The 136,981-nt window shown below is 37.5% G+C and overlaps 4 protein-coding genes across 13 annotated transcripts in view; 2 read left to right on the top strand and 2 right to left on the bottom strand.

Annotated features, from left to right (window-relative positions):
- MBD2 (methyl-CpG binding domain protein 2) overlaps positions 1-326 on the bottom strand; it is a 65,541-nt gene extending 65,215 nt beyond the window's left edge. The window contains exon 1 of the mRNA XM_044921321.1: positions 3-326. Coding sequence (XP_044777256.1) covers positions 3-250 — 248 coding nt within the window. The 5' untranslated portion in view covers positions 251-326. The remainder of the gene's footprint in view (positions 1-2) is intronic.
- A 37,208-nt stretch (positions 327-37,534) lies between these two features.
- On the top strand, positions 37,535-62,829 carry POLI (DNA polymerase iota). Of its 8 annotated transcripts, none has more exons than XM_044920936.1 (10): positions 37,535-37,646; positions 39,050-39,174; positions 41,577-41,741; positions 44,612-44,764; positions 46,623-46,859; positions 49,005-49,183; positions 50,727-50,818; positions 53,049-53,179; positions 59,490-59,695; positions 61,493-62,829. In XM_044920936.1, the coding sequence occupies exons 1-10, from the start codon at positions 37,537-37,539 to the stop codon at positions 62,309-62,311; spliced, it is 2,217 nt and encodes a 738-aa protein (XP_044776871.1). In that variant the 5' UTR covers positions 37,535-37,536; the 3' UTR covers positions 62,312-62,829. The 8 variants fall into 8 exon arrangements, with proteins under 8 accessions (XP_044776871.1, XP_044776872.1, XP_044776870.1 ...); XM_044920937.1 differs by having other exon boundaries at positions 37,535-37,682; positions 44,681-44,764; XM_044920935.1 differs by having other exon boundaries at positions 37,535-37,682.
- Positions 62,830-81,523: 18,694 nt separating this feature from the next.
- On the bottom strand, positions 81,524-99,779 carry STARD6 (StAR related lipid transfer domain containing 6). The gene is made up of 7 exons (XM_021686370.1): positions 99,740-99,779; positions 97,994-98,087; positions 97,760-97,809; positions 91,645-91,771; positions 88,613-88,731; positions 85,752-85,838; positions 81,524-82,075 (listed from the first exon to the last, which is right to left on the bottom strand). Exons 2-7 carry the CDS (start codon positions 98,081-98,083, stop codon positions 81,904-81,906), a joined length of 645 nt encoding a protein of 214 aa, XP_021542045.1. The 5' UTR covers positions 98,084-98,087; positions 99,740-99,779; the 3' UTR covers positions 81,524-81,903.
- Positions 99,780-103,956: 4,177 nt separating this feature from the next.
- On the top strand, positions 103,957-125,733 carry C14H18orf54 (chromosome 14 C18orf54 homolog). 3 transcript variants are annotated; one of them, XM_021686373.1, is made up of 7 exons: positions 103,957-104,239; positions 105,511-105,756; positions 106,835-106,985; positions 110,208-110,310; positions 116,380-116,511; positions 118,629-118,699; positions 125,647-125,733. In XM_021686373.1, the coding sequence occupies exons 1-7, from the start codon at positions 103,957-103,959 to the stop codon at positions 125,717-125,719; spliced, it is 1,059 nt and encodes a 352-aa protein (XP_021542048.1). In that variant the 3' UTR covers positions 125,720-125,733. The 3 variants fall into 3 exon arrangements, with proteins under 3 accessions (XP_021542048.1, XP_021542047.1, XP_021542046.1); XM_021686372.1 differs by having other exon boundaries at positions 105,511-105,813; XM_021686371.1 differs by having other exon boundaries at positions 105,511-106,296.
- Positions 125,734-136,981: the final 11,248 nt, after the last annotated feature.

Below are 136,981 nucleotides of genomic sequence, written 5' to 3'. Positions count from 1 at the left end.
GGCCACGGCCCCGGCCCCGGCCACGGCCACAGACGCCGCCGCCCCGGCCCGCCTGCTTCCACCGCCCCCGGCCACGGCCGCCGCCCCGAGCGCCTTCCCTGCGCACGCCGCTCACCGGGGACGGGGCGAGCGCGCTGCCCTGGCCCCCCTGCTCTATGGCGGAGTCGCCGCCAGCGCCGCTGCCGCCCGCCGCGCTCTCCCCCTCCTCCTGCTCCGGGCAGCAGCGGCCTCCCCCCGGGTGCGCGCGCATCCAGCCCCCTCCCCAGCCGGCGCTGCGCTTCTTCCGTAACCGAGCCCTTGGAATCCCGGAGACCCGCCCCGCCCGCAGCGCGGCGCGCGGGGGACGCGCGCAAGCATCATAGAGCGGACGCGCACAGAGCGGCCCTCCCGCTCGGGGCGTGGCCCCGGCCACCGCCTCTTAGGTCCTCCAAGCGCTCTGGGCGGCCATATTGTCTCCACCTCCTCGAGGACACGCCCCCGACCCCACCCGCTCCGCCCCCGGCCGCGCCCTTCCGGCCCCCACCCCCACGGTTTGTGCAGAGCCCGGAAGGCGGGTCGGGTACGGAGTCACTTGCGGAGGAATGTCAGAAGGACTGCGGTTAGTTTATTTCCTGTAGGGTTAACTTCCCTCTCTATATGATTTTATCCACGTTTGCTTCCCAATTAATGAACAACAAAATATCTCATTTTATATTCACTAACTCAACAATTCATTTAAGGAGGTAATAGCTACCCAATACCCCCTTTCTCGCCTCTCTCTACCAAAACTTGCCAGGGAGCTCAGATTGAAGAAGTGGGTCAAAGTGTCCCATTAGGTGAATAGAATATCACTGTGCTCGAAAGTCTGGCTTCTGGGTTTAGGTCCCTGGATTGATTATCCTCCAGAAACTTTGTAAAGCTATAAGAAGAAAAATGGCAACCTGGAACATTCCCTCCACTTCTACGGGATTTACCCCTAAATTTTTAAAATGACCAGAACCCCTGAATCCACCTAGAATTTACCATATTTCTGAAGACTTTTTCTTAATTTAGACTTCCTTGTGTAATGGCCTTTGACAATTATCAGTGGCCTTTGGCTTGGTAAATACTCCCTTGAAAGACTAACCTAACCCACTGTGACAACCTTTTCGGAATCTGTGTGGAATTCATTTGGATCTGCCAACTCATTCAGGATTGAGTTTAAAGAATAGTGCCAAGCTGATTAAGAAAACTGATTTAAATTCCGGAGAAGCACATTTTCTATGTGATGCTTAATACTTACAGAAATGTACTATCGAAATTCAAGATGATAGCTGAAGAACTGTTTGGAAGACTGAAAAATGTAATGCACATTTTATCAGAATGACAATAAATTTCAGTCTTTGTACACATAGGACTTAAAAGTTGAGGGCCGAGTTCAATGTATAGAAAAAAATGACTAATGGAAAATCAAAATTTATTTTGATAAAGTAATTCATACACACAAATTTGACTCTGAGCTTAACCTTAGATCTCTTTTTGATGTCTTTGATTTGAGATACATTAAGTTATAGGTTCCTTCCAAGAAAACAATGTAGAAATGTGTCCAGCAAAAGAGTTGGAAATTCAAGTCAAACCAGTAGAGTGGTCAGTTCTGGAGTTGTGTTTTTAGAAGTCATCTTGGGAAAGTGATAATTGAAGGAAACTCTGCAAGCAAATAAGATCTCCAAGGAAGAACATATATGGCTAATAATAATAATAGTAATTTATTTATTTATTTTTAAAGATTTTATTTATTTGACAGAGAGAGACACAGTGAGAGCAGGAACACAAGCAGGGGGAGTGGGAGAGGGAGAAGCAGGCTTTCCGCTGAGCAGGGAGCCTGATGCGGGGCTCGATCCCAGGACCCTGAGAGCATGACATGAGCCGAAGGCAGACGCTTAACAACTGAGCCACCCAGGTGCCCCAAAAATAACAGTAATTTAAAAATAATAAAAACAAAAAGTGGACCAAGAATTAAATCTTAAGGAACACCTACAATTTGGCTTAGGTGAAGGAGTTAAAGTCAGAGAAAAATGAGATCAAAGTTTGGATGACAAACACTCTGTAAGAGAAAGGGTTTTGATTTTCACACCTAATTAAACCTAAAGGATAAACAAAGCAAAAATCTCAGTAAAAACGATTGTTGAGAAAATACATGGGAAAAGATATACTTTTGGAAGTTTTTATTTTTCCATGCTTTGTCATGGAAAGGCTATATAGATCAAGTGGTATAATGGATATAAAAACCATGTTTAAAGGAATAAATTACTATGAATTCAAGGTAATTACTTTGACTTCTACTACCAGATTCCATTTACTAAATCATAGTTTAATGTTCCCTCCATTAAGAAAAAATCCCACTTTGGGGCGCCTGGGTGGCTCAGTCGTTAAGCGTCTGCCTTCGGCTCAGGTCATGATCCCAGGGTCCTGGGATCGAGCCCCGCATCGGGCTCCCTGCTCCGCGGGAAGCCTGCTTCTCCCTCTCCCGCTCCCCCTGCTTGTGTTCCCTCTCTCACTGTGTCTCTCTCTGTCAAATAAATAAATAAAATCTTTAAAAAAAAAAAAATCCCACTTAGGTATTTCAAAAGCTTTTCTGGGTCACAGTTGAATTTTTCTGCTGTGATACCATGAAGCAAAGTATAATTTTTATTTTTTTATTTTTTTATTCTCCCACTAAAGGAAGAAAGAAATCTAATTAAACATTAAATTCTTACAGGGTCTGGATTGAGACCCTAAAGGTATTGAGAAAATGTGCTAAATACTTAAAAGATAGATCACTTTGTTTCCCTTAAAATATTGGACAAATAATACACCACTTATGGGAAAATGCATTTTATATCACTCCTTGATGAATGGCAATGTTGTTTTTCTCAAGCAGTAGAATTGTGACCAAATTTTTCAGTTTTATCTCTCTTACAGTGGAAAAGGTCTTGCTAGCCTTACTTTATGGCAAAAGTGAAAAACAACGAGGGAGAATTAAGTATGAGATCTGGTCCATTAAACAAACAATAGAGATTTAACCACCTCTGATCTCTGCTTCCCAGGTGTAAAAGCAGGTGCTGAAACACCAGCTGTCACCCCTGGAAAACTATCCATTCTTTAAAGTGTTTTCTCCTTTATTGTTTACCTGGTAAAACTGAGGTTAAGCCCTTAAAGAAAAGGCAGTTCCCAAGAAAGACACTGTGCCTGTTAGTTTATGTTTTAATTAAGAAAAATAGAACAAATTCAGTGAATAAACTAAAATGACCTGTTGGGAGGTGATGCCTGTTTTGAGATCTATATATTTTATTGACAAATATACGACCTACATTTGAATTTATGAGTGTAATGAGATACTGAGTAAAAGACTGATTTAAACATCAGAAAATACTTACTTTTTCCCATGAGCATATTTGGATCAAGTGACGACAGGAGCATCACTTTCCTCTTTTACAGAGCTCAAGAAGCATGGTCAGAATTTATCAAGATATTAAATACAAGCGAGGGCATAGCCAAAAAACATTTTCCAACTCCAATTAGCAGGTTTTATGATTCACTGAGTTGGCCCAACTACTGTTCACCTAATTCCCAAGCAAAATGACATGCTGCTGGCCTGGCCTGTCAGGAAGCCGATTGACACTTTCAAGTACATGCAGGATAAATAAAGATTTTTTTAATTGCTTTCCACTTGGAATGACTACAGAGGAATCTTACACTGCAGAGTTCAAACTGAAAAAGAGAAGAGTTAATTACTTGAAAGGCAAGAGAAAACAAGGAGAGGTAAATTTTGAACCAAGGAAATTTATTTCAGAAAATGGTTTCTGGTACTTTAAAACTGTTCTGCTCCTTGTTACATTAGCTATAGGTAAGTGGCTGGTATTAAGTGTTCAGGATTAAGGGATGGAGAGATGCTTATTTGATTTAACTTCCTAAAAATAGAAAACACCATGCTACCAGTAAAAAGAAAATACTCTTTAGGTTTCAGAGCCCCGGGGTACCACTTAACACGCTAAATGGTGGTTTTTAACCTTAATTCTGGCTGCAAAACACCAGAATGCTGGGACACATGATCCATGAGAAATGAGGGCTGAATGTGGGTGGTGTTTACCAGAGGGGGAGGGACAGCAACCAAATAAATAGAGAAATGCATCTTGCCAGCAGATTTCATGATGTAAGTGGCTTTCACCTATGTCTCTGGAAGTAGCAGAGCTAGGACTAAAGCCCAAGTCTCTTGACCCCAAGTTCAGAGTCTTGTGTGCTTAGCTGCTTTCAAACTGCCATATTATCTCTGGCTTCTTCACCCTGGAATTTGCTCCTTTGTTTCCACCTCCACCCCCACCTCAGTGCCTTTCTTTTAGACATCATTTCATCCAAGGAGCCTTTCTTAACTCCCCAATACCTCACTCCTGCACTCCCTGGGCTGTGTGCTACCATTAGGTATTTCCCCCTTCCATTTATCGTAATTAGTTGTTTCATTGTCTTTCCCCCTACCAACCTAGAAAGCTGTTCTTCATCTTCACCATGGCATCCCCCTGCAGAGTAATAACAGCTGTTCTAGTCAGGAAATGTGATTAGGTTTCCATGTCCCAAGAGATATTTAACAATAAATTTGACTTAATTAAAGGTGGGCTTAAATTCACTTTACAAACATGTTTGATTATAAGATAGTTATAACATTTTCTTTACAGTAGTCTCTTCTGCATGAATTGAAAGTAATTTTATTCATCAGTTCCTCAAAAAGGTTGTGGAATATGTACCATAAAAGACTTAATCACAAAATGAGACTGTACTTCTAAACAACCATTTGTGAATTTGTGTATTTATCTACATTTATGTTTCTGCTCTTTGACTACAAATAAGATGATTCCTAATATTCTCTAAAATAATGTACACACACATATATTTCAATGTCTTTTGTTTATTGTGGAATCCTTTACAAAGTTTTCCTCAGAGTATTTTCTTTTTGGTTTTGCTAATTTCTAATTTACCCCTAGTCTGTGGTTTTAGCATAGCTTTAAAAAAAAAAAAAACTAATAGGGGCACCTGGGTGGCTCAGTCGGTTGAGCGTCTGACTCTTGGTTTCAGCTCAGGTCATGATCTTTTGGTCATGAGATCCAGCTCTGCATTAGGCTCTGCACTTGCAGGGAGTCTGCTTGAAGATTCTCTCCCTCTGCCCCTCCCCCAAGCCGCTCACTCACTCTCTCTCTCTCAAGTAAATAAATAAATCTTTAAAAAAAAAAAACTAATAGAGCCCATGACTTGGCCTAATGATCCCATTCTGAATTACTTTCAGACTTTATATCCCAACTCTTCGTCTACCTCAAGACTAAGTTCATCACAGTTATACAGTTAATCTTGAGTCCTCATATTGCTTATTTCTAGGCATCTATTATTCATGTCACATATTCTCTGCATAGCTTGGAAGTCTGTCTGCTGGGGTGGAAAATGGGAAGAGCAGTGATCAGGCAACTTTCTCTGTCACAAACTGGGAGAGACACATTGCTTAGTCTAATCCAACACCCATTACCAACTTCACTATATAGAGCCTAGGAAATCTAAATACTCACCCTGCCAGGCTAGTTTAAGTGAGAACAGGGGAGAGCTGGGAGTGATTCTGAAAAAAGTTTTTACTTCTCTAAAACAAAACAAAATAAAACAGGGTTAGCTCTATCCTCTTCCCTTTGTTCCTGCCTTGAATATTGACATGATTTCTTGAACCGTGATAGCCATCCTACAACTATGAAGCAAGGAACACAAAGATAAAAGGCAAGCACCGTAAGAATAGGAGAGCTAGAGGATGGAGAACTTGAATGAACTTCCTGAGCAGCTGAACAAAGTCTTGCAACTATTTATCTCCAGGCTGCTGTATTATATGAGAAACTAGGCCATTTTTGGATTAAGCCACTGTTGGGTTCTTAGACAACTGCAGCAGAAAGCATTCTTTACTGAGATACAATTCCTTCCCTCAATGTGTATGTCTTACTGAAAACCAGGCAGCTCCCAAGCTTAAAACCCCTGGGTAAGAGATTGCAAAGAGTGAAGGAGAGAGTCAGAAGGCGAAAGAGCAAAAGAGCAAAGGAGAATAGTTGGTCAACCATGCCCCAGCAGTAGCAGATCACAATCTCCCTTTCTTACTCTGATGGAAGGAAAAGCATTCCAAGGGACCACCTCTACCTCAGCTCTAATTCTTCTTGTCTTCTCATTCGACATGCCCTCCCTTGGCAATGTCATCTACTCACCACAGGAATTGACTCCTACCCTGTGATGCTAGCAGCATTGGCAAGATCATCCTACTATAAATACCTTATAGTAGTTCTTCAGATGAAAGAGAGAATCACACTTGTTGGCTACTTTTGAGGTCTTGAGGGATCCAAAGCTTAGCACCCCATCTATAATTCTTGAGTAGAAAATTTAATCAAGAAATAAGAAAAGGAATTAAAAAGGTGATGTCCAAAAACAAAACTCCTTTCTCACTGAGAAAATCTAGGTCAGAGGACACATCATAGTGTGAGAGCTGAATGGGCTTTTTACTGAACCCAAAATTTAATAGACTAACCTGTGAGCTTACGACCAGACTATATAGTCTCTCCCTCCACTCACCAGGGGTACTGTCTTTACTGTTCATCTTTATAACATGGCCAAGAATAATCAAGAACAAATGAGCTGGGCAGGCAGCAAAATGCCAAAGAGGAAGAGAGAGAGAACAAGGGGCTGAGGTGCAAAGATTCTATTCCTTCCCCCAAATTCCCCACTCATTCTATTTCTTTCTTTTTTTTTTTTTAAGATTGTATTTATTTGCGAGAGAGAGAATGAGAGACAGAGAGCATGAGAGGGAGGAGGACCAGAGGGAGAAGCAGACTCCCTGCTGAGCAGGGAGCCTGATGTGGGACTCGATCCGGGACTCCCGGATCATGACTTGAGCCAAAGGCAGTCGCTTAACCAACTGAGCCACCCAGGCGCCCCACTCATTCTATTTCTTCAGAGAATTGAAGCAAGAGACCAGAGTGTTTAGGAAAAACAAAACAAAACAAAAACATCTCTCTGTTTAAAAACTAAAGAGGCATTTCCTTCTAACATAGTATCATTTGTAAGTGCTGAAAATTGTCCCTTTCAATGTTAACGTTTCAAAATCATATGGTTTGGTTTTTTTTTTTCTGAGAAGTTTGGAAAATATTCAAATGAGTTAGCCCTAAATTTAGAAAAAAAACTAGATTACAAAATCTGAATGGTCTAATAAGATAGAAGGATAAGATTGTCAAATAAATAAATAAAATCTTTTAAAAAGGGGGGGTGGCACGCCTGGGTGGCTCAGTCATTAAGCGTCTGCCTTCCGCTCAGGTCATGATCCCAGATCCTGGAATTGAGCCCTGCATCGGGCTCCCTGCTCCCCGGGAAGCCTACTTCTCCCTCACCCACTCCCCCTGCTTGTGTTCCCTCTCTCGCTGTGTCTCTCTCTGTCAAATAAATAAATAAAATCTTTAAAAAGAAAAAAAGATAGAAGGACAAGATACTGCCATAATATTTCTATAAAGGGAAGCAAGTTCTGGTATTTCCCTGGGGTATGTATTGCAGGGGTAGGGGAAATGCAAGGAAAGAAATGTGATTTTATTCAGGTCTAGTTTTTGCCTAATCTTGCTTTATCATGGAACAGATAAGGGAATAACCTCTGACCATACTTTGAAATGTAAGCCTCTTGTGACCAGCATGAGAATGTGAATTTTCTTTGCCAGAGAAATACCATTTTTTTTTAAGATTTTATTTATTTATTTGAGAGAGAGAATGAGATAGAGCATGAGAGGGGGGAGGGTCAGAGGGAGAAGCAGACTCCCCGCTGAGCAGGGAGCCCGATGTGGGACTCGATCCCAGGACTCCAGGATCATGACCTGAGCCGAAGGCAGTCGCCTAACCAACTGAGCCACCCAGGGGCCCCAGAGAAATACCATTTTAGAGTATATGCTATTTAATCATTCAAAGATACACATGAATGGGGGTGGGGAATAAGGGGTGTTGCAGGTAGAACTTTTTGCATGTCCTTTGCTGAGATAATTGGATTGTAGAATATAGAGAGATAATCAGAATACCAAATGTTAATATTCCTTTTACTCTATTTGTACTTTGGTGTTAGTTTTGTCTTCCCAACCAGAGGAAGACCATGCCATATGTCATTTCCACCTCCATAGAAGCAGTACAATGCCCAGACTACTGACTTTTCTTTCTTGCATTAAGGTTATAATACCATCACTGGATTCTTCAGCATAACAGCCTATCCTTAACTCACTTCCAAATGTTTTCTCTCACTATCATTTCGACCAGACCACCCCATTCTTAGGTTCTTATGGTTCTTTCTCGCTGCATCTTAATCAGGTAAGATCCTTCAACTGATTACATTTCAACTGTTTTACCAGGTTGGTCTAAGCCCAACCTGTTTTCTGTCTATCCTATTTCTTCTCAAAAGATATTATTTAACTCTTCAGCACTTATCCCCAAGTTTTCTTCCAAGTATGTAAATGCCCTGCTTTCTGTGTATTACACTACTTCTTTATTCTATCAGGACAGTCTTAAAATCTTTCCTGTCCATGAGCACAGAGCTTCCAAATAGCTTTCTCATGTTTTACTCTTTAATACGGGCAGCCTAGAATCTCTAGACACTTGAAGAAAGCCCTTAACATAGAAAAACAGAGGAAAAAAAAGTGGAAAAAAGTAACTTTGAAAGAAACAGAGCAATGAAATTAATTGAATAAACTTTTTTAAAAATCGAATTAATATACTTTAGAGATTAAGATACTCAGATGTTTCAGGATAAACAAGATGATATTAAAGAGAAAAAATCAGGGCGCCTGGGTGGCTCAGTTGGTTAAGCGACTGCCTTCAGCTCAGGTCATGATCCTGGAGTCCCGGGATCGAGTCCCACATCAGGCTCCCTGCTCAGCAGGGAGTCTGCTTCTCCCTCTGACCCTCCTCCCTCTCATGCTCTCTGTCTCTCATTCTCTCTCTCGCAAATAAATAAAAAAATAAATAAATAAATAAATAAAAATAAAGAGAAAAAATCAGAGAACAAGAATGAGCCCTTAGAAATGTGACCATGATTGCAGAATGTTTTAAAAACTCAATAGAAGTACTGAAAATTTAAGAAACTCTTCCAGAAAAATATTGACAAAAATCAAACTAGGAGGTCCAGGGGTACCTGGGTGGTTCAGTCGTTAAGCATCTACCTTTGGCTCGGGTCATGATCCCAGGGTCCTGGGATCGAGACCCCCATCGGGCTCCCTGCTCAGTGGGAAGCCTGCTTCTCCCTCTCCCACTCCCCCTGCTGTGTTCCCTCTCTCGCTGTGTCTCTCTCTGTCAAATAAATAAAAATCTTAAAAAAAAACAAAACAAAACTAGGAGGTCCAACATCTGACCAATAAGAATTTCAGAAATAAAGATAGAAAAACCGAAGAGGTGTAAATAATCAAAATATATATATTTAAGAACTTTCCTAGGTCATGAGTCTCCAGACTGATAGGCCCCAGCATAATAAAGAAAAACACAAACTCCCCTCTAGATAGAGCATCATGAGATTTCAGAACACCATCAGTAAAAGAGAGGTCTTAAAAATTCCCAGAGAGAAGAAAATCCACATACAAAGCATTGACAATAAGAATACCACTGAACTTCTCAACAACACTGAAAGCTACAAGGAGAAAAAAATGCCTTTAATTTTTTTAAAATTATTTTCAAATTGTGGAAAGGGCCGAGATGTTCATCAATAGATGAATGGATAAAGATGTGGTATGTATATACAATGGAATATGACTCAGCCATCAGAAAGGATTGATACTTACCATTTACATCGATGTGGATAGAACTGGAGGGCATTTTGCCTAATGAAATAAGTCAATCAGAGAAAGACAATTATCCTATGGTTTCACTCATATGTGGAATACAAGAAATAGCAAGGAGGATCATAGGGGAAGGGAGGGAATGAATCGGAAGTCATCAGAGAGAGAGACAAACCATGAGAGACTCAGCTGTAAGAAACAAATTGAGGGTTGCTGGAGGGGAGGTGGGTGGGGGGATGGGTAATTGGCTGATGGGCATTAAGGAGGGCATGTGATGTAATGAGCACTGGGTGTTATATGCAACTGATGAATTACTGAACTCTACATCTGAAACTAATGGTGTACTATATGTTGGCTGATTGAATTTAAATTTAAAAAAGTATTTTCAAACTAGAATTCTATACCCAGTCAAAAACCATTTTTCAGAACTGCAAGATAGGTATCAAAACATGAATTTCCTAAGGGGTCTTTCCCAGGAAACCACTGAAGGATGTGCTCTACCAGAACAAGGAAGGAAAACAAGACTGAGAAAAATGATCCAGGGAAAGATTTCAGTGACACAGGAGAAAGGTCAAAGAATGTCCAGGGTGATGGGAAAGGAGCTCCTAAGAACTGTGCAAGTGTCCAGAGAGCAATATTCCAGGGAGAGGACAGAGGTTATAGGAGGCACACCTCTGCGGGGGGGGGGGGGGGGTGTGGTGCAGAAAGAGGATTGGTTATCTACACTGATGCCTATGCAGAAAATTATATTAAAAACCCCTTGGAAACTGGGGTGGGGGGGTGGAAATCAGTGAAAATTACACAGAACACAGAGAAGTTTTGAAAGAGATCATCATTAATTTCCGGGAAAAAAAGAAAAGAAATAGAATCATGTTCATAATATTGTGATACTATGTAATATGTAGTAACTTTTTTGTTGATTTAACCACCAATTGGGGAGGTGAACCTACATTAGAGGAAGCAGCTAATTAAGCAGAAAATTGTTGCCTCTGAGGAGTGGGACTGAGGAACAGAGAGAGATGAGGGTAGTACTGCATATTTTCTTTCTATACTTCTTAGTATTTAATTTTTTTAATGATGTGCTTGTATGATTTTGGTAAGAATATAGCCATTTTTTCAGAAGACATGAACAGACATTTTTCCAAAGAAGACATCCAAATGGCCAACAGACACATGAAAAAGTGCTCAATATCGCTCGGCATCAGGGAAATCCAAATCAAAACCTCAATGAGATACCACCTCACACCAGTCAGAATGGCTAAAATTAACAAGTCAGGAAAAGACAGATGTTGGCGGGGATGCAGAGAAAGGGGAACCCTCCTACACTGTTGGTGGGAATGCAAGCTGGTGCAGCCACTCTGGAAAACTGTATGGAGGTTCCTCAAAAAGTTGAAAATAGAGCTACCCTATGATCCAGCAATTGCACTACTGGATATTTACCCCAAAGATACAAAAGTAGGGATCCAAAGGGGTACGTGCACCCCGATGTTTATAGCAGCAATGTCCACAATAGCCAAACTGTGGAAAGAGCCAAGATGTCCATCAACAGATGAATGGACAAAGAAGATGTGGTATATATATACAATGGAATATTATGCAGCCATCAAAAGGAATGAGATCTTACCATTTGCAACGACGTGGATGGAACTGGAGGGTATTATGTTGAGTGAAATAAGTCAAACAGAGAAAGACATGTATCATATGACCTCACTGATATGAGGAATTCTTAATCTCAGGAAACAAACAGGGTTACTGGAGTGGGGGGTGGGGTGGGAGGGATGGGGTGACTGGGTGATAGACACTGGGGAGGGTATGTGCTCTGGTAAGCGCTGTGAATTGTGCAAGACTGTTGAATCTCAGATCTGTACCTCTGAAACAAATAATGCAATATATGTTAAGAAAAAAAAAAAGAAGAAGAAGGTAGCGGGAGGGGAAGAATGAAGCGGGGGAAATCGGAGGGGTAGACGAACCATGAGAGACAATGGACTCAAAAACAAACAGGGTTCTAGAGGGGAGGGGGGTGGGAGGATGGGTTAGCCTGGTGGTGGGTATTGAGGAGGGCACATTCTGCATGGAGCACTGGGTGTTATGCACAAACAATGAATCATGGAACACTTCATCTAAAACTAATGATGTAATGTATGGGGATTAACATAAGAATAAAAAAAATGTAATGATCAGGTGAAAATTAATAAAAGTAAATCTCACCAAAAAAAAAAAAAAAAAGAATATAGCCATTTTTTAAAATTATAATGTGGCTACTTTTTGGTACCTCACTCACAATCTCATTGATATTAAGGATAATTACCATTTTTTCCTGGATAATTTACCATTTTCCCCTCCAGTTTATAGATGAAAAAACTAAGCCATTGAAAGGATAAATTATCCATTAGAGTTTACCTAACTGCTAAATAATAAAGCAGCTTTAAAACCTGGGCTCTTTCAGTTACACATTGTGGTGAACTACAGCTTCACCTCTGTGAACATTTAATTTTAAGTTTTGCACATGTTGATTAATGATTCCTGGTGAGGGCTTTATGTATGTGTGGGTCAGTGTTGCTCATGATACTGTCACTCCTTAAGTTGACATGTTCAGCATGTAGCTTACTTACCTTCCTCAGGTTCCTAGTATATAATTTTGAATAACTCTTCATATTGTTTCTTTGTTAGCTGATCTGAGTTTCAGAGATTACTCTCAGCTCTAACTCTGAGCTTAAAGACATTTTTAGCACAGAATGATAGCCCTGAACTGTTCAGTGTTGGTTCGCCAGTATGACTGCTTGGTGTAGGGAAGAAAATTGTTAGTTGAAGGTGAGCTGTGCCTCGAAAATCAGAGTTTCTGTAGGCTCCCTGTCTAAAAGGATCAAATATTATAGTGGCAGCCTCAGGAGAAAGAGTAAAGCTTGCTCTCTTGATCTCATTTGTTTCCTTACTCATCTCTATCTCTTAATCAGGGAATAATTATTCCAACATAGGGGTATCATGACAGTAAAAATGTATGAAAGTATTAAATCTTAAAAAAAGTTTATTGGGAAATATTTTCCTTTAAAAGACGTGTAAACATGAAAATGTTTACGAACTTTTCTACACATGTAACTTGTCTCTAATAATTATATACGACGAAGTTATTTCTTGGAATCTAGTTAAGAATAAAAATAATTATATATTGATTTTTTTAGCATCTAAACTTACGTCAGAAAGAAATGGTTTTCCAACTGTATATTTTTTGTGGTTTACACTAAAATAACATTTGAATATCTACGATAGATTTGCTATTAGCTGCCACAACTTGCAGAATCCTATAAATAACTGGTCCTGAATAATAAATAGCACTGGATGATGAATAAGGAAAAAATCCCAAACTACATTACATTTTATAGAGAAGTGGAGAACTAATGCATGAAAATATGATAAGAGAAATTTGTAGGGTTTTTAAAGATTGATTTATTTATTTTAGAGAGAGAGAATGCAGGGGAGAGGGGCAAAGGGAAAGGGAAAGAGAATCTTAAGCAGACTCCATGCTGAGCACGGAGCTCCACGTGGGGCTCAATCTCACGACCCTGATATCATGACCCGAGCCAAAATCAAGAGTCGGGTGCTTAACCAACTGAGCCACCTAGGTCCCCCAAGAGAAATTTGTTTTTATTCTAGCAAAATCTCCTACAAATTTTTCAAAGCTTATGATTATGCAAATCGTGATCTATTAAAAAGGAAACAAAATTAAGCAATTAGCAAAACCACAGAACAGAAAAATGATAAATTTTATACTTTTTAAAATAAACAGAAAAAAATTGTATGGTTGCCATATAGATTAGAGATAGTTTTATTTAATATTGCATCCATTTTGGAGAAAAAACAGATTTTTAAAGCCAGAACTCCATGAGAAGCACTTCAGGGATTCCCCAAATGCATACTTTCTTAAAAGTCCAAGTATATAGTTTTCTGTGTACCTTTTATTTTAAAACAATCTCAAACTTCCAGAAAAATTTTAAGAACATTTGTTTCCTATTTGAAAGTAAACTGCTAACATAATGTTCTATAACCCCAAATACTTTAATGTGTAATTCTAACAAATAAGGACATTCTCCTTTATAACAACCACAATGAAACCATCAAATCAAGAAATTAACATTGATAGACAACCATGATCCTCAGACGTCATTCAAGTTCTACCAGTTGTTCCAACAATGTCCTCTACAGCAGAAAGATCTAGTCCAGAATCATACAGCACATTTGGTTTTCATGTCTTTTTAGTTTCCTTCAACTGTGTAACAATTCTCCAGTCTTTTATCGACTTTCATGATCTTGAAGCTTTTGAAGATTTCAGGCAGGTTATTTTGTAGAATGTCCTTCAGTTTGGGTTTGTCTGATGTTTCTTCATGATTAAATTTAGGTAATGTGCATCTTTGGTAGGAACATCACAGAAGTGACACTGTGTTCTTCTCATTACAGCCTATCAGCTGATACAGGACTTCTTTTTGTCCCATTACTGATGATGTTTACTTTGATCACTTGACTAAGGTGGCATCTGGAAAGCTGTTTCACTGTAAAGGTACATTTTTTTAACCTTTGTAATTTATACATATTTAAGTATGTAAACTAAAATTTTTAAATGATAATAAAACACACTTGAATATGTTATAAATCAACTTTGAATTCATTGGAGGCCATTTCAAGTTTGTGGCTTAACTCATTTTTACATAGAGTTTAGGATGTTGCATACTATTCCCTCAGGTTCCTACCATATAATTTTGATTGCCTCTTCATATTTTTTTTTTCTTTAGTTGACATGAGTTTTCTGAGCTGACATGAGATTACTCTCAACTATACCTCTGAGCTTAAAGAATTTTTAACGCTGAATGATAGCCCTGAAATGTTCATAGTATTTAACTGCCTGGGAATAAAGCATCTGCATTTGTTTTCTATTGAGGGATAACAAATTAACACAAATTTTGCATCTTAAAACAACACATATGTATTATCACACAGTTTCCGTGGATCAGGAGTCTGGGCACAATTGAGCTGGGTCCTCTGTTCTAGGGAGCATTGAAGGCCTTGACTGGGGCCAGGGTCTCAATTTGAGGCTTAGGTTCTTTTCCAAGTCCCACTTGGTTGGCAGCAGCATTCATTCCTTGTAGCTATAGAACTCAGGGCTGCCTATTTCTTCAAGACCGACAGAAGAGTCTCTGACTTCTGCTTCTGATCTCTAGACCCTCTTTTAAAGGGTTCAGTTGGTTAAGTCAGGACTATCAGTTATAATCTCCCTTTTGATTAACTCAGAATAAACTAATCACGGACATTCATTTCACCTGCAAAACCCCTTCACCTTTGCCATCTGGATTAGATACTTGAACTTCTTGTGTTACTTCACTGGCTATTGACTTTGTCACTCAGTTCTGACTCAGCTTTTTCTTTTTTTCAGTTTTAATTTAGAGTTTCACATGTCTGAACACATAAAAGTGTGCAAGTAAGAACACTGTTGCAACATGTGTCCACCATTGTGAAATATCAGGCAAGACTTGAATGTGTCTGCTTTATGTGTGCTCACCACAGAATAAAAGTTGTACAATAATAAGTAAATGCACAGTACATTGGGTTGTGATACTTTCATAGTAAATAATTTTAACACTTTTTGTAAATTTTTAGTGCTTCTTGCCTACTTTTTTTGGTAAGGAATGAAATTGGTTGTTAGATATTATTGGTGATGTCACTTAGAGGCAAACATTTATTAACATCCTCTCCAGTTTCTGGATCAGTTCAACTGAAGAGCATACTCAGTTTACAATGGGCACTGATAAAAAAAATATATATATCCTATTTGAAATTGCTTATCTATATGATCCTGGAATTTCTGAAAACTGTAATCCAAACAAGATGAAGAAATAGATGTTGAGGTTGATATATGAACAACAATCACCCACAAACCTATATGGCAAATCTATGGTTACTATTCTCTAGTTACATTGCACTTATTGATAAGAATTAAAAAATATAACCTTATAAGATAAACAGAGTCATAAGTTTCTACTTTAATCTACAGCAGAGACAATGATTGAGGTGGGTGTTTTGGGTGAAATTTTACTTGATTAAAGAGTCTATTGCTTTAAAAAAAGTTTGAAAGTCACAAAAAAGTTTGAACAAAATAGTAATGGGAAAGCTGGATCTACAGCTAGTGAATGAATCCAGGAAATTCAGAGCTTTATCAAGTAATAATGTAATTCAGTTATTTCTTTAATAGGACTTATGGAGCTGCTATATAATTTCACCATTTTTTTTAAACAATGATTCACAGAGCAACTGATTTTTTTTTTAAAGATTTATTTATTTATTTATTTATTTATTTGACAGAGAGAGACACAGCGAGAGAGGGAACACAAGAAGGGGGAGTGGGAGAAGGAGAAGCAAGCTACGCACTGAGTTGGGCTCAATCCCAGGATTCGGAATCATGACCCAAGCCGAAGGCAGACGCTTAACGACTGAGCCACTCAGGTGCCCCAATTTGACATTTTTTAAAAAGATTTTATTTATTTATTTGACAGAGAGACACAGCGAGAGAGGGAACACAAGCAAGGGGAGTGGGAGAGGGAGAAGCAGACTTCCCGCCGAGCAGGGAGCCCGATGGGAGCCCGATGGGAGCCCGATGCGGGGCTCGATCCCAGGACCCTGGGATCATGACCTGAGCCGAAGGCAGATGCTTAACGACTGAGCCACCGAGGCGCCCCCAATTTGACATTTTTATATCCACCCAGTGTAAGAGGACTACTGACGTCACCCGCTCCAGCGAAGGGCTTGTTGTATCCGAGCAAGACCCCATTCATGCTCTCCTATAGAGATTTACAATAGCCTGGCTTGTGTCCCTGGGTAAGCCTTATAAACGAGTAAGTAAGTCTCCTACCACCAACATCTGACTATATGCATTTTATCAGACAAGGCCAGTTCTTTTAATGATCACCTATAGTTTTACTTAACTGTAGGCTGCATAAAGTCTATGACACAATTTTTCAGACCCAGTAGAGTCCTTGGTATATGCCTCCTAAGTGACTAAGATTTCCTCTCCTGGAATGGGGCCAGGAAATGACCTAAATCTAAATGTCCTGAAGTGCTAGGTTTCTTTTTCCCCCCCCTAATCTTACTGAAGTGTAATTGAAGTGTACCAAACTACGCATGTTTATAGAGAGTACAATTCGATCCATTGTAAGATATGCAGATACCACAACCGAGATAATGAACATTTCCATCAGCCTTAAAAGTCTTCCTTTGCCCCTTGGTAATCCCTTTCTATCTTCACGCCCTTCCACAGAAAACCACTGATCTGCTTTCTGTCAATATAGATTAATTAACATTTTCCAGAATTTTATATATACATTATCATCCAATTGCTCTTTTTTTACCTGCCTTCTTTTACTCAGCTATTCATTTTAAGATTCATCCATGTTGTGATGAACATCAGTTGTCCATTCCTTTTTACTGCTGAGTAGTGTTCCACTGTATGGATGTACTGGTTTTGTTTATCTATTCATTACAGATGGACATTTGGGTTGTTTCCAATTTCAACTATTTTAAACGAATCTGGTGAGAACTTCCACATACAAGTCTTTGTGTGGGCATCCATTTTCACTTCTCTAAGGCAAATAGCTGAATGACATATGGCAATGCTATGTTTAACTTTTTAAAAAACTGCCACACTGCTTTCCAAAGTCATCATATCATTTTGCATTCCCATGAACAATGTATGAGTGTTTCAGTTGCTCCACATCCTCATCCACACTTGGGATAGTTAGTTTTTAGAACTTGAGTTTTCTCCATTTATATCTTTCGTACCCTGTGGCAGATATTATTTTTGGAGATATGAGCACTAGAATTGGTACAGAAGCTATTGAAAGCCTCCTTACAATCATTGTAAATTGGGAGAAGGGTTTTTGTGTCTTGATTTATGATTATCCTTCCAGAGATGTCAACTTAATGGAAAACTTTTCTCTAACTATCTCAATAAATAAATGTGATATTGCAATTAGAAATCTAAGGGAAATCTTATATTTACCCTTAGACTTAGCATTACCTATTTAAAACAAGAGAGCTTGATTGAAAAAATGGTTAAGCTCTCTTGGCTCACTACCATCCTCAGGGTAGATGTTTTGGACTCTATAGACAGTGACTGATAGCACACTCTAAAGAGCTTGAACAGCTGTCTCCAAGCCAAGTTGTATGTATAACTGGACTTTGAAATCAATATTCCCTGATAAAATGCAGGTAAAATAATGGAGTCACACCCAAAATAATCGTGGTTATCTATTTTTCCAACTATTATAGATTGGGTGGGGGGTGTTAAACATTTGCTCTTAATATTTTAGTAATGAAAAGGACCTCTGCTGTACTCCCCCAGAGGCAATGTATTTACTTTTTCTCTTTATCTCTTTTTCATTCTTCATCCTCTCTTTGCTCTTCCCCCAGGCCAGAACAGGTATTTATTTAGTGAGGAGGAGGGCCCGACAATCATAAGGCCAGGTGGGGTTAACATGCTGTGGCTCGGCCTTCAGAAGCCCTCCTGGATCACCTCCCTGGAGGCATTGCTGGCTTGCTTTGCCTCCAGGTTCTAATCAGTCAACTGGCAGGTGAGTTGGGCCTCCTGCATGCCCGGACAGGCCTCTGCTGTCTCAAAACTAGCTTCTTACCCTGTTACTGGGTGGGAAAGTCAGGTTGGCTGTTCACATGGGGCTATTTATCTTCAATTCATGGTGGGGAGGGTGAGGCGGGAGGTAGAGGGAAAAAAAATTTTTCCTTCAACCTAGTTTTGTGGGGCGCCTGGGTGGCTCAGTCAGCGAAGCGTCTGCCTTCGGCTCAGGTCATGATCCTGGGGTTCTGGGATCGAGTGCTGCATCGGGCTCCCTTCCCAGCAGGGGAGCTTGCATCTCCCTCTCCTCCCAGCTGTGCTCTCAGATAAATAAATAAAATCTTTAAAACAACAACAACAACAACAAAACAACCTAGTTTTGCCACTAATCAAGTTGAAAATGAAAACATCTTCTTTCTCCTTGGGTCTATCTCTGAGTTAGTAGATTTGGGGGATTTGAGCTATGGGCTGTGAGATTTAAAAAAAAAAAAAGCTTGAATTGACTTATATAAATGTGTGACTCGATTCTGTTCCCTTCCTGGAACCATTGCCCAATTCAAAGGACACATACATGATGCAGTTCATGGTGAGCTCAGTTTTTTGCCCCACCCTCTCTGTATATACTCTTCTCCTGGCTAATACTAGAGTATTGAGATACTTTGTAAAAAGGCTGTGTGTTACACAAGCATTTGTGGAGACTTACAAAAAACAAGGGAAAGCATAAGTAAAAGGATTTTCAAGGTGGAAAGGGCTGATTCGAAAGCATTAAATAAAGTTACAGTCTGATAACATGATGTTAATGTGAGAATCTACCTTAGCAATTTTTCCTAAACAGTGGATAAAGGTGAGGCAGGGCAAAGGTGACCCTACTGGAGAAGGTATTTAATGCCAGCAAGTCTGGTTTGTTGCTAAAGCAGATGCATTCTACTTTATTGAGTTAAACACATACGTAATATTTTTATGGCATGCATTTCCTCCTCATGCTGTGTGTTCTTTGTGATCAGGATTGTAGCAATACTTTATTAAACGGCCTGATCAAAAATCATGGGCTTTCAAATTCTATTATGTCTTGAAATTTGCCTCAGATATAGAAAAACAGATCAATAGCAACCTAAAACTGACTTTATCCTTCTCATGTTTAAACTTCTGTGACTAGTGAGCCAGCTAGAGGCACAGACTCCAATGAGCCCATCTGAGAACTCAAAAATTTTCATTTTTATTATGAATTTATTATCTATAAAAATATGTATAAAATCCTGGATCTGGCCATTAAAACTTCAGTGAAGACAGTGGAATAACGCTGGTGCGTATTACAGAAGCCCAACTCTGACAAAAATTTGGGAGGCCTTCTCAGTTCTAATATCCTAGGACAATTGTCCTGAACGTTGTCCACTGCAGTCTTTTCTCTAATTTGACACCTAGTAAGACTTCCTTATTCACTTGAATAAAAAGTTTGAATTAAATAGGGTATAGAGAGAAGACTTTTACAATCAGAAGAGTCCAAAGATCTGAGATATATGAACTTCAAGGCTTGCCAGCTATATCTTTCTTAAATTCTATGAGTGAAATTCTGTTCGAAGGGACAAAGAGTGGATTCAACCCAATGTCCAAGAAAGTATTCTTCCAAAAAATTTGTAAACAAATTAATCTCTTGCCTATTTCATCTAAAAATTATGTCAGTATCTTCTTCAATAATTCCAAGTCTAAATTTTTACATCAATTTGAATTAAACTTTAGGCAGGACCGTTCTACTATCAACCTGTTATCCCATGTTAGCGTCTTTGTAATGAAATCATTTGAAAATGATGATTATTGACAGCTTATGTTATCCACTTATTGACCCTGAAGCAAGGGCTAATCTGTTTAACTTAAATCCTTATTATTTTTTTTAAAAGATTTAATTTATTTATTTGGCAGAGAGAGAGAGACACACACAGCGAGAGAGGGAACACAAGCAGGGGGAGTGGGAGAGGAAGAAGCAGGCTTCCCGCCGAGCAGGGAACCCAATGCGGGGCTCGATCCCAGGACCCTGGGATCAAGTCCTGCATCGGGCTCCCTGCTCAGTGGGGACCCTCCTTCTCCCTCTGCCTCTCTCTGTCTCTTATGAATAAATAAATAAAATCTTTAAAAAAAATGTAAAAAATTGTCTTGCTCTTTGTAAACTTGTATATTTATACTCTGCAGAATTGATGCTTTAAAAGTATTTGGCTGGGGTGCCTGGGTGGCTTAGTTGGTTAAGCAACTGCCTTCAGCTCAGGTCATGATCCCAGAGTCCTGGGATGGAGCCCAAGCCCCGCGTCGGGCTCCCTGCTTCTCCCTCTTCTGCTCCCCCTGCTTCTGCTCTCTCTCTGTCAAATAAGTAAAATCTTTAAAAAAAAATAAAAATAAAAGTACTTGGCTCTTGGGATTGTGCTTTTCACACCACCAAAACGTAGAGCTGAACAACCTGAGAGGTACACTCTGTCTAGGAAGAGTTTGCTGAGATTAAAAAAGCACCGGTTTAGGAACCAGGAAACCTGCCTCTGCTAAAAGCTCAATGACCACAAGCAAGTTATTTAATCTTTCTGGTTTTTACTTTCCTTCTCTGTAAAATGACCCAGTTGGACTGGATAATTTCTACAATCTCTCCCAACTCTGAATGTTTGAGCAAATACAGTTTTAAAACATTTTGGCATTCATTTGCAACAACATGGATGGAACTAGAAGGTATTATGCTAAGCAAAATAAGTCCATCAGAGAAAGGCAATTATCATATGATCTCACTTATATGTGGAATTTAAGAAACAAAACAGGATCATAGGGGAAGGGAGGGAAAAATAAAACAAGATGACATCAGAGAGGGAGACAAACCATAAGAGTCTCTTAATCATAGGAAACAAACTGAGGGTTGCTGGAGGGAAGGAGGCTAGGGGGATGGGGTAACTGGGTGATGGACATTAAGGAAGGCTCATGATGTAATGAGCACTGGGTATTATATAAGACTGTTGAATCACTGAACTCTACCTCTGAAAATAATAATACATTATATGTTAATTAATTGAAGTTTTAAAAATTTTTAAAAATAAATAAGAGAAGAAGCAAAGATGAAAGGAGGAAAAAAGTTAGAAATAAAACCAGTTAAGTGTTGCTCCTTATATCTAAAATAAAAAAGAATAAAAAAATAAAATATTCTGGCATTTCTTATAAAACCCTTTCACATATACTTTATCATTTGTCCTCAAAAGAATCCCTAAAGTAGACAAAGAAGGTCTTTAGAGGATCGATAGAAGAGTGGGTATCATTTTATTTATTTATTTTTTAAGTTTTATTTATTTGTCAGAGAGAGAGCACAAACAGAGGAGGGGCAGAGGGAGAAGCAGGCTCCCTGCTAAACAAGGAGCCCAATGCAAGGCTGGATCCCAGGACCCTGGCATCACGACCTGAGCCGAAGGCAGATGCTTAACTCACTGAGCCACCCAGGTGTCCCAGGAATGGGTATCATTTTAGATGAGGTAACTAAGGTTGTGGGAAGTTTGGTGATCAGCTGAGATTACCTATGTGATAAATAGCAGGACTAGAACAGGAGCTCAGGTCTTCCAGTTCCCACAAATTTCTGTGTAGGCCACAAAAAGACATAAGAGAAAGCATAACTATTTGGAATCCCTAATTATATGCATGAATTACTTCTACTGATACTGTTTTTAGTTACTATGACCATGCTAAGTTAAAAGTAAATGTAAATAACAGAAATAAAGGTAATAAAATCACCAGTGCTCTATTATGATATGAATATGGGGGTAATTACAAGAGATTGAGAGATAACAGCTGTGCTCTGGGTGGGTAAGTTGGAGGCAGCAGTGTGAAGCAAAGTTATGATTCAGTTATGGCCACTCCTTACCAGAAACGTAGAGATAAGCCATAGGAGGCAGGAGGGGAAAAAATCATGAGCAAAGACAAGGAATTGGGAAATGCTCAAGTCAGCTAGGTAAAATGGGAAAACTCGTAGAATAAAGGTATTTGAACAGCAAAAGCATATGAAAAACATAAAATATGTACCATGTTGGAAAGAATTAAGATTAGGAAAGGATAAGGGGCGCCTGGGTGGCTCAGTTGGTTAAGCGTCTGCGTTCGGCTCAGGTCATGATCTCAGGGTCCTGGGATCAAGCCCCGCATCAGGCTCCCTGCTCAGCGGGAAGTCTGCTTCTCCCTCTCCCACTCCCCCTGCTTGTGTTCCCTCTCTCACTGTCTCTCTCTCTCTGTCAAATAAATAAATAAAATCTTTAAAAAAAAAAAAAGATTAGGAAAGGATATAAACTCAATGGTTAGACTGCAATAAAAAAAGATTTGTGAATACAAAATTATATGCCAAAATGAGTTATAGGATTTAGGAAATAGACACTGGAATATTAAGGGGTAAAGGAGGTGATATATGGTTCCCCCCCTTCTTCAATACAAAATGTTTCTCCCAAAACTACCAAACCAGCTGATCTTTAAAAATGATTTCAGTTATGAATTAATGGACTTCCACTCTTTGGGGGAAGCTGTATTGTATCAGAGGGTTACAAAGAGGACCTATGCACCAAATCCAGCCTACAGATGGCTTTTGTAGGACCCAGAACTAAGAATGGTTTTTACATTTTAAAATGGCTTAAAAAAAAAGAATATATTATGACTCATAAAAATTATGAAATTCTGGGGCACCTGGGTGGCTCAGTTGGTTAAGCATCTGCCTTCGGCTCAGGTCGTGATCCCCCAAGTTGAGCTCCCTACTTAGTGGGGAGTCCTTCTCTCTCTCTTTCTCCCCCCTACTCATGCTCTCTCTCGCTTCCTTGCTCTGTGTTCTCTCTCAAATAAATAAAATCTTTTTAAAAATTATGAAATTCAAATTTCAGTGTCCATAGATAAAGTTTGGAATATAGCCAGGCCCATTTGTTTATATATTGTCTATGGCTACTTTCACTTACAAAGGCAGAGCTGAATCGTTGTGATAGACACCAGAGACCTTATACCTAAAAAACTTAGATATTTACTAGCTGGCCCTTATAGGAAGAGTTTGCCAACTCCTGTGTTATATAAAAACCAGTATAGATTATAAATTTCAGGAAACTCAGTGACTTCTGTGTATTCAGTTCAAAAGGAAAGTGGCCTTTTAGGACAGCTAGATTAACTGGGGCAAACCCTTTAATTCAATCGGGAGGTGACAATAAACTGCATTTACTCATCCCTGCATTATAGGTGTCATTTTTAGGTTGGTTGTAATTGGACAGTTAATCTTTGCCCCTTCCCACAAATCTTTGCCTTTTCCCATAGAAGCACCCAAAGGAAATTCTACTGTCAGCTCTATAACTCCCCCAAGGGCTATTTGTATTGTACAAAGGGCTCTACCAGAACCCTTTTCCAGGGTGGGAATTTCAGGCACTTTGGTAGTCCTGTGGAGATGTGAGAGGGTGTGATATCCTTAGGTAGTGCCCTTCAGATCTCACCATTTCCATAAAAAGATGGCCTTAAGTCCACCTCTCCCTTGATATTCCAGACAACCAATTTCTGCACAAACCAGAATAGATACGTTCTGCTTTCTGTTGCTATCTGACACAATTATTCCTGACTGGGGGGCGGGGGGGGGGGCGGAAATTCTACCCAGTTCCGTAAGGATATGGGAGGTCAGCAGGGCTTACAGACAGAAAGTATTAGCAATGTTCCTGGTACTTGGCCCCATTCTTGAAGGTGATGTGCTAAGCTCCTGTGTGGCTCAAGGTTTCTGTGAACAACAAAGAATTAACAAATAAGAAAGTATTTTGTTAATGATAATGAAATGATACAAGTGAAAGCATTCCTGAACTGTGGCAGGCAATATGACTATAATAGTTACTATAGTTATAATGGACATAGTTGTTATTCAGCTAAAAACAAGCCAAGGTTAAATTGAAAAAAAAAAAAATCATCCTATCAGTAGTCTTGTTGTTTAACACTATAAGCACATTATAGACAGTTTAGCTGCCTTAATCCTGATAGATACAACATCCCTTGCTGTTAGCTCTTCCCAGTGACTCATGAGGTGTATTAATTTGCTATGGCTGTCGCAACAAAGTATCACAAACTGGGTAGCTTAAACAAAAGAAATTTATTGTCTCACAGTTCTTGAGGCTAAAAGCCCCAAATCAAAGTGTTAGCAGGGTTTGTTTCTTCTGAGGTAATAATGTGTTCCAGGCCTTTCTCCTTGGCTTGATGGATGGCCATCTCCTCCCCATGTCACTTCACAGTCTTCCTTCTGTGAGTGTCTGTGTCTAAATTCCCTCTTCTTTTAAGGACACTGGCCATATTGGATTAGGTTTCACCGTAGCGACCTCATTTTAACATGATTACCTCTGTAAAAACCCCATCTCTAAGTTAAATCACATTCTGAAGTACTGAGGGTTAGGAATTCAACATATGAATTTGGGGACAATATAAGTCAACCTATACCATGAAGTCACCATATTTGGTGAATTTAGGTACAAAATCCTTTTTGTTGAAGACCTAATTCTTTGGTGACCCATTGATCTTAGTGAAAGATGTTCTCCCTTACTTTCTCAACTTCGAGGCATGTCTCATTTTTACTGCTGAATCTATCCAACCAAAATGGAAAAGAGCAGATAAGCTTGCCCTCCACAACACTGCAAAGGATGGGTAGTGAGTTCAAAGACCTACATGTGGAATTCAGGCATACTCAACTTGGTGTTCAGCCTTTCAATATACAGATCTTTCCCCAAGAACTTAGGAACCATAGGTAAGAATGAATCTACCACCCTCTGCAGAGCGTAGAAAATATGAGAGGTGTGGTTGTGGTTGAAGTCAGTCTGCTGGCTTAGCTACAGAGTGTAGTGTAAGCAAAAGCCTCCGAGGATGGCCGTTCACCTGTGTCAAAGGGAAAATCAAAAAGACTATTTTTATAAGGAACATAGGAGTGATAGGACACTAACAAAGACCAGACTTCAATAAGTTCTGTTGGGGAGCAAACTCATTAAGAAACACAAGGCATTGAAGAAGACTTTCTTTTTGTGGCTAGAATATCTATAAATCCAAAAATTAGCCTATTTATTTTTAAACACTAAACTAAGTTTATTTGCAGTTTTAATAGAAGCATTCCAGCTAAAATTGTTCATTGTTGCAGCCAGCCTTCTCCATTGTTCGCTGAGAGCACCCCCGACATTTAAAATATAGTCTTCATTTTCATTTGTCATGTACTAACATGTGCGGCTGCACATCTTAATGTAGGCAATTACTGAAAATGTCTTTGATGCAGTAAGACAGGTTCTACCTAATTCTCCTCTTCTGACGCTGCAGGGTTCAATGACAAATCTGGAAGTAAAAAAAAAAAAAAAAAAAAAAGGAAGCCCCAAAACCCTTTTATGAAACCTTCCCCAAATTTGTATTCAAGCAGCGAGCAGTTTAATCATTAACTCTAGGCCTCTCCTGCTACCAGCGGTTGCTAAACGGTAGCAAAAGCTGTGCAGGAAACTCTCAGTGAGGCAATTAGAGAGGCTCTGAAATAATCCTTCGAAGAGACTGTAAAATGACTGTTGTCAGCTTCATGTCTGGGGCAGTGTGAAGGAGCAAAGGCAGAAATCCTCAGAGTTATTCCCAGCCCATACATTTATTTATTTATGGCCGCCTTCCCACTGTGCAAGAGAGGGAAGTGTACCTGCTGGGCTGAAACCAGCAATAAGAAATGGTGGTGACAGTCACTGAGCTCCAGCTGAACTGAATTATTGGTACAACGACTATAATGAGAAGGAAAGAATCTAGCATTTCCTGAACATTCACTCAGTGACTAGGTGAGCGCTTCACCAACGTTAACATGCATATGAATCATCCAAGACATCCTCTTAACAAGCATGTTCAGGTTCAGCGGGGCTGGGGCCGGGCCTGACATTCTGCATTTGTAACAAGTTCTCAGTGACTGCTAGCTGCTGATGCCCACACCAAAGAGTCTGGAGCCTGAGCAAGAGCCTGGATCCTTCATATTTAATACTTAGTATAAATTTAAGAGATAGATATTATTATTACCTTTTAAAATGGACATTGAAGGAGAGGTTGAAAAAATTCATAAATGAGGAAAACTGAAATTTGACAAATAGCAAAGCGCTTCTGTTTCCAGTATTCTGATAACACCCCCTAGGAGCACCAGATGCTTCATTTTATTTTTTAAAATTTGTGTCTCAAATATGCCTCGTCATCTGTGACATTTGTCTAAAATTCAGAACCTTAGGCCCCACTGCAATCTATTAAATTAGAATTTCTAGAAGACATGCCTAGGAAAAGGCATTTTAAGTTGGCATCTAGATTATTCTTGTGCGCAGGAAAGTTGAGGAAACAATGATCATGCAGGTCACACTGTATTCTGAAAACTCAGGTAAGAAGGGCTGGTGTTCTTTGTTTATTACATCCCTTGGAGAGAACGTTGTCTGATCAGGCAATGAGGATCTCAGAACCCCTTTACTGCATTTCAACTTCACTGAGAAGGGCTGCTGATGCACAGGGAATGAAACTTGTTGGTTTTTGTGATGCAAGGGATAGGTTTAAACCTGTGTCTTAGAACAGGGTGCGAAAGTATAGTGTCTAATTATGTCACTTTAATTGTAAGGTGAAAGCAGCAACAGGTACAATGTTTTCCTTCCCTCTTTATCAAGTAAATGATCTTTGTCTACCAATCCAATTATAGAGCATCTGTATTCTAGAATAAAAGCTCAACTGGATAATATTTCCCATGTCCAAAGTCCGTAATTAAATTTTTTAGTTGGAACTCTCAGTGAGATCAGAGTAAGATTGGTTATTTATTTATCTTTGCTTTGAAATGGTAACTTTGTGCCAAGGAGATTACCCATAAATTTTTCACTATAGTTCTGAATGGTAAATAAGGGCCAAAGAAGTGGACTTTTTTTCTTTTTTAAGATTTTATTTATTTGAGAGATACATAGCGAGAGAGGCAAAATAAGCAGGGGGAATGGGAGAGGGAGAAGCAGGCTTCTCGAGGAGCAGGGAGTCCGATGCGGGGCTCGATCCCAGGACTCTGGGATCATGACCTGAGTTGAAGGCAGACGCATAACGACTGAGCCACCCAGGCGACCCAGAAGTGGACTTTCAAAGTAAACATTGAGTTACTTCTTTTAGATCACTGACCTCTTTTCTGGCTTTTAAAAAACACATTTATTGTACTGCAATACTATACATTATTAAGAAGTACTCTAGGATCTTGATATAGTTAAGTTAATGTACTTATGAAATACGTAATTTATTAGCTTAATACATTCCATTACTAATAGAACCTAATAACTTAATAACTAGAAGACGTTGGATTTTCTCATATATTTCTAAATATTGAAGAAAATGTAATTATATAAGACCATTTTCAAGTATCACATTTCCTCTTAAAATTAGCAAAATATTTCGAATATGTCAAAGGACTTGTAATACTGAAATCTCACTATGACACAACTTCACTAAGGGTAGAATTTGTTGCAGGCTAGGTCAACCCATACAAATAGTGAGACATTTAGAGATAGCCCAATCTGAGGTCAAAGCCTAGAGCGGGCCAGTTACTTTTCTGAGGCTCCATTCCCCCTCCTCTGTAAAGTAGAGATGTTTCCTTCTTGAGTTATATACTAGACTAGAGAGAGACAAATGGGTAAGCACGTGCGAGGTGATTACTGAATAGTAATTATAAAATGGTATTATTGCTGAACTGCTGAAAGGACTTACTTTTAATGATTATCATTTACAAGATGATCTCAAAGAGTGAACTCCCCGAGCACTCAATTAGCAAAATTTGTGGATATTTACTTTCTCCACTGGACCACAAGGAAGTCAAATGATATCTACATTATACTTATTCAAAATCAACTACATGCACTTGACAAGAAAGAAAAAAAAATAGAAAGAGGAAAAAAGTTTCCCCAATTATAAATTATCTAGGCAATTTAGCCCAATAGCCCACTCAATGAGCCAATACTCTCTTGCATAAACACAAGATGAGAAATGTGGATCTTTCTCTCAGTTGGTCTTGCCTCCAAAGTGCCTCTCAAAGTATGGACATTTCATGGTACAGAGTATAATTCTGGCATCTTGAAATGTATATTTCTGTACAAAACATTCCTAAAGCACAGGTCAGTAACTGTGCTTTATCTGCTGCTCAGCTAAAGAAACAATGCTCTGTTTCAAAGCTGGAGGGAAAACCAGCTCTATTGGAACTATTGAGAAATAGTATGTTACTCTGAAGTAAGAACTTCCTGAGGAATTTTCCAACACCATAACAAAAAAAAAAACCAAAAACCCTTTTTATTTTGAAATAATTTTAGACTTACAAAAGTTGGAAAAAAACTTGCAAAAATAATTCACAAAATTGTTGTCTCCCCTTTACTCAGTTTCTCTAATGTTAACGTACATAACCATAATCAAATTATCAAAAGCAGGAGACAAACATTGGTACAAAACTGACTGCATAACTGATTCAAATTTGCCTGTTTTTTCCCACATGTCCTTTTTCTGTCCCAGGATCTGATCCAGGATCCTAGCTCTCATTTATTTGTTACATTTTCTCAGTCTCCTCCAATCTGTGATCTTTCCTCATCTTTCTTAATCTTTCTTGATCTTGATCTCTTGCCTCCGTGAAGGGAAAGAAAAGCAAAGTCAAGTCAACATTTTTATAAGTGTCTCAAGTAAGAATTGATTTCTTAGGTAATGCTGTATAAATCCAAAACCAGGATATTTTCTACAGTGGATTATTTATTAATTTGTCATTATACAAGTGAATGTAGCAGATGCCATTATCTGAATGAATATAACTCCCCAGTGACAACAAAAGTAACAAAGTGCTTTTGCTCCTGGATAGTTACTACCTTGTAGTAAGAACCATTTCAGACACTGGTAGAAGAATCTGTTGGTAGGACTCCATGTCCATCACCTCAGATGGATTACATATTCAACAATTCTGACTTCAGGTTCTCATTACCACTGATTTCTTAATAATCTCTCTGGCTTTTATTCAAAAGAAAAATAAGCTAAAACTTATAGACAAGTAAGAATCATCTCATGTGGAAACTCTTTTTATGGAGTGATGATTTTAACAGCAGTAATTATCTGTCGGGTGCCAATATGTTCAAAAATATCCTTCAATTATAAAAATTAAATGGGCATTAACTGCATAGATAGCATCTTTTAAGGAATTTTACAGTATGGTAATAGAATTGGAAAACAATAGTTGAGACCTAGGAGGTTTAAAAATTTTGTAAACATGATTCAGAAGACAGTAGTTATCAATTTATATACATGTTAACTAATAAAAAGGCAAAATGTTCATTGCACTTTTGAATATCAGCAGCAACTATATAAGTTTTTCCCCCAGCTTTATTGAGGTATAATTACAAATAAAAATCATATATATTAGGGTATGCAAAATGGTGCTTTAATATACATACACATTTTGAAATGATTACCACAATCAAGTTAATTAACACAACCATCACCTCACAGAGTCAGTTCCCTTTTTGTGTGGGTGTGTGCTGAGCTAGAGGACTCTCTTTTTCATTCTTGTGTTCTTTTATTTGTAAAGATTTGAAAAAAATATTAAGGTTTATTTACATTCTAGTTTGTGATTATCTATTTTTTAAAATAAGCTTTTTATTTTGGAATAAATTTACACTTACAGAAAAGTTGCGAAGGTAATAAAAAGAAGTCTCTCTCAGCCCTCACCAATTTCATCAGGTGTTCACATCTCACATTACCATGGTACTTTGGTCAAAACTAAGAAACCAGGGGTGCCAGGGTGGCTCAGTCGGTTGGGCATCTGCCTTCGGCTCAGGTCATGATCTCAGGGTCCTGGGATTGAGCCCCACGTTGGGCTCCTTGCTCGGCAGGGAGCCTGCTTCTCCCTCTCCCTCGCTCCCCTCCCCCCAACTTGTGCGCGCTCTCTCTCTCTCTCAAATAAATAAATAAAATATTAAAAAAAAAACACCTAAGAAACCAACATTGACGTATTTCCACAAACTTGAGATTTTATTTGGGTTTCACCAGTTTTCCCATAAATGTCCTCTTTTTGTTCTGGAATTCGATCCACATTGCATTTAGATGTCAGGTCTTAGTCTCTTTTAACTTCTACCAGTTTCTTTTATTACCTTGCTTTTCATGACCTTGCTGCTTTTGATGAATACTAATCAATTGTTTTGTAAAGTCCCTCAATTGTCTTGAGGTTTTCTTATGATTACATTGAGATTTTGGGCAAGAATTCCACAGATGTGATGTTGTGCCCTTCAGAATGCATCTTAGCAGTGGTGTATGATACCTATATGATCATTTGGTTGAGTCAGTGACTCCAGGCTTCTCCACTGTAAATTTACTATTCCTCCCTTTCCATCCTCTATTCTTTGGAAGGAAGTCACCATCTAGTCCACTTGTAAGAGGAAGAGATTAAGCTCCACCTCCTGGAGGGGGCTTATCTACATATAGTATTTAGAATTCTTCTATAAGGAATATTTGTCTATACAGGACTTTTAAAAATCTAACATTATTAAAGTTAGCCAACTGATGTTGAAATAGTGCCATTCATTTATTGCACATATGTTTTTGGTAGATATCCGTAAAGTACAAGGCACACTAGGTCCCTGACCTAATACAATTGACATTCTAGTAGGAGGCAGAGATTAAAAACAAGTAAACAGCAAATAAACAGTTACATATTTGGGTGCTATAAACAATACTCAGTATGTTGTGAGAGAACATGATTCTGGGGGAGGCCATCTGAGAGAGTGTGGTTTGGAAAAGTCAGTTGGAGGTGTTGACATTTGAACTGAGAACTGGAAAAAGAGGACAAGCCAGTTAATGTGAAAAAACTTTCAAATGATAGAGTCGTCTGGAGGCTGGAAGTTGTCCTGTGGTTAATTTCATACATCAATTTGGGCCACAAGGTGCCCATATACTGGTTAAACACTATTCTGGGTATGTCTATGAGAATGTTTCTGGATGAGATTAACATTCACATTGGTAGAATGAGTGAAGTAGAGTGCTTTTCCCAATGTGGATAGCTTCATCCAGTCTGTTGAAGGCTTGAATAGTGACAAAAACTAACTAAGGAAGAATCTGCTTTCTCTACCTGTCGTAGAGTTGAGACATTGGTCTTCTGCCTTCAGAGTTGGACTCAAACTAGAATTTACACCATTGGCTCTCCTGGTTGTCAGGCCTTTGGATTCAGACTGGAACTATCTCACCAGCTCTCCTAGGTCTCCAGCTTGCTGACTGCAGACTACTATATACCCCCAGAATAGAAAGGGGGCTGGTGTGACCCAAGTGCAAGGAAAAAATGATAAACTGTTATGAGAAGTAAGGAAGTTCAAGCATGCCCCAGTGGTGCTGTGAGAACCATGGCAAGAAAGGGGTTTGATTTTTACTCTAAAGGTTGTGGGAAGCCTTTGAAAGGTTCTTAGCAGGAAAATGAAATTACAGATCATTAAAAGATCATTCTTAGGGCCCACAGATGGTAAAAGGCAGACGTTAGGAGGCCACTGCTGTAAACTAAGCCAGAGATGACTGTATGTGGCCTGGACATGGAATGCATTGGTGCAAATTAGAGGAGTGGAGAGATTTGAGAGCATGTCCAGAAACAGAACTGACAGGCCTCATGTATCACGGTGTGCTTTCACATGGTGTATTCTTAATTTAAAAAGATAGAGATAACCTTACTAGACTCTTAGGTTAGATTTGTCCTAGGGAAGGGTGGGTTCAAACTCCTGAAGAAGGGCAAAGATATATGTACAAGGATGTTTATGGTAGCAGAAAATCAGAGATAAGTGCCTATCAATATGGAATTTTAAAATCATGCAGCCACTAAAAAGAATGCAGTACATTCTTGTACATGGAAAATAAATGATGTTCAAGAGATACTAACTGAAAAAACATAGTGTAGAAAGTCTGTATGGTATGAGCCCACTCATCTAAATTAGAAATGACTATCACTATGTCTACCCTGTACTGAGCATTATAAGAAAAGGTCTGATGTAGTATATCTATACATTGTTAACAGTGATTAACTCTGCTAACAGTGGTTATATCAAGGTGCAGTGGGGATTATGGAGGATTTTCATGTTATACCCTATATTTTTTGTTTTACTAGAAAATCTTAAACAATTGATGAGAAGAAAAATAATTAAAAAAAAAATCAGGGGCACAAGCAGTACTTTTAGGATTAATAGGTACTTTAATGAAGTCTTTGAAACAACTTTAAGAAATAACTCCTATACATATAAATATAATTTTCCTTTGAGAGTTTATATTAAACTCAAATCAGGTACATGGAGATTACTGATTAAACTGAAATTATTATTATTATTTTTAAAGATTTTATTTATTTGACAGAGAGAGACACAGTGAGAGAGGGAACACAAGCAGGGGGAGTGGGAAAGGGAGAAGCAGGCCTCCTGCGGATCAGGGAGCCCGATGGGAGTCTTGATCCCAGGACCCTAGGATCACAACCTGAGCTGAAGGCAGACACCTAACGACTGAGCCACCCAGGTGCCCCTAAACTGAAATTATTAACATCTCAAGATGATGCTGAGACCATATTTATTCATTTCCTTCATATTAACATCAAAAGCAAGCAAATGTATAAAGGTTTTTCTATGTCATTTGTTCTGACAATGCATCTCACAATGGTTTTTGTGGTTTGGTAAAGAAATAGATGCAGAAATATATTTGTGAAATAAAAAAAACCCCTAAGTTGTGCTTTATGAAAAGACTATTAAGGCATGGTTATCTCTGAGCACCCAAATTATGGATTATTATGGATTATTTCCATTTTCTTCTTACCTCCTTTCCGTATTTTATAATAATCCTGAATACCTTATAATAATCCTGAATTACCTTTGCAATCAGAAAAAGGGTTTCTTTTTTTAAAAAAAAATTGTTACATGAAAGTTATGTGTCTATAAATGTAGCATAGTAAACCTGATCTATTTCAATCTGCTTGCACTTTCTATATGACATCCAGTAGTTCTCTTTCCCTCAGTGGCTGAAGTTTGCAGACTTTATTTACAAGCTGGGATCCAGTGACTTGTATTGTGATCACATTGGTCCCCATCTCTCTCCAAAATGACAAAGCAAGGTCCATTGAGCACAACGTGACAAGCAATGTTTTAAATGTCATTACTAAAACAACTATGCAGGCTTTTCATCAGACTTCTACAGAACCACAAAGAAAGGTCAAAGCAGAGAGAAGCTGACTGTTAGAAAAACTCCAGCCTCTTACACCTCTCATAGCCACAGTCACATGGTATGAAGCAAATATTTTTAGGTTACACGGAGAAAATTTGAAACTGCAACTTTGGTGTGCAATGGGATATGCAAAGAGAGACAGAGAGAGAAGAGGGTTTCTTCATGATGATTAAAGTTTTCATGCAAAGGGTTTGAGATCCTTGGATGAAAGTTGTTAAGTAAATACTGCATGACATGCACATTGTACAACAGCGTGTCATAATTATAGTTTGCTTTCAACCATCTGAAGCCTTTCTGTGTTTTCTGGTTTTAGCTTCTAAGCCTTATGAATTATTTCTGACTCATCAGCCTTTCACCCTAGGGGCAACTCACAAGCTCCATAAAAATATGGATATTTTTCTTAAATCTCTTTTCTGGCAAATGCATTTGTTTTTAGCCTCAGAATGTAAATTCCCACAATGAAAAGTGACTAAATAATACTTCTCTCCCTCTCTTATATCTTCCTTTCTCTAAAAATGTCCATTTATAATTAAAAGCACATATCTGAAGATCAGTTCTGCATTACAGTTGGGGACCTGAAGCTGAGGAGACAGTTGGGAGCAGGATGGTATAAAAGCTACTACTAGGTCAGAGTGCCCAACCTCTGGTCAGCCCAACTGACACTTTGGGCTGGATAATTCTTTATTGTGAAAGGCTGCCCTGTGCATTGTAGGATGTTCAACAATATCCCTGGCCTCTACACAATAGATGCCAGTAGGGCAGAGCTCCAACTCCCCAGACGTGGTCACCCAAAAGTATCTCCAAGATATTACCAAATATCTCCCAGCAGACAAAATCAGTCCCAATTGAGAACCACTGCACTGGGCCAAAAACCCTACAAAACCAAACCCTTTGTGCTTTTTCCAATTCAAAGTGCTCCTTTGACCTCAGAGTCAACCTCTACCTTCCTAGCTACCTACCAACATAAAATACAGACACTCACAAACACCTTCATACTTTTCATGTCAAAGCCCTTGAACATTGTCTAGAGTTTTTCCTCTGAGCCATATGTGACTAATTTGGCTAGGAGAAGAGAAGCACTGGTAACTTTCCCACCCTTCACTGACATGGGTGTTCATGTCACTTTTAATGTTCATGGTGTCTTGACTACTGAAGCTGTAAATGTCCGCAGTTTGTTTGTTTTTTAATCTGCTAGTCACACTGCAACCCCATGCTCCCTCATGAATATTGTTTCAACCATAATTTTATTTAATTAAGTATGTTTATTTTGCCTTGTAATTCTCTCATTTGGTCCTTAAATATGCAATTATGATCTAGGCTCAATATATTTATTTCCTGAAATTATCCTAGATTAGAACGGGTTAATTAAAACTGAAGAAGGGATTTATAGAATTAAAAAAAGCACTTCCTAATTCATTCCATAACAAAGCAACACATAGTACTCATATAAACTGTATTTTTATGCCTCTTAGTATATTCAAGGGATGTTTATTCTCCCTACTGCAAGTTATCTGATGCTTGAAGCACCAAGGAAAATGGACAAAGGGAGTGATTTCCTCTATGGAAGAAACATTATTAATAAATCCTTCTCTATGGAAAACTCTTAACAAGTGGATTTACCATTACTAGATTCATAATCGTGAGTAAGCACCTTAGTCTCTGCTGGCCTGCTTCATTTTTAGTAAAATGAGAATGATGATACCTACCCTCTAGGGCATGTTGAATGAGATCATCTATTTTAAGCTTTTAAAGATTTATTTATTTATTTATGCATTTATGTATTTATTTATTTATTTGACAGAGAGACACAGCGAGAGAGGGAACACAAGCAGGGGGAGTGGGAGAGGAAGAAGCAGGCTACCTGCCGAGCAGGGAGCCCGATGCGGGGCTCGATCCCAGGACCCTGGGACCATGACCCAAGCCAAAGGCAGACGCTTAAGGACTGAGCCACCCAGGCGCCCCTGTTTTAAGCTTTTAGCCCTGTGCCTGACATACAGGTGTTTTATTAATGTCATTTCTGTGCTACTTCCTTCCTTTGTTCCTAGCACCAGCTAAATAATTTGTGAGATTCAGTGCAAAATAAAAAATGAGTGCTCCCTTGCTCAAAAATTAAGAATTTCAAGATGACCACAGCAAAACATTAAACCAAGTGAGGGGCCCTTCTAAGAGAGGGGCTCTCTCTGTTACTGCATCAGCTGTACACTCATAAAGCCAGCCTTGCTTGCTCCCCTAGGGTTTTCAAGTTCCGTTTGTCTATTCTTTTAAATTAAAAGCCCCTCTTCAATTTGACAATTGACAGGGAAATAAATGTAACCAACCAAATAGGGCTTGACTGTGGGTGTGGTTTTTCAACGCTTGCTCACTTTTACTCAAGCTGTTGAATGTTAGTGAGCCTCAAGCTGTTATAAAGGAGCTATTTTAATCTGCCATGGCATTTCAGGGGTTTGTATCATTCTCAACATGGAGGAATTAAAAAAAAATACCTTAGTTGTCTATAAGAAATTGGACCCTTGATGATAGCCCAAGAGGCACTTAGTGTCCAAAGAGCCACTTAATTGAAAAGCTCTTTATCCAGAGTTATCAAATAGCATTCACAAAGAAAGCAGCATAGCTCTAAATATTTTAGATCCTGGCCTGGAGACTTTTAGAGACCTGGTCCAGATGCCTAAGAGTAAAATACCCAAAGAGGAAGACTTGGTCTCCAAACTGTGCCCCAGTTCTGCAGGTTATTCCTTCTTTAAGGATGCATCAGCATGTCCTATAAAGGGTTTGTCAAGGTTTTCACATCCTACTTGTAAGAACAGATTCCTGTAAAAAGGCAAAATATGTGTGTGACTGTGTACAAACATAGATACACAGAGAAATGTCCAAATTTCCTCTATTGGAACAAACACACACACAGGCACACAAGCATCTTTTTTTTTTTTTTAAGATTTTATTTATTTATTTGCGAGAGAGAATGAGAGACAGCACGAGAGGGAGGAGGGTCAGAGGGAGAAGCAGACTCCCCGCTAAGCAGGGAGCCCGATGCGGGACTCGATCCCGGGACTCCAGGATCATGACCTGAGCCAAAGGCAGTCGCCCAACCGACTGAGCCACCCAGGCGGCACACAAGCATCTTAACAGAAGGCAAAGAGAATTAACATTTACTGAGCACCTTCTATGTACCAGGTGTTTTACATAAATGGGAATACTAAAGTATATGTTAGTTCTCATTCTTTCATTCAATCTCAAGACACTGAAAACAAGTGCCCCCCCCCCCCATGTCGAAACTGAAGCTCAGAGCAGTTACGCAACCTGCCCAAAGTCATACAGTCAGCAAGTTGGAGGGTCTGGACTGGAAATTTCATCTGATTCCAAAACGCATATATCACATCCCTCTTGAATTCAGGGGTCTAATCTGTCACAGTGTCTGAATCAAACAACAAACGAAATGCAACAAATTTTAACATACTTGCTAATCATATTAGTTTACATGGCCCCCTTATTCTTACCATAATTCCCACTCTTTCTCCCACCCTCCATCACCATAAATCGTTCAGTGTCTAAGGGTTACCAATTTCGCTAACAGTTATCGGGAGAACAGGCTGGCCTCTTTGTAAAGATAAAAAGTTAAAATTTGTGGTATGGGACTAACTCCAAAGATCTAAAAAAAAAAAAAAAAGAAAAGAAATTAAAAAAAGCTGTTAGGGGGTCCAGTCCCTCACTTCCAGCCTTGACAGGGCGAGAAGGAACCCCAGCACGTGGGACGACAGCATGCCTAGCACGCGCGCCCCTCCGGGCAACTGCCTGGTCGGCCCGGACTGCGCAGGCGTGAAGGCCGAAGCGGCGGGGGGGCGGTCGGCTCGCGGTTTCCCTGGAGACCGGGCGGAAGCGGCCGGAAGCTGCGCTGCGGTTGGCCGCGGCGGAATGGAGCAGCTGGGGGTGGAGCCCGCCGAGGAAGCTGGCGGCGACGAGGAAGAGGACGCGGTTCAGGCCATGGAGCGGGTGGAGGCGGGGGAGACCGGCGGTTCGCCCGGTGCGCCCGGGCCTGAGGAGCCCGGCGGCCTCACTTGGTGTAAATGAGAAGGGCGCGGCGGGCGGAGGCCAGGGGCGGCGGCGGCCATCGGGGTGCGACCGTCCCCGCCTCGCTCTGTTCTTTCGTTTTCCCGGCTTGGTAGAGAGAGCTGGCCTCCGCTACCGGGTGTTTTATGGCCAAGATCCCGAAAGGGTTGGCTTCGCTTGAATAGGACGAGGGTGGGCGTGTCAGTTACGATAGTCGAGGGTGCATTTGTGATCCCCCAAACTGTCTGGTGAAGGCGGAATAGGCGCCCGGGCGGTGTAAGGTTGCAGAAGTAGAGAACCTTGTCGCCCACTTGGCAGAGTTTGGGACTCAGGCTGGGCTCACAACCGAAGACGAGGCACATCTGCAGTGGCCGCCTCTCCGTGACCCTGTTCCAGCCTCTGGGCTCTACCTTAATACAGCCCAAACCCAGGGCCTGGGGCCAAGGCTCCAATTCCCGGCCTCCCCTTCCCCCTTTAAGTTGTAAATTTTGGAATAATTTTAGACTTACAAAGGTTGCAGAAGCGTTTTCCCTAATGTTAATGTCTTCTATGACTATAGTACGTATGTCGAAACTGAGAAGTGAACACTGGCATAATGCTATTAACTAAAGTAAAAATGTTATTCAGATTTTACCAGTATTTCCCATTAAAATTTGTGTTCCAGTATCCAGACCAGAATACCACATTGCACTTATCCTTCCTTGTTTTTTGACTGGTTATGAGCTGGAATCTCCTCTTATCCGCCTTCCCTTCCCACCCCTGACGAGCTACTTTTTAAAATTCAAGAAATATTTACTCATTCTTCTAATTTAGTGAGTATTTATTGGTAGTCTGTTGTATACCAGGCACTCTTCTAGGTATTTGGGATTCAGTACAGAACTAGATAATCCTTCTCTCATATGGGCACTAAATATAGTACACTGGAACCCACAGGTCTGGCTTCTGCCCTTTTGTATTTACGATTATTATTATTTTTTTTAATTTAAGAACGTGCCACTTAGAATAATTTTTAGTTAGTTGAAATCAGTGTTTAAACTTTCCTACCCCTTATGATTTAATCTAAATGTTGTTAGAAACTTCCAAGTGATAGGATTACCTTTTGCATCTTCTATTATTGATCAGGATTTTTTGCCTCAAAGTTATTACTAGCCTGAGAAAAATAGAGTGCACAAAGAAATACTAAGTAAACAGGACTGAAGACCCTACTGTAGATGGAGTTTCTCTCATGTCTATAATTTTTAGATGCCTTGACACATGAATCCAGGAAAAAAAATCTGCATTCTTCTTTCTCAGTTACCATGTTTTAAGGAACTGCCAATTGCTCAGAGATGATAAGCAGACTGAATGTATTTTTCTGTTTCTTTGCATATTTTGCATTGGTTCATGGTCAAGTGGTTCCAGAAGGAAGTTCTTCATCCAGAGTCATAGTACATGTGGATCTGGATTGCTTTTATGCACAAGTAGAAATGATTTCAAATCCGGAACTGAAGGGCAAACCTTTAGGTAATTTTGGACATTAATAATAATTTTCATTTTGTATAAGAGTATTAGCTATTCCTTTATGTTGATTATATTCTGATTTATTAACCATATTTAAGATTTTGGAAGCAGTTCTCAAGGTACTTTATAGACAGTAAACTTTGCTTCACTACCAGGTGTAAAACTTATAAGCCTTATTTAATAAATGGTGAATTTTATACAACTAGTATAGCCAGCTGAACACATGAACGGAAAGACCATAATAAACTTTTAACCTTGTTCTCAATGGTTGAAATTTTATAATCCTCTTATCTCAAAAAAGTCATTACATTCTAATGGACGTTTTCATCTATCCTCTCCACTTCTGAAATTAACTCTTGGATTGTGTAACATATGACAAAAAGGTTGGATTTTGAATAGACCCCTAAATACTTAAGGCATATTGAGTTTAAGTTTTCCATAAATAATAAGTATCTTTTTAAATAAAAGGCAAAGAGAAATTTTATGTTGAAGATTTACTTATTATGTTGGCTTATTTTAACATTTTTATTATATGTATATCTTAAATTGGAAAAGTCATTTAAATTTCCAAAAATTTATTTTATGCATGTAGTAAGAATTTATCTTTTAGTATAAGCATAAAGAGCAACTCCGGTTCACCTGCTGCTAACCTCTTGTGCCTCATTTGGTTTTGATAAATCCCAGTTCAACCCAGCCTAGTTGATTTACTGAAGAAGAACAAAGGGATGACTAGTTTTTGGTATGCCAATATCAGTCTAGGATCTTTAAATTTCCCATGGGTGTCAAGGAGTTAGGATTAGAGGATGTAAGTTTTCTCCTAAAGGCATTTGTAATTAGTAGCAGTATAACAGAAGATGCTATGTAGATAATCCTCAATAAAAAAGTATTGTATAATTAAGACAGGAATGAATGATTATCTGGAAGTGAGAAATGTGATGTTGAAAGTTTCTGGGAGAAAGCAGAAGTAGTCTTTCAGTTATGCTTAACAAATGTGTGACTGTTTGAGTTGGGCTGGTGACATATAATGGTGAGTCCATATAATTTAATTCTGTATTAAAAGACTGCTTTTTTAGTTGAGGAAGTTACCAATCCTATTTTCTATATAGTTCACTGATTAATCTTAAATTATGACTTTTGACCTAGAGATTCTATTTTGGGGCATAATCTGATATATCACAAATCTTTATGTGAAATAACATTACTTTGCCCTGTTTATAATATCAACATTTTAGAAACCTATGTCTTACATTGGTGGAATGGACATAACCCTTTTTTTTCTTCTATATGTTTGTATTTTACATTTAGATGACCATTACTTTTACAGTGATAAGTGGTCAACTTGTGTAAAGAGAAAATTAATTTCAGCGATCTTAAGCCACCACTAGTAAGCTAGAGTTTTTATAGTCTGTAGATGATCATAATTTAATCATTTTTGATAAGGAGGGGGCTCACTAATGATGGCTAATATTTTCTACAAATTGCTGTGAAGAACAGTTCAATAATTACAACATTTATCGGGGGGGAGATCTTTAATAATAACTATAGGTTAGCACTTGTAACAGAACATTGCTTTATATTCATTGGAAAGTTTTTCTAGCAGAAACCGGTAATTAATTGTACTCAGTTATTTTCATCTGTTTTATTTTTCTGGTGAAACATGGCCTAGACTTTATATACAGAGAGAGTTAATTCAATACAAATTAACCTGGTTTGTATTGTCTGGAAAAAAATCCTAGAAGGATTTTATTTGTATTTTTTCACTGAAGATTCCAGAGAATATACTGATTTATGATGATTTTTGTTAAATTTCATGGAACTTTGATGAATGGAGGCTGTTCTTTTTTTTGTTTTAAAGATTTTATTTATGGGGCGCCTGGGTGGCTTAGTTGGTTAAGGGACTGCCTTCGGCTCAGGTCATGATCCTGGAGTCCCAGGATCAAGTCCCGCATCGGGCTCCCTGCTCAGCAGGGAGTCTGCTTCTTCCTCTGACCTTCCTGACCCTCCCCCCTCTCATGTGCTCTCTCTCTCAGTCTCTGCCTCTCAAATAAATAAATAAAATCTAAAAAAAAAAAAAAAAAAGATTTTATTTATTTATTTGACAGAGACACCGTGAGAGAGGGAACATAAGCAGGGGGCGTGGGAGAGGGAGAAGCAGGCTTCCCGCAGAGCGGGGAACCCGATGCGGGCGGGGCTTAATCATGACCTGAACCAAAGGCAGATGCTTAACGACTGAGCCACCCAGGTGCCCCTGGAGGCTATGCTTTTCAAATGAATAGAGCTTTTTATTCTTAATCAAAATAGATTGCATTACAATTTACAATTATAATATGGAATTAGTAAATTTTATTTTAAAATGTTTCTTTAATCTTGCTCACTTTTCTCATAAAATATTTCCTATTTTATAGGAGTTCAGCAGAAATATTTGGTGGTTACCTGTAACTATGAAGCTAGGAAACTTGGAGTTAAGAAACTTATGAATGTCAGAGATGCAAAAGAAAAATGTCCACAGCTGGTATTAGTTAATGGAGAAGATTTGACTCGTTACAGAGAGATGTCATATAAGGTTACAGGTACAGATCATGGACAATATACTTTCAGCATTAATTTGTATATAGGATGCTCATTCACTACATGAAACTTTTAATTAGTAAAATGCCATAAATCACTTTCTTTTTGCTAATAACTTTTATTTTGGATCTTGCCTGCTTTTAAAAATATTTTATATAAGAGGATGGCTTTATATGAGTAATGCTGACAAAAAAACGTATAGTTGGAAGAAATTTGAAGTCTCTTGTGACTGGTGTTTATATGTGAGAAAAATGTTAAATGTGAGAAAAAATGTAAAACAAAATTTGGAAACAAGAAAATGGAAAGATATACAAAAGATAAATGCAAGAAAGTAAAATATTTTTTTATTTTATTTTAAATTTAAATAACAAGTTTAAATGAATTATGAGGAAATATCTGTACTCTGATGCACTAGTAGTTGGGAGAGGCTTCTGTAATGTTTGATTAACAATTAAAAACTAGATTTGTTAAGAACTATCAGCAGAAATAATGGGTATATTAAATTTTTCTTGGATTATGTGTATATATATATATACATATATATACACACACACACAGACTAAATATTATAGTATAGATAAACTCTTCCCTATTAAGGTTTGGGTTTGAATCTTAGAGTTTTAGTAAATTACAGGAAAAATGAAAACACATTTGTACTGGTATATTGCAAATATATATAATTTAAAAATGTATAAGAATCAAAGAATCAACTGTTTATCTTTTCTGCTTTGTTTTTGCTTGTTCTTTTATAAAAAATTGTAGCAGTTTTCAGATGAAAGTGTTAAATATGATACCCAAAGCCCTTACAAGTTTACAAGAAAAAGATACTTAAGAAAAATGGATGAAAGATATGAATAGGCAGTTGACAAAAAGAACAAACCCAATGTCCACAATTATGTGGAAAAAGAATACTCAAATTCATTAGTAGCTAAGGAAATTTGAATTAGTGAGATATTATTTTATGTCCATCGTACTTGCAAAAAATGATGTGAGAGAAAGTAGAAACAAAATATATATTTACAAAAAGTGATATAGAAACATTTTTTGAAATTAGAGATACATACTATATTTTTTAACCCTGTGATACTACTGCTGGGAATTTATTCAATAGGAATAAAATAATGAGAACATATGTACAAAAATATTTCTTGTGGCATGGCTCATAATTGATAAAAATACGGAATAAAAACAAATGCTCATCAGGATGAGAATGGCTAAATAAGACTTCTCTATGATGGAATATTATATAGCCATTAAAAAGAATGCATTGGTGCTATACTGTTTGACTCAGAGAGAGATGCCTCGTTGAGTAAAAGGCAAGATGCAAAAACATGTCATATTGTTCCATATGTGTAAAACAATGGTCCAAACCCCTCCCTTTACACATATATATATGCCTGTGTATAAATAGGAAGGGAAACATGAAAGGATGTATACTAGGTTTTTAACATTAATTAACTTCTGGAGAGAGCATGGTGAAATGAGAGAAGGGAGAAGAAGGGATAGCCAAGCAAAGATAAGACTCTACTCTGAAAATATCACTTGTGCATCTATGCAAAATTGTATGTTTCTGAATATGAAGAAGTTAATCTTTACACAGAAGAGGTTATACATACAGTTGTGCCTCTTGGTGAGCTCTCATATCCTTCATATTAGCTCTGCCTCATCTTTTTCATGCCTGCATAGTACTACATTGTATTTTGTTCCATACTCATTTAGCCAGTCCTTTAGTGATATGAAGACAGTGTCCCACTTTATTCCTATTATCCCTACATAATTATTAAAGCACTTCTTTTCATTCAAAAAATGTCTTATGTTGGATGATAAATTATATGGTTTCCTGATAGTGACGGATTAATTTGGCTGTTACTTTTTGCTCTTCCAAATATATGCTTCAGTAGACATTTTCATATAGAAATTTTGGCATACTTTTATGAAGATATCCATGACATAAGTTCTTAGAGCTTAATTTCTACATCAAAGTGACTTTTCTTTTTGACTCAGTAATAATTGGAAGTTTGTGGGATTTTTTGTTTTTTGTTTTTTAAGATTTTATTTATTTATTTGACAGATATAGTGAGAGCAGGAACACAAGCAGGGGGAGTGGGAGAGGAAGAAGCAGGCTTCCTGCCGAGCAGGGAGCCCGATGCGGGGCTCGATCCCAGGACCCTGAGATCATGACCTGACCCGAAGGCAGCCGCTTAACGACTAAGCCACCCAGGTGCCCCAGTAATTGGAAGTTCTTTTTTTATTTTTGAGAGAGAGAGAGAGCACATGCACACAGTTGTGGGGGGAATGGAGAGGCAGACTAGACTCCCTGTTGAATGTGGAGCCTGACGCTGGATCCCAGGACCCTGAGATCATGACCTGAGCCAGAGTCAGATGCTTAATCCACTGAGCCACCCAGATGCCCCGGAAGTTTTACATTTTATTTGTTTTGTCTTTTTAAGACTTGTGGAAAATACAGGTAGAGTGTATTATTACTTGTCTCTGCTTTTCTAGGCTGATTGTAATTTACTCTTTGGAACCACTGTTTCAAAATCATAAAGAACTGTAAGCATTGATATATAATGTACCACAGGTATAGAAATTATAGGTATAGGAGAGTGAGCTAAATATATTGCTATAAGCATCTGTCCAGGGAATGTCATTTTGGACTTATTTTGTTGGAAAATATTGCCTTTACTCAAAATGTGGTATAGGGAAAAAAAAAATAATCCGGTTAATGGGGGACTTTATTAAAGATATTGTGGAACTGTGAATATATGTAAAACCTTTAACATATGTGACGTATTTTTCAGCATAAAATAGTTAAATCCACTTTAGTTATGACTTTAGTTAACATCTGTGCACCAATATTATTTCAATTTAGAGTTGTTGGAAGAATTTAGTCCAGTTGTTGAGAGACTTGGATTTGATGAAAATTTTGTGGATCTAACAGAAATGGTTGAGAAGAGACTACAGCAGCTTCAAAGTGATGAACTTTCAGCACTGACTGTGTCGGGTCATGTATATAATAATCAGTGTAAGTGTATTCTTACTCTATTTAGTAACTCAAAGTACCAACATTTTTTAATGTTCACTGAATTCAGTGAGTTCAACGAGTTGACTATCTTTCTGAAAATTTTATGGCTTTTGTTGGAGGTATAGCCATATTTCAGTGACTTGTCTCAAATGACTAAAATTAGGTATTGGTATTCCATATTAAGTAGGCAGAAAGTGAGATTTTGATGACATGTGTAGCTCAGTGCTCCATGCACTTTTCATTTCTCTGACACAGTTTGTGTGTTACCATTTTTAAGAGCCATACTTCCTTAGGTCATCCTTTAGTTATAAGAGTTGCCTTAATAATACACTTTTTAGAATAATTTTTGCTTCTCCTAAAGCTGTCTTTAAGCAAAATTTTGAGGTAAACTAAATTTGTCTTTTATTGCATCTTTTGCTTGTTCCTTTCTGTTCCCCCAGGCATCAAACACTCATGTTGCTCTCTGAGTTCCTGAGTTACCCTCTGTGGAAGCTTGCCCAGGCCTACCTGCCATCTTTTGCAAACTCATATTCAGTCAGTTTGATAATCTTTGCCAACTATTAGCAAGAAAACAGAATGGTCCATCTCCTTCACATATTAAAGTATAAATGACTGATGGAATTTCCAGAGATATTTGCTTTTGAAAATAAGCTTCAATAAGCCCCAGTGAATATCTCTTAGACTTTAAAACCTCTTGTAACTCTGCTGGTGACTTCCATATCATACCACATGGAAGACGTGCTAGTCTGCTTTTGTGTAAGATTTGCCCTGACCTTCTTGGCCTAGGTCTCAGCACATGTGTCCTCTTATCCCCCTTTTCTGAGAACTGGTGATCAATCTCCAGTCTAGTTTTCTGCCATCCTGATACTAAAGAAGAAAAGGGGTAGAGCTACAGTTCTCTTCTAGAAGAGGACACGAAGCTTTTCCTGTGTCCTTTGGACCTGCTCTTTTGTCACTTATAGGGACTGAATAGAAGAAGGTTCTAAGTATGTTTCTTTATAATTTTTAAAGCAAATTCAGTATTTGTTAGAACATAATACAGAGATCTAGGTTTTATATCCTAAAAAGAAAATGTCTGATTCTTCATGAATCCTTCCTCACAAGATTCTGTTAAAAAAGTTTTTCAAACCTACAAAAAAGTTGAGTAGTACAGTGAGAACACTTATGCCCTTCCTTGTAGATACACCCATTGTTATTTTCCTACATTTATTTTATCTTGCTCCCTCTTGATTGATTGGTTGGTTGATTGATGAGCCATTTAAAAGTAAATTGCAGACTCATGACACTTCATCTGTAAATACTCCTGAGGATAAGGACAGTCTCATATAATTCTAGTAGCATTTTCACCCCTAAGAAAATTTGTTTCTGTATAATTTCCCTACACTTTTCATAGAAGATCTCTTAAACTATGTACAGACTCAGAATTATTTTCAGTAGCACATATAGCTAGTGTGTGTAAAGTTTAGATTCAGATCTTTAAAGCTATAATGTTAGCTCTGTTATTAGCGTAATACTTCTACTTTTATGCTTGCTTACAGTTAAACACAAGTAAAAGTTTTACTAGTGTCAGGAATTTTTTTATGAGACATCAGTTTTCATAATCTGTTAATCATTAAGCACTCCCAGGATGCATTCACTATCACAGGCACTTGGAATTCACTTTTGGAAGTTATTTACTTTACACGATTCCTATGAAGAATGAAAGAGATGAGTTAAATGGGTGACAGTATGGTGGTGTTTGTGTGTGTGTGTGGGGGGGGTTGGATATAGGTTAAGCCCTGTGCCCTTTTTAAACTCATTTGTAAAAAAGAAAATTAAAATTTTTGTGGTGACTTAATGATATTGGCTGTTTTTATAGATATAAACCTGCATGACATCGTGCACATCAGACTACTTGTTGGATCTCAGATTGCAGCAGAAATGCGGGAAGCCATGTATAATCAACTGGGTCTCACTGGCTGTGCTGGAGTGGCTTCTAATAAATTACTGGCAAAATTAGTTTCTGGTGTTTTTAAACCAAATCAGCAAACAGTGTTATTACCTGAAAGTTCTCAAGTTCTCATTCAGAGCTTGAGCCATGTAAAGGAAATGCCTGGTAAGACGTTTATAGTTGACAAATATACATTAGTTTTATTGTATTTTTTTTTTAAAAGATTTTATTTATTTATTTGACAGAGAGAGACACAGTGAGAGCAGGATCACAAGCAGGGGGAGAGGGAGAGGGAGAAACAGGCTTCCCGCGGAGCAGGGAGCCCGATGTGGGGCTCGATCCCAGGACCCTGGGATCATGACCTGAGCCAAAGGCAGACGCTTAACGACTGAGCCACCCAGGCGCCCCTTATTGTATTTTTAATTTAAAAAATTATAGATACATGTTATTAATTCTTAGAGTCTGTATACTTGGCTCTTGGAGAAAACCCAAAACCCTAATGTTCTCTAGAGGGAATCTGGATTAGGAAATCTATGAATGTACTTTTCTAGTTTCACCTACTTTTTGTATAGTTTGAATATGATCATGAAAGCTATAACCTGGAATCACGGTCCTTTATTTCCAATCCCTGCTTCATATTCTTAACACCATACACTGCACCTCGAGAGGGGCATTGGCCTTTTACTTACTCTACTTTGGGATTATATAGAAAATATTAGGGCTACAAGGGACCTTCCAAAGCAGTTAGGCCAAGTTCTTATTTTAAAGATGAGGAAACTACTTTTCTTGAGGGGATTAGTGACCTATTCAGGTCATGGGGCAAATTTCTATCTTTGAAGATCAAATACAGTTTTATAGACCATTAATAAGGGATATGTTAAACTTCATTTCTATGGCATTGCTGGGAAATAAGATGTTAGAATTCTGTGGAAGTGAAGTTCTAAGGCAACTGAACCTTTAGATGTCATAACTTCGTATTTTTAACCCATATTTGTGTGATTACAAAATGTTTTTGCCTTCGTTAATGTAGTATAAGTGTAACCTGAAGTTTTCTGGATGACTCTCAGTCTGTGTTCTGAAGACAGTTATTATGTTGGGTTGTAATATAACATTATTACTTGGCTTTACTTTTTGAGTTTGTTTGTTTGTTTATTTATTTACAGGTTTTCTCTTTTCTTATTGCCAAATTGGCAGCTCTCTTTTATTTCAGCTGTGAAAATAACTGACATAATACTTTAATAATTTCTCTCCACGGAGTGCCTGGGTGGCTCAGTCAGTTAAGCCTCCGACTCTTGATTTCAGCTCAGGTCATGAATTCAGGGTCATGAGATCGAGCCCAGCATGGGGCTCCCTGCTCAGCATGGAGTCTGCTTGAGATTTTCTCTCCCTCTCCTCCTGCCTCTCCCGCTTGTGCTCTTTTTCTTTCTCAAATCAATCAATCTTTTTTTTTTTTTAAGATTTTATTTATTTATTTGACAGAGGGTGAGACAGTGAGTACAAGCAGGGGGAGTGGCAGGCGGAGGGAGAAGCAGGCTTCCCGCCGAGTGAGGAGCCCGATGTAGGGCTCGATCCCAGGATCCCGGGATCATGACCTGAGCCGAAGGCAGACGCTTAACCGAATGAGCCATCCAGGTGCCCCAATAAATAAATCTTAAAAAAAAAATTTCTCCTTCACATCCATTGCCTTTGATTTACTTCTTTTACTGTACAGGAAGATCAAAATCCTGTAAAATTAAATTTTTTTTAAATGAGAGAAATAAAGGGGCAGTAAATTACCTGATCATCTCAGGTAAGGTGATAAAGTATGACTGAGTTTTAGCGCAAGAACTTTTGAAAGTTTTGTTAATGAGTAGGTTTTTTTGTTTGCTTTCTGGTTCTTCTTTTGGGATAGTAAATATTGCCAGATATGACTTGTGGATAAATGTGTGATATTATGTGTAGGAATCAGGTTAGCTGATTAGCACATGCTAATTAATTTTGTTGCTGTAGTGACAGTCTTTCTTTGCATGAATAATAACCCTTATTCTTGAATACTTCCAAAGTATTATGTAACAGGTGGTAAACATTTCATTTTATCAAGACAGCATTTATTGGTTGTCTCCATATTCATTATGTTGTACTAGGGTTGTGAGGTTTTCAAAGTGGTTCATTTAAGAGGCCCTGAGCAGAAGGACAGCCTATTTTCAATAAAATTTAATCCTAGCAAAATATTCATCAAGGAATTTAAGGATGTGTTTGGTATATCTCTATAATATTTTAATTAGCTTTAAGGAGAAAAACTATTGTAATACTGTATTTCTTTTTGTCTAGGTATTGGCTATAAAACTGCCAAACGTCTTGAAGCGCTGGGTATCAGTAGTGTGCTTGATCTTCAAACCTTTTCACCCAAAATATTAGAAAAGGAGTTAGGAATTTCAGTTGCTCAGCGTATCCAGAAGCTCAGTTTTGGAGAAGATAACTCACCTGTGACGCCCTCAGGACCACCTCAGGTACATGATAATGATATTTATTTTATTTTATTTTTTAATTTTTTATTTATTTGTAAGAGAGAGAATGAGAGACAGAGAGCATGAGAGGGAGGAGGGTCAGAGGGAGAAGCAGACTCCCTGCTGAGCGGGGAGCCTGATGTGGGACTCGATCCCGGGACTCCAGGATCATGACCCGAGCCGAAGGCAGTCGCTTAACCAACTGAGCCACCCAGGCGCCCTCATTGATACTTATTTTAATTGAGTACTGTTTGTCACATTATTTGAGATAAAGATTTCTGGTTTTAGTATTATGTTCTTACTATTCTAATTTGCTTACTAGGTTAGTATATGATCTCTTTCCTATGAGAAGGCTAATTTATTAAGTTAGTAAATTTTTTTTTTTTTAAGATTTTATTTTATTTATTTGACAGAGAGATAGAGCACAAGTAGGCAGAGCAGCAGGCAGAGGGAGAGGGAGAAGCAGGCTCTCCACTGAGCAGGGAGCCTGACGTGGGGCTCAATCTCAGGACTCTGGGATCATGACCTGAGCCGAAGGCAGACGCTTAACCATCCGAGCCACCCAGGTGCCCCAGGTTAGTAAATTTTTTTTAAGTAGGCTCTATGCTGGAGCTTGAACTCATGATCCTGAGATCAAGACCTGAGCTGAAATCAAGAGTTGGATGCTGGGGCGCCTGGGTAGCTCAGTCGTTAAGCGTCTGCCTTCAGCTCAGGTCATGATCTCAGGGTCCTGGGATCGAGCCCCGCATTAGGCTCCCCGCTCCGTGGGGAGCGTGCTTCCCACTCTCCCTGCTGGTGTTCCCTCTCTCGCTGTGTCTCTCTCTGTCAAATAAATAAATCTTTAAAAAAAAAAAAGAGTTGGATGCGTAACTGCCTGAGCCACCCAGCCGCCCCTAGATTAGTAAATATTTTTAAATTGAATCTAAGAAATAGTATTTCTGTCTCAAGTTAGCTACCTTGATTAAATATCACTTAATTTTAACAGTCTATGTTGCATACATTTGGCAAAATACTTTAATTTTTAAGAAATATTGTTTGCCAATTAATCTAGTGATTTAGGAAATGGAGACAGGTATAATCACCTAGTTAACACTGATTTTTTTTTCCTGTGTGACAGGCACTTTACTAAGTGCTTTATATACCTTAGTCCATTTAATCTTCACAACAAAGCTTCGAGGTAGGTAGCACTATTATTTGTTCATACCTTTTTCCCTTTCTCCTGTTCTTTTCTTAAAGATAAGATACTATAGAAAGGTTAAATAATGTGTCCAAGGTTAAACTCAATTTCAAGTGCCAGGATAAGAGCCTCACTGTAATCGTAGAATAAAGCTTGGAGTTGGTACTAGAACTTTATAATTTTCTTGACTTTCTAGTGGAGTACAATAACTTGCAGATAAAAAAGAGTTAATATAAAAGTGAACTAAACGGCTCAAATAAAGCACGAGAGGAAAGTTAGTAAAGAATGTTTGAACATTTGGCATGTACACTCATAACTGGATATGCTTATTTGGGTTTACAGTAATACCTATTTGTGCTTCTTTGGTAGTCCTTTAGTGAAGAAGATTCATTTAAAAAATGTTCATCAGAAGTCGAAGCTAAAAGTAAGATTGAAGAACTACTTGCCAGTCTTTTGAACAGGTGATTTTCCATTTTGCCATATCATTCTATACTGTATAAGATATATGGAAAGTATAGTTGATGTTCTGTCTTGGAACTTATAGACTAACTGGAGACTGAACAGTGTAAAGAGAGATCATTTATCATTGAATTTCTCTACATTATAAACTATTGCAATTATAGTAACAGGTGCTCTTAACTAAATTTAATTCATTTGTTCCCATTAGTCTTAATTTTGGTAACATTGTGGTTATACTGTGGCTCTTAAGCTGCTCATAGTTACCTAAGAGGGTTTTATGGATATCTAGAATCTCTACACCTATAAATTTGTGATGATTGAGGGTAGGAAATTATGAAGACACCAGTGATGGAGAAAGTAGAACCCTCATTATCTCCTTTGCCTCAGACTATATCAAAGAAAATGGACTCAGACAAAGGAGTAGCTCAGTGGGGCTGTGTGTGAGCAGTCAGAGTGTGGTGTGTGCAGGGCACTGGTCTGTAAGTACATGAACATGTCAGCTGGGATTATGAGTATATGAATAGCATAGCATAAACTGAGCAAGATGTTTAGTTTTCTGATGCTCCTTTACTATCCTATATCTATTTCTCAATGTTCCATAGAAAAGTATTATCTCTTTTCCTCCCATTTCTTTGATTACTCAAATAAGGTGTCAGAGGTCTAACAGTTTTGAGTAGCTGTACTTCTGTACTTCTGTAAATGAGCGTAAGATGGCTAACTCTGACTAGAGAAAAAGATTTTTAGATGACTAAGTCTCAGTAAACTGATGAGGTAAAATTTCCTACAGCTTTGCTCTCACATGCTGTGTGGTTCTCATGTCTTGAGCAGAGCCGTGCAACTCATCGTTTGCTGCGTGCAACTGGGGCTCGCTGAATGACCCAGCTCCAGTGATATAACTCAGGCTGGGCCTGTGAGTGTTTTTCTGAAACTGGGTCATCTGTTCTGCTTCAGCTAAATGTGAGACTACTATGAAATGCCTGGCCATTAGAAAGAATTCTGCATGCAGAGAAACCACAATTTCATAGACTCTTATATTTGAAGCATCAACCCAGAAATGAGGCTAGGTGCTCTAAACCTGTAAATGACCAACTATGAACCATTTATCCTTATCTCTGCTTTCCATTCCCTTTCTACACCATGGCCCCTTATTTCAGTGACTGAGGTATAATGCCATTGAAGTGACTGGCAAAAAAAAATGATTGTGTTTGTGTGAATATGTTTTCCCTCTAGTTTAAGCTTGCTTAGAATACAACCTTTTACTAGTATGTCTTAATTAGTTATAGGAACCAAGTAATACTCTTTAAATTGTATGATGACTTAATAGAAAAAGGTTAACTGGAAGATATTTAAACTAATAACATGTTTACAGGAACCATGTAAGATATCTTATTATCTTAGTAAGGCAGCAATCAAGACGTTTTGTGATAAAGCAATAAAGAAAAAAATCACTTATAAAAACCCAAATTTTCCAGTTCAAAATCTTCAATATGAGTGAGGTTAACAATGTACAATATTTTTATTTTGTGTTTGTGATTTTTTAATGCATTGCCATACATATAAAAAGCAAAATATTGCTTTAATGACATTTATTCTAGTAATTAGATTTTTCTGCTTTTTAAGTGAATTTTCTATCTTGTTAAAACTTTTGTTTTCAACACTGAAACCAAGACCATTTGAATGTAACACTTTTTAAGATGCCTGTACATGTACTACTTAAATATAGTATATAATTGATCGTTCAAGCTATTACTTTATTTGCCATATAATGGTGATATTACTGTTCTTTAGGTCTATTCAGGGAGTGCTTGTTGACAAAAGTTATCTCATTAAAATTTTTTTTTTCTTTTTGTAATCTTATTTTTTCCTGTGTAAAAAGAATCTGTCATTTTTCATGTATTTGCCTCTGCCAGTGAATAAGTCCCTTAGTTTCTTTAATTTCCTGCCAATTTTGTATGTTGCTTTTAGTTATGTTTGGACTTGGATTATAAAATGACTTGTTATAATTATATCTTATTTCTGTTCTTTTCCTGATTGCACTCAATTCTGAATGGTACCTGAGACCTTACATTTAAGATTTTAGAGCTTTGGTGCATAGATGTGGTGAAATTTGTTTGGGCTATTCAGAGACTTTTATTGCTTACTGCCTAGTTATCAACCATATTTATAATTGTTACAGTTGTAAATCTGATACCTCTATAGATAAAAACATCTCTCCTTTCTCTTTCCTTTTAGAGTATGCCAAGATGGAAGGAAGCCACATACAATCAGATTAATAATCCGTCGGTATTCATCTGAGAATCACTGTAGCCGTGAGAGTCGTCAGTGCCCTATTCCATCTCATGTGATTCAGAAGTTAGGGACAGGTATGGGCTAATTTTCTAATAATTTAATTGGCAGTTTGAACTCTTTTTTTTTTTTTAATTTTTAAGATTTTATTTATTTATTTGAGAGAGAGAAAGAGAGCATGAGAGGGGAGAGGGTCAGAGGGAGAAGCGGACTCCCTGCTGAGCTGGGAGCCCGATGGGGGGACTCTATCCTGGGACTCCCGGATCATGACCTGAGCCAGAGGCAGTCACCTCATCAGTTTACTGATTTTACCTCATCAGTTTACTGAGACTTAGTCATCTAAAAGTCTTTTTCTCTATCATGACCTGAGCCAGAGGCAGTCACCTAACCAACTGAGCCACCCAGGTGCCTGGCAGGTTGAACTCTTAAAAAAACAAACTTTGAATTAGAAATATGATCCAAAGATGGAGGATCTTCACAGGGAGTTAGTGAGCTATTAAATACCTTCATTCTATCAGGAATTTTTACAGGAAAACTTTGTTGTTGTTTAATAGAGAATGTATTTTATGGCACAAGATAACTTCTTTATGGGCATTTAGATTGTTTCCATTTTTTTGGCTATTATGAAAAATGGTGCTATGAATATTTGTATGCAAGTCATTGGGCAGATATATGTTTTTGTTTATCTTGGGTAGATCACAAAGAGTGGAATTGCTGGGTTATATGGTAAGTTGAACTTTAAGAAACTACCAAACGTTTTCCCAAAGTGAGTATAACATTTACATTCTTACCAAGAGTGTATGAGGGTTCCGGGCTTTCATATTCTCTCTCACACTTAGTATTGTCAGTTTACTTTATTATAGTCATTCTTGTGGCCTTGCAGTGGTATTTCATTATGTTTTGTGGTTTTTTTTTTTTCTCTTTTATGGATACTGCTTTTGGTGTCTTATTTAAAAAATCTTTGCCTAACCCAAAGGTCACAGATATTTCCTCCTGTGTTTTCTTTTAGAAATTTATAGTTTTAAGCTTTACACTTGATCTAATTTGAGTAAATTTTTGTGTATGGTGTAAGATAAGAGGCTTAGTTCATTCTTCTGTATGTGGATATCCAGTTGTTCCAACAGAATTTGTTAAACAGATCATTCTTTCTTGAATTGTCATGGCACCTTTGTCAAAAACTAATTGACTCTAAAGTTTACTTCTTGATTTTCTTATTTCATTGATTTATGTGGTTATCCTTATATCAGTTCCACCCTATCTGATACTTTGTTATAAGTTTTGAAATTAAATAGTGTAAGCGCTCCAGCTTTGTTCTATTTTGAATTTCTTTTGGCTATTCATGGTCCTGGGCTTTTGTTTGTAGGAAGATTTTAAAATAGGAATTTGATTTTTTATTTATTTTAAGTTTATTCTAATTTTCTATTTATTTTGAATCAGTTTTGGTAACTTTTATCTTCTAGGAATGTATCCATTTCATTCAAGTTGTCTAGTTTGTTGGCATGAAGTTGTCAATATTCCCTTATTATCCTTCTAATTTTTGTAGGATCTATAGTGATGTCTCCTCTTTCATTCCTGATTTTGGTAATGCATGTATTCTCCTTTCTTCTTTATCATTCTAGCAAAGGTTTATCTGAGTGAGGCCTCACTCAAAGGTTTTATTGATCTTTTTCTAAGACCCAACTTTTGGTATCATTGATTTTTCTGTTGTTTTTCTACTTTCTATTTCATTTATTTCTGCTCTGTCTTTAATTTATTTCTGCTTGCTTTACTTTAATTTGTCCTTTTCCCTCTGGTTTGTTAAGATGGAAGCTTATATTATTTGTTTTATACTTATTTTCTAGTAATTCAAGTTTAAAGTGATACATTTCCTTTTATTGGTGCTTTAGCTGCATTCCATAACATTTGTTGTATTTCCTTTTCATTAAGGTCAAAATCATTTCTAATATCCCTTGTGATTTCTTCTTTGACCCCTAAGCTCATTTAGAAATTTGTTGTTTAGGGTGCCTGGGTGGCTCAGATGATTAAGCGTCTGCCTTCGGCTCAGGTCATGATCCCAGGGTCCTGGGATCGAGTCCCGCATCGGGCTCCCTGCTAGGCGGGGAGCCTGCTTCTCCCTCTGCCTCTGCCTCTCTCTCTCTCTCTGACTCTCATGAATAAATAAATAAAACATTTAAAAAAAAAAAAAAGAAATTTGTTGTTTAATTTCCAAATATTTGATGATTTCCCAAATTTCATTCTGCTGTTGATTTCTGCTTTAATTTCATGTTGATCAGAGAACATATTTTGAGTAATTTCAGTCTGTCTAGATTTACTGAGTGTAATTTTATTGTCTAGCATATGGCCTGTCCTGGAAAATGCACCAGTTATGTTTGAAGAGTTGAGCAACACTATTAAACCATTCTACCTAACTAAAATTTATGGAAGACTCCGATATAGCATTTTTGAATGGCAGCTTGTCTGGATATAGAATTCTTGACTGTAGGGGCGCCTGGGTGGCTCAGTCGTTAAGCGTCTGCCTTCGGCTCAGGTCATGATCCCAGGGTCCTGGGATCGAGCCCCGCATCGGGCTCCCTGCTCCGCAGGAAGCCTGCTTCTCCCTCTCCCACTCCCCCTGCTTGTGTTCCCTCTCTCACTGTGTCTCTCTCTGTCAAATAAATAAATAAAATCTTAAAAAAAAAAAAAAAGAATTCTTGACTGTTTTTCTTTTCCTACTTTGAATATACCATTCTGTTGTCTTCTGGTTTCCATTATTTATGATGAGGAGTCAGCTCTTAATAGTTTTATCAGTCTCCTTCCAATCAGGAGAGAATAACCACACAAAAATTTAAATAGAGAAAGTTCCACAGAATTATTAAACCGTGTTAGGGGAGTGACTATAAAAGTATAAAGAGGACACTTAAGGGGTACCCAAGGGCTGAGGAAAAGTACCCAAGGAAGGACAAACTTAGAAAGGAGAGTCCCTCTATCCCTTAAGGAGAAGGTGTGGTTGTAGAACATTGGATGGTGGAGAAATCCTTTGAATTACCTGGCCCAGAGCTGGTCCATAGTTATTGGACAAAGAGAAAACCATCCTCTGATCTGTGGGTGAGCTGAGGCTGGTTGGTGGGCACACAGAATAAGTTGGGATGTTGGGAGCTTGCTCATTGGTGAGGCAGTGCATGGGTTGGAGCATGCAGTGTTCGTATTGGGAGAACTTCTGTTAACAACCCTTTAGGATGCAGGTAAGCTGAGCCTGGTAGATGGTTGTGCTGAAGGTATCTGTATTCTGCTAGTGCAAAGGTGGAAAGTGTGGTGCCTGCATAGGAAGACCTGGAGGAAACAACCCCCTGAGATAGAGGCAAGTCAGGGCTATTAGGTGGGTGTGCAGAATGAGTGGGGGCACTGTCCTGGTATGTATGATGTTTAAGTTGGTAGTGGCATGGTACAGAGTCACTAAGCTCAAGCTGGGGCTCGAGGTTGCTGAGGGACTGAGTGTTCCACATGTGTGTGGTATAGAAAGCACTCTTAGGTGTCCCCACACATAAGTACTACAAACAAACCATGTAATGGGAGAAAGCAAAATTAAATAACAGTATGTTGGAAATTCATGGAACCAGGAAACAGGTTCCTGGACCAGGAAGATTCTCTTCCTGGTCTTCCAGTGTTCTTTAATGACAAGGTGTAATGTCATATTCAGTGTGAAAAATTTTAGAGTCTAATGCATTATCTCGGAGCAGGTACTGAAGGGTGAATTTGGAGCTGGGTTGTACTGCACTAAATTCTCTTTTATTGATGAGTCATTTGTCTCTGTCTTTGTCTTTCATCAGTTTGACCATGATGTGTCTAAGTGTGGAGTCTTGTGTTTATCTTTCTCTGGATTTATTGAACTTGATTCTGTAGATTAATTTTTTAATGAAATTTGGGAAGTTTTAGGCTCTTATTTCTTCAAATAGTCTTTCTTGCCCTTTTTTTTCTTTCATCTCCTCTGGGACTTCCATTTCACATATGTTGGTATGATTGATAATAACCTAAAGGTGCATGCAATTCTGTTCATTTTTCTTCAGTCTTTTTTCTCTTATTTTTAGATTGGATATTTTTTTTTTTTAAGGATTTTTTTTTTTTAAATATCTTTACACCCAACTTGTGGCTCGAACTTACAACCCTGAGATCAAGAGTCGCATGTTCTACCCACTGAGCCTGCTAGGCACCCAAAGATTGGATAATTTGTATTGAGCTGTCTTCAAGTTCTCTTGATTCAGCTGTCATCTCAAAGCTGCCATTGCCCATCTAGTGATTTTATTTGTTTATTTTGGTTACTGTACTTTTTAACTCTAGACTTTCCATTTGGTTTGTTTGTATGTTTGAGTCTGTTTCCTTACGAGATTCTCCTTCTTTGGTAGTTATCATATTTTATTATTTTTTATTTTTACTTTTTTAAAGATTTATTTATTTATTTATTTGAGAGAGAGAGGGAGTGAGATGGGGAGAGGGGCAGAGGGAATCTTAAGCAGACTCCCTGGTGAGTGTGGCGCCCAATGAGGGCTTAATCCCACCACCCATGAGATCATGGCCTGAGCCAAAACCAAGAGTCAGATGCTTAACCGACTGAACCACTTAGGCACCCTCATATTTTACTTTAATTCTTTAAAATGGTTTTCTTTAATTCTTTTTTTTTTTTTTTTAAGATTTTGTTTTTCATTTGAGAGAGAGAGAGACAAGAGCACACATGCATGAGTGGGGAAAGGGACAGAGCGGGAGAGAAAGAAGCAGACTCCTTGCTGAGTGTGGAGCCTGACTCAGTGCTCAATCTTAGGATCCTGAGATCATGACCTGAGCTGAAATCAAGAGTTGGAGGCTTAACCCACTGAGCCACCAAGGTGTCCCTTTAATTTTTTGAACATATCTATAGTAGCAACTTTGAAGTCTGCTAAATCCAACTCAAAGTCAATTTCTATTGACTGCTTTTTCCTCCTGACTAGACTCACACTCCTGTTTCTTCATGTATTATAATATTTTATAGAAAAGTGGACATTTTAGATAATGTGTTTTAGCAACTCTGGATTTGGATTTTCTTCTTGTGGGCTTTTTTTTTTTCTTTTCCTTTTCTAACTTGTCTGAACTTAAGCTGCAGAATCTACGTCCCCTGTGATGTGTAGCCTCTGATTTCTCTGCTTTCTTTTTTTTTTAATTTTGATTTAAATTTTTTATTTTGGCTTCTTAGGTTACCTCTGTGTCTGCATAGTTTAGTGGTTAGCCGATGACCGGTCAAATGCTAGAGCCTGAAAGGCTTGTGCCTTCTGTCAATAGATAAGTGCATGGGTTGGAGAGTGCTTTCAAAATTTAGGCCATTTTCAACTCTGCCTTGGCTTTTATTTTCTGTAGCCTTCTTGTATCGTCCATGTATGCTTGTTGCCATTCCTGTCCGTGATGTGTAGAGAGCTTGGGCCCTCTCTCCCCTCCCCGCCATGTGCATGCAGTCTCCCAGTCAGCTGGGGTTGTGAGGGGAGCTTATCCAGTCCCTGTATGGTTCTCTCATTTCCAGATCTGGTTAAATTTATGGCTCATCCACTGATTTTTCACTCACTCCAGCCACAATTGCAACCTCAGGCTAGAGAGCTGTGTGATTTCCCCAGTTGTTTCCTACCAAGTTTATTCACTTTACTGCAAACACTGCTGGGTATGGGCTTTTGCCCTCTGCCTCAAATCAAGTCTGTCCTTTCTGACAGCAAAGCTACTGGCTCTCACAGCCAGCCTCACCCTGGCAGGACTACTGCGTAGAGCAAGATATGAACAACCCCAGCCAGTAAGGCTGCTGTCTCCTCCTTTCTCATCTAAGTTCTACTAGCTGTTATAAATCATTGCTTCTCAATTTATTTGCCTTTGGTCCATTTTCAGATCCTCAAAATTGTTGTTTTTGACAATGTTTTCCAGTTTTATTATAGTTTTATGGGGAGAAGATTTTCTGATCTGATCACACTCCCATAACTGGAAGTCCCATATTTCAAATCATTTGAAAACTTTACCTTATTTGGCATTTTTTTTTTTTTTAAGATTTTATTTATTTATTTGCGAGAGAGAGAATGAGAGACAGAGAGTACGAGAGGGAGGAGGGTCAGAGGGAGAAGCAGACTCCCCGCCGAGCAGGGAGCCCGATGCGGGACTCGATCCCGGGACTCCAGGATCATGACCTGAGCCGAAGGCAGTCGCTTAACCAACTGAGCCACCCAGGCGCCCCTTATTTGGCATTTAGTGTTGAGATTGTCCCAGTGTAGTATATACTGTCAGGATGTCCCAATGATACTGTTTAGGATTTTAACTTCTTAATCTAAGCAATATAAATTAGATTAAGCTTTTAATATTAATTATGACAATGTGCTTAGATACAGTCTTCTCAAACATTTTGTTTAGGAAATTGCGATGTGATGACCCCAATGGTTGATATACTTATGAAACTTTTTCGAAATATGGTGAATGTGAAGATGCCATTTCATCTTACCCTTTTAAGTGTGTGCCTCTGCAACCTTAAAGCATTAAATACTGCTAAGAAAGGAACTATTGATTATTATTTAACACCATCATTATCAACAACTTCACGGTCTGGCAAGCGCAGTTTTGTAAGTACGCTCTTGTTGGATTTGTATGGTTAAATTACAAATCTAAGTTTGTGTTCCATTGATATAATTTAGAGAGTCTTTTGGATGATATTGTTTGAATGACTTGTGTATATTACTTCTCATATTATGGTTGCTACTGTACTGTGATCTAAGAAGAAAACATAAGCATCACTGGATAAAAGAGAAAACCATAATGGAGGTTCCTTGTTTTGGAGGTGTTAAAACATTTTATAGCAACAGGAATATGATGATTAGCTAATAAAAAAATATTTCTAGATACTGGAAATAAAATCTTTTTGTCTATTAATTTATATATAAGCTACCAGCATCCCCCCAATGTTTTTGTTAAAGTATTTAAATTTTTGGGGTGCCTGGGTGGCTCAGGCAGTTAAACGTCTGCCTTCGGCTCAGGTCATGGTCCCGAGGTTCTGGGATCGAGCCCTGCATTGGGCTCCTTGCTCAGCAGGAAGCCTGCTTCTCCCTCTGCCTGCTGCTCCCCTTGCTTGTGCACTCTCGCTCTGTTGAATAAATAAATAAAATCTTAAAAAAAAAAAATTTTTTTTCTTGGTTTTGAAATTACATTGAATTTTGATAACAAGATTGATATATGACTACTCATTCTACAATTGTAGAAATTAAGAGTGTGGCAGTAAAGAAGCAGAGGCCGGTCATATTTCCAAGTGACTAAAACAAAACCTTATATTTATGGCCATTTAGCAAACCTCTAGTTACTAAATATGGGATGCTTTAAAAAAAAATCATATTTTACTAAATTGTGCTTGCCTACAATTAACCCTTAATTCAAAATGTTTTTATTATTTTCTTTGTTTTAATGTTTAATCAGTATAATTTCAGTAATATTTTCATTTACATTTCAGTTTAAAATGAGAACGGGATCCTGTTACAGAAATAGTGAATCAGTGCCCTCTTCAAATTACTTTTTTTTCTGTGGCCCTTTTTATTCCCTTTATTAACTGAAATTTAAAAAGGAGTTTACTTTTTACCTCTTATTTGGTAGAATCAGAATTATAAGTCTTTATAGTGGTATTAGAGAGGTAAACATAAGCAAAAGTACCTTGTATATGTCTGGCATACAGTAAATATAGTGTCCCAGATCTCTTCTCCTTTTACTTTTTTTTGCAGTTACTGTTGTGTTGATGTTTCCTGAGTTATATTTGATTGTGTATACATTTTCATGGTGCTTAAAACTAGAGGGAAAATTCAAGTGAAAAATTTACATAGAAAATTACGCAAATTAGAACTGAAAGTGTTTTTAAATTTTTATTTTATGTAAATATAAACAGTATTATATCTTCATTTTGTTGTTGAGATTTTACCATAGAAATATATTTTTTTTCTTTCTGTTAAATGTAACACTTCGGAATAGGGATTTTGAGAAAACCAGCCCTTGATGCTCTAACATATATATATTTTTTAGATACCCATAGGTGAATCATTTACTTTTCTAGGCTACCATTCCTTTATTCACAGAACTGTAAATTTGAAAACACGATTGTTAAGGTACTTTCTAAGTTTCCAAACACTTACCTATCTTCTGGCTCAGTGCTATCTAGGAAGGAAATCTCTACCTAGAATAGTGAATAAAGATGCACACAATAGTGTGACTAATTGTGGTGGGTTTATCATCCCTAGTGGTTTGGAACTGGCCAAAAGGAATGAAATTACTGAGTAGGTTAGAAACATGTTGGTCAGATAATGGCTATAGTACTGTTCAGCAGCATGAATATTTAAAAGATAGCAGATATCTTAAATTACTCTCTTATTCTTGTGTTCTAGAAAATGAAAGACACTCATATGGAGGATTTTTCCAAAGACAAAGAAACAAATTGGGATTTTCTACCGTCTGGAAGAATTGAAAGTACAAGAACTGGGGAGGCTCCACTAGATACTAATTTTTCTAAAGACAAAGACAGTGATGAATTCCCACTCTGCTCACTTCCTGAAGGTGTTGACCAAGAAGTCTTTAAGCAGCTTCCAGTAGATATTCAAGAAGAAATCCTTTCTAGAAAATCTGGAGAAAAAGTTCAAGGCAAAGGAAGTTTGAGTTGTACATTACATGCCTCTAGAGGAGTATTATCTTTCTTTTCTACAAAACAAATGCAAGATAGTCCCTTAAATCCTACAGATCATTTATCCAATAGTAAACAGATATCATCTGTGTCTCCCTGTGAACCAGGAACATCAGGTTTAAATAGCGGTGGTTCCTCTTCTCCGTCTAGCCAAAAGGATTATTCACATTATGTAGACAGTAGATTAAAAGATGAACGAATGAGTCAAGGACCTAAACAATCTCAAGGATTTCATTTTTCAAATACAAACCCTGCCGTATCTATTTTCCATTCATTTCCAAATTTGCAGAGTGAGCGACTGTTCTCCAAAAACCGCACTACAGATAGCCATAAGGAATCAACAGTGACAGTCTCTCATCATGAAAGACTTACAGAAAATAAAGAGCAAGATTCTAGTGATGAGAAAATTACCTTTCCTTCTGACATTGATCCTGAAGTTTTCTACGAACTACCAGAAGAGGTACAAAAAGAGCTGTTGGCCGACTGGAAGAGAGCAGGGTCAGATTTGCCCATTGTACAGAAATAAGCATGTTCAGAAAAAAGGTCTAGAAAGCAAAGGAAAAGCCATTGTTCTCAGATTTAGCAGTTTATTAAGCTCCTCTAAATTAAACACTAATAGATATTCAATAATGTAGAAATCCAATATAAAATGTTCTAGATAAAAGCAAGTGTAGTTATGGGAAGTAAATTCTGGCACAAAGCATAAAAATATTCATAACAGAAGAAATAATGTAAAATTATCTTATTTCTAAAGCTATTTTATATTGCTTTTCAATAAAAAGAATATCATGGTTAGTATTAGTACATTTCCCATAAATTGGGGAGGGAGGAAGGGGGAGAGATATACACCTATGTGTAAAAAATAGACTAGCCAAATCATTGCTATGCCAGCAAAGAAGAATTTTTTTTCTGTGAAATATGGAATGGCTCAAGAAATTCAGCCCATTAGGAAACTTCCAAATAAGAAATTCTACTGCCAACTACTAAATATTCAGATATCTTTGACTGATGTACTGTGTACCATTTAATAAAATGATTTTTAAATACCAAAGCAACGTATATCCAGTTCATGCTTCTGAGTACACCAGAACCTACTACAGTGCCTAGTACGTAGAAGGTACTCAGTAAATACTGACTGAATGGTGTGGCAGGGGCAGGTGGGAAGTTGGGTAGGGGAGTGTCCATGTTGTAGAGAACTAGAAGGAACTCTCCATCCAGGTAGATTAAGGGAAGGATGGACACTAGAAAGGCAATGTGATAGTTTTTAAGAATGCTAGGTAATGGAAGAAGTCCATTTCCTTCTGGCTCATCTGTGTAGGGTTTTAAAGTAATGATTAGATGTTTTTGCATCTTATTTTTGGAGATGAGATTAAGGATGTCATATCCACAACAAATATGCACAATTACTAAATCGATAGGTGTTCTCTTTTTCCCATTGTTAATTGCCTTCCCCTTTTGCCTGCAAGGTTAAAAATTGGGTATAAGATTGTGGACATCTTATAATTTGCAAGACATAAGTTTCTAGAACACATCAAAGTATACTCCAGCACTGATTCGGAAGAGTCCTTTTCTCGAGTTCATAACCTTTGCAGATATAATCTAAAGAAAAAATGATAATAAAGTATACAAATGTGAATAAAGAGTAACGGAAAGATACTTTCTTTTAGGTAAGAAGTTTTAACTTAGTTTTAGATTTTTTGAAATTTGAAAATTTCCTAACCAAGGATTTTTAACAGGGAGTTTGGGGTTATCAAAAACAATAACTTAGAGCAAGAACCTCAAAAGTTATTCATATGCAAATATTTAGTATTCTGGATCAAGGACTATGGAATTTTCTACACGTAATATACTGATAAGATTGTTAACCTGATAAAAAGGATATATTACTTTTTTAGATAATACATTTAAATTTTTTTTCTAATAATCCTTCTATTATTTCAGCCAGAAATTATTAAGCAACTAGAAAGGTTTAAAAAAAAAAAAAAAAGGTTAAGAGTGAAACAGTTTTGGCCAGTTTAAAAAGAGAATAAAATAGTAGTTAAAGTACACTTTCTGAAGTGAGAATGCAGTGGGTATTACCGAAGCATTGTTACTCATTCTGTGGCTTTAAGTTAGCCTTTTAACATCTTAGTGCTTCTGCATTCTGACTTTCTAGTTTATCTTTTATTTTCATCTCCTTTTAATCCTTATTTTTGTTTTTCCTTTGGTGTTCTACAGATTTAATATAATGTTTGGAGATGTGAATTTCCTTTTTATCCTCAATATATGCTGGCTTCCCATTTCTTTCAATTTATGTTAGTTCTGTAAAACATTTGGCCACTAGTTCTTCAAATACTGCTTTTCTATTCTTTTAGGACTCTGCACAAATTATGGACTTTCTTATTCCATCCTTCATGTCCCTTAATCTCATAATTTTTGTCATCTTGTTTATCTGCTGCATTTTGGTTAATTTCATCAGCTCTGTCTCTTGTTCATTAATTTGTTTTTCAGCATTGATCTGTTTAAAACACTAATGATGGTTTTAATTTTAATAATTATATTTTTCATTTGATTCTTTTTCTGATCTTCCCATTTATTCATTATAGCCTTTTATAAGTCCGTTTCTAATTTTTAAAAACTCATAAATATTTTATATTCTATTTTTGGTCATTTCAATATTTTAAGTCTTTATAAGTAAGTTTTTGGATATTGTCGTGTACCTGTCGATTAGCCTGTTTCCTTGAGTGTGTGGCTGAGTTTAGTCTGTGGGAAGACAAAGGACCGAAATTGTGCATGCTTCCCTTCAGATATGATTTGCATTTGCTTCCAGTGAGTCAGTACGAACCCATTTGGTATCACTGTAGCCCCCTGAAGGGTCCTTCCTGAATGCAGTTGTCTTAGTTTGTCTTATTTTCAGCTCCCTGACCTTGCTACTGTCCCAAGGTTTTGTCTCCAAAGGTGGTTTGCAGGCATTTGCTGTCAGGGTGAACCCCACCTTTCAAGAAAGTTTGCTTTTTGCCTGATGCTTCCTGATCCTTTCCTGCTTTTGTTTCAGCTCAGTTTTTTCCCCCTGTGATTGTAGGGGATTCGGGCCTGGAGATTTCCCTTATATAGTTCAACCGACAATGAATTTAAAAATTTGTTTTCTACGGAATCTAGTATTTTGTATTGAAGGAACTCTTAAGAGTATTTGTCCCTCCATAGTGCAGAAGTGAAAATCTCTTTGGATTTATTTTTTCCATATTATTTATGCTTTCTGTTTTTCTCTTTTTCTATGCTATGCTATACTTCTTTCCCATCTTTTTTCTCATCTTGTTTTTGGATTACTTGAATTTTTAAAATATATTTTCCCTTGACTGATTTGAAATGTAAACATTCTAAGTATTCTTGATTACCCTTAAAAATTAAACATGCCTAACATCCAAAAATGGTAAATATATGTACCTTTTTCCAAACAACATAAAGATGTTAAAATATGTTAATTTTTAAAAAAAGATTTTATTTATTTGAGAGAGAATGAGAGAGAGAGAGCACATGAGGGGGGGGGAGGGTCAGAGGGAGAAGCAGACTGCCCGTGGAGCAGGGAGCCCGATGCGGGACTTGATCCTGGGGCTCCAGGATCATGACCTGAGCCGAAGGCAGTCGCTTAACCAACTGAGCCACCCAGGAACCCTAAAATATGTTAATTTTAATTCCTCTAGTTCTTTATTAACCTCCAAATTGGATATTACTAGTATTTTATTGAGTTAATGTTTAGATTTATGCACATGATTATCTTTTTTTTCTGCTTACCTTTTTTACTTGCATCTCATACATTCATTCCTTCAAAGTAGAATTCACTTTCTGAAATTATGTCTTTAAAACTGTGGATTTTGAGCTGACTTCTTTGGACTGCTTTAAGATATTCCCTTTTACCTTTGGAGATCTGCAATTTTTATTGTATGTCTAGCTACAGACTTCTTTTTATCATGGTTGGGATTTAGGTGCTTCCTGAATCTGCAGGTTTATGCCTTCATCAAATCTGGATTAATTTCAATATTTAAAAATATTTTTTTGTGAAATTTATATGCAGAAAAGTGCATAAGTAAGTTAATGGGTAATTATAAGCAACAACTATGTAACTAGGTCAAGAAATAAAACATATCAAGTGATCAGGAAAGTCCAGAGGTTTTTTTGTTTGTTTTTGGTTATGTAACTAACTCAAGGGGTTCACTGTTGGGGGTTGAACATCACATTGAACACAACCCAAGGAAATGTTGAAAGCAAAGAACTTTTTATTGCTTGTTACAAGTAAGAAGACAGGAAGGTAGCTCCCCAAGAACTGTCTCACCATGCAGTTAGTGTGGGAAGCTTTTATTCAGTGTGAGGGTGGGAGCAGGGAGCTTGCACAGGCACTTTGGTTCAATTGCTCATACCTAGCCTGTTGAGGGACTAGTGCATACATCATATGTTCAAAAAATGGCAGAAAACTCCACCCGTAGAAGGAGATTGTAGTATTATAATGAGCTAAATGTAACTTTAGGACAACTCAGCTGGAACCCCTGGTCCTCAGCTCCAGTCCAGCTCAAACTAGCTCAGATGTGGGGCTCTCAGGTGAGGCACACCTAGCAAGGGGCTATCAGGTGAAACACCAGTTGAGCTTCTACTTGGCTGGAACTGTTGGTTCTGCAGAACAAAATACATTCCTTCCCTGCTTTTGTCCCTTCCCCCACCTCCCTTCTGCTGAGAGCTTTCAGGTCTCTTTGAGTAACTTTCCGTTCCATCCTAGATAACAGTTGTTTTCTTTTTAAATTTAGATATAATTGACATACTATCTCAGGGGTACAATATAATCATTCGATGTTTGTATATATTGTAAAATGATCACCACAGTAAGTCTAGCATCTATCACCATTCTTAGTTACAAATTTTTTTTTTCCTTGTGATGAGAACTTTCAAAGATCTAAGGAAGTCCAGAGTTTTTCTTAGGGTATCATCATGTTGGGAGGGTTTAGTAAATCATTGACCTTGTGGTTAAACTCAGTCTCCAATTCCCCAGGGCTCCTATCCTCCCAGGATGTCAGGATGGCTCAAAGTCTCAATATTCTAATCATGTGGTGGTCTTTTTGGTGTGGGCTCTTGCCATCCTAAGCCTTCCTGTTGACATAAACTAGCCCCCCACACCCCTCCCCCCGCCCCATGAGTCACCTCATTAGCATATACCATGATGAATAAAAAAGACACATTGGGAAATTCTAAGGGTTTTAGGAGCTCCATGCCAGGACAAAGACCAGATAAATTCTACTGCAGAATATTTTGAAATAAGTCTTGAGATGTTTTATGACCCCAAATGTGCCCTACCTTAGTAAATGTTATGTGTGCGCTTGAATGTGTGTTTTGCTGTTGGATGGAATATTGTATAAATGTCAATTAGCTTTAGTTAGTTAGTATTCAAGTCTTCTGTATCCTTACTGATATTTTTGTATCTTAATAATTGAGAGAAGAGTATTCAAATCTCCAACTATAATTATAAATGTATCTTTTTCTCCTTGCAGTTTTTTATCAAGTTTTGCTTCATGTTATTTGAAGACACATTCAGGGCTATTATGTTTTAAGGAATTGGCCCCTTTATCATTCTGAAATGACCTGCTCTGAAGACCAGTTTCTTCATAAGAGCCACTATAGCTTTTGTAAAAAGTAATGTTAGACTAGTGTGTTTCCCCATCCTTTGAACCTATTTGTATGTTTATGTAAAAAATGATGTTTGGGGGGGGGCGGTTATACAACAAATAGTTGGGTCTTGCTTTTTCATTCAGTCTGATATCTTTGCCTTTTAATTGAGGTTTTTGGCCATTCATATTAACATGGTGACTGATATAGTTTTATTTAAATCTACCAGTCTGCTATTTATTTTCTATTTTTCCCCATGTGTTCTTTGTTCCCTTTTTTTTTTCCTCTTCAGGCTTTTACTGGGATTGAGTACTTTTTTTTTTATCGTTCTTTTATCTCCTTTATTGGCTTGTTACCTATAAACTCTTTGCTTTGCCATCTTAATGGTTGCTTTAGGGTTGATACTATATGTCTCTAACTACTACTTTATGTTTAGGGGCCTTAAACCCCTTATGTACTTACTTCCATTTCTCCCCACTGGCCTTTGTGCTATTGTCACCATACATTTTACTCCTCCATACATTGTAGCCCCATAATATATTTTTTTATTTTTATTTTTGCTTTATACAATCAAATTTTAAAGATTTTTTTTCTTTGTCTTAGAGCATGCGTGTGGGCAGAGAGAGGGAAGGGGGACAGAGGAGGAGGGAAGAGGAAAGGGATAGAATCTCAAGCAGATTCCACACTGAGCTTGGAGCCCAAAATGGGGCACAATCTCACAACACTAAGCTCATGACCTGAGCTGAAACCAAGAGTTGGACACTTAACTGACTGAGCCACCCAGGCATCCCTATACAATCAAATTTTATTTTATTTTATTATTTTTTTTTTTTAAAGATTTTATTTATTTATTTGACAGAGACAGAGACAGCGAGAGCAGGAACACAAGCAGGGGGAGTGGGAGAGGGAGAAGCAGGCTTCCCGCTGAGCAGGGAGCCCGATGTAGGACTCGATCCCAGGACCCCGGGACCATGACCTGAGCCGAAGGCAGTCGCCCAACCAACTGAGCCACCCAGGCGCCCTTACAATCAAATTTTAAAAAGAGATTTAAAAATAGGGGGAAAATGCTGTTAAATATACCCACATTTCTGGTGCTCCTCATTTCTTTGTAGATCTATATTTCCATCTGGTATCTTTTTTTTCCTGCCTGTTAGACTTTCTTTAACATATTTTTGTAGTGCAAGTTTGCTGGACATGAATTCTTTCAGCATTCTTATGGCTTATGTCTTATGTTTTTATTTTACCTTTATTCTTTTGAAGATAACTTTGCTGGGTATAGAATTCTAAGTTGTACGTGTTTTTTGTTTGTTTGTTTGTTTTTTAATGTGGGAAGGAGGGGTCTGGTTGCCTTTAAGGTTTTCTCTTTATTACTGGTTTTAAGAAATTTGATTATGATATTCTTTGGTATAGTTTTATTCATGTTTGTTGTGCTAAGTATTTGTCAAGTTTCTGGAATCTGTTCATTTATAGTTTTCACCAAATTTGGAAAAATTTCAGCTATTGTTTATTCAAATATTTTTATGCCTCCCACCCTCTTCTTTGGGGACTTGAATGAGATATTTCCATTCAAGTTGTTCAATAGCCCACCGATAGTTAATTATTTTTTTCAGTATTTTTTCTGTCTCTTAACTTCTGATTAGTTTTCATTGCTCTGTCGTCAAGTTCACTAAAAATTATTTCTCACATAGTTTGTCAGCTGTTACTTCTATTCACTATGGTTTTTGTGTCAGACATTTTATTTCTTTGGATATCTGATTTGCGTTGTTTTTGTACCTTCCATGTCTCTACTTTTAATATACTCAGTTTTTCCTCTACCCTCTTGAATACGTGGAATATTAATATTAACTTAATTGTTTTAAGGTCTTTTCCTATTAACTGATACCTGTGTCATATTTGCAGCTATTTCTGTTCATTTGCTTTTCTCCTCATTATGGCTCATATTTTTCTGCTATATGTATGCTTGGTAATTTTTTTTAAATGAAGTCTTTTTTAAGATTTTTAAAATTTATTTGAGAGAGAGCTGTGGGGGTAGGGGCAGAGGGAGAGGGAGAAGCAGACTCCCTGCTGAGCAGGGAGCCCCACTCAGGGCTTGATCCCAGGACCCTGAGATCATGACCTGAGCCACCTAGGCACCCCATAAATTGTTTTGCAGTAGTTGTGAATTTTGCCACGTTGCATAATTGGTGTTTTTGTTTTTCTGTAAATATTCATGAGTTTGGTTCTTGGTCACTTTAATGGGCTATTTTATTAGATGCAACCAGAGCAGCAATTAGTCTAGGGACAATGTAGGGATAATATAGGGATATGTTTTTCAGTTAGTCTTTACCCACTTCTCTTTACCAAGTGATGTTAGCATCACATTGTTAATGTAGCATGAGTCCTTCAGGGGAAAATTAGATTTTATCAGTTAGATGTAATCCCATGATTTTTGAAAGGTGAAAAATGTAACAAAATTTACACGGTGAAGGTGAGATGGAGTCCTGCCTATTTATTTTCTGCTGACAAGTAAGGCTGTGCAAACATGAGTCATTTTTGTAGTGTTTGTTCTCCAGTTTTCTGGAGATAGAATTGTTATGGAGATGGTGACTGGACTCTTTGTTCCAATGCCCAGTCACCAATTCATAGATGTCAAGAAGTATTTGCAGAAGTAAAAGTAATGATTTCCTAATGTTTGAATTACAGCTGTAATATATGTTCTTACACGTAATATTTCCAATGTAGACTTAGAGGGAGTAGCTCTTCTGGTAGGATGCCTCCCTAGTATTCTGGGAGACATCCCTTGGCTGAGAACCTGCCCATCCAACTTTTCCGACAATGTTCTAGGTAGCAATTTAGCTGTATTAAATCCATCCCTTTCTACTTAAAATACCTAGATTGTTTCTTTCCTGTATTGTTTCTAGAATGATAAAGTTCTATTTCATTTTAAAAAATTTATTTATTCGATAGGGAGAGACACAGCGAGAGAGGGAACACAGACAGGGGGAGTGGGAGAGGGAGAAGCAGGCTTCCCATGGAGCAGGAAGCCTGATGAGGGGCTCAATCCCAGGACCCCAGGATCATGACCTGAGCCAAAGGCAGATGCTTAACGACTGAGCCACCCAGGTGCCCCTCTATTTTGTTTTCTTAAAAACTACTTAAACCTTTTCTTACACTCTGTATTAAACCAGTTTATTAGTCCTGTCTTTATTTTACTTGTTTTAAACATAGTCATGTTAATTCTGTATTAGGTAATACAAATGTTTGAGTTCTTTGGTGGAGGACTCTTAATTCTTTGTCTTATTTATTATTTCTTCTGACAATTTATTCATGCTGGTCTTTTTTCTCAGGTATTCTATGATTTTGGATTGTGGGCTCATACTTGTTGGACTTTATTTGTGGGACTCCTATAAGGTCTGGATACCGATGTGCCCCTCCAAAAAATATATACACTTGTTTCTGCCAGCGCTTTGGGAAACCATAATTTTGGACCATTTTAATTTCTCATCTGTACAATTTAACCCTAGATCTGGACAGACTGTGGGCATGATTTTGTAGGCAGGGGATACTTCTACCTTTTCCCCTAAACCCATTCATTTGTCTTTTATTTTATGGTTGGATTATTTTGTTCTAATTTACCATTTTACTGAGAGGATAGTCCTGTGAGGTTCCTGGGCCATCTCATCCCAGTTACCTGCCTTGCATGGGTCCAAGTTTTTGTCCTTTGTCTATAAACTTAGATTTATTTTGTTTTCTTATTTACCACATTTCTCTCTTTTGCATACTATTTCCACTTGTAAATAAATGATTGAGTTGTGTGGAATTTACTCTCATTTGTTATCTCACAATATTACCTGTACTGTTTTTTTTTTTTTTTTGGAACAAATAGATATAATCTCCATATATAACCTTGTTCTCTTATAAAGTTGATTGACATTAACAACAATGTCTTACAAAGAGTTCTGCCTTTGATATGTAAGGTGAAGCTCTCATAATTTGGTGATATTTGGGTATGCTTTCTTTCCTAAATTGTATTTATTATATATGAGGTGTATTAAAAATTTAAGATATTGAAAAAATATTTTTAAAATATGCTACAATACTTTGGGATAACTGTAAACTTCTTTCAAATGTTTTGGTCAGGAAGATGGAACTTCTGTAGATATTTTAGGCAAGAAGATTTAATATAGTAAGTTAGATGCTTACAAAATTATTGCATTGCTAAAGGAGTGGGTTCTGGGCTTGGCCTCTAGAATCACATCTGAGAACTAGACAGAACCAGCCCACCAGGTAAGCTGTCTCGTTTGAAACCATTGGTGAAACTATGAATTCAAGGAGCTGAAATAAATAGGCTGTCACCACTGCCACTGCTTGACATCTGGAAGGCTGGAGAATAGTCACCTACAATTGTGTCCCAGTGATCGGGAACAAGAAATCAAGAAGATGATGCTGCCTCTGTCACTGACATACCCACGTTTTGGCACAGAAGAATCTGGCAGGTGGACATTGGAACACAGAAGAAAAGCCCTCACTTGTCAGTTGTCCTTGCTGGCCAGCAGAAACAACAACCACAACAACAACCACCACAACAACAACAACAACAAAAATAGGAAAAGTGGCCTCTGCCTCACTCAGCTCTCACAAGACTTCATCCAATGGGTGTAACCTAATTTGCGACCAAAGACTAGGTGCAGTCAGCTCCTGGGATGCCTGGTTTTTTTTTAGCTTTCCATCCTCTTTAATTAGGAGCAAGGTAGAATGAAGGTGAGCGAGCCAATACACAGAATCTGTCAGTTATGTGTGTGTGTGTCTGTGTGTTCATGTGCATATATATGTATATAATATATATGTACAGAATAGTAATTTATATATAAATTATATATATTATATAATTACTTTGAATATATAATTATATAAACATATGTAAAAATTATATATAAATTATAATTTTATATATAATTATATAAATTACATGTATAATTATATGTATATTTTATGTACATGTGATTATACATGTAAATGTATAAATATACATGTAATAATTGTGTATATAATATATATTATAAAATAATTATATATTATATAAATTACTATTGAATTTTTAAAAAGTGGTTACTACAATATGTTTGTGTCATAGTGGCAATTTTTTATATCATATTACAAACCTGAACTGTGATAAAATTCATCCTGCAGTTGATTTATCTGAACCAAACTTATGGGGATACAGATATATTGAAGTAGAAAAACCTGAGAAGTTGATAGAATATTTAGATTTAGCCAGATTATAGTATTCTAATTAAGTATCATCAGCTTTTTTGATATAACACTCTAGCAGTAAAAAGAATGGGGAGCCATACGCTTCCAGTATCTGTATTATTTAACTAGGGATACCAAAGTTTAGCTTTAGTCTTGGTATTCAGCCAAATTCAGTTATTTGGTTTTTGGGCAGTTGAATAATCAACTACTTTAGCATCATTTGTGGCTTTACTGAAATAATGCATGAAATTACCATATGATTATATAGGTTGCCATCATATCTAATCATTGTTAATGATTCTAGTCACAAAAATAAGTCATATTTAAATTTATTATTAGCATCTAAGTATTCAGTTTAAATATAAAGTAAGCTTTCCAGATATAACCAAAAAAATCTCATGAGCTTTCTCTTGCAATTCCATCAGAGTATAAATTTGTAATTGTTATTGCAAAGTAAAATGTTGCAGTAAATGATGAGTGTCAAAACTGCTAATTTTACATAGAAAACAATTTTCAAATTATTGAATAGGGAAAGAGATTGATAATTAGAAGATGTGGGGGGGGTGTGTATGTATACAGTATACACACTGGATTATTACTTAGCCATAAAAAAAGCACTACATCTTGCCATTTGTGAAAACATGGACAGACCTAAAGGGTATTATGCTAAGTGAAATAAGTCAGGCAGAGAAAGACTAGTACCATATGATTTCATTTATAGTGGAAACTGAAAAATAAAACAAAGAAAACAGACTCATAGATTATAGAGAACAAACTGGTGGTTGCCAAAGGGGAGGGAGTTGGGGAATGAATGAAATAGGTGAAGGGGATTAAGAGATACAAACTTCCAGTTACAAAATAAGTCACAGAGAAGAGAAGTACAGCATAGGGAATATAGTCAATAATATTGTAATAACGTTGCATGGTGACAGATGGTGACTACACTTATGGTGGGCACTGAGTAATGTATAGAATTGTTGAATCACTATATTGCACACCTGAAACTTATATAACCTCATATGTCAACTGTACTTCAATAATAAATATTTTAAAAGATTGAATTACTGTGGATATTGAAAGGGTGCAATTATTCAATAACTTTATGATGAACATATATTCTTTTTTTTAAAAGATTTTATTTATTTGATAGAGACAGTGAGAGCAGGAACACAAGCCGGGGGAGTGGAAGAGGGAGAAGCAGGCTTCCCACGGAGCAAAGAGCCCGATGCGGCACTCGATCCCAGGACCCCAGGATCATGACCTGAGCCGAAGGCAGACGCTTAACGACTGAGCCACCCAGGCGCCGAACATACATTCTTTTTGAGTCAACAAAAAAATGTGTGGTTAGAGGCGCCTGGGTGTGGTTAAGGGTGCCTGGGTGGCTGAGTTGTTAAGCGTCTGCCTTTGGCTCAGTTCATGATCTCAGGGTCCTGGGATCGAGCCCTGCATCGGGCTCCTTGCTCCGTGGGAAGCCTGCTTCTCCCTCTCCCACTCCCCCTGCTTGTGTTCCCGCTCTCACTGTCTCTCTCTGTCAAATAAATAAATAAAATCTTTTTTAAAAAATGTGGTTATTTGTGTTGTGGCATTATTTGAGTAATAGATTACAGCTACCCAAGTTGGTACTGAAGGTGGGGAACTGTACAACAAAAACCTGAAGTATATGCTGTTGGCTTTTGGACGGTAGCAAGGTGAGAAAACTGTTCACTGAGGCTGGAGTAATGGTGAGGAAACTGCTTTATTAAGAAGCTGTTGCGGAGGGGGGGGGGCGCCTGGGTGGCTCAGTCGTTAAGCGTCTGCCTTGGGCTCAGGTCATGGTCCCGGGGTCCTGGGATCGAGCCCCGCATCGGGCTCCTTGCTCCGCGGGAAGCCTGCTTCTCCCCTCTCCCACTCCCCCTGCTTGTGTTCCCTCTCTCACTGTGTCTGTCAAATAAAATCTTTAAAAAAAAAAAAAAAAAGCTGTTGCGGGGGAGGGGGGTGGGAGGATGGGTTAGCCTGGTGATGGGTATTAAAGAGGGCACGTTCTGCATGGAGCACTGGGTGTTATGCACAATGAATCATGGAACACTACATCAAAAACTAATGATGTATGGTGATTAACAACAATAAAAATTTTTTTAAAAAAAGAAGCTGTTATGACGCATTTGATAAAACAGCTGTTTGTGCTATCTTAGAAAACAGGAAATAAACCTAATGAACTTTTGGCTTTGGGCAAGGACGTCTCCAGGCAAAACGAAGAAAGTGCCACCTGGTGGTTTTTAGCTGCGTAGGCTAAAGTACTCTTACAAGAAAGAGTTGAGCTAAGAAGGAAGAAGAAAGGGAGGAAACTGTTGTCTTATTTCCAGCCAGCTCCACTAGCAAAGTCTCAAAGTAAGACATGGGCACACATCAAACATCAAATCAAGATTGTAACCATCAGATATTTTGATAAGACCTCTGAGTTAAGGTGGGTACTGAGTAGATCTTCTCAGGTGGACAAAAGCCAAGGGGGTGGTCCCACAGAACCCAGATCCAAAAGTAGCAGTAAGAAAATCTAAAGAAGCATATATTGCTACCAATTATAGGTACGGCTTTTGGGTGTGTGATGGACCACAACCAGACAAGGAAGCTCAAAAATTTTAAAGAAAGTGGTACTAGCAAAAACAGCAACTGCTTGGGCTAAACTAAAAGATGATCCTGCTATAAAAATGTCTCTTGGCCCTTGACTGTCTTTGGCAGGAAGCAGCTTGAGAAAGTCACTCAGCTGCTAACAAGGATGGGAAAAGAAGGACATGACATCTCAGATAGTATAACAAAAAGCTATGGGGAGCAGTGAGTCAGGGAGCAACTCCCAGAATGCAATTAGAGATTGGGCTCCAATCAGGAAACATTTCCCCGTTGCCAGAGAGGTAGGCCCAGTAGGTGATCAGAATTGTTAGGAACCAGCGACTATATGCTTCCATTTCTTCCCCCCTTCCAGCGAACTATTTATTGTGGTTATTCTATTCTCTTTTAATTATTATATAGTGTGTGTGTGTGTGTGTGTGTAGGCAGAGGGGCATTGTCATCTTGTCGTTTTATTTCATAGATCTCTGGATCAAGAGGAGCTGCATCTGGACCTGACGTATATCACGAAATCCTAGACTTGAGGGCTGATGCTGTGATTGTATGAGAACTTTGGGGATCCTGGGATGAGTGAATGTATTTTGCATGTGGAAGGGATGTGATTATGGTCAGAGAGTGAGTGAACTGTCCTAGAACAGTTGCATTAATGGTCTCACTTCTCCACCTCTTGTATTCATACTCTGTTACCATCTGACTCTACAGTTTCACTAAAAGGTCAGATTTGATTTCTTTGCTTATTGATTACAAGTTTGGCCATGTGACTTGCTTTGCCAATGGGATGTTAGACTTGAAAAAACACAATGTTTCCACTTCCTCCCTTTGCCTTCATCATTAGAACGTGCCTGGGCTAGGCTGCTGGAGGATGAGACGAAGCACAGCCCAGCTTTCCAGTTGTCCATCCTTTTTCACATGACTCAGAGTCAATTGCTGGGCCTGTGAGGGAGCCCAGCTGATCCCAGCCTAAATTACCCACAGACTTAACAGATAAATAAAGGTAGCAGTTATATGCCCCTGAGGTTTTGTGATTGTCTATTATACATTATTATTGTGGTAATTGGTAGTCATAATAATTTATTACAATATACTTGATGAATCCTCTTCATCACAAAGTATACAAAGAAAGTGTTAGGGAAAAAAAGTGGTGGTGAAAACATACTTTCTTCTGACCCATTAAATCCCAAAACAACCTTTAAATGGAGGATAAAACTTAAAACAACTTATTAAAATGATTATTATAGACTCCACTTGAACTTGTGTGTTTTATAGTATCAAATATGTATAGTGTCTGCAGGTTTAGTCCAGTAGCTGACAACACTGAGAAATTATTTGTCCCTGCACTCTGCCAAACTTTAAAGTATTGATGTCTAAATTCTTGAAACAAAATTGTAATATTTTTGGATAAAACCTCAGATTTATCCTTATATCCTAGTTCATTTTATGATGGTGATAATAGAAACTGGTCAAAAACTTATTTTTTTATTGAAGAATAATTGACATATATAATATTGTGTTAGTTTCAGATGTGTAACAATGGCTTGACATTTATATACATTATGAAATACTCACCACAAAAAGTCTAGTTACTACCTGTCACCAAAGTTGTTACAATATTATTGACTATATTCCCTATGCTGTACATTACATCTCTATGTCTTATTTTATAATTGGGAGATTATACCTCTTAATTCCCTTCACGTATTTTGTCCATTCCTCCACGCCCCCTGCTCTGGCAAGCATCAATTTGTTCTCTGTATCTATGCATCTATTTCTGTTTTGTTTGTTCATTCATTTTTTTTTTTCTTAGATTCCACATGTAAGTGAAATCATATGGCATTTGTCTTTGACTTATTTCACTTAGCATAATACCCTCTAGGTCCATCCATGTTGTTACAAAAGTCAGGATTTCATGCCCCCCCCTTTTTTTTGGCTGAGTAATATTCCATTGTGTATATACATACCACATCTTCTTTATCCATTTGTCTCTCGAAGGACATTTAGGTTGCTTCCATGTCTTGGCTATTATAAATAATGCTGCAATCAAATATAGGGGTGCATATGTCTTTTCAAGTTAGTGTTTTCATTTTCTTTGGGAAAAATACCTAGAAGTGGAGTTGCTGGATTTTATGATAATTTTATTTTTAATTTTTTGAGGATGCTCCATACTGTTTTCCATAGTGCCGATAGCAGTGGGCATTCCCACTAACAGTGCACAAGGTTTCCCTTTTCTCCACATCCTCACCAACACTTATTAGCGCAGAATTGCTAAACTATTTTTATTTTTCATATTATTTGGATGACAGTGTTATCATCAAACTTTTATATGGAATTTTTGTTATTATAGATGGTACCTTCTAAAATTCCTAGCTATTTAGAGGTAATCAAGATGGTAAAACACCATAATATATAGGGATAATGACAGGACAAGGAAAAGAAATCAAAGATACAGTACTTAGTATTATTTCTTTGGTATTATTTACATTTTACCTTAAATAGGATACAAGTTCATTAAATATATTATTTTCCTATTTGTGTAATGGGGAAAACAGTTTCAAAAATCATTTGTCTTTCTTGGAAAAATGTACTGTATTAAAATGTGTAATTTTGTGATTTGTGTGTTTGTGGCCAAAAGGCTCACATTCTTCCGAAAGTACAGTCTAAATTGGAAAATAGTAAAAGTGGCATATTCACAAAATAAGGTACATTCTAAATCATAGTATAATTGCATCTTTCATTATGTCTTTTGAAAATTTTGTTAGAAAAGGAAAAATACTCAGAATCTGCAGAGTTTTAGGGAGACCAGCATCCAAGGAGTTGGGGACAGAAGTCAGAGACTTCCTTTAGTCAAGCTGCTCTTCAACATCAGTGGTTTTCTCCATACTTCCCAGCATCTTTCCCACTATGCCCTCCCGTCCCCCTCCCCACCAGGTTTCCGTGCATCCTTTCTCACACAAAGGAGGCTAGTAGAGGAACTTCTGCATCTAGAAGGTGATTATTAGAGGAGTTAGTTACTTTGCTATGAAAAATTTAATCATTCTTCATGAGAATGGTACTTCTGCATCTTCTTACACTTGAATTTTGACATAATTTTCTGTGAAACATCAGAAGCTGTTCAAGCCACAACTCCCAAAAAGGTGTGTACCTCTCTATATATTTGAGATTTGGTATATAATATTTATAAACAAAAGCAGACTTTTTCATGGGGTTAGGTATCTCCTTAACAATCATTCCATACAACCAGATTAGAAACTCTTGAGTAGAGGAATTGCTTGTAAAGACTGTTAAACAAGTACTTCTAATGTAAACACATCAACTATATTGGTAAAAAAATGAGATCTGTGATAGGTTAAAAATAAAATTTTTAAAAACACATGATATTGACTCTGAGATAGCCTTATAGTTTATAATTTTATGATTCATTCAATTTGGGAGGGTTGGATAGGTTTTTAAATTTTTTTCTATCTTTTTTTGAGATAATTGTGTTTTTGCATGTAGTTGTAAAAAAATTAATGCAGAGAGATGCCATATTTCCTTCACCCAGTTTCCCCCGATGGTAGTATCTTGCATAAATGTAGTATAATATCACAATCAGGAAATCCACATTGGTACAATCCACTGATTTTAATCAGATATCTCCAGTTTTACATGCACGCATTTATGTGTATGTGTATGTGCATGTGTGTGTGTGTTCAATTCTGAGCAGTTTTATCATATGTAGATTCATATGACCATCATCACAGTCAACACACACAACAGGTTTATCACAAGGATCCCTCCTGCTACCCTTCCAAAACCACAATCACCTCCCTATTTGGCCCCACCTCCTTGATCCCAGCAAACCTCTAGTTCTGTTGTCCATATCCATCATTTTGTCAGTTCAAGAATGCCATAAATGGAATAATATACTATTTAACCTTTTGAGGTTGGCGGTTTTCACTCAGCAATATTCCTTTGAGACCATCTAAATTGTATTAATAGATTGTTCCTTTGTATTGCTTAGTAGTATTTCATGTATGTTTTAGTACAGTTTGTTTACCCGTTAAAGGATATGTGAGTTTTTGCCTGTTTGGGGCTATTTATAATAAAACTGCTGTGAATATTTGTGTACAGGTTTTTTGTTGTTGTTTTGAGAGAGAGCGAGAGCTGACGGGGGAGGGGCAGAGGGAGAGGGAGAGAGAATCTCAAGCAGGTTCCATGCCCAACACGGAGCCCAACATGGGGCTCAATCTCTGAGCCCCGAGACCATGACCTGATCCGAAGTCAAGAATCAGACACTTAACCGACTGAGCCACCAGGTGCCCTTGTGTACAGGTTTTTATATGAACATTTGCATTTCTTGGGATAAAGTGTGCAATTGTTGGGTTGCATAGTTAATGCAATGTTTCATTTTGTAAGACACTGCCATAGTCTTTTTCAGCGTAGCTGTACCATTTTACATTTCCACCTGCAATGTATTAGTGATCCAGTTTCTCTACATCCTCACTAATAACACTTGACATAATCCCTATTTTTTAAAAATTTTATCCATTCTGACAAGTGTGTATTGATAACTCAATGTGGTTATTATTTGCATTTACCTAGTGGCCAGTGATGTTGAATATCATTTTGTGAACTTGCCATCTACATATACTCTTCACTGAAATGTCTTTTGTCCATTTTCTAATAGGATTTTTTTTTTTAAAGATGTATTTATTTTAGAGATAGAGGAGGCTAGAGAGGGGGAAAGAGAGAATCTCAAGCCAACTCCCTGCTGAGCATGGAGCCCAATGGGGGGCTCGAACTCATGATCCTGAGATCATGACCTAAGCTGAAATCAAGAGTCAAGCACTTAACCGACTAAGCCACCCAGGTGCCCCTCTAATAGGATTTTTTAATACTGTTGAGTTTGAGTTTTCAAAGTTCTTTATATATTCTAGATACAAGTCCTTGACAGAAATATCTTGCAAATATTTTGTTCCAGGCTGTGGCCTATCTTTTTATTTTCTTCACAGGGTCCTTCCTAGAGTGTACATTTTTAATTTTGACTAAAGTCATTGGCTACTGTAACAAATTACCATAAATTTGGTGGCTTAAAAAACCCAGAAATTTATTCTCTCATAGTCTGGGACCAGAAGTCTAAAATCTAAGTGTCAGCAGCCTACTCTGAAGGCTTTAGGGGAGAATCTTCCTTGCCTCTTCCAGCTTCTGGTGTCTCTAAGTGTTCATTGGCTTGTGGCTGCAAAGCTCCAATCTTTGACTCTCTTCTGCCTCCTCCACTGTGTCTCTCTTTTGTACATCTCTTATAAGAACACTTAATGATTAGGTTTGATTTAGGACCCACTCAAATAATCCAGGATGATCTCATTCTGAGGTCCTTAATTATACCTGAAAAGATCATTTTTCCAAAGAAGGTCACATTTAAGGTTCCAGGGATTTGACAAGGACATATCTTTTGGAGGCCATCGTTCAACACACTACAGAGGGGAAACCATTGGAATGCATTGGGTGGGCATGGAGGTGCAGCATCCTGCTGGGCCTTGGTGACACTGGGGTTCGGGGAAGGGCAGTGAATAGTGACCCACACTTCTTTGCACTAGCTGGCTAAGTCTTGTTGTTGCTAAGTGGGGGACACAGGACCCCAACTGACACTATCAGAGGACCACTACCTGCTTTTGCTGGGTGGAAGATGGAAAATCAGCCCCCAGGTTAGTCAGCCTATACCACCTGGAAGGGTAGTCATAGTGCTACTTCTGCTCAACTCTGTCAGAGCACCACCACCTGCTTCTGTGGGATGGAAGCAAGGTGGAGTGTAAGATCATCTCTCTACTTTGCCCCACTGAAACCAAAGAGTGAGTGGGCACAGTTTTTAGGTTGATATTTGACTGCTGTAGATTTTGTTCCATTAGGCCACCCTTTTGTTCATAGCTACTTCTAGAGCTATGAGGAAGAAGCTTTTGTTGTTGTTCCTGCCAGGTGGTGGTTCCAGGTTCCTGTTTGGAATATATGGAAGGCAACAAGGAGACCCTGACAATGACTGCTATGTCATTCCTCAAGTCCTAAGGTCCCTAGGCAGTTTGCCACCTTCTTTTTACATATGCTTGAATCTTCATATGCTTCTATGCAGAGTCTTTTAGTTTTAAGAGGAAGGATTTAGGAGGAATGGGTTACTACAGCTTGGCCAGAACCAGAAACTGATTCATGATTCATTCAATTTTAAATTTTAGATACCATTCTTCATACATTCTATTGGAATTCTTCTCAATTTTTATGAGAAGATGATAAAATGATCTTTTTATTTGTAAATGATCAATTTAAGCAGTAAGCAAAGAAAAAACAATTTAAAATATATTTTAATTTTTAATTAGTGCTGACCTCTGACTGTGTATGTTTTCTTACTGATCCTTTTGCAGAGTATTTTCCAGGGGAAAAAAAGCAACAGATAAAAGTGCATTAAGAACACTTGTTATTAACATCATTCTTATATGATTAAAAACTATATTTAATGCTGTTCTCTTGTACAACTAGGAGTTCTTATTTCCACAGAATGCCTTCAGTAATTTGTACAAGGATAAGGTCTAGAATAGTTTAACAGTGTTTATGCATACTGACTTGGAAGTAAACTGCAGTAACTGCCACACATGCTTTTCTACGGCTCACTTCTTTAGGAATGATGAGTGACTGCTATGATTGGTACCCACATCCTACTGGAGCTCTGAGTGTCTTTATTCCATCCTTGGCACTGAGGACGAAGCTTACTAAGTTGGAAGGCATGGTTGCTTCAATTATTGATGGGGACAATTTTCCTCTCATTTCTGTCTGGATAAACATCACTAGTTTGGAATGTGCTGGGTTCCTGTAAACAAAGGAAGAGTTAAAAAATATAAAGATTTTTAGATTTATCTATTGAATTTATAACTGATAGAAAGCAGGATTATTGTCTCATTCACCATGGATTCCCTCCAAAGTGCTGATGATAGGACAGTTACTGAAGGAAGTGGGGAAGGAAGGATACAAAAAAAGGGCAGAGTGATTTGCACTCATAAACATTTTACATAAAAATATTAAGTAGTCAGACTATACATTACAGTCTTCAGTCAGCTTTTCCTTTTTGTCATTTTGTTAACTTTTTAAAAAAATTACAAAAGTAATGTATGCTTATAAAAATTTAAACAATACAGAATTTTCATAATTATCCTGTTCCCCAGAACTAATCACTATTTATACTTTTGTCTGTATCTTTTCAGACTATTGTCTATGTATATACAAAGATAGCATACATATATGTATACCTACCCCACACATTTTTTTTTTCAAAAATAAGATAATCTTTTTCTGCAACTAGCTTTATTTTCCCTCTTAGTAGGATATCATGCACTTCTTTCTGTTAATACATACATATCCACTTGTTTTTCATAACTGAATTATAATATAATTATAGAATTTCATTCTCTATGTAATCAATCCTTTATTGATTATCAGTTGGGTTTTTCCCTCACTTTTTGCTACTATAAATAAAGCTGCAAGAAAACATCTTTGTAATGTATCTATTTGCACTTTCTACAAATACATGGAATTTCTAGGTCAAAGGTTTTGTGCATTTAACATTTTGAAATATTCTTTCCAAATGACATTAGGAGGACTGTAGTATTTTATATTCTAACCCAGTAATCTTCAAACTGGAATATGTGAAGACTTTCCAAAGGGTATGAGAGAATGAATAACATTTAAAGGAATAAATTTACAAATCTCTAACTTCCATATGTACCTTTTCCCTAGACTGATCTGAGTCCATCTCTGATGGAAATGTAGGCTTCTCCTTTTCCACTAGCCTGTTCATATCATCCTTCTGTTGCTTTACAGAACAAAGGTACTGTCATCTTCCCTGAATACTATGGTACTTTACTCTGGCATATAAAAAAGTGAATGACAGAAAGTGAATGACTAGTGATTGGGTAATAAATCCTTACCAAGTCATGTCGTCAATTCTTTGCTTTCAATAAAATTTAAGGATCTAGCTTAGTTGTCAGCTGATAGGTCATTAAAAACAGTTTTTGATTATAGGTCACTATGTAATTTATGGTATATAACACAAAAGAATTCAAGGCATTTAATGAAAGTCCTGGAATTACACTCTTTTCATTTTAACCCATTTATGCAAACATTTTCTCAGTGCTTACATTCATAAAAATGCGAAGTAGGAGTAGACAATAGTAAGTGCTATCTCATTTTATTAGTATTACCAATACACAGTTAAATGAGTTGTAATTGTTAGAATCATGGACTCTGGAACCAGTTTGCACTGGTTTGAAGCTGAGCTTTGCTATTACCTATGTTTAACCTCGAGAAAATTACTTCATCTCTCTGGACTTCCATTTTCTTTCTGCAAAATGGAGATAGTAGTACTACCTACTTCACGAGGTTATTGGGAGGATCAAATGAACCAATATATGTAAGTTGTTTATAAAGTTCCTGGCACAAAATAAGTGCTATCTAGTTTTTGCTAATAATAAAAGGTGTGTTTTCAATAAGTTTGCTTTTATATTTAGTAGTTATATAACATAAATATATTTTTTACTTTGATCATGTAATAATAATTTAATCTGTACACACATATATTTTGTAACATTTAGATACTTAAGGTCACAGGAAATAAAATGGATTTTTAAAATTAAGCACGTATTTTTTCAAAGAAGAATGACAGGGTGATTAATAAAAGAATAAAAGAATCCAAACCATAAAATATATTCTATTAGGACTAAATTATATGAGGGGAAAAAAGTAAGAATGTGGGAGCAAGGAGAAAATCAATGATGTAAATTTCTGACTGTTAGAGGTTGTATGTATTTTGAAATTGATAGTTATGGTAGGTTTCCAGTTATTATGGTATTCAGGGTTTATTGGGTATGTTTACAAGAATGATATAACACTTTTTTTAAGCGTCAATATTTAGAGTGCTGAAATTTGCACCCTCTTAATCTTATGAAAAATTTTAATATCAATTTAAAACTGTGCAAGGCAAAGTACAGTTTTACAAAATTCTTTTGGGGGGTATGAAGACCACTCCTCCAACAAACCCGGTGTCCATTTTCTTATACTCTTGTCTATGGAGTTTAGACTATTTTCACAGTGCCTCAGGCAGCTAGACTGAGAACATTCACCAGCTGTTGAAAAGGTTTTAAATCTCTATTTGAGTTTGTTAGGGCTTTACATGCTTCAGAAAACCTTTCCAGTATTTACTAAACAGTACCTTTACTACTGATAATAAGTTTTATAAGTTTACTACATGACTTGTTTACAAATGTTGGCTGCCCAAAATGTTGTGCTGCGTGGAAAGAGAGATACAAAAGAGTCACTTTTTTGTGAGTACCTTTCTCTGAGACTATGGATGAGACTGTATCTTTTCCTCTAACAGGATGCTAGGCAGAGCTCCCACCCTAGATGGGATGTCTAGATCAGAGCTTTTGTCCCATGTTTTTTGCAGTGGAAAGGGAAAATTGACAAGATGCAAGAAGGAGACTTAGCCTGTGAAACACACATCAGAATGTGTAGCTTCCCAACTACAGTCCCTGCCAACCGTTGATTTATCCAACTGATCTGAAGCAGTAATCCTTCCCTTGTTTTGATTTCTCCTGCTGTGGAGAATAAAGTTTGACCATAGATTCAAAATTGACAGGTGGCTGGAAAGACCACCATTGTCACCATCTGCACCAATGATCCTGTCCATTAATATGCGTAATTGTGAATTTCAGTTCTCTAATTCAGTAGAGAAAACATTAAGGAATACAGTCTAAAATGTAATTTTATTTTGACTTTCTTCGTGTTTTTTTTTTTTTCTCCTCTGATTGAGAGGTTTATATCTGGCCAATATAAAATTTTACATGTTTTTATGTACCAATATCTTTTACTTGTATGAAATCATTTAGCAAAAGCTAAAACTTAAGGAATTTGTGAAATGATATACATTGAATTAATGTACATACATTTACAAAATATGTGTATTTTATGTTACCATTTATTCCTAGGCTGGTTACCTATAGGCAGTGACTCCTCTGATTTCTCCTCTTTCCAAATTTACCTATTGTAGGTCTCATTCTGCAGGTATTTGTAAGTAGTCCACTGGAAAGAATTCATTTAAGGTAAAGCATTCATTGCTGATAAATGTGAGCGTATTATAATTCTAGGGAAATCTATTTTTAATTTACAAAAAGTCCTTAATAATTCACAGAAGTAACTCAAACGGAGAAATATAAATCATCAGGTTAAGATTCATTGGAGATGAGGGGCTAGAGGGGAATGTGTATGTATGACTAGCCACAGAGACCTCAAACCATACTTTATAGGGAATGATCCATTCTGATGATGAAAATACTTACAAAAATTTTTAATTGCATTTAGGGGCAATTTTTTTTCCCCTAACAGAATATGCTAGCACACACTCCTGCCAGTGAGTTAGGAAACCTTTAGTAGAAATGACAAATTGAACTAAAAAACTTGTTAAAATAGAATAAATACATGCAAGTAACACTTACTCTTGCAGAGGAGAACATATACAGCCACAAGCATGGTTATGACCACGGATATAATTTGAAGATGCAGGATATGCTGGAAAATCCACACTGTTAGCTAAGGGATTTAAAAAAAAAATAAAATGAAGCCTATTCCACACAAAGATGAAAAATTATGTTTCAAGTAGCATATTTTAAAAAATGTATGATATAACATTTAATTTAGTTATCATCAGCACTGATATTAGTTTTATACATGTATATATACATGTTTGTACACATGCATGTGTACACAGACCAAAACTGAGAAAATACCAGTATGAGCACTACCGTCCTCTCAAATTTTCTCATGCCATTATCGCTAAAGATGCTGTTACCTTTTACATACAAGAAAAAGTATTAAAAATATCATTTAATTACTTTCTGAGATTTGAAGCAAAAGAAGAAATCACAAAGGAAAAGACTATTCCATGAGGGTAGTGGGTTTATAGATTTTTTTTTTTTGGTTGATCATTATTTTTTTATTTATTATTTTTTAAATATTAGATCCTTTTTAATCTACTTATTTTTTAAGTTTTTATTTGAATTCCACTTAGTTAATATACAGTGGAATATTAGTTTCGGGTGTACAATATATGTGATTCAACATTTACATACAACATGTTCATCATTTTCTATTTTATTTATTTATTTATTTATTTATTTATTTATTTATTTATCTATTTATTTTAAAGATTTTATTTATTTGACAGAGAGAGGCAGTGAGAGAGGGAACACAAGCAGGGGGAGTGGGAGAGGGAGAAGCAGGCTTCCCGCGGAGCAGGGAGCCCAATGTGGGGCTCGATCCCAGGACCCCGAGATCATGACCTGAGCCGAAGGCAGACGCTTAACAACTGAGCCACCCAGGCGCCGCCGTGTTCATCATTTTCTAAATAAAATATTTGACATGGTTACTTTGTCTACCAATAGAGTTTAAATGCTCTTTTCTGCCGGAGCACCTGGTGGCCTAGTTGGTTAAGCATCCAGCTCAGGTCGTGGTCTCAGGGTCCTGGGATCGAGCCCTGGGTCGGGCTCCATGTCCAGCATGGAGTCAGCTTGGGATTTTTCTCTCCCCTCCCCCTGCCCTCTCTCTGTAATATAAATAAATACATCTTTAAAAAAAAAATGCTCTTTTCTGCCAATTCCCTGTACCTAATTCAAAGTATAATTAAAAATCAGTAGCATTTGTTTTAGGAATTATGCAGCATAACTATACTGTATGTGAATGTAAAAGGGAGGTGATTTGATTATGATTGTTCATGATAATTATATAGACTCTAAAAATATTTTTAAAAATATATTTTTTTTCTGTGCAACAGAGCCTATTGTGTTGGCATAGCGGTACTGCCAGAGGTGATTTTAACATATTTTCTCTCTGTTAAAATATGGAGATTATCCTTGCCTTTCTTTAAAATTTTTTGTTGTTGTTATATTCCACAAACAAGTATGGGTCTTTTGTGAGGCATATGGTATGACAGCACAGATTTTGGAAACTCAGAAGACTTGAGCTTTAATTCTGGTTCAGGTGCATATTAGCTATGTAACTTAATTTCTGTGAACTTTAGTTTCCTCATTGGTGAAATAATGCACACAAATTATTTAGCTCAAAGCAAGCTGCATAGTAAGTTAAACAACAACAAATGGAACATTAAGAAGAAAACTCAGTATTCATCAAAAATTCATTTAAAGAAAACTGCTTAGAGCAGATTTAGTATTGATCACTGGGTGATTGAGTACTACTACTATTTGTTGATTTTAACTTCCATAATTCTTTTTACCTTCCCTCTGACCACTAAAAATGAGATTGAAGTGGTCTGCTTCAAAATACAGAAAATAACAGATCTATAATTCAGACATGCAGTATTTTGTGCTGTAGCGGTGAATAAAATTTTATGTACTCTCATTTAAGGAGACAACTCAGTGACAACTGTATGAAACTATAAGAGACACCTACAGAGAAGGGCTGGATCTCAGGCCTTAGGGGCCTGCTGCAATAGAACTGTGTTGAAGTGAGTGCAGTTAGCAGAATGATGACGCAATCTGGACTCTGAAACTTGAGTCCTACAGACAGAGCAGAGCAACTGAAACCTTGTTGGAAAATAATAATTAACAGCACTTAACTGTCCTATCCCCAAGAAGTTTACGATAGAGAAGGCTATTCAGATAGGAATGGTGAGATTAAATTGAAATCTGGAGAAAAACAGGGCTCTAGGCCACTGTCCTACCAAAGTCCCTTCACCAGGAGTTACTGCATTTATCTGAGTCCAAAGACCTTTGTGGTATGAACTGGTATGTTTTAAGTGAATAGAGCAAGTTAGGAAATAATTACACATTTGCATTTTACATAGTGATACATTTTCGGGAGGGCTAAGGATATATCAAAACCTCCAATTTCTAAAAGAAATATAAGCACATTTATATAAAGACTAATCTAATGAAAATTTCTTCCAGAATTTTATAAGTTACTGGATATGCCCATTCTACACAATTCAAATATAACATTATATATCCAAAGATTAACTTTGTGTCTTAGTAGTTTTAAAATACATGCTGTGAGGTTTTTGCCTGCAAGTATCTGTCTATACCCAGGGCTACATGGTATAAGCTGCAAAAAGGCAAGCAAGAGATGCCATCATTATTGACTGATGTAAATGGCACCTCCAGTGTTGGGTAAAAGGTCAGGATTCTTTGTCTATATGATACATATGTTTATTGGTCTCACTAAGTAAATGAAAAAATAAAAATGAATTGAAATCACAGTATCTTCCAAACTGTGGGTTAAAGGAAAACACATTCATTAATGTCTCATACTAATTCCAGAATGTGGGCAAAATGTTTCAACTTACAACTGATAATATCCATATTCCCTTCGTAGTGCTTGAGGTACACTAAGTCGATAAAGTCTCGGGGGGGAAATTGAGCCCATGGCAAAACTTTGTGTAATGGTATGACATATGAATGTGTCCTGGAACAAATCAAACCATAAAGATTGCAAAAGTTATTTGATATCTATTCTTTGTATCACTTCCCAAAGAATTTCACTGCATAAGGTTAGCTACTATTTGGAAAAAGCAGGGCTTCAAAGTTACAAGAAGTTATCATCTTGTATTTTCAGTGTTAAAGGAACATTAGATCTATAAGTGCAAGGTAACAAAAGCAAAATTAAACAAGTGGGACTACATCAAACGAAAAAGCTCTTCACAGCAAAGGAAACCATAAATAAAATGAAAAGGCAATGTATAGAATGGGAGAAAGTAATTTGCAAATCATATATCTGGTAAGGAATTAATGTAAGTGCAGAAAATTCAAATGGAATCTTGTTGTCATCTATTCTTTGAATTTTTATTTTATTTTTTTATTATTTTTTTCAAAGATTTTATTTATTCATTTGACAGAGAGAGACACAGCAAGAGAAGGAACACAAGCAGGGGGAGTGGGAGAGGGAGAAGCAGGCTTCCCGCCAAGCAGGGAGCCCAATGCGGGGCTCGATCCCAGGACCCTGGGATCATGACCTGACCCGAAGGCAGATGCTTAATGACTGAGCCACCCAGGCGCCCCTACTCTTTGAATTTTTAGATGAAGACATTGAAACCTAAGAGATTAAATCACATGCGAAACTAGAGATAAGTACAGAACTGATTCCCAGGACAGTATTATTTCTACCTGTTCACATTGGCTAGGTAATATATTCTGAAAAATACAGTGGTTTAGCACCCAGGTGCCTCAGGTCCTGCCTCTCTGCCTGCACCCTGTCTTGACTTCCCCATGTGGCTCCTGGAGGTGTGCCGTGTACTTTTTCCAGGACTTGTGAGTAATAAACTTCTCTATTTCAATTTCTCTTGTGGTCTTTTGTTGAAATGTGGCTCACCATCTGGCACTCTGTGCTCCATTTAACAAATGCCAATTTAACAAAGTTGGAATAGTCCTCCTCTCCCAGGCTGTGACTAAGGATTAATGAACTGCTGTTGATCTCATTTGTCTAGTGTCGGATGTCATGTGTTTGATCACCCCCTATAACCCTAGAGCAGGAATCCCTCCCTCATTAATGGGGGTGAATGAATCAGTTAAAACACATCCCTGGAGATGCATACTATAAACATTCATAGGAAGGTAAAATAATTCTTACAGTGTAATGCTACTCAGAGATATGTAGTATATTGGAAAGGGCATAGAATTTGGAATTAGGAGATCAAGTGTTAAGTGATGGTTCTACCACATATTGGCTGTGGCGTCCCTGGGCAAATCACATAATTGCTCTGAATCTGTTGCTAGGTTTTTTTGATGCCAAATATAGTATTCTTTCCATTATTACAGCTGACTTGCAGTAATAGCAGAAATATATGAAGTATGAATGGAACTGTATAATCAGTCATGAAAGAAACAGTCCAATGTTTGAATTTTCATTTCTGATGGACTATGTTTCTCAGACTGAATGTTTAAATCCCAAGAGGGTAATGGAAAGGTGTTTTTTTGTGGATAGGAACTTCAGGACCTTTCTACAAAATGAAACATTTACTTTCCTGGGCTTTTCTACAACCTCTCCCCACTCCCAAGCTTTAAATTCAATTTAATAAATGGAGGCAAAGGTAACCTACAGAATTCTAAGCAAATGATAAGGTGATGGCAGATACGTGGGACATTTGTTTTGATGTGTGGAATGTGGCTTGGAGACACAAAGGACCAAAGACCTGGAATTTTACAAAAGCAATTGTTTGTGAAAATCATAAAAGTTTGCTTTATGACTCAATTTTTCAAAACAGCTTATTGAGGGGCACCTGGGTGGCTCAGCTGGTTAAGCATCTGCCTTTGGCTCAGATCATGATCTTGGGTTCCTGGGATCGAGCCCCATGTTGGGCTCCTTGCTCAGTGGGGACTCTGCTTCTCCCTCTCCCTCTGCTCCTCCCCACTGCTCGCGCTCTCTCTCTCTGGCTCAAATAAATAAATAAAATCTTAAAAAAAAAAAGAACATCTTATTGAGGTATAATGTACATACCACAAAGTATAGCAGTCTTTTTTTTTTTAAAGATTTTATTTATTTATTTGAGAGACAGAGAATGAGAGACAGAGAGCATGAGAGGGAGGAGGGTCAGAGGGAGAAGCAGACTCCCCGCTGAGCAGGGAGCCCGATGCGGGACTCGATCCCGGGACTCCAGGATCATGACCTGAGCTGAAGGCAGTTGCTTAACCAACTGAGTCACCCAGGTGCCCCAAAGTATAGCAGTCTTAATAAATAAGAGGTCTATAGTGTGCTGCCCTAATTCTCTCTTAAATTCGGTCTTTTCTCTCACCTCTATGACTTCTTAAACTTTCTACTCTAATTACTTGTATTTTTCTTTTCTCTTTGTTTTTATTCTCCCCCTTCATCTATTTGAGATAATATATTTGAAAGCAAGTCTAAAACTACAACCATCTCTATAACGTTATTCCATACTGTATCCTTACTCTTAAAAAAAGTTACATGCTGTTTGCTCTTAAGTCCCTACAGTATGTGTTTGCATTATTCCTGTTATTTAATGTATTATAACTAAGATAAATCTACTGACTTCCTAGCAACAAGGCATGCCTAATCTTTTTCTCCACCTAATGGAGGAGGTGAATACATAAAGTTCAAACCCCTCAAGACAAAAGACACACACCTGCAAGAGCTAGCTAGATTCAGAATGTGCTAAGTCTTTACAACAGAATCAAGCTAATCGGAATTAAACTTTTGACTAATTAAGAGGGAAGTTTTAAGACTTTCATGATTTCAATTCTAGCCTATAAAATATGAAGTGTCTATATCATACTGTCTACATCACACAGGTTTATATACTTAAATCACTAATAAAACTAAAAATATATTGATACAGTAAAAGTCCAATATCATACAGCAAATTACCGAATCAATCTTGTGTACCATATTATACACTTTCAATGATTTATCCCATGCAACTCTGTTTTCAGGTTTGTAGAGGAAATCAGACAGTTTAGTTATTGATTCTGGAATTATTCCTTCAACACGATATCTGCAGTTAACAAAACAGAAAAAAATCAAAATTTAACAAGTTTCATCTAAGCTCAAAATATAATGCTATTATAGTATAAAGTAGGTTAATTTAGCAAATAACAGGAAAGAACATTTGAAAGTAATATCAGCAATTCAAAACACTAATTTCAATTGGAAGTAGCCAGGTTTATTTAAATAAGCACTGCAATAACTAAGTTATTTCAAAATGTATTTTTCTACAAATCTTGTTTATACTGTACTGTAGTTGTCTTTTTAGAGGGGGCTACTTTCTTTTAGGATTTTTCTAAAATCTTTTTCATAAATATTTACCTGCCATATTTGTCATAAGCCAAATGTAATTGATGAGAAGTTTGTGTGGTTACACATTCAGTATCTTTTTTTTTTCTTTTAAAGATTTTATTTATTTGACAGAGAGAGAGACACAGCGAGAGAGGGAACATAAGCAGGGGGAGTGGGAGAAGGAGAAGCAGGCTTCCTGCTGAACAGGGAGCCTGATGCGGGGCTCGATCCCAAGACCCTGGGATCATGACCTGAGCCGAAGGCAGACGCTTAACGACTGAGCCACCCAGGCGCCCCGTAGCCCCAGTTCTTAATTTAAGGATGTAATGTGTCTAAAGCAGTGGTCAGCAAATTTTTCAGGCCAGATGGTAAATAATTCAGGCTTTGCAGGCCACATGATCTATGTTGCAACTATTCAACTTTGCTAGGGTAGCAGTAAAGTAGCCATAGACAATATATAATGAATGAGCATGTCTGTGTTATAATTGAACCTTATTCATAGACAGTGACTTTTGAATTTCATTTATTTTTAACATGTCAGGATTTGGGCAAGTAACTAACCTTTGTGTTTGTCCATCACTTAAATTAGATGTGGTTATCCATCAATGGAATTAAGACAAGATGAGTAAACTGGATTAAAACTCACTATTTAGGAGAAGGTTGTTGAATAAAAGTGAAGTCTGAATAATATTGGCTGTACTCTTCTCCCTGTTAATGATTCTTTCCAAACTGAGGGGATAGTTTTAAGTAAAATCAAAATTAAAAAAAAAAAAACTCTAAAAAGTTAAAAGTCCTGGGAGAAGTGAGATAAAAACCAAATACTATTATTAGTCTAAATAATTGTCATATTTATGAATGGGTCTTCCTCTAAAACTTTGTTTTTATGATTTGGCAAATAAATAAGGAATTCATTAGACTATTTCTTTGTACGTTAATTTCTCTTTAAAAGCTCAGTTAGTCCTTAATTTTCTTTATGAGATATCCTCAAATTTCCTTACTATGTAATGTTTCCTTCCTTCAGATCTACAAAGTTTTTAAGAGTTCATTATTAAGCTCTGAATAAGATAGTGAGAAAACAACCTGGATAATTATCAGGTCCTGTGAAAAAGAAGTCAGATATAATACAGTTAAAATTTTTTTTTTTAAGATTTTTTTTTTTTTTTTAATTTAACAGAGATAGCGTAAGTAGGCAGAGCGGCAGACAGAGGGAGAGGGAGAAGCAGGCTCTCCACCGAGCAGGGAGCCCGATGCGGGGCTCGATCCCAGGACCCTGGGATCATGACCTGAGCCGAAGGCAGATGCTTAACCGACTGAGCCACCCAGGCGCCCCAATACAGTTAAAATTTAAGTACAAAACTATGAAGGGATTTGTATATGCTACCATGGATTTTTTTTTATTAATCTGTTCTCTCTCTTTAATTATACTATAAACTTTGAGGATAAAACTTTTTTTTTTAAAGATTTTATTTATTTTGACAGAGAGAAAGAGAGAGTACAAGCAGGGGGAGTGGCAGGCAGAGGGAGAGGGAGAAGCAGGCTCCCTCAGCAGGGAGCCCGATGCAGGACTCAATCCCAGGACTCTGGGATCATGACCTGAGCCGAAGGCAGACGCTTAACCATCTGAGCCACCCAGGTGCCCCGTGGATAAAACCTTTTTGTATTTCTAACTAATATATACAGATCTTCCTTGATTTATGATGAGGTTACACTGAGATAAACCATCATAAGTCAAGAGTATCTTAAATTGAAAACGCATTTAATACACCGAACTAACATCATAGCTTAGCCTCGCCTGCGGTAATCTGACACAAAGCCTATTTTATAAGAAAGTGTTGACTATCTCATGTGATTTAGGGAAAGGTCCCTAATATACATATAAGTTTATCAATATTTGAGGATTTGTGATTTTTCCCTATCTACTATTTAGGACAGGGTTTGGCAACCTATGGTCTATAGGTCAATCTAGCCTACTTCCTGTTTTTGTAATTAGTTTTACTGAAACACAGCCATACTTATTCATCAATGTATTGTCTGTGTACTAATGTTAGTGCCCTTGTGCTGTAATAGCATGAACATTTATTGTCTATTTATGTACTGTGTTTCTATGCTATAATGACAGAGCTAAGTAGTTGTAACAGAGACCACAGCAGCTACAAAGCCTAAAATATTTACTTACTCTCTACCCCTGGTTTAGGCTGTCTACTCAGTGGCTGATTTGTTTATTTTCCAGTCATTTGTAAAGGTGAGAAAAGTATAAGTTACAGGTATTATATGACTACAAGGCAGAAATTATTTATTTTGCTTTTTGGAAGATTATAAAACATAGTTAAAGTGGTGTCTTGGGGAGAGGGTAGACTACTAGTCAGAAATTACCTTATCTTAATTCACTAATTGGAGGTCTATTAGAGTTAGTGGCTTTTAAAAATATGTAAACATCAAGCCTCTCTGAAAACACAAAACATTTATGTGTCTTGAGTACTTGAGCCTATCACTCAATGAGCAATTTAGTATCTACTGTATTCAAGGCTCTTCAGAGATATCAATTTTGTCATACTTGAATCTAAGAACTATATTCTTATATCTATTGATCGTTAAGATGAACAGTTCACTAGATATTTTACTATGATCTATAATAAAGCTTTGTTCTCATTATACGTGAAGTGATCTCAGGTCAAATTAAAAATATTTTAACTCTTTTCTCTTGTCTTTTACATTTTCTGACAAACTTTAGCTGGTATATGGAAAAACTGATAGATTGGAATACATTGTTACACTTTTTACAGACCATACATTTCATGAAGCTTTCAGGCTGCAATGGAAACCTTTTAGTATGTGTGGATTTGTATCAACACACTAATTTTAATGTTTCCAAATCACTTTATAGCCTTTTATGATTTTTGTGAATGAATGCCAAAAGAGTAACTAGAAGGATGAGGGGGGGGAGAAAAATAATGTAAAGTGTCTATTTTGGCACACTAGAATGGCAAACTTGGGGAAGCATCTGTAAGATGATAAAATAGTCACAGGCTTTTAGTGATCATATTTTTGTCATATCCTATGTGATATTAGAGTTGGGGGTGGGACTTCCAGAGTAGCTGTGTGAGGATTTTAGTAAACCCTCCTCCATTGTGAAATAACTGATGAAACTACTTTAAGAAACAACAATTTAAATTCCCTAGAAAATGACCTAAGGACATTCAGGAAATGGAGAAACATTCATTCAAAAAAACCTACTAAATCTAGGTAAGAAAAGAGTCTGTAAGTCACCAACCCTTATCTGTACCGATTGAGCCACAATCAGCTTCTAGGCAACACCTTCTCACCCCTGAAAGCCAAAGAGGACCTCCCTCTCCCCACTAATTCCCAGTCTGAGCTATGGTTTCATCCTAGGAGGGGTGGGATACTGACATCTCTCATTCTTGCACCCCCCAGCTCATGCTGCATACTCTATGCCCAGTAGGCACTGCTGAGAAGACTGGGGTTTCATTATCCCCACCCAGAGTTTACTGATAGGGTGAACTCTGTCCAATGCAGTAAATACTGGGGCTTATTTCCCCTCCCCCCTACAAGAGGGGCAAGCTGAAGTCATGGTACCATTTCTCCCCAATGCCACCCTCACATCCCCTTCCTCCTCATGGATGGAGGTGTCACTCAGCTCCAGTAATAGTGCATAGGTTCTGCTCAGGGGCAAAGGCAAGACGAAATGAGCTGGCAGCATCTCAGCTGTGGCTGAGAAAATGGATTTCATTTGGAACAAAATGTGGAGAAATTTTTGAAAAAAAATACTTTGTTAGTGAACAATTAGAAGAATTATGTGGAACTAATGCAAAAGCACAAGAAGACCAGCCAGAAGTAGGGAGAGATACAGTTAGATGAATAACATAAGATCACGCTCATCTCTGGCAGGGGGGTTCGGGTGTGGAAGGCTGTGTATATGCAGTAGACTGCCCTGGCTCAGAGCAAGTAGAGTTGATATCTTATGTTGCACCTATTCAAGATATTAGAATGGAGGTATGAGGATGCTTTTACTCAGAGCCATCAGAGCAGATGCACTAGGCTGCCCCTATTAGAGTAATTAGAATGGATGTACTAGGATACCCCTACTCAGAGCAATCAGAGTGGATGTATGGGCTGACCCTATTTAGAGCAATCAGAGTGCACGTACCAGGCTGCTCCTACCTAGAGAAGAGGGGATGTACTTGGCTGCCCCTACTCAGAGCAATCAGATTAGATGTACTAGGCTGCCTCTATGCAGAACAGTCAGAGTGTATACACTAGGATGTCCCTACTCAGAGCATTCTGATTGGATGTATCAGGCTGCCACTACTATGGAGTAATCAGAGTTAATGTGAAAGACTGCCCACTCAGAATAATTATACTGGATGTACCAGACTGCTCCTATTCAGGAATAATCATACTAGATGTACTAGGCTGCCCCTACTCAGAACAATCATATTGGATGTACTAGGCTGCCCTTCACAGAAGCATTCAATGCAAGATAAGGGTTGGTGACTTACAAGCATTTTCCAAACTGAAAACTTCAACAAAGAGCGGAAGTCTTACTGGCTTAAGAGACTGAAATATAACATCTGGCACATAATATATTCTGACCACCTTAAAATAAAATCATACTCTTTGCTGCTGTTCTGGAAGAATGTCTGTATGCCCACGACCGTTCCCTCTGTGGAGTGATTGGTTACAGAACTTCCAAGCTAGCTGTCCCTGGCTAAGTGCAGGACAAAATCATAAAACTGCTGAATTGTGAAAACAGTCTGTAAGCCATACACAGATCTAACTGTAAAGGGTAAAAATTTTACTAGTTTGGGGGTCTTAAGCACAACTTGTGATCAATAAACAGCTTATGTTGACCCCTCCTATAGGTTAAAAGATCAAAACAAGGAAAAAAGTGATTTTGATAACATATGATGATCTATTTGCATTAATGTGATATCATGAGCAATGAATGAACAACTCTTAAGAATAAGATTAAAAATGTCAGCACAATTTCTCAGTGTAGTTATATTTGAAATAACAGGATCCTCAAAAGTATCCTCAAAAGCAGCTTTCAGAAAACATTACATATATCAGCAAGAGAAGTAAATTGGGGAAATAAACTTTATTTTTTAGTGGTTCATTTAATGTAAAGGTGAAATGTTTGAAAGGCCACAAAATACTACTGTGATCAAGAAAATACCAATCTGCTTTTATAGTAATTATTTCTTGAGGTAGAAATTTCCTATCTTAATGAATTATTCACTTGAAAGACTTTTTTTCCTGATTGTCTTTGAAAATGATTATTAGGTGGTACATAACTGCTCTAATTTATTTTTTATTTTATTTATTTATTTATTTATTTTTAAAAGATTTTATTTATTTATTTGAGAGAGAGAGAATGAGAGAGAGCACATGAGAGGGGGGAGGGTCAGAGGGAGAAGCAGGCTCCCTGCCGAGCAGGGAGCCCGATGCGGGACTCGATCCCGGGACTCCAGGATCATGACCTGAGCCGAAGGCAGTCGCTTAACCAACTGAGCCACCCAGGCGCCCTGCTCTAATTTATTAATATCACATTTCAACCCAGTGACTTTATAATTAATTTCTATTTCCTGATCACTAACAAGCAATGTTATAGCTAATGAAGCAGCACTGAATTCTAGATACATCAATGCCACTGAATTCAAAACAACTATCAAAAGGAAATTGTACTCACAGATTTCCATGGAATTTTTTAGAAGCCTTGCTGGAAACAGTTATCTTTTTCTCAAAGGGGAATAAAAATCCAGAAATAAATTAGCTGTCAGATACAGAAAAAAAATAAAAATAAATACAAACAAACAAAAAGTAAAAATATATTTTTTGGTTATAAAAATATTTTTAGAAGTCTTTTTGAATCACTTCTCATTAAAAAATAAACTCTTGAAACATATTTAACTTGTTTTCTTACTGAAGTCTTAACCACTTTCCAGCCTGATGTGTCTTGACTGTATTCTAAAACTTCTTGAGCAGTTTCTTGGGCAAGTGCCTTATAGTCCATCTACCTGCAAAGTTGTAAAAACAGACAACTGATAAGAATATAACTATACAAAACAATTTTTAAATGCTGTATTACATTTTAATACTATTTCTACAGTATCTGTTACATAGTAATGAACAATAGCTACTTATTTTTTGTTAAGTTTTTACTTAATAATTGCTAAGTGTGTGAATGCATGAATTCCTTCTTCCTTCTTCATAATCTTTCAAATGAGAAAATGTGTACAGTACAAAGAGCAGGCTTTGGACTCAAAGAGACCTGGGTCAAATCCTGTCTCTGCCACTAGTTGTGAACCACATTATTTAATATTTCCATTTTTCCATTTTCTGGGATAATAACTAACTCTGTAGAATTAATGTGAGGATTAAATGAGATAATGCATTTAAATGTTCTCGCCTGTTGCCTGGGACATAATAGTTATTCAATAAATCATTAATATTTCCAATAGCTTAATCATGCTTCCTTTCTCTTGTAAAGCATCATAATCTGTTGATCATGTGTTCTTGGGAATTAGTCTTTTTAAAGTGAGGGCAATGGCAGTAAATGATCTGACATTTGGCTTCCTCTCCAAAGGCAACTCCTACCTGTCTTCTCTTCCACCTCAGCTCCAATCATATTGACCTGGCTGTTCCTCAAATACAACGAAGCATCTTCTTACCTCAGGATCTTTGTACTTGCTATTCACACTTGGCTTGTAACATTCTTTCCAAATGTGAATGACAGATTCCTCTTCATTAGTGTCTTTGTTTAAATGTTTCCTCTTGAGACAGGATCAAGTTCGAACCAATTCAATATGAACATATTTACGGAACCTTACTAGTGATTAGGTACTGTGGTAGGTGTGGCAAAAACAGTTGAATAAGATACTATTTCTGTTCTGAATGGGTTCAAGAAACTGGAGTCTCATTGGTCCTTTGGTTCATTATCTAGTTGTCAGTTAGGGTGGTTGTATGGTGGAAAGAATATGACAACACACAGCTGGATTCAAATCCTAACTTTGCCACTCACCACATACTATATTATTTTGAATAAATTGCTCAACCTTTGAACTTCAATTTTTACATGTATAGATTGGGGATGGCAATACCTATCTCATGGGGTCATTATAAGGATTAAGTGAGTTAATAAATGCAAAAGTGATTGAAACAGTGTGGGACCCCTTCTTGATGATCAGAAACATTAGTTTCTTTTCTTGAAATGACACATTTAAATCTACCTTTTAAAAAACTCTCCAAAGAGCTGCCTCAATAAAACTTCTTAAAGTTTAATTATCAGAACCATGTCTTAATTAGCTCTCACTTAAAGCTCTAGGTTGGATCATAAATCCACTTTCTTTTTTTTTTTTTTAAAGATTTTATTTATTTGACAGAGAGAGACACAGTGAGGGAGGGAACACAAGCAGGGGGGAGTGGGAGAGGGAGAAGCAGGCTTCCCACTGAGCAGGGAGCCCGATGTGGGGCCGATCCCAGGACCCTGGGATCATGACCTGAGCCGAAGGCAGACGCTTAACCGACTGAGCCACCCAGGCGCCCCATAAATCCACTTTCTCTTGTTTAGTTCTCCAGCAAGGCATAACACCTAGTTGACATCTATATTTGAAAAGCTTTAGAAAACCATTACAACTCCTTTTTCCTAGTAGACTTTTGGTTTCCTTACCTTTCCTAATAGATCTAGTCCAGAATTTTAATAATTATTGGGACTCTTCTCCAAATCCTTGTGGAGATCTCCATATCTCTTAACCTGTGAAGGAACAAAGTAGAATTATTTTGATCCATGAATTAAGTCAATATATTTGATCACTTCCTTTACATTTTCTCCGTGTCCTTTGTTTTTACTTTATGTCCTCATTAGGAAACATTTGGTATATATGCCCAGGATGAAATAAAAAGGCAGTAAGAGAAATGTTAATAATTGTGTTTATGAAAAGAACCTTTAAGAAATTATCTTAAAGAAGGACAGGTTAAAAAAACATTCAGTGGAATGTAAATAAAGATGGCTAACTTTTTTAGCTCATGCCATTAACAGTCCTTGGCTAGTCCCTGACCTGTGCTTGTCCCAGCACATATAACTCAGTTCTTTATTTCCAATCAGCAACATACTTGATATTGAGGGATCTAGAAAAGGCACCAATTATTGGAACATAGCACTAGAGTATAAATTCCTGCAGGGACTTCTACTCATTTTCAAATCACTAGCACTCACTGCCACAACAAATGTGTTTAATTGAGCCACTTAACTGAATTTTATAGCTTGTGGACTTTTTCATTTGCTAAGAAAAAAGGAAAGGCTAGTTTAGTGGGCCAGGGAGGGTGAAAAGAGAACAAAGAGCAAGCCTACAGTCGCATTACCTGGTGATGTAACATCGGATGAACTGGAACATATTCAGGTAGAGTAATGGTCAAGGATATCTTCACCCAGAGGGTCAGTGGAAAATAAACATAAACCAATATTGAGATGGCATCTTTTTTTGATACACCACTTGGTTGAAACTGGATTCTTCGCACCTCATATCCTGTCCCAGCCTCGTAGACAGAGTCACACATGTTGTTAGTGGGTCTTTACATCGGTTTGGATAATCTCCCTTTTTCTGGGCTGCCTGACTGGGTCCCCAAATCCGTGCTGGGTCACTGCCATTCTTCCCTGGGAATCAAGGTCCCCAAGGAATTTGTTAAATCCCATCCCTGGCCAAACTCCCTCCTCCAATCCCGCATCTGCTCGCACGGAGTGTGAGGGGCCGGCAGCCAGACCAGAAGGGCCCGGCGCAGGGATGGGATGTGGAAGGCACTGAGAAGAGAGGGAAGGATGTGGTCTGGGGAGCTCCAACCCCGGGTGGAGGTGGCGTCTTATCCTGGGAGGGGGTGCTCTGAAAGCCGAGAGGCCGAAGTCAAAACGGCAGCCGCCAGCGCCCCCGAGTCTCCTTCCCCACCTCATCCCCTCACACACTCCCGGGGAGCCCGCAGAGGGAAGCTCAGCCTGTCGTCAGCGCCGAGTGGCCCCAAAGAGCGGTGACGGAGGTGGGGAGGACGTGCGGGGCAGCGACGCAGATGCAGTCCGGAGACACCCTCCCACCTCCACCCCAGAAAGATGAGGAGGGAGAAACTACATTTCCCAGCATGGAGTGCTACCAAACGCCCCGCGGCACCCCCTTTCCCCAGCGGCCCCCGCCCCTCGCCCCGCTGCCCCAGGGGCCGAGCGCCACGCATGCGCACCGCAAGCTAGCGCCATGTTGGATCAGTTTGAAAGCGAGCGCGGGCGTCGCGCTCGGCTGTGACGGCGGAGCAGGCTTCGAGCAAGCGGAGCCTGAGGCGGGGCCGTGTCCGGGTCGGGGATGCTTTGTCGCGTCTTCCGTCCGGTAACAGGCGCGGACTTGTGGTGGAGAGTTGTGGACGTGTGCGTTTTTATCTCTTTTGGAGGCTTGGTCGGTGAGTTCGGCAGGAAAAGGTGGTGTATTTTCAAGAGGCGCCCCATCCTTTGACAGCCCGAGGGAAAGGCTAGACAAAGAGTGGCGTGGAGGGAAGAGGAAGATGTCTCCTGAGGGAATGCGCGAGCGGACATTCCCCGTAGGAAGAGAACATCTTTATCGGGAGGCTCCCGAGAGGGGGAGGGTCCCGGACGAGACGGAGGGCCTTTTGAGACTCGAGGCGTCAATTGAAGAGGGCGGGGCGGGAGGGGGCTTGGGCTTTAGGGGCTGTCACCTCGGAAGAACTCCGTCCGCCCACGGGGGAGCCCCCGCTTGCTGCCTAATAAATGGTTTCTGGGTGGAAGTACCTAACTGAAGCCTGTGTCTGTTACTGCCGGGGGTGCTGCAATCCCGAAGGGGGTGTTTCCTAGGTAAGGGCGGAAGGGTTGAACCCCGACGCGTGGGGTGGGGAAAAGATGCTCTCGTGCAGGGGCGCCAGCGATCTTCGCTTTCCGGCTTCATTAATTATTCTCTTTCTGTTGTAGAATAAACAAGTAAATGTTCGGTTTCAAAACATAAATCACAGAGCTGTTGTTTCTAGGAAGTTGATCCTTTCCTGTGAGCTGTACCCATTGTTTATTTAACACTGAACATTCTGTTTTTGAATCAAAGGTAGTTGAAATTTGCCGTTCGTTTAACATTTTATTCTTCGGAATGATGGATTTCCTTTTGGCTATAGGAACGGAAGTGTTTACGGAAGAAATGGTAAGATGCATTGGATTTGTTTCCAAATAATCCTATGGAGGAAGTGGAGAGAAGTGGGTGGATAAAAGTTGGGGTATGTTGGTAATGGTTTGAATAAGGATGATGGGTGCATAGGGTTTTATTAAACCATTCGTACTACTTTTGTATACTTTTGGAAGCTTTCCACAATAAAAATTCATTGTGGATTTTCTTTCTGCCTCCTGTGAATTAAAATAGATGTTATTACCCACTTACTGAGAACTGTAATCCAACAGCTTTATCTTTTAGAGGTTTGTTTTTGTTTTTAAAATAAGATTGGTGACCTGTACTGTGTTGGAATAAGGGAGAAAATGTTTGGTCAAGCAGTTATTCACTTGAGAAAATTTAGACATCATTAGTGAAAGGGGTAAAGAAAGAGCAAAGCTGACTTAGTCTAGCCATTCTTCAGAGATTTACCAACATCACAGCATTCAGGGAAATCAAAGAGGCTCAATAACCGTTATCCTGTGTTCTGCTGCTGCTTCCACTGACTGCTGTCAGCTCTCTTGCCAAGGCAGTGCATGCTCTAAAGCTGAGGCAGGAAGATGTTTTACTCTGTCTTGAAATGGAAAACTTTCAGTATTTTAAAGTCAAATTTGATAGTTATTAAGATTACATTAAAAGTTACATTAAAAGTTGTTATAACTTAAACATTCCCAAAATTATAGACCAAAGTTAAACGTATTAACTTTATAACATTATAGGGTGTATTAAGTCCTAGACATTAACATTAATTTTTCATTTTTAATACAGAAGATCCATTTCCACTGATTTAATTTTTTAAAAGAATGTCACATCATGTACTGAAGTCTTGTTACTTTTTAGTTTTTCAAATGTAGATCCTATTACTATCTTAAGGTAGACAGGAATTCTCTCAATTTTAGTAATTGAAAATCAGTAAGATGAATATGTTGTCAATTATCTAAGTCTCTTTTAAAAGAGAGGGTGAATCTGTTTAACGTAAGTGGAAATGGTAAGGATACTGCCATAAATGGTGAGAAAATGATTAGCAGTGTTGTTTTAGGAAAAGAGCATTTTGCTAGCTCAGTAAACTTGGTAGTTTATTTCTTTATACTAAATATTGTAAATTATTTTGTTCTTGAGTTTTCCTGGGGGAAAGGGTTGGCTAAAGTTACATATTGGCATTTACAACATTGAAAGTGGATATTCTTTTCTGTTGTTTCTTCTTGTTTCTAATACCTCATTTGATGCCTTTAAAAATTTATTGAGCACCTACCATCTGTGATGCATGATAGTAGGCTTATGAAATGAAAAATATTCTGTATAGGAGAATGTTAGGTATTGTGATGTCATAGACTCTGTCCCCGTAAGAAAGACCGTGCCTCAGTAGTTTTTAGGGCTTAAAAATAGTGAGGACTCTTCCCCAAGTACTATTCTCAGATAATTATGTATACAAAATTTCAGGAACATAGTAGGTACTCAATAAATGTTTCTAAATCAATGATGAAGGAATTCAAGGTAATTACAGTAATAGAAAATCTATAATGTGCATTGCCTTAAAAGGATGATAGAAATGGATTTTATTCTTTAAAGAAGATTATAAAAAGTTTACATGTTTAGTAATTTCTCTCTGTATGGCTGTTATTCCTTTTAATGGAACTGTAACCTGTTGTTTTTGTATTACAGTTTTTAAGAGAAGTGAATAGAAATAAACCATTTTGAGGAAGCCATGGCAAAATCAATTACAAAACACAGAGTTTGTTCTCGGCAATCTTCAGTATCTTCTCTGTTAGCAAGCTGCAGCCTGAGTGGTAGTAATTCCTCTAACTCTGATGGCTCTTTTCAGTATAAGGATAAACTGTATAGTTCTGCATCTCAGGCTCTACAGGCCTATATTGATGATTTTGATTTAAGCCAAATGTATCCTGGTGCAAGCACTGGAAAGATTAACATTGAAAGATGTTCCACTAATATGCCAGAATTCTCCAACTATATTTATAAACCAAAGAATGGTATGCTTTTATTTTTTATTTATTTTTATTTATTTATTTATTTAGTCTATTGATTTAAAGCATTTGAGAGATGTAGCCTTGAAAAACTAGACACTTTTTTTTGTTGTTGTTCCTTTGGGGTAAAAATGACTTTATAATATTGAGGTCTTGATATTTTTCTTAAATGATTCTGTAATTCTCTGGATCTCAGGAATTTTCAGCTAAAAGCTTCTTGTGACCTTGGAGGGAAGGTGATGACTGTAACTAATAACAGCAGGTGGTTGATCCTAAACCCTTAAGCCATTTTATTATAGCATAATGGAAACAGCATTGACTTGGTGGTTCTAGGTTTCATTAACGAGCTTAATGACTTTAAACAAACTTGTCTTTCTGAATTTATACTTGATTAATCCCAATTGACAGAATAAGACTCTATTAGTCTTCCTGATCTGTATTCTGTGGGACAATAATATAAGATGTTAAGAGTTTTTCCTTGAGGGGCGCCTGGGTGGCTCAGCCGTTAAGCGTCTGCCTTCGGCTCAGGTCATGATCTCAGGGTCCTGGGGTCGAGCCCCGCATCGGGCTCCCTGCTCTGCGGGAGGCCTACTTCTCCCTCTCCCACTCCCCTTGTGTTCCCTCTTTCGCTGTGTCTCTCTGTCAAATAAATAAAATCTTTAAAAAAAAAAAAAAGAGTTTTTCCTTGATAAGCCTTCCACAAGGACAAGTTTGGAAAATGCATCTGTTGATAACCCAGGTAACACTTTACTAAGTACTTATGGAATGGCCCTAGTATGGAAAAAATTTGCATTCAACTCTCAGAAGTATGTGGGCATTGTATTCCAGAAGAGTATTAGAACAGATGTTCTCTTTGTGTTAATGCTGTTGCAGGTTTAGTATGCAGAAAGCAAACTATTTTTCCACCTAGTTTAATAGCATATTTTTCTCCTAAATTGCAGCCAGTGTTGAGTGACCAATAGTAATGTGAGTGTATTAGTGCATCAGGTATGTCTAGATGAAAAAAGTTGAAGAAACAGTAAATTAAAGAAAAGGGAAAATTTAAGAGTTTGAGAGAAAAGTGTAGAACTTAGTTAAAGTAAATTGGAGAGATGGGAGGAAAAAGCACATTGTATTTCATCAACCTATACCTTTTATACTTTCAATCAAAGTTTTAGTGAAGATAAAGGGAAGCAGCAAGAGTGATTCTTAAATTCTTAATTCTGTTTACTGTTGACTGTTATGAAGTATTGTTATATGTAATAGGAAAATAAACAGAACTATGCTTTGTTTTTCAGCTTTTGAAAATCTTGATCCCAAAAAATGCTCCTCTTCATCCTGTAGAAGAAAGACTGTTAATGACATAGACTCCATTAGCCTAACAACTGATGATCTATTAAAACTTCCAGCAGATGGATCATTTTCTTTAACTTGCATTGGATCAAGTCACCGAATTAGCAAGAAAAACAAGAAAGGCATTCGAAGACTGAGTTCCTCGGATACTGAAAAGAATCAAAATTTTCGAGAACCTTCCACTCCCATGTGCAAAGATAACTTAGTTACTCCTGTTGTATACACAAATATAAATGGAAAGCAACGTGGTAGGCTAAAAAAAACAAAACTTGTGAATAAGACTAATAAGTGGGTTTCTGAACCATCTTTATCATTTTCCAAGAAGTTGTCTTTCAAAGACAGTTCAGAACACAAACTTGAAAAGAATTATCCAAGATGGCTCACTAGCCAGAAATCTGACCTTAATGTTTCAGGAATAACTAGTCTACCTGATTTCACATACCCAGTCTGGCTCCACCATCAAGACTTGCTACCTGATACAAATAGTCAAAGGATTTCTAAAATATTTAAAGAAGATCATTGTTCCCCTAGACATAGTTACCAGGCACAAAGAACTTCTCGACTTATGAATAAATTAGACAGTTTTGAATATTCTTTTGAACCCTCAAACATTTCAGACTCCTTGAGTGATGATAAAGGATTAGTTAATGAATATAAATGTGATTCTGAACATAGCCAGTGTCAATGTGAGAATCCAGTTCTCCCAGGACAAACCAAAAAGCCATTCAGTGGTAATTGTTTTGTTTTGTTTTTAGAGAATTTTTTTTTTTTAAAGATTTATTTATTTGAGAGAGAGAGAATGAGAGAAAGAGAGCATGAGAGGGAGGAGGGTCAGACGGAGAAGCAGACTCCCTGCCGAGCAGGGAGCCCGATGCGGGACTCGATCCCGGGACTCCAGGATCATGACCTGAGCTGAAGGCAGTCGCTTAACCAACTGAGCCACCCAGGCACCCTGTTTTGTTTTGTTTTTAAGAACCAAAGGAAGTGCTGTAAATTTGACCTAATGTCTAGGAGCTTTTATGCTATATTCTTGATGTAATGATCAGATGATAAATCTTTTGAACACTTATGGTCTTCATTTCCATAGCATTTTGTGCCTAGGAAATGTCTTTTCTCCCCTTTTCTTCTTTGAAATGTCATATTAAAAAAGTTTATTGTTGCAGTTATGTGTATATTCCAAATTATCTGAATTCTTATTTGTTGGCTTTGAGATTTTGCTGTGCTTTTTATTTATTTTTTCTCTTGAATTAATTTAATCTTTTAAATTAGGTGACAAAATTGAATTGCTTATCCTGAAGGCCAAGAGAAATCTAGAGCATTGTACTAAAGAGTTACCGAAGTCTACAAAGAAGGATGATAGTCCTTGTTCATTAGATAAACTTGAAGCAGAAAGATCATGGGAAAATATTCCTGTTACTTTGTACGTAAGTTACGATGGAAAAATTTCCTGGTTTTCCAAATAAAAAAATTTCATGTGAACAGCTGATTTATTTTTTAAGTAATTCAATGATAATTAACAATAATAATGACGTTAGTTGTATAGAGCATTGCTTTGTGTTGTTTCTTTAAATTGCATTTTTCAGTTGTTACAAGATGGTGTAATGTTTCATAACCTTAGGCACATTCTATAACTTTCGCCTTTGTTACATGTTTCTTGTGTTGCACTATAAAATACTGATTTATGTTTAATATGAAGAATCATAGCCCAAAGCAACTATTTTGCATTTGAGGATATAAAATTCTTGTTATTTTCTTTTTACTTTAAGTTTTTTCTCCTTCTATATTCTCTCCATATATGGAGCTATGCAGTTATCCATTCCTTTTCATTTACATTTTACTTTCTCTTAGTTATTTTCCTTAAACAGTGGTGCAATTTTTGTATGGTCTGTGGTATAAATTTTTGTAGTTTCTAAGATTATTTTCATTTGTGTGCTTAACCTTCCTATGACATAGCTTCTCAGAATAATTTAAATAGTGTTTACCTAGAAACCTATGAATGTGAGTGTGGAGTAAGAATTAAGCTTAGGTAGGAAAGCTTTTTTCCTTAGGGATATTATTACATCTGAACTCATCAGAAATGCATTCTTGGTAACACTATATCCTGCCTTAGGCTCTGAAAATTTATCATCTTCTGTTGTCTAAACTTTCTTTCTGTTGTAGTCTGTTATAGACAGAGTCTGTTAATTCCTGTATCCATTTTTTTTTTTATCACTTCTCAGTTGAACATCTTATTTTTTTGAATATGGACACTGAATATAATTCTGGTTAGGAATCCCAGCCCTGTGACTTCTTTGCTGACACCTTGTACAAGTTATACTTCTGCTTTTTACAAATTACTACTGCTTTGTACAAATTCTACTATGTACAAGTTACTTCTGCCTTGTATAAGACCTTATATAAGTTCTTCTTCTACTTGGGGTTGCTGTGAGAATTCGTTTGATTAGAAAATATATACAAAGTACTTAGAACAATTTCTGACTTTTGATGAGCTCTGTTGTAATTGTTAATAGTGGTGATGATTATCCAGAATATTTTTTTCCATATTTAGCTTCATTTCTCAATTGTTGGTTCAATAGTATCTTTATTTTTTAAAACTTGGGTTAATAACTAGCTCACTTAATTCTTAAACTTATTTTCTAATTTCTTATTTTCTTGTCCGTTGGTCTTTGTGAAGTACCATAACTATAATACTTTGCTTTCACTTGCAACCAAAATGGGTGAGCAGATAGTATAAGAGGTATTTAAGAGTAAAATTTTTGAATGCATGTAGTGTATTATGTGATTAGATAATATAATTTACACTTGTATGATTATTACAATCATTGGTTTGGCCCAGTACCTTGTGTATAGAAGTTGGCTTCTGGAAGATTGAATTCATATTATGATGGGTACGTTTGTACATAAAGTGAATGATGGTCTGTGAGGAGAAGGAATTAGACCTGACCTCAGTGTGATGTTGACAACTTATTGTCAATCTATCATCAAAACAAAAATTGACTAGGAAGTACTCAAGGTAGTGTACTAGAAGGTAGAACACAATCACAGTCAGATAATTACTTTTTTTGTTTGTTTATTTAACATTTTTATAATGGAAAATTTCAAAGAAATACAAAAGTAGAAAAATAGTATAATGAATCCCTATGTACCCCACACTTATCTTCAGTAATCTGGTAAATGCTTTTTGATGGTAGAGGATGGATGTGCAAACTCTTTTGGTAAAGAATGGGCAAAAAGACTACTTGGGAGCAAGAAAAGCTCATAGTAAGTTACAAATCAAATGAGTCAATAATGAAGTATTGTTAATTACTAAGAAAAATTAGAATTGTGACATTTAAATGTTAGAGAAAGATTCTTAGGTATCTGAGCACTTGAGTTAGAAACATTTTATTTATTTTTATTTTTTATTTTTTATTTTTTATTTTTTTAAAAGGTTATTTATTTATTTGTCAGAGAGAGAGTGAGCACACACAAGCAGGGGGAGCGGCAAGCAGAGAGAGAGCAGGCTCCCTGCTGAGCAAGGAGCCCTATGTGAGACTCCATCCCAGGACCCTGGGATCATGACCTGAGCCAAAGGCAGACATTTAACTGACTGAGCCACCCAGGCGTCCCTAGAAACATATTTTATATTGACATATGAATAAGAGAGAGAATGATTTTATTTATTCTCTGTGACTAATAGAATTTGTTTTGGGAAAATTCTGACTTGCTTGGGTTGCCCTTTGCTCTACTATACCCTGAAACATCAAGAAATAGGGGCGCCTGAGTGGCTCAGTCATTAAGCATCTGCCTTCAGCTCGGTCCTGATCCCAGGGTCCTGGGATTGAGCCCAGCTTTGGGCTCCCTGCTCCGCGGGAAGCCTGCTTCTCCCTCTTCCACTCCCCCGCTTGTGTTCCCTTCTCTCGCTGTGTCTCTTTCTGTCAAATAAATAAAATCTTAAAAAAAAAAAAAAAAGAAAAGCAACATCGAGAAATAAACTAATATTTATTGAGCATCTATTACATGTTCCAGGTACATAGAGTTAATTTATGCAGTACTTCTGTAAGATAAGTGGGACTACAAATGTAAAACTGAAATTTAGATAAATAAATTACATATCATCACATAGTGAGTGGGATTGGGATTGGAACTCCGGAATTTTAATTTCAAAATTGATCTTTTCCCCACTGTAATCTGTCCTCTTTGTTAATGCCAGTTCTGGAGGGCAAGTCCTATTGCTTTGACATGGAAGAGCATGTAACTGCCATTCCAGTAGAAACTCATGTATTTGTGGGGGGTTTTAACTATCATTGGGTGACAAACCATGTCTATTTGGAAAAATGTACTGCTTATTTCAAACAAACAAGATTTTGGAGTATAGCCTGTATTTGAAGGCTTATTTATTTAGTTAAAGACTAATGTTTTTACTTTCTTCATAGTTTTTCCTTAAAGCTTTAAAGGAGAAACAAGGAGATAGGGAAGGTTAGATTCTGGTATCAGTTTAGAGAGAAGATGAGGGAATTACAAAGCAAAATCAATATGAATCATATCTATAATGGTTGTTTCTTGGTGACTATTTTTGTTTAAATGATAACCATTCAGTTATACACTAAGTTTTATGAATTGGGAACTTAATTACTGTCTTGTATCCTTAAATCCTATTTAGCAAATCTCCTGTTCCTGTTAATTCTGATGATAGTCCTCAACAAACTTCAAGGGCAAAGTGTGCTAAAGGGTTCCTTGAAGATTTTTTAAATAATGATAATCAGGTGGGTGAAGTTAAATCTTTTTAACTTACTAAAAGAGGATTTTTTAACTTACTAAAAGGATTTATGACTAATACACAGATTTTAATTTCTAAGATGTTAAAAACAAAAACTCATTCAAATTCCCTATTTTTCTTTTTTTCTTTTTTCTTTTTTAAAGATTTATTTATTTGAGGAAGAGAGAGAGACAGAGAATACAAGCAGGGGGAAAGGCAGAGGCAGAGGGAGAGGGAGAAACAGACTCCTGCTGATCTGGGAGCCCGACATGGGGCTTGATCCCAGGATCTGAAGATCGTGGCCTGAGCCGAAGGCAGATGCTTAACCATCTGAGCCACCTAGGCACCCAAATTCCTGCTTTTTCAACACAAGTGCATTAAACCATCACTGCTAGAATTATTGATAATTTTGTTTTAGTATTCTAAAGTAGAGGGACCTGGGATTGAACTCTACAGAGAGCTTAAATTATCATGGTTTTTTTTGTTTTGTTTTTTGGGGCAGTATATAAAGCATATCATTATAGAGTAAGTTATATTTTCCCATACAATGGTTGATTATTGAGAGTTGTGTTTCTAAGAGAAACTGATAAATCTCTATAATTTAGGAAAATAGGAAAATTATTATGCAATTTTACAAAATCAGCATATGTGCATCTTGCAAGTAACCCTAAAATAAAGTATAAATATGTATATGTGCACGTAAGAAATTATATATCATTTGACATAGAAATATAGCCATGGCTGTTAAATATTGAAATCATACAGGGGCGCCTGGGTGGCTCAGATGGTTAAGCGTCTGCCTTCGGCTCAGGTCATGATCCCAGGGTCCTGGGATCGAGCCCCACATCGGGCTCCCTGCTCCTTGGGAGCCTGCTTCTCCCTCTGCCTCTCTCTCTCTCTCTCTCTCTCTCTCTCATGAATAAATAAATAAATAAAAATTAAAAAAAAAAAGAAATCATACTTTTGGGGTCCTGAAATATGGAAGATTTGAGAGGTTAAACACTCAAAGATTAGCTGAAAATTTAATAAAATGAACTCCTTCTGTGAAATTTACTAGAGAAAGTAGAAGCTGTCAGAGTATGTTTGACCTTAGAACTTTGTGTAAGATACTATAGCAGATATTGGGTAAGTGAAGCTTAATTATCAAAAAAAAATTTTTTTTTAAAGATTTTATTTATTTGACAGAGAGAAACAGTAAGAGAGGGAATACAAGCAGGGGGAGTGGGAGAGGGAGAAGCAGGCTTCCCGCAGAGCAGGGAGCCAGATGCGGGGCTCAATCCCAGGACCCTGGGATCATGACCTGAGCCGAAGGCAGATGCTTAACGACAAAATCAAGTATTTTTTTGGCAAATATATCAATAGTAAGCACTTTTTTTAGGAACTGTATCCCTAGTAGTGAGTGAGTAAGAAGAAATCCTTGTGTGTTGTATTTTTTATTCTAATTAGAGAGAAAATTAAACAAAAATATTGTATGTGATATATAAGGGAATACTGTAAATGTTGTGAAGAAAAATTAGTTGGGATAGAAAAATAAGGGTATAATTTTAGCTAGGGTAGTTAAGAATGACCTTTAATGAGCTGATATTTGAGCAAAAATCTAAAATGAGTGAATAAGCCAAATATACATAGGGAAATAACTTTACATGTAGAGGTAATAGTAAGTGCAGAAACTGCAAGGCAGAATTGTATTTGGCACATTCAAAGAATATTAGAGTCCATTAGGGTAGCTTGATCAGAATGAACAAGGGAAAGGATGGTAAGAGGTAAGATGAAGAGGTAACCAGGAACCAGATCATGTAGGGTCTTATAAGTGATGGAATGAAGATTTTGTTTTATTTAGGTGAGATGAGAAGTCACTGGAGGGTTTTGAGTGGAGGAATGAAGTGATCAGATCTACATTTTAAAATAAAAAATGGCAGCTGTGTGGAGCACAGACTTAGAAGGAGCTGGTGAAGGAGCAGGGAACCCAGTTAGGAAACTTCTGTAGTCTTTCTGGATAGGATTGGCATAGGTGGGTACATTGGAGGTAGTCAGAAATGGGTAGACTTTGGCATGTATTTTGAAGGTAGACCTAGTAGGATGGAGATACAATTCAGAGAATGAATCCAAGATGTTTGAGTCAAGCAGCTAAAAGATTGGGTGGTGGCATTTACTTAGGTAAAGAGCACTGGTAGAGGAGTAAATTTGCAGAGGTTCTTTTAAGTTTGAGATGGATGAGTGTTAAATACTAACCAACTGGTCCCTTTTCCCCTGCCAGTACACACACAATCTCACTACACTACCAGATTGTTTTGTTTTATTTTTTTGTTTTTGCTTTTTAAAGATTTTTATTTATTTATTTGACAGAGAGAGAGAGTCAACGAGAGAGGGAACACAAGCAGGGGGAGTGAGAGAGGGAGAAGCAGACTCCCCGCCGAGCAGGGAGCCCAATGTGAGGCTCGATCCCAGGACCCTGGGATCATGACCTGAGCCGAAGGCAGATGCTTAACGACTGAGCCACCCAGGCACCCCTGTTTTGTTTTTAATAATTTTAGATGTAAAGAAGGTTCTTATCACCCTTCTTTCAGCTTCCCTAATGTTATCATCTCACATACCATACTATAATGATCACAAACAAGGAATTAAGATAGGTACAATTCTGTTACCTAAACTACAGACCTTACTCTGATTTCACTAGTTTTTCTACCAATGTCCTGTTCCAGGGTCCAACATTGTGTTTAGTTGTCATGTCTCTTTAATCTACTTCAGTCTGTGACAATTCCTCAGTCTATCCTTGTCTGTCATGACCTTGACACTTTTTAAAGAGTACTGGTCGGTAGGTTATTTTGTAGATAGTTCCTTAATTTGGGTTTGTCTGAAGTTATCTCATGATTAGAATGAAGTTATGCTTTTGGCAAGAATGTGACAGAAATCATGCTATGCGCTTCTCAGTGCATCATACCAGAGGGTTCACGATATACTGATATCATTGATTTACTGATTTGTGTCTTAGTTGGGCTACTGTAATAAATATGCCATAGACCTGGTGGCTTAAACAACAAACATTTATTTCTTACAGTTATGGAGGGTGAGAAGTCCAAGATCAAGGTTCTAGTGAGGTCCTGCTTCCTAGTTTGCAGATGGCCATCTTCTCCATAAGATCTCCCATGCCAGAGAACAGGGAAGAAGCAAGCTCTCTTGTGTCTCTTCTTAGGAGGGCACTAATCCCATTCATGAGGGCTCCACCCTTGTAACCTAATTACCTCACAAAAGTCCTTTCTCCAGATACCATCACATTGGGATTAGGCTTCAACATAAGAATTTTAGGGGGACACATTCAGTCCATAACAATGTGTTAATATAATAATATATGAAATTATAATATGTTAATACTTGTGATGTTAACCTTGAACACTACAGTGTCTACTGTCTCTCCCTTTAGTAAAATTATGGTTTCCCCTTGTAATTAATAAATATGGGGAGATACTTTGACACTGTGCAAATAGTCTCAAAATTTCACTAATTTAAGCATCCATTGGTGGATCTTCTTTTCTTTTAATTGAAATCTTGTAGAATGAAGAACTGTTCCTTCTCCTCCCCATATATTAATTAAATTATTTATATCGATAGGGACTCATAAATAGATATTCTAAGTTTTTAATACAATGTTGTTACTTTGTTGCTCAAATTGTTCCAGTTTTGGCCATAAGGAGTTCCTTCAGGTTGGCCCTGTGTCCTTTTGACATGTCCTCATCCTTTTTTGGAGCACTTCTCTGTGGGGCCATGTTTTTTTAACTGGAAAATGGCATTTAGAAATGAAGATCTGGGCACTAGTTGTGCTTATTGCTACTGGGATGTTATTCATTCTAGACTTTCTTAGCAGGCAGATCTACGAAATATGTATGTTTACTAATCCACACATGCACATCTATATTTCTATATCTGTATATTTTATATGTATGTATAAAATCATGAGTTCATACTGATACCTCTGACTCCAGTCCAGTCCTTCAGGGTTTGTTTTAGCCTTTCCTGTTCCTTATTTGTAACAACTTTCCACTGGTGAGAGTCGTGTCTATTATCCGTAATCCCTTAACTATTCGTGCATTCTTAGCATACACATTTGGCAATTGTTAATCCATATGCCTGTAAGAAACAAATTTACTAACTAGATCACATTATTTATGTATAGTTCTTTTTATCTTAGCCTTACAATATCCAGTCAGAGTACTGCTTTCCAAAGTTACCTTGGTTAATTATTTCTTCCCAACACCTTTCATTGTGGTCATATTGTTCAATTGTAATTCTGTTAGGTGGTTCACTTTTATTGTATATATTGAGTTTAAACCACATCCTATTTGGTTTAAATTATTTGTTTTTTTAATATGTGAAACATTACTATAGTTCTGAGAGAGCTATATAAAAAGATATACTCCGGGCGCCTGGGTGGCTCAGTTGGTTAAGCGACTGCCTTCGGCTCGGGTCATGATCCTGGAGTCCCAGGATCGAGTCCCGCATCGGGCTCCCTGCTCGGCGGGGAGTCTGCTTCTCCCTCTGACCCTCCTCCCTCTCATGCTCTCTGTCTCTCATTCTCTCTCTCTCAAATAAATAAATAAAATCTTAAAAAAAAAAAAAAAAGATATACTCCAAGACATTCACTACCAGGTTTTATTTTTATTTTTTTAAATTTATTTGAGAGAGAGAGAGTGAGAGAGAGAGAGCACAAGAGGGGGTAGGGTCAGAGGAAGAAGCAGACTCCCCACTGAGCAGGGAGCCTGATGCGGGATTCGATCCCGGGACTCCAGGATCATGACCTGAGCCGAAGGCAGTCACTTAACCAACTGAGCCACCCAGGTGCCCTCACTACCAGGTTTTAATGATGAGTCTCAGGACAAATTCTATCAGACATACCAACATTTATTAAATATTCATTAGTGAATGGCACAAATAGTTCATATAATCTGTTTCTCGTAGTTTTCTTTTTGGAACTCTGATCACTAGTTTGCATGAAAAATTCACTCCAGAGGCAGGCTTTTGTAACCCTTATGGTTGGCATCAGGCAGCCAGAAATTCTTCTAAGTCAGTGGCTGGATGGAGGTAATTTAGAGATAATGCTTCAGGTGCTGTCCACAAGAGTCAGGAGTCAGGAGTATAAGGCTAATTGGATCCTTTTTTTTTTTTTAAAGATTTATTTATTTTTATTTGAGAGAGAGAGGGGGAGGGAGGAAGGGAGGGGCAGAGGGAGAGGGAAGGAAGAGAATCCCAAGCTGACTCCCTGACGCAGGGCTCCATCCCATGACCCAGAGATCATGACCTGAGTCAAAAACAAGAGTTGGATGCTCAACCAACTGAGCCATCCAAGTGCCCCAAGGCTAATTGGATCCTTAAGCCCTGTTTATTTTTCTTTATTTTTAAAATTCTGGTGAAATATGTATAACATTATATTGAAGATGTATGTAATATGGAAGATGTAAAAATAAGAGTTTGGTAAGAAGACTTTAAAAAAGTTTAAAAATATCCCTTATAGATTCTCTTAAAAGAATCCTGACCACCTTATCTAGTGCTGTTGCCCTCCTTGAATGCAAGTAAGATCAGTGATAATTGAGGTATGCGTGTTTTTTAGGTAGCAAGGAATGTGTGGCCAATGAATAAGTGAAAAACTAGCATTCGTTGTGTGAAAACATACTTAAAAGTGTTTAGAGAATGCCATATTTGAAATTCTAGTCACTGTTCCGCTGATAACCAGCTTCATTTACATACCCAAAAAGAGCATGTTGGCCTACCTGAGCTTGTCAGTTCTAAAAAATCTATGATTTTAAATGTATAAATGAATGTATTGCAAATGTGAAGGTGTACTGTTCTTTTGAAAAGAGCAGAGACTAGAAAGAATATTGCCTAACTTTAATAATGGTTGTCTGTAAGTAACTTTATCTGGGGACTGGGTAAGGGGAGGTGTTGAGTTACAATTTTGATTTTTCAAAACACATTATTGATTGTACGGTTTGAATTTTTGCACTAATTTTATATTGGGGGAAAATAATAAAAAATGTAACTTTTTCCTCCCTGAATTGCTTGGTTTCATCTGTTTTAACCTCAGAGCTGTACCCTTTCTGGAGGGAAACATCATGGTCCTGTTGAAGCACTGAAACAAATGTTATTTAATCTTCAAGCAGTACAAGAAAGTTTTAATCAGAATAAAACAGCAGAACTGAAAGAAGAGATTAAGCAAGTAAGCACAGACTTGATTTTTGAATTGAGATCTACGAATATGAATTGAGATCTCTGAAGATGTGATTTCTTCCTAGATCTTTTTCAGCTTGACCACTATAGTTATATGTTAAGAAGCATGCCACATAACACATGTTGTAGAGTTGTGCTAATTGTTATTTTTTCAGAAATTAATTATAATACTATTAGATTTCTATAGTTGTGTGTACCCCTGAATGGGTTGTTCTATTTAGTTTATGGTTGTAAATACAACATCTTATTTAGATCTACCAGCATTACAACTGTAATATGGAAGGATTGTAGGAGTTGTTTTTTTTTTTAAGATTTTTATTTATTTGTTTATTTTTTATTTATTTGACAGAGAGAGAGATAGCTAGAGCAGGAACACAAGCAGAGGGAGTGGGAGAGGGAGAGGCAGGCTTCCTGCTGAGCAGGGAGCCCGATGTGGGACTCGATCCCAGGACCCCAGGATCATGACCTGAGCCGAAGGCAGACGCTTAACGACTGAGCCACCCAGGCGCCCATAGGAGTTGTTTTTTAATGCCCTATAAAATTATCGGTATAATCCAACTTTTTGTATTTATATTTGGGGAGGCCTGGAAAACCTTTTCAACCTTAGACTTCTCCACATAACCTTTGTCTTCTGAAATTTTGTTTGGTTACCATGAGTTTGGCTCTTCTTATAGCTGATGTAAAATTTTATTTTAAAACCATTATGTTTTTGTGTATTTCCTAGGAACTTGGAAATCTCTTAGTGCTTTGGGCTACTGTTCTGTAGGGATTGAATTTTCTTCACAGTAGTATAGTGTTTACAGAGAGTTTAATGTTCTCCTAAATCCAATTTTGAATTCTAATTCTGCCACTTAACTAGCAAGTGCAATATTTGTACAAATCACTTAACCTCTTTAGTTTCAGCTTCCTCTTCTGTAAAATGAGGTTGAGAAGATAAATTGAGATAAACTCTGTGAAGTACTTATTATATAGTACTTGACACCTGATAAAAAATAGCTGGTAAATACTTAAATATTTTTATTGTCATTGGTTTTTTTAATTCTTATTCAGTAGAGCTTTATGAAATTCAGTTTTAATTACATATGAATGGATCAGCTCTTAGGAACTGTATTACTTAATTCTTGTCTATACATTTTAATGATTATTACATTAACATATAGAGTGTATTCCATCCTTTTTTAGACATCATTGAGACATAACCTTGTTCTTACAGTTATAATTTCAAGTCAAGGTTTTATTTTTATTGGACATACATTTAGAAGTGTACATGAAAGGGTGCCTGGGTGGCTCACATGGTTGGGCATCTGCCTTCAGCTCAGGTCATGATCCCAGGGGCCTGGGATTGAGCCCTGCATCTGGCTCCCTGCTCCGTGGGGAGTCTGCTTCTCCGCCTCCCTCTGCTTCTCCCCCTGCTCATGCTCTCTCTCTCTCTGTATCTCTGTGTCTCAAATGAATAAATAAAAAAATCTTTAAAAAAAAAAAGTGTACAGGGCGCCTGGGTGGCTCAGTTGGTTAAGCGACTGCCTTCGGCTCAGGTCATGATCCTGGAGTCCCTGGATCGAGTCCCGCATCGGGCTCCCTGCTCAGCGGGGAGCCTGCTTCTCCCTCTGACCCTCCCCCCTCTCATGTACTCTCTCTCTCTCTCAAATAAATAAATAAAATCTTTTAAAAAAAAAAAAGTGTACATGAAAGATGAATCTAAGTAGTTATATTTTTAGAATAAAGAGAAAATATTTATTTTTAAAAAGATTTTTTTTATTTATTTATTTGACAGAGAGAGAGAGAGAGCACAAGCAGGGAGGGGGGCAGTGGGAGAGGGAGAAGCAGGCTCCCCACTGAGCAGGGAGCCCAACGTAGGGCTTGATATCAGGACCCTGGGATCATGGCCTGAGCCGAAGGTGGACGCTTAACTGACTGAGCCACCCAGGCACCCCTAGAATAAAGAGAAAATATGTAATGCTTCACTGAAAATTATTTGCTAGAATTATTTCCTTGGAAATGCAGACAATATTTTTTATTGTTCTTATTATTCACATATTAAATAGTATTTAAGTTTATAGTTACATTATATTTTCAATAACTTGTTATATTTGGTTTTTTTAATAGGTTTCAGAAGATAATTTCTCTAAATCACAGTTGAAGGAAAGTATGGTTCCTATTACTAGTTCACTTCAAAAGTAAGTATTCCCTACTAATTTCTGAATATATTATGGATACAAATCCATTTTAGCCTTTCCTTTGAAATCAGAAGATTATAGGAGGAATTAAGTAGTTCTAAGAATAGATATACTTGGTATATTTAAGCTTCATGGAACAATGTTTAATCCTGAAGTTTTCTCTTAAACTTGCGTTATTTTCTATTAAAATGTTCTTAGGACCTAATGAGATAACCTTAGACACCTAAGTATAATGGATGTGAGTGGCTTAAAGAGATTCTCTTTTCATTTCCGACTAATAGCAACAATTTGAGATAGTATTGGTATGGATATCATGGAAGAACAACTTGTTCATGAAATGTGTTTTTATGTATTCTCTCTAGAATAAATATAATAATCATAAATGTGTCATTATTTGATGTATCTCCACAGAAACCTAAAGTGGACATAATGTCCTGAATATAAAAATAGGTCTAAATGCCATAAAGGTGTTAATCTGCTATTTCCTTAGTTACATTATCTTAAGTAAAAATGTGGAGATGAATACAGATGTTTCCTATGGTCATGGTATTGGCAGAGGGAATCGTCTTTATTTATGGGTTTTGTTGTGTGAATATGAAGTACCCTCAGAAGATGGAATACTGAACTTTAGGACATGCTAAGATTGAAATTTTTTACTTTACTGACATCATTTCACTTGGCTATAAGTGGGGCTAAACAAATATTGTCTACCTTTTGTCCTTTCAGAATTTGCTGAGGATTTGGTTTTCTAAGGAAGTGGTGGAAAAGTGTAACACTAGACATGTAAACTTAGGACTCTAATTGCCATGATATGTATGTGTATGTGTGTGTATACACACACACACATTTTTTTGTTTCCATGGTTTAAAAATATATGTATGTATGATTTTTCCCCCTCTACTTATAATGTCCTGGGTACAAATAATGCCTCTTTCTTTATAGCCTGCCATAGTACTTGGGGATAGTGTTCCTATCCAGTAGGAGTCAGTGAATAATGATAATAACTAACATTTATTGAACACTTACCAAGTGTCAGTGTTCTTAGTGCTTTTGAATGTAATTCATGTGATCTTTATAACCCTATGAGGTTAAGTACTGTCATTATTTTCATAATTCAGATCAGGTAATAAAGATCAAGTAATAAGGTAACTTGTCCAAGGTCACATAGCTAGTGAGAGGTAGCAGTGGAATTCAAACCAGATAGTCTGATTCTGTAGCCTGTGTTCCTAACACTCCTCTTATTAATGGTAGTGGTACATTATTATCCATTTAGGCTAGTGCAGGGCCTCAATTGGTTGTCTAGGAATAAAGACCTCATTCTGCTTTAAAATTTAAAGTAGATGACCTCAAGCTTTTCATGTTTCTTAAAAGCATTTATTTATTTATTAAACAAATTTTTTAAAAAGATTTTATTTATTTGAGAGAGAGAGAGCAGGAGAAACCATGAGAAAGCACAAGCAGGGGGGAGGGTCAGAGGGAGAGGGAGAAGCAGACTCCCTGCTGAGCAGGGAGCCCAACTCGGGCCTTGATCCCAGGACCCTGGGATCATGATCTCATCCGAAGGCAGATGCTTAACTGACTGAGCCCCCCAGGCGCCCTTCTTTTTTTTTTTTTTTAATTTTATTATGTTATGTTAGTCACCATACAATACATCATTGGTTTTTGATGTGGTGATCCACGATCCATTGTTCTCGTATAACACCCAGTGCTCCATGCAGTACGTGCCCTCCTTAGTACCCATCACCGGGCTGACCAATCCCCCCTCCCCTCTAGAACCCTGTTTGTTTCTCAGAGTCCATAGTTTCTCATGCTTCATCTCTCCCTCCGATTCCCCCCCCCTTCATTTTTCCCTTCCTTCTCCTGACATCCTCCATGCTATTCCTTATGTTCCACAAATAAGTGAAACCATATGATAATTGACTTTCTCTGCTTGACTTACTTCACTTAGCATAATCTCCTCCAGTCCCATCCATGTTGATATAAAAGTTGGGTATTCATCCTTTCTGATGGCTGAGTAATATTCCATTGTATATATGACCCCATCTTCTTTATCCATTCATCTGTTGAAGGGCATCTCGGCTCTTTCCACAGTTTGGCTATTGTGGACATTGCTGCTATGAACATTGGGGTGCATATGGCCCTTGTTTTCACTTCATCTGTGTCTTTGGGGTAAATACCCAGGAGTGCAATTGCTGGGTCATAGGGTAGCTCTATTTTTAAATTTTTGAGGAACCTCCACACTGTTTTCCAAAGTGGCTGTACCAACTTGCATTCCCACCAACAGTGTAAGAGGGATCCCCTTTCTCCACAACCTCTCCAACATTTGTTGTTTCTTGCCCTGTCCATTTTTCCCGGGCGCCCTTCTTAAAAGCATTTATATTGAACTTGTGTCACAGACTTAAATGTATTTTCTGAGTTAAAGTACATAGCCTGGAAGATGTTTTTCTTGGTGAAGATGAACACTGGGCTGTAAGTAATTAAATGACCACAAAAACTGATATTATAGGTGCTTTTACTATTAGCTAAAAGAATTTTTTTTCATAGTAGTAACTTTTTTCTAGCTTGGACAACCAGTAATCTTGCCTACATGTAGAATGCCATTTTCAGAGAGTAAGATTCATGTTCTGTTAGATGGCTTTTAGCTGTTGGTTCTGTTGGATTATCTGGGGCAGTCTTAATTTGGCTTTTACTTACATTTCAAAGGTATTATCAGTAAGGCATTTGTACTGTTATGAAGTAAGTTTAAACTTTTAAAAGTGTGTAAGTACATGTTTTCATTATTTTTAATCTGTAGATTATTTTAAGGACAATTTGAAATTCAAATTGTTCTGGTTGGGTTTATAGTCATCTTTTCATAATTCAAAATAAACAGACTCAGCTTCTTCAAAAGTTGCGGATTGTACCTTGGGTGCTTTAATGACCTTTCCTGGGATGAAAAGTCCTATTATGTCTCTCCTCACCCCTCAAATAACAGTTTTTGTTTTGTTTTTTTTTTTTTTTTTTTTTTTTAAAGATTTTATTTATTTATTTTGAGAGAGAGAGAATGAGAGAGAACACATGAGAGGGAATAGGATCAGAGGGCGAAGCAGACTCCCTGCCGAACAGGGAGCCCGATGCGGGACTCGATCCCGGGACTCCAGGATCATGACCTGAGCCGAAGGCAGTCGCTTAACCGACTGAGCCACCCAGGCGCCCCACAGTTTTTGTTTTTAACAGTTTGATTGCTAACCAGTTTTAAAATGTCTTTCATTAGCCTTAGGAAATGCCAAGCTCTTAGTATGGTTCTGTTTACTCTGTTGGACACTCAGTTTTCTTATATTCTTCCATTAGAAATAACTGCTCTCTGGGAAGACTCATTAGACCTGAAGTATAAATGATTGAGTAGCTTAAAATGTTATTTTTTTCAGAGGGATTTTGCTTTTAGTAGGAATCTAAATTGTAATTGTTTTGTATCCCTATAATGCTTTAGCTTTGTCTTATTTACATAATAGGAACTCAATAAAAACTTACTAACTAAAACGTCCATAAGAGAAATTTGTCATCTTAGCAAATGAAAAAATTGTAGTTTTTTGAGCAGGGGCCTTTTCTAGAATCTTGTATGTCATGTAAGCCACCAGCTACTCTGCCCAGGCTGGCTGTGAAGAATGAGCAATAGTATGTTGCTCATATGCTATAAAGGTGAGCAGTAGGAGATGATTGCAAAATCATCAGTCATCCAAAAATAATTTGTATTGGCTTTGGAATTTGTTGTTTTATATACAATTTGGAAATGGATGTGTAAGATTTTATAGTTCTCAGTACTAAAGGCCATGCTGTGAAGACTTAATGATAGCTAGAAAGTTGTCCTGTTTCTCAGTTCTCTTTTCTTGCTCAATTTTCTGGTCTTCATTCTATACTAGAAATAGACAGAATTACCTCTCAGATTTGCAAAACATGATCCTAGAGCAAGGATTTTTCTTTTATTCTAATGTACTCTACTAAAACCTAGGGAGTGGTTGGCAGTTTGTTCAGTTGTTGCTGGATACTAGGCTGAATATAGGCCGGTAAACAGTATTTAAGCACAGCCAATATAGCAGTACTAATAGGAAACCAGATGCAAGATATCAGTAAGTTAAAAATATAGTTAAATTGCCTTCATATAATCAGTCTGTTACTGAGTTTCTGTGGGTTGATTTCTTTTTAAGATTTTATTTATTTATCTGAGAGAGAGAATGGGAAACAGAGAGCATGAGACGGGAAGGGTCATAGGGAGAAGCAGACTCCCCGCTGAGCAGGGAGCCTGTTGTGGGACTCGATCCCGGGACCCCAGAATCATGACCTGAGCCGAGGGCAGTTGCTTAACCAACTGAGCCACCCAGGCGCCCTGTGGGTTGATTTCTATTTATTTATGCTCACTGATAGATCCTTTTTCATAGTAAGACATGAGCTTTTTTATTTCAATTTTTAAGGTGAATTGACTATTCAGTGTTGTATGTAACATAACTCTTAAATTGATATTTTCCCCATTAGCTTGCTTTTTCACCTTTTTGGAGAAGAAACTCAGGAATAATTTCCTTCTATAATTTTATTCTGCACTTGTCCCTACACATAATAGCAAATCACTTTTGATAGCCTCTTCTCTAAGTAGATTGATTGTCTTATTCTTAGCTGGGCAGATAAAAGTTAAATGAAAGGAACTGCTAGCTGATTGTGTAGGGGGACTGAAGATTTCACATTTCTGCTTAGCTTTTTTTTTTCATTCCCATCATACTATACCCCTCCCTTTCCTTCCCATCATTCTCCTTTCTCCCTAACATTGTTTTTTAAAGACATGAAATAGGACTAGAAAGGAAGCCAGTTATATTGAGTTATAGTTATGAAAATGTTAGAATAAATTTCTAATTAGTAATACATGCTTCTTTATTAATGCATTTAAATAAGACATTTAAAATACAGGTAAGTTAAAATTCATTTTGTGAAAACATATTATATGAAGGCCTTTTACATAACTTGAATAAAAGCATTAAACCATGCTGTGGTCTTTTATTTACCTTTCACATGTTGATCAGCAAACAGAGAAAGGGAATATTGGAAAGCATCAATGTCTGGGTCACCAGTTATGTCATATGAACTTTTGGACTGTAAGCAGAAAGACTTAGAATGCATATGTTTTAGCAATGGGGTTAATAATTAATGTCATTTTGTAACTATTATATATAACTATTGTAATTTTTAAGTAGCAGTGAATATCAAAACTGTTCTGAGATACCTGCAATGACTACAGTGTGATAGAAAAATATCTCTAATTTCTGTGGCATATGAGGTCACCGATTTTGGTCTGTTGCTTACACTCATAATGGAAGGAAATGCTAATTTACAGGTAGCATTTAGTGAAAATAAAGATGAGGATTTTTTCCCGCATCCAATTTAGTCAGCTGTCTAAATCCAAGGGATCTGTGGCCCTCAGAATTGTAAACAGCGAGATAAGACGCTAGCTGCTTGCCCCTCCCTCCCTTTCTTCTCTCCTTCCCTCCTTCCCTGCTTCCTTCCTTCCTTCCTTTTTTTAAGATTTTATTTTTAAGCACTCTCTATACCCAGTGTGGGACTTGAACTCACAACCCCAGGATCAAGAGTCTCACGCTCCACTGACTGAACCAGCCAGGTGCCCCTCTTTTGAATGTAGGTTGCTAAATAATAAGCCTGAAAAGAAAAAGATAGATCTAAGTCCAAAGTATATTCATAGATTATCTTCTTTCTCATAAATGTGTGTCTCTAGAAAGAAACTGATTTTTTAGGTAAAGAGATATTACTATAGGATGTAGAAATGATAGAGTCTAATTTTACCTCTGATTGCATAGTAACTTTGGGTGATTTATTGTCATTTAGTTAATGAAGATGAGAATCTCAAAAATTAATTGAAGTTGCCAAAAGGGTGGCAAAATCCAGATTCTTATTACATTTGAGTAAGTGTCCAAGAAGTAGAGTACAGGGAAATAGATATAATGCAGTAATTAACAGTACTAGTTTCTTCCATCTTCATATCCTGGGTCAAGTGGAAAATGTATTTTATTTAATATAAATTTACCAAACCTGTGTTAGAGACTGTAAAAATAGGGTATTGTGGTCATCACCTTTCAACTCAATTTAGAAATTACTAACAGATTACTGCGCATCATAATTGTTACATTATTTGTTTTTGTTGGTCTCTTATTTATCAGAGATCTGAAAAATGGTTGATTGACATTTTCTGGGTGGTCTTTGAGGATCTGAATGAGTAATAGGGGAAAGGAAAAAGGAAGAGTATTTTTAGAGGAAGACTGGAAAGTTAAGGGCCTCTTTTTTCTTGGTTTGTTTGAGGGGTGATTAAATTTTCTTCACTGAGACCTGACCTATAATCTTAGCTTTATTTTAGAGAAAAAAATCAGGTTGTTTGTTTAATACCACATAATTGTCATTTGTTTCCCCTTATCCTCAATAAAAATGAGTTTTCCTCAACTGTAATGGATCCTTCAGTGCTATTTTTTAAATTTTAGCTATTCTCAATGTACATCTTAATGAATGTACTTTTTTCTTAAATGATATAAACAGTATTCCAAAAGAAAAGGTATAATTTCACAGAGCTATTGTGATAATGACATAAAATAATGTTTTGTTAAGTGTGACACAAATAAAACCTATTATTATTAAACTTTGTGGCAGACTTTCAAAAAAAATCCCATGCATGTCAAAAATATATTTTTTAAAGTAAATGTTTATAAAATTTAAATGAATTATTTTAGCCCTCAGTTATTCAGATCTCAAGGTTTTATAAAGAAAAATTCTAAATATTTGACACTTATTCTATAAATTCATTTCTCATACACTAATTTTGAAGTTAATAAACAATGTAATCACCATTTGTTGCTGTCTGCATTGTCTGTTCATTCCTTAATATTGGTTTATAATGTGTTTTATACTTTTTAATGAAGGGCTTTGCACCATTTATCCCGCCTGAGAGACCTGGTTGATGATACCAGTGGGAAACAGTCGCCGAAAATGTGAAGAGGAAAAAAAAAAGGGTCCACCCAATAAATGGTCATCACAGAACAAAGATGTATTTTTATTCCTGTTGCTTAAACTGACAAAGAAATTATAAGCCATACATTATTCTGTGATTGGTTCAAGTGTTATATATTTTTTAAAAAACAAACTTGAAAATGTGCATAGGTTTTGTGACCTATCCTCATTTAATGCCAAAATACCAGAATGTGAACTGGAAGGACCCACACTGTGTCCTACAGTCTGGCTTTGGTTTTCAGGCCAGCAAATGTCCAATATTCAAAGATGGATGATGTCCGTTATTGAAGCTTATGTGCACTTAATCTTCTTGAGCGTCCTCACCATTTTATCATCTAATTCTAGATTATTAAGAAACTCTTCCTGGTTTCTATCCAAAATCTCTTAAGTAGACATTTTGATACAATTAGCATCTACATTTAAGTAGGCTAGAGGAATATCAAAATTGTTATGGTTTATCTTATCCATATAGAAATATGTTGCTTTTAATTTTTATAAATATTTAAGATATGTTGTATTTGCAGATAACATTAATTTAATAATGGGATGATACAGTGCTAAAAGGAATGTTTTATGTTGTGAAATCCAAGAGAAAAACTCATTTAATTAATGCTTTGATTTTGATTCTGTGTAAGATAATCTTGATATCACTTGACAGTTTACAAAACATTTTTTTGGGAGTATATTTGATAATTTAATATTTTGATATTATTTCCCAAATTTTAGTTTTGAGGTTAGCTCAAACTAGTAAAAATTATAAGATCAATGACCAATCGCTGTATGCAATTTGTTAAGTAAACTTAAAATGAATGTGGAAAATCCAAAAGCAACTCTGTATTATAAAGCTATTTTGTAAGAGCTGAACTTTCTTTAAAGCAATCTGTAAAGTTTGTCTCTAGCTGGAACTCAACAGAGCTATATAATTTTGCATTTTCTACCAAGTAAACTTCTAATAAACAAGAGAGCATCTTTACCAACAAAACTAGGAATTAAATCATAAAGCATATTTTAAAAGCCTGATGAAATGAAAGAACATGAGTGTTTGTATACATACAGTACAAATTAACACTGCCCAAATCGCAGCATCTTTGCTAGGTAGCTTTACTGTCAAATAGGAGTTTCTAAGTACATTGTGTTGAAGACTTTTTTTTCCCCTCAAGTTTAAAGCACTATGTAAGAGCTTTGCTATAGAACTTACATGTCAAAAACTATAGAGTGAACCCTGTCATTTATTTTCTTGGCCAGTGAGTCAGAGTTACCACCATACAATTGTTTTTGCCCAGTTTGAGGGTCACTCGTCATTAAGTTTGTTTTGCTTACTCCATTATTTCTGCTACCAACATTCTATTTTCTGATTATTGTCTTCTGCTTCAAAACATATAGTTTGCATATAATCAAACAAAGTATTACTTTGATGATGAAAGTATGGGTGGCTGTTAAAAATGCAGATTTTAAGTAGGTGAACATGAGGTGGATCTGGGTTGATCATGTTCCAGGCTTAGCCAAATCCACTGTTACACAAATTTTATAGAAAACAGAGAAGATGAATACATCAGATAATAAACTTCTAATTGCATATATGTTGATCAGACTTAGTATTTAGTATGCCTAAAAAGTATTTCCAAAGGTATTATGCTATAATGACTGAACAGCACTGATTTGGTTAGTGCTGTCATTTGCAAGAAAGTATCTCCAATGCTAAATAAGATAAGCCTTCTAAATTTTTTTTTTTTTTTTTTAAAGATTTTATTTATTTGACAGAGAGAAACACAGCGAGAGAGGGAACACAAGCAGAGGGAGGGGGAGAGGGAGAAGCAGGCTTCCTGCCGAGCAGAGAGCCCGATGCGGGGCTCGATCCCAGGACCCTGGGATCATGACCTGAGCCGAAGGCAGACGCTTAACGACTGAGCCACCCAGGCGCCCCAAGCCTTCTAAATTTTTATATTATAGCTAGTATTTTAAGAAACTTGATTATACTTATTAAAGGAGTATTTTCCTTTTGTGTTAAATATGGAAGCTTAGTCATTTACCTAAAATGGGAATTAATTTTATTGAAATGATAAATTCCAACTTTTTTTTTTTAAAGATTTATTTATTTGAGAGAGCGAGAATGAGAGAGAGAGTACATGAGAGGGGGGAGGGTTAGAGGGAGAAGCAGGGTCCTCGCCGAGCAGGGAGCCCGATGCGGAACTCGATCCAGGGACTCCAGGATCATGACCTGAGCCGAAGGCAGTCGCTTAACCAACTGAGCCACCCAGGTGCCCGATTAATTCCAACTTTTTAATAAAAGAAATGTATGAGAGTCAACTAAGAAAAAAAATTTTTTTAAGATTTTATTTATTTGACAGACAGTGAGAGAGGGAACACAAGCAGGGGGGAGTGGAAGAGGGAGAAGCAGGCTTCCTGCTGAGCAGAGAGCCCAATGCGGCTTGATCCCAGGAACCTGGGATCATGACCTGAGCCGAAGGCAGACACTTAACGACTGAGCCACCCAGGCGCCCCTCAACTAAGAAAAATCTAAATGATAAATGTTCATGAAATTGTCTAAAGAATTGATTTAATTACATGTTAAATATTTCAGTATTTTTTTTTAAAGATTTTATTTATTTATTTGACAGGGAGAGACAGCGAGAGAGGGAACACAAGCAGGGGGAGTGGGAGAGGGAGAAGCAGCCTCCCAAGGAGCAGAGAGCCCGATGTGGGGCTCGATCCTAGGACCCTGAGATCATGACCTGAGCTGAAGGCAGACGCTTAACCCACTGAGCCACCCAGCCACCCCTATTTCAGTATTTTTTATTTTGAGTTTTCCAGGGGTAAAAGGGTGACAACAGTATTGAGACTGCTGAGTTGGAAATTAAAAGCACACAATGGTAACAAAGGTTTTAAAAATTGCAGTGAGAATATAAATTTTTGGGGCGCCTGGGTGGCTCAGTCGTTAAGCGTCTGCCTTTGGCTCAGGTCATGATCCCAGGGTCCTGGGATCGAGCCCCGCATCGGGCTCCCTGCTCAGCTGGGAGTCTGCTTCTCCCTCTCACTCTCCGCCTGCTTGTGCTCCCTCTTTCGCTGTGTCTCCCTCTGTCAAATAAATAAACTAAAAAAAAAATTAAAAAAAAAAAAAAAAAAAAAGAATATAAATTTTTATCAACCCCTTTCTTTTAGGTTTATTTAAAAGTATTAGGTAGAAAAGGAATTTTAAAAAGACATTTTTATGTCTTTTTATTAATGTCTTTTAAAAAGACATTTCAGGGGCGCCTGGGTGGCTCAGTCGTTAAGCGTCTGCCTTCGGCTCAGGTCATGATCCCAGGGTCCTGGGATCGAGCCCGCATGGGGCTCCCTGCTCTGCAGAGAGCCTGCTTCTCCCTCTCCCACTCCCCCTGCTTGTGTTCCCTCTCTCCGCTGTCTCTCTCTCTCTCAAATAAATAAATAAAACCTTTGAAAAAAAAATTTAAAAAAAAAAGACATTTCAAATTTTTAGTTAAGTATGAAAAAAATTTAACAAACCTAATTCCAAAATTTTTTGAGATCAAAGGATAAAGGTGTGATGAGTATGTGAAGACTCAAAACTCAACTGTATGTTCTTTATTATCAGTAGGAACTTTACTTTCAGTATTTCTGTGTTAGCATATACCAGCTTCATTAGAGATTTCTGACCAAATGAAGGAACACTGTCTTGGGTTTGTTTGGGTTATATGTCTCTCTAGTTTTGTTATTTCTTGTTGAAATTTATAAATGTGGATTTTTTTTTTGGTGTTATATTTAATGTTTAGGATAACATCTTATTAAATTACATACAGTTCTGACAAATTTTTTTTAAAGATAAATCATGACAATATTTTCCCCCTTATGTTTTAAATACATGGAATCACTTATGGATTTGAATTTTTGTTTCATCTTTCCTGTTCCAATGTTAACTGTGTCTCAAAACCTATTTGGTGGCTATGAAGAAGTGAACTTGCCAAAAGGCAAGTATTGTGAAAAGAGACAAAAAAAAGCAAAAGGCAAATAAAATTGATAATTTCTGAGCAACTGAAGTTTCTTCAAATGTGAAAGATTGTATCATTCTATTCCATGTATCAACTGGATGTTTTATACGTGGTTATGTGTCCTGTTGGGTTGTAGTGCCTATCATATAATGATTGGTGCAAAACTAGGCCTAAACCTGAACATATAGTCAGGTTATATTGTTACATTTTTTTCCCCATGACATTTGAAATTATTCCTTTCCTATTTCTCTGTTTTATTTCTTCTTTATTTTCACCTGTGACTAAGATCATTTTCCTTTTTTGAGCAAAGATATCTTTGCTTTTTACCCTCCCAGTTTGTTCTGCATTGTTCTTAACTCTAGACCAAACTTGTATTAACAGCTTTTCTCACAATGTAGCAACTTTTTGAACAATGTAACAAGTACAACAGCTTCTATCCATCCTTCATTACCTTAACTAAGAGGAGCCTGTTTGCCTCCTAATAACCTATTTCAACCTTAAGCATTCCTTCCCCTCACTTTCAGCCCTTGCACTGAAGACAGGCTGACTGGTCTTTGCAAGACACTGTTGCAATACCACCACTATAACATTACTAATTTATTTCAGAAATTTGCTGCGGTTAAATTGCTTTACTCATATTCTCCCAGACTTTCTACATATATTCTCACCTTTGTGCATATTATTTCCTATACTTGAAACAGTTTTCTTTCATTCTGGTTATGTTAAGCTTACTCTATCATTTATTTAAAGTTCTGACCAAATGTTGTACTTTCTTTTCCACATATTCTAACATTTTTTCCAGACTTGATAGGTTGGCTTTCCTTTTTCCTTACCCATCACTCATTTAGCTGTTATATTTCTTGTTCTTGTATTGAACAATGTCTCTTTACCACATTGTTTCTCCAGAGGAGAAAATGTCTCAAAAGTTAGAGGATTGATTTTTATCTCCTTTATGATAGCACCTCTCACATTACATTGTATAACTAGGAACATGTAAACTTAAAATGAATGATGATTTTAAGCCTAGTTCTCTCTATTAGATTGTAGGCTTAAGAAAGGAGAAACCGTATTTTTTATGTGATGTTCTGCAAATCCTTAAAATGAGGTAAATTAAACCTGTTTGTTTTTTGATGTTGCTGCCACTGTTTATCAAATAGGATCAACATATGTTTAAGTATTTTGGATGACATATCTATAAATCTAACCTTTTGAACCCTCAAAGCTAAGATTTTTTAGTTTTCATATATTTTGCACTTCATCAGATATACAAGTTATTTTACAGATTTAGGACTACATCTAGGAAAACTTTCAGTGGCTGGTTTTCATTGTATTGCTTCTCTGAGCCTGGCTTGGTGGGAAAGTATCAGTCTGGGTCCAATCTAGAAAGAGAAGCCACCTAGTGTTTAATATAAAAAAGTTTTTTTAAAAAAAGATTTTATTTATTTGACAGAGAGAGTGAGAGAGCACAAACGGGGAACAGCAGAGGGAGAGGGAAAAGCAGGCTCCCTGGCTGATCAGGGAGCCCAATGGGGGGCTCGATCCCAGGGTCTTGGGATCATGACCTGAGCTGAAGGTAGATGCTTAATCTGAGCCACCCAGGCACCCCTTTAAAAAAGTTTTAAACTGGCAAAAGAAAGAAGACATGAGAATTCTATATGGTAACCCAGAGCTGAGGGAGAGTACTGAAGGAAGAGGTACTTGGACACCTCTTAGAAGTAGGGGGCCCAAGTTTGGGTTCAGGTCTCCCCTAAGAAGGGGTAGCTGCAGCCCACTGGCTGGCAGAGTTTACTGATTTGCCTAGACCAGAGCTGGTCTTCAGTCACTAGGCTAGTAGGAAGCCACCCTCCAAGATTCAGGGAAGCTGTAGCTAGTTACTGAGTGTGTGAGCACACAGAGATGGAGGCGTTTCAGGTGTTGGCAGGACATCTGGAACATGAGGTGTTTGTGTTGGAAGGGTTGCAGGAAGATGATCATCAGCCTGGCCCAGGTCTGTGAGTGCCAAGGAGAACCATATATTCTGAGATTGTGACTAGGGAGGAGCATCACCAGATGTCTTCATACCCACCTTGTTTACTGATGGTGCAGCTGCCAGAAAGCAGTGGGAGAGACCCTTCAGGGTGAATTTGGAGCTGAGAGACTAAATTGATAGATTCTGGAAAGGTTTTGGTGGGAGAGAACATACAGAAAATATAAAATGCCTCACCTGTCCACCTCTGCTTTCCCTGCTTTGCAGTATCTTATATAGCCTATTCAAACCAAGAACTGGGCATAAAAGTAAGGTAGCAAAAATGTCAGGTCATTTAGAAAACAGGCAAAATGAGAAAACTTGGGCCAAGGTTTTAAACATCTATCTTTTTTTATTTTTTATTTATTTATTTATTTATTAAAGATTTTATTTATTTATTTGAGAGAGAGCACACGAGAGGGGGGAGGGCCAGAGGGAGAAGCAGACTCCCTGCCGAGCAGGGAGCCCGATGCGGGACTTGATCCAGGGACTCCAGGATCATGACCTGAGCCAAAGGCAGCCGCTTAACCAACTGAGCCACCCAGGCGCCCACATCTATCTTTTTATAAAGGTTTATTGGGATGCCTGGGTGGTTCAGTCGGTTAAGTGTCTGCTTTGGCTCAGGTCATGATCCCAGTGTCCTCGGATTGAGTCCTGCATCGGGCTCCTTGCTCAGCGGGGAGCCTGCTTTTCCCTCTGCCTGCTGCTCCCCCTGCTTGTGCTCTCTCTTTGACAAATAAATAAAATCTTTAAAAAGTATATTTATTTTAGAGATAGTGTAGGGGGAGAGGGGCAGAGGGAGAGGAAGAGAGAATCTCAAGCAGAATCCATGCCGAGCATTGAGCCTGACGTGGGACTTGATCTCACAAACCTGAGATCACAACCTGAACCTAAACCAAGTTGGATGTTTAACTGACTGCACCACCCAGGCGCCCCTAAACATCTAATGAATTTAATAACTATAAAATAGTTCTGAACTGGAGATCTGGAACTATTCTAAGTATTCTGGAATTACATGAATTATACTCTTATATCAGAATGTCAGAGACTGGAATTAGAGTACATTCCTTCTGTTACTTTTCATCAAGGTAGCCACATAGCTTTTATATGAACTTTTCTGGAAATGGGGAGTTTCCTGCAATTGGAATGCTTTGTTTTATAGTATATTCTTGCTTCAGTTAAGTCACTTTTTGCTTTTCTGTGTCTTCTCCATATTGCTTTTTAATTTTGCCACTCAAGACAGTCTCACATGCACATTTCAGTCTTCTAGGTATTGAAATCAACAAGACTAATGCTCTTTCCATCTTTCAGACTAAGTGTTTCTAATTTCTGAAGTATTTCTTTGGACAAAGTTTTGTTTCTTCATGGTTTCAGTTTTGGGATGTTCTCTAGCTTTCAATATTTTGTTGTTTAAAAGCATATATTTTGGAGCACCTGGGTGGCTTAGTTGTTAAGCGTCTGCCTTCAGCTCAGGTCATGATACCAGGGTCCTCGGATCGAGCCCCACATCGGGCTCCCTGCTCCTTGGGAGCCTGCTTCTCCCTCTCCCACTCCCCCTGCTGTGTTCCCTCTCTCGCCGTGTCTCTCTCTGTCAAATAAATAAATAAATTAAAAAAAAAAAAGCCTATATTTTACAAATGATACAGAGCTCTACTTAATATAAACTAGAGTATATGCTCTATTTTTTATTTTTAAAAAATTGAGTTATAACATTTTCATGTGTACAACAATGATTTGATATTTGTTTATGTTGTGAAATGTTCGCAATAAGTCTAGTTAACATCCATCCACTTTTTTTCTTTATTTTTTTAGAATTTTAAGTCCAGTAGAGTGTTATACAGTGTAGAGAGTAATATAACATACAGTGTTATATTAGTTTCTGGGGTATGATATAGTGATTCAACAATTCCATCACTCGGTGTTCATCAAGACAAGTACACCCCTTAATCCCCATCACCTACTTCACCCATCCCCCTACCCACCTCTCCTCTGGTAATATCAGTTTGTTCTCTACAGTTAAAAGTCTGTTTCTTGGTTTCTCTCTCTTTTCACTTTATTTTTTCTTCTCCTTTGGCTAATTTTTTAAAAAGGTTTATTGAGGTATAATTGACAAAATATTTAAAGTGTACGTTGTGATGATTTGATATACATACACATTGTGAAGAGTCCCCCCCCACACCCATCTAGTTATTACATCCACCATCTCATATTTATCTTTTTTTTTTCTTTCTGTTGTGGCACCAATATGCATAACACAATATGTTACATATTGTGACACAATATGTAAAGAGTAGAATGGGGACTCTACATTTGATTCTTTAATAATCTGTTACTCCATCCAGCTAGCATTTATTTGGCTCCTGGCACTGTGCAAGATATGTGTAGAGGTGGATGGAGGAGGGGAGGAATGGAGTGGGAGAGGTGATGATGAATAAGAAGGCATGACTCTATCTTGAGGAACATAATGGTGGAAAGATATAAATGCACACAATTACAGTACAACCAGTAAGTATCGTTTCAGAGAAATGAAGATGGAGAAACTGCTATAAAGGCACAAAAGATGGAGCAGCTAAGTGGCCTGGAAAAGATCAGGAATGATTTCACTCACGAGGGAAATTGAGTTGATCTAAAAAATGAACAAGTTTGCCATGAAAGAAATTGGGTGGAAGGGTGTTCTAGGCAGAGGGTAATAATGTGCAAAGACTTGAGTGGTAAAATGGTCTGATTCAGAATTCATTGACTCGCAAGGGTGTGTTGTGGAAGAACAGTGGAAGAAACCTGCACCATAGTATCAAGCTTATGATTCCACCATTTATTAGCTCTTCATTGTGAATGAAGCACTTGACTTTGCCTGAGTCTTTTTTGTTTTCCCTCCCATTTGTAACAGCTACTTTGTAGTTTTGAGGATTAAATGGTGTAAGTTATGCCTGGCACATATGACACAGTAAATACTAGCTGGTTATGTGGTGATACCTCTAGTTGGGGGGGAGGCACTAGGAATAAGACGTAAGACTGCTTCTACCCTTGTGCCTCCCTGTTCTATTCTCCATACTATTGCAAGGCTTATTCGTTGTTTGTTTTTTTTTTTTTAAAGATTTTTTATTTATTTATTTGACAGAGAGAGACACAGCGAGAGAGGGAACACAAGCGGGGGAGTGGGAGAGCGAGAAGCAGGCTTCCTGCCAAGCAGGGAGCCCGATCCCAGAACCCCGGGATCATGACCCGAGCCGAAGGCAGACGCCCAACAACCGAGCCACCCAGGCGCCCTGCAAGGCTTATTCTTTTAAAAACATGTCTGAGATGTACCTCTTCTCAAAATTTCCAGTGGCTTCTCATCTCAGAGTAAATGTGAAGTTTCTGCCATAGCCTAAGAAGTCCTCTGTAGTGTGCCAACACCTCTCCCTTCACTCCCAAAACCAGAACATTTCCTACCACTGGATTTGCTCTGATTCAGCCACACTGGTCTTACTGTTCTCAAATAACTACAAATATGCTTCTGTCCCCAGGCTGTTGCACTGTATATCCTTCATTTGGGCAGTTTTTCCTGAAATACGCCATGATTCCCTCAGATGTATGCTCAAATGTCATTTTATCAGAAAGGCCTACCCTAATCCCCACCACTCCCCTACACCACTATTTTTGCCCCTCTACTTCTACTTTATTTTCCTTAAAGTTGAGGGCAGAGACTGTTTTTTAATTCACTGTTTTCTTCCCAACAACTAGAATTATGTCTAGCACTAATTTGAAGTGATACATAAATATTTGGTTCTCTGAATGAGGCTGAGATAGTGGCCTGGGCACCCATCTAAGACCCTTGGAGTGTTCAGCTAAGAATTTTGGATTTTATCCTGCAGGCAAAAGGAAGGTAACCAATGTTTTTGATGCAGCCTAAAGTGAATGTTAATCTTTTGTGTTAGTCCCTACATTGATTTGTGGTTGCAGCCAAATTGAATTTTTCCAAATACTAAAACCAATTATTTTCCTTCTTTCCAGTAATTACTCCTTAAAATCTGATACCATGGCATAAATGCATTATGTTAGCAATTTCTTTGGGTAGTTAAAATTAGAATGCAGGCTTTATTTAGTTTTTGTTCAGAGGTATAGAGCGACTTTTACTGTGGCTACTATGATGTTTTAGTGTAAAGTTCTCAGAATATAGGTTTCCTTTTTTATAATGTTTAGAGGTCTGTTGATTTGTCTTAGGCTGCAGTAGTAAATGCCATTTAATTTACTGAATAATTTACTTGGGTTTTTGGACAAGAGATAAGAGAAATGAGCATAAAGAAGTCTTTTGGGGGCGCCTGGGTGGCTCAGTTGGTTAAGCGACTGCCTTCGGCTCAGGTCATGACCCTGGAGTCCCTGGATCAAGTCCCGCATCGGGCTCCCTGCTCAGCGGCGAGCCTGCTTCTTCCTCTGACCTTCCCCCCTCTCACGTGCTCTCTCTCTCTCTCTCTCATTCTGTCTCAAATAAATAAATAAAATCTTTAAAAAAAAAAGTCTTTTGGAAGGGGACTCAGAAGCTCTGATGACAGCAGAATATTGTGCATAACTTGTTTCACCCAGGGCTAGAGGGAACATGATGATGCCCCTGACTAGTAATTCAGCACCACTTAAAATCATTTAAATCTTCAATATTTTGAGAGAGACTTAGGGGAAATATGAAAAATTTTATTCATGAACAGGCTTACTTATTTCATTATTACAAGTTAAAGCTTGCAATATGTTACTAAAAATGAGCAATTTGGGGGCACCTGGGTGGCTCAGTCAAGTGTCTGCCTTCGGCTCAGGTCATGATCCCAGGGTCCTGGGGTCGAGCCCTGCATCGGGCTCCCTGCTCCGCGGGAAACCTGCTTCTCCCTCTCCCACTCCCCCGCTTGTGTTCCCTCTCTCGCTGTGTCTCTCTCTGTCAAATAAAATCTTTAAAAAAAAAATGAGCAAGTTGTAGCAAATGTTTTCCAAATTTCTGCTGTAGTTCTTGGCTTTTTGTGTGTGAGCATGTAGTTTTCTTTTCTTTTCTTTTTTTAAAGATTTTATTTATTTATTTGAGAGAGAGAGAGTGAGAGCAGGAACACAAGCAGGGGGAGTGGGAGAGGGAGAGGGAGAAGAAGGCTTCGCGGAGCAGGGAGCCCCATGCGGGGCTCGATCCCAGGACCTTGGGATCATGACCTGAGCCGAAGGCAGACGCTTAACGACTGAGCCACCCAGGCGCCCCAGCATGTAGTTTTCTTAAGACAGTTTATTTATTTATTTTTTTAAAAA

The sequence above is a fragment of the Neomonachus schauinslandi genome, chromosome 14 (assembly GCF_002201575.2).
Source record: "Neomonachus schauinslandi chromosome 14, ASM220157v2, whole genome shotgun sequence".
NCBI classification, from domain to species: domain Eukaryota; kingdom Metazoa; phylum Chordata; class Mammalia; order Carnivora; family Phocidae; genus Neomonachus; species Neomonachus schauinslandi.
The sequence above is the reverse complement of the archived record's forward strand: the minus strand, read 5'-3'. Positions and strand labels throughout refer to the sequence as shown.

Bases quoted from the DNA above. Each gene is read 5' to 3' on its own strand.
- STARD6 (XM_021686370.1), bottom strand. From the start codon at position 98,083: ATGGACTATAAGGCACTTGCCCAAGAAACTGCTCAAGAAGTTTTAGAA. The intron at 88,732-91,644 runs GTAATTTGCTGT...GATTTGTTCCAG, and splicing joins TGGTACACAAGATTGATTCG to GACACATTCATATGTCATAC. The intron at 85,839-88,612 runs GTAAGTTGAAAC...CTTAGCTAACAG, and splicing joins GAATATGGATATTATCAGTT to TGTGGATTTTCCAGCATATC.
- POLI (XM_044920935.1), top strand. From the start codon at position 37,537: ATGGAGCAGCTGGGGGTGGAGCCCGCCGAGGAAGCTGGCGGCGACGAG. The intron at 37,683-39,049 runs GTGTAAATGAGA...ATATTTTGCATT, and splicing joins GAGCCCGGCGGCCTCACTTG to GGTTCATGGTCAAGTGGTTC. The intron at 41,742-44,611 runs GTACAGATCATG...ATTTCAATTTAG, and splicing joins GATGTCATATAAGGTTACAG to AGTTGTTGGAAGAATTTAGT.
- C14H18orf54 (XM_021686371.1), top strand. From the start codon at position 103,957: ATGGCAAAATCAATTACAAAACACAGAGTTTGTTCTCGGCAATCTTCA. The intron at 104,240-105,510 runs GTATGCTTTTAT...TTTGTTTTTCAG, and splicing joins TATTTATAAACCAAAGAATG to CTTTTGAAAATCTTGATCCC. The intron at 118,700-125,646 runs GTAAGTATTCCC...TTTTTAATGAAG, and splicing joins ATTACTAGTTCACTTCAAAA to GGCTTTGCACCATTTATCCC.